Genomic DNA, 140,823 nt, shown 5'->3' on the forward strand with positions numbered 1-140,823 from the left:
AAGGCTGGGGGTTTAGACTAGCTGTGTACTCAGCTTCTGGGCACTGAGGGTTTTCTGTTAGTTTGTCTCTAATTAACACAATCATAAATCTTATTTTCTTCTAAAAATCCTCTGTAAACTCCTCAGACACAGAAAATCCAGGACAGGAAAATGGTACCCAAGGCTATACACCCAAATCTCCTGGGCCTAATGGCCTCGTAACCCACACAGGATCCCTATCCTCGTTACCATGATGCAAACTGTATCACTTGAACTCCTTGATGAAGCTGGAGTAGTGGGGAGTGTCACCAACCTCAAGCATTCAGGAGTCAGGCCCTGAAATACCATGAGACTGGCTTAAAAATCATGAGATTTTAAAAAGTAATCATTTGGGGGGTTCTTTTTATTTGCCTCTTAGTGTTTGAGCATTCAGGTTCATACTTTCAAGCTTTCATGGCCTAAGTGGAAGAAGTGTATCTTCACGATCTTATGACCCACCATGTAGTTTAGTGTAGATAGCAGCAAAGTACAGTCAGCTCATGCATTTAATCCACAGGGAGTGAAGCTGTCGATATGTACAAATAGTTGCCTTTGCTGAGGAAGGAGAGAAGAGTAACTCTGGCATGGTTCTTGAAAGGAGAGAGGAGTGTTTCCTTCCCAAAAGGGATAGAGAAAATGTGGACACTAGTGCCTAGAAGCCAACATAAGGCACTATCTAAACAAGCAGAGCGTTGTGATTTTGGTATCAGTAAGAGACTGTCTAGCGGTTTTAACTAAGGACATTACAGAAAAATTACAGTTAACGTCTGAGCTTCCTCTATTCCAGAAAGTGCATCTGAGATGAGAGTCTGAGCTACTAAAATGCCAGTCACTCAGCAAGAAAGTAGCGAAAACCTAGTGCAAGACATAGCAATGTAAACGTCCCCCCCGGGAAAAGAGAAGCACTGTAAAAAATGCCCTAAAGTGCCCTGAGTTCCATGGGTACAAATTGGCTCGTAAGTTGAGGATGGGAGGACTACTGGAGAGCACAACCCTCTGGTTATTTTGGTAGCCAGGATAGCTGCTGTAATGTACAGCAATCCCAAGGCTGTTCAAAATTGCACTGGGTGCTGGGCCCAGTGTTCAGGGTGCACAGAAGTGGCATTAAGCCATCTTTGCCTTTCCCTTGTCCAGGCTGCACCACCTGAGAGGCACAGCGGAGAATCTGGTCCTATGCTTCCAGCACCCTCGACATGCACATTCCAGGACTTTGCTGATATACTGATTTAGGGCTCATCTACACTTGATTAAACATGGATTAAGGTCTGGTGTGAATTTAAAGCGCAATGGCCATTCCGGAATAACTCCATGTGTAGGCAAGCCCTTAGAGAGGTGTAGGCTCACACCCACATACCAAGATGCAACTTGCAAGCCCTTTGTAACATCACCCCTGAGTTTGACTGACTGAGGCTCCAGCTACACTGCAATCAGGGGTGTAATTAGCCACTTGCGTACATGTACCGGTGCTAGCTGTGGTCTAGCTAGCTCGCTAAAAGTAGCGGCGAGGTTGCAGTGACACGAGCTTCAGAGGGGGCTGTCCAAGCCTGCTTGGCTTCCCAAGAACATACTTGCATTGCTAGCCTGTGCCACCATGTCCTCACTGCTGTTTTTAGTGAGCTAGCCAGGTTATAGCTAATGCAAGCTGCAAATTACACCTCTGGGTGCAGTGTAGATGCAGACTCAGTGAGAGTCAGCTCAACACTGGTGTAGCACTGTCTCCTGGGCAGGGGCCTTAGGGGCCAGAAGAGAGGAGTGTAGCAGGAGAAACAACTGCCAGGAGAATGAAAAGAGGTGTAAGTTTAGGAGCTGTAGGGTTGGAGATCACTGCAGGGTTGGGACAGTGCTGCTGCCTTATGGTACAATAGCTCTGGGGAGGAAGGTTATTGGACACCCCCCCTCCCTTGCCAGCTGACAATGGTGGTATGGAAAAGGGGGACTGCTCAGCCTCCTCCCTGCCTCTCCAGCTGTCACTCATTTGGAGAGACTCTGCCTCCCTGGGCGTGAAGCCGGACCAGGCTGCAGAGCTGGGGCAGGGCTCTGTGCCAGCTGAGAATGGAGTCAGGAGTTGGCCTGGAGCGAGGCTGCAGCGTTGAGAAACCTGGAGCCTGTTCAAAAGGCTAGAAAGGATCTGGTTTATAAGAGAAAAGGGAGGAAGAGTGCCTTCCCCCGGTCCCCAGTGACTCACTCGGGGCGTGTGCAGGCCACAGAATGGCTCCAAGGTTTTTCCAGAGAAAGAGTGAAAGCAGTGTGCAAAGGAACTGGGCCCAGGAACGTCACCAGCCATTTGTTAGCTCTGGTTATTTGTTATGGAAAGTTGCTACATAAATTATGTAGAATAATAAACCCAGTGACACACTAGTTTAAAAAAAAAAAAAAGAGAGAGAGAGAGAGAAAGAGACTCTTTGGGGTTGGGCTGAAGAATGTAACAGACCAAGAAGGTACAGATGTCCATCACAAATGAGCTGGTACAGTATGTTCTCCACAGAAATTAGACCTGCCATGACAAGGGAGGCATCCTGCAAGGTGCAGGTGTGGTCAGGTCATATACAAAAGGCCAGTCACTCATATTAACAGAGCTAGACTAAAGGAGAGAAAAGCCATGCCTCAGGTTAGAACTGGTTGGAACATTGTGAACTTTTCATGAGAAAAACAAACAAACAAACTGTTCAGGAAAACCACGGGGCTCCCCTACAGCTTCCATCCAGCTGGGGCTCAGGTAGAAAAAGCAGCTCTGAAGATGATGTCTGGGATTACATTTTCCAAAGGGTGGCTTTCTTTTTGCAGGCACAGCTTGTGTCTACAAAACTTTGTGCATGCATTTTTTGCACCTGCAACTGACTTTCAGGTACACATTTGAGCTATCTGATTGTGAGTGCCAATTCAGGCACAAGTAGTGCAAGAATGCAGCTTTCTACCTGGAACTTGGGTTTGTGGTTTTTACAGAAGGCGGAGTTGAAACTCTTAAAGTTTATCAAATGTCATGAAATGAAATTAATAGGCAGCAGGTTTAAAACAAACAAAAGGAAGTATTTTTTTACACAATGCACAGTCAGTCTGTGGAACTCATTGCCAGAGGATATTGTGAAGGCCAAGACTATACCAGGGTTCAAAAAAGAACTAGATAAGTTGATGGAGGATAGGTTCATCAATGGCTATTAGCCAGGATGGTCAGGGATGGTGTCCCTAGTCTCTGTTTGCCAGAAGCTGGGAATGGGCGACAGGGAACGGATCACTTGATGATTACCTGTTCTATTCATTCCATCTGAGGCACCTGGCATTGGCCACTGTTGGAAGACAGGATACTGGGCTAGATGGACCTTTGGTCTGACCCAGTATGGCCGCTCTCATGTTCTTATCCCTTGGAATCAAGAAATTCCATCAGCTTCTGCCTTGGAGGACGTTTGTAATTAGGGAGGCAATTAATTAAAACAACGTGGCTTCCTCAGATGGTGCATAATGTATGGCTTTGTATACAGTATATCCTAAATATAAATCCCAGACAGCCAGAGGCATGGCCCAGTGTTGCTGTCTCATGCTTTTATTGCAAATCTCATGCTATTTGGTGGTTTTCCCCCTAAAGCTCAAACTCCTGGTGTCATGTGATTAGTTGAAAATCTCAGCTTTTAGGATTTTAAAAAAGTTTCTAGTACTAATGGTTTCAGAGAAACGCTTGAAAATGGGACCCAAATGTACCCCAAAGGCTCCAGAAACAGAAAGCAAAGAAGAAAAAAATCCACCTAAATCTCATGTTTTTTTAAGACAATCTTGTGAGTTTGGGGCCTAGCTCATGACTTTTGAACACTTCGGGGGAGGGGGGCAGTACTGATAGTAATAGAAGGCCAGAGTGGGAGGGGCCAGAGGGAGATGAGATTGAGGCAATTTATTTGCATTGGGTTGTAATTTACCTCCGGTCACTTTCTTGCAAAGCAGCCATGCTAACTCTGACCCCATTAGCACCTCGGAGCTGGAAGCCTTTGAGCACATTTACAAATATAACAGAAAAAAAGTGATAGTTGCAGGACTAGGATCTAATGGAACTGGGCTAAGCCTCTGCTGCCCTCGTGTGGCCATTTCAAGCACCCACTTACAGCTGCAGTAATGCAAACCCGTAATCCAGCTTCTCCCCTCAGTTTTCTTTACTTCCTGTTTAACTTGTTTCCTCACAGAATAAATAGCTTCATTTCCATTCCCTAGTGCCTAGTTCTGCTTATCTTATCAGGCAGTTTGTTCTGACGTCGTACTTGAAACTGCTGGCAATGGAGTTTCTGGCTAAGTGGATTATGGAAGAGCAAAGTAACTCGGGCTTTAACTAAGGGAAATGTCTCCAAACAGTGCTGAGGAGTTCCACCGCTGCAGGAGTTTGGATAGGAATGAACTCCACATATCCCCCCTACACTTCCACTTGCTGTTCTCATCCCACAGCATGAGGAAGATCAGGGGACCCATACCTGCCTGCTCCCCCCACTCTCTAGTTTCAAGGGGGACATCCTCCTCCCCCCCACAAAGTGGCGCTCGTTTGACAAACTTCTCCTTTGATCTACTTCAAGGTGAACCTGCTGGCCATCTGGGCTTCTGACACGTTCTACAGGAGGTCCTGCATGTTCATGCAGAAGTCAAGTGGCCTTAGTTGATATTAGCTTAATATTCCTACCCAAGCCCTCAGTCTGCTCTTGCTCCCAGGTTATAGCGGGAGGACAGAAGGAAGAGGCAGATAGAACAGGAGACTTGGATCTGATTAGGTCTGAGCTACAAGACACCACACCCAAGCTTTGCTCCTGCATCCCCTTTCCCAAGCCTCTTGGAATCAGCTGGCTGGAGTTCTGGTTTACCAAACCAGAGGTGGTTTGTCAGGATGAGGAGGATGGTAAAAGCTTCCACAGCTAGAGGATATTGAAAGGCAAGCTTATAACAGAAATTCAGCGGCAATCTTACGATGGAGTGACTCTATGGCTGTAATAGTTCACAGGTACAGAGGAGCAGTCAGCTTTGCTGACAAGTCAACAATGATACAAGGGGACATTACTGCTGAGAATTCCCCATGGTCTAAACGTGATGTTCATTTTACTTCTTTAGCTTTCTGTGTAAAACGACACATAAGAAATGTCACGTTTGTCCTTTTAAAAATTAATTTCCCCCAAGAAACAAAAAATAAAAAGGTAAGTGACCTGGCCCCCAGCTTGACCCTTGGCTCCAGCTTTCAACTACTGACTCCGGCTCTCCTGATGCCTGCTCTGACCACTGGGCCTGAAACTGCTACCTGCTCCCCTTATCAACAGGCTCTTAGACCTGCTATGGGCAGCCCATATGTTCAAAGTTAAATCTGTGCCAGACCTATAACCTGGAGTGCATGTGTGAGGGACATGAGTGGAAGACTGCCTGTCATACCTGATATGGCCACTACGGCTATCTAGTCATGCCGTTCAGCCTAGGCAATACTCCAGCAACCTTTCAACACTTTATGAATGATATATTCTGAGATATGCTGGACCACTTTATTACCTACCTTGATGACATCCTGATTTTCTCCAAAGACCCAGCTCTTTATGACAAGCACATGCTTAGTGTTGTGAAAGTTACTACTGACCCCCCCTTAACAGCTAGCAGTCTTTATGTCAACAAGTGGCCATTAGGGGGAAGCAGATACCTCACTACACAGTAGCCTGAACTTTTGAACTGTCTTCTCTCCTCTGCCTTGAGGCAGAGGGAACAAGCCCCAAGCCAGTTTTCACTGACCAGATAGCAAAAGCATGGGTCTGACAACCACCAATCAAGTGTTAACACGGCAAGGGCCTTTGTCTGAATGTGTATAAAGGATCTGTAAAATGTGTGTAAGACAGAGTTTTTGTACCAAGGTGCAAAGCTCTCCTTTCTTCTGCAGAATAAAGCAACTCTTCCTTATCCCTGTCTGGCTGTTACTGGCTCTCAGCTAGGCGAACCCGACATTTCGGTGACAGTGTTCTTGAAAGACTAAGCCAGAATCATTTATATGCCAAGCCAGAAAAAATGCAAGTTTGACAGGGACACCCTGGAATTTCTTGGATATATTAGCTCATCCAAGGGACTGGCAATAGCCCCACGCAAGGTGATGACCATCACCGATAGGATGGCACTGAAGAATGTCTGCAGAATCCAATGCCTCTTGGGTTTTGCTAATTTTAGTAGATGACTTATTCCAGGATTCTCTGCTTTGGCCACTCCTCTCACAGCTTTGCTGTGGACGGGAGTCCAGTTTCTATGGTCCCCAAAAGCACAGGCTACCTTTGATAATTTGACCCAGATTCATCAGCGTTTCCATCTCAATCCACCCAGAGTCTGCCTGACCATTTACAGTGGAGGCAGATGCTTCAAACTTCACCGGGGGGAGGAGGGATCAGGGCCAATCCTTTCCCAACCCACTGCTACCAATGATCAGCTTCACCTGCATGCTTTTTACTTGTGAACACTTACTCCCACAGAGAGGAATTATGACATCTTGAACAAGGAACTGCTGGCCATCAAAGCAGCCTTTGAAGAATGGCACCATCTTCTGGGGCGAGGAGGGGGATCAGTTTCCCAGTCCACATTCTGATGGCTCACAAACACTTGCAATACCTAAAAATGACTAGGCACCTTAACCAGCAGTAGGCATGCGTCACATAATTCAAGTTTGTGGTCACCTACCAGTTGGGGACAAGAAACAGGAAGGTGGATGCATTGTTGCCAGAGGATGAGTACTACAAACCTGGTGAGGAGACTATGTCCATAATTCTCAAGCCCTCAAACTTCATTTCTGGCACCATAGCCTCCAACTTGTTATCTTCCATTCACTCTCAGTTACCTAGCAATCCCTTTGCCATCTCAACCTGCCAAGCCTTAGACAACGACCATCCAACAAGGTGAGTCGTGGGTGGAGGCACAGGCAGCGTGTGGGACTCCAGCAGCAAGGAAGGTGAAGTAGCCCCATGTAGGGGGGGAGAGGAGCTCAGCCAGCAGCCACTTGCCCTGCGGCTTCCTCCGTCCCTCGCACTGCATGGACACAGAGTCCTGCTGCCAAGGGGAGCGCTGCCTCCTTGTGGCTGGACGTCCCTGCCAGAGGCCTCCCAAGAAATCTGTGGAGGAGGCACATGACTTCCCCACTCCCTCCATACCTTTCATTTTTGCCTCCCACTATGCACCAAACAACCACAAAACTTGCTAGCCCATTGCACCAAAGAGATGATTTGGCAGGGCAGTTATAAGCCACATCATTTAAGGTTATGACGAGCTCAGGAGAACTAGCTTCTCACCAAGTTAAGGGGAAGCTTTTAGCAGACTCGGTGAGTTCTAAAGGTGCTTGTGTGGGAGGGAGGATTAGGAGGGTGGAGGAGGAAGAGGCAGATCCCCAACAGCCAAACCTAAACATCTGATTGATGGGAATGTGAGACGGAATAGAATGGTTTTTCCTTGCAAGAGAGTACTTGTCTCCCTCCCGGGGGACCAAACCTCATTCTCCCACACAACAGGTGGGGACATACAAGATGCTACAGACAAGGAAAGAGGTGGTTCTAGGCCCCACACAGAGACCTAATAACCAGCAAGGGCAGCTACACAGTCCCCACCAGGCAAGAGCGCTCCTTTCTCACTTCCCTGCCCGAAGGTTTAGTTGCAGCAATGGCTGCTTAGCAAGGCAGGCATCACTCCACTCACGCTCACAATTTACTCCTTGGGCCATCAAGTGGCAGGACTGCACATCATGCCCCTTGGAGTTGGAAGGGCAGCAAAGATCATGTGCTTGGTGTGACGGGTTGGATCACAGAAACCCCCTTGGGAGCTGCCACCCGATATGCAAAGACTTCTGTTTTCCCTGCCAGCTCAGGACTCCAGCACCCTGTCTTGCTGAGCCAGACACTCCCGTCTGGCCCCAGACACAGACCCAGGGTCTGAATCACTTGTCCCAAAGCTGCAAGTTTACCTGAAAACAGCTCGCAGTAGCGTGCTTGTCTTTAGCACTCAGATGCCCAACTCCCAATGGGGTCTAAACCCAGATAAATCCATTTTACCCTGCATAAAGCTTATGCAGGGCAAACTCATAAATTGTTCGCCCTCTATAACACTGATAGAGAGATATGCACAGTTGTTTGCTCCCCCAGGTATTAATACATACTCTGAGTAAATTACTAAATAGAAAGTGATTTTATTAAATACAGACAGTAGGATTTAAGTGGTTCAAAGCAGTAACAGACAGAACAAAGTAAGTCACAAGCAAAATAAAATAAAATGCGCAAATCTATGCCTAATCAAACTGAATACAGATAATCTCACCCTCAGAGATGCTTCAGTAAGTTTTTCTCAGACTGGACACCTTCCAGGCCTGGGCACGATTCTTTCCCCTGGTGCAGCTCTTGTTGCAGCTCAGGTGATAGCTAGGGGATTCTTCATGATGGCTTCTCTCCCTCTCTCTTCTCTTCCCCCCTTTATATATCTTTTGCATAAGGCGGGAACTCTTTGTCTCTCTGGGTTTCCACCCCCCCTCACTGGAAAAGCACCAGGTTAAAGATGGATTCCAGTTCAGGTGACATGATCACATGTCACTGCAAGACTTCATTACTCACTTGCCAGCACACACATATACAGGAAGACTCACAGGTAAATACAGCCATCTGCAGACAATGGGAGTCATCAAGATTCCAAACCATCATTAATGGTCCACACTTTACACAATTACAATAGGCCCTCAGAGTTACATTTTATATTTCTAGTTTTAGATACAAGAGTGGTACATTTATACAAATCAGATGATCACACTCAGTAGATTATAAGCTTTGTAATGATACCTTACAAGAGACCTTTTGCATGAGGCATATCCCAGTTACGTTACATTCACTTATTACCGTATTTTCTCTAAAACTATCCCAGTTACATTATATTGACTTGATAATAAGTTTTTATAAAACCATATAGACTGCACAACGTCACACTTGGTTCCTGGGAGATCAAAGGGCTCTGTCTTATGTATCATCTCCTGCTGGAGCAGTGCCCAGGGGATCAAGCTGTCAAACACTGGAGCAAGGCTCTGGGGTCTAAGCACTCAGCCCCTCTTGGAGGGAAGGGCTCTAGGGTCAGTGGGTCACACCCTCCAGCATGGGAGGACTCTGCAATCCACAAGTGGTGTCACTAGGGTGACCAGACAGCAAAGGTGAAAAAATCGGGACAGAGGGTGGGGGGTAATAGGAGTCTATATAAGACAAAGACCCAAAAATCTGGACTGTCCCTATAAAATCGGGACATCTGGTCACCCTAGGTGTCACAGAGCACTCATCCTCCTGGCAGGGGAAGATTCTGGTGCGAGTTCAGCTCTTGGTAGAGGAGATAGCTCTGAGTTTGTGCACTCGCCCCCTATGGGAAGGGAAGACTCTGTTTGGTGAGTTATTGCAATGCAGAGAGACTGCCATCATCCGACCGTGGGATGAAGACATAAGCACAATTGGTGGAGACACTGCCACCTAGTGGTGGGTTTGATACATATTGATGCACAAACTACCATCCCATGCAGGATTAGAAATTTTCAGCCTTTCTCCAATGCAGCCACAGCCTCCTGAGCTGTGATGATGGGGAGAAGGGGCAGGGGGAAGCAGTGGCCCCTCCCCATCCCTTCTGCTCCTGGATACACCACCTTCATGTTGGTTGCTGGGGCGGCCAGCAGGGGTTGGGCCCTACCCCCTCTGGAGACACCTGGGACACAATGCTAGAGGAGCAGCTGGTGAGTTCCCCACCTTCCAAGGGGCAGTGGGACTCAGGCTTTGGGCTTCAGTCCTAGGGTGGCAGGCTCTGGCCGCGGGGCTTCATGCTCTAGCCCTGGGCTCCAGCTGTATGATGGCAGGCCCCAGGCTCCGGAGCTTCAGGCTCTGTCCTCCAGCCACAGGACTTTGGGCTCTGGCCCCCCACTGCCTCCCTGGCCCCCGCTGCCTCCCCGGTCCCGCCATCAGAGCTTAAGTTGTCCCCAAACTTGCCAGGGCTGAGTAAGTCTGCTGTGAAAAGTGATACTTGTATGTTTGTGAATATCACTTTTCACAACAGACTTACTAGCTCACAATAAATAAATTACAATTGTAAGCAGAGTCAGGATGAGCTCTACCCTGACATCTGGTGGTGAATTATGGCGAGTGTGGAAAAGAACTCCAAGGGCGGATCTTGTTTGCATAGGCACACCCACTCGCCTGGCATGAAACAACAGCAACTCAAAGTGGTTACTTTGGCTGGTGTGGGATCCCCAGTTTCTCTGTTATTGGGGCAGGAAGAATAAAGTTTTGTTACCCTGATTCTGTGAATCAAGGCCAGTGGAACTGTTGTATGACAGAAGGACTAAGTGAGTCATTCACCATTACCTAAGTAGCATTTGCTTGTCAAGGGGCATGGGTTACAAAACCCAGTGAATTGAGAGAGGTTGGGGGCAGGTATTGGTACCTGGCGGGGCGGGGCCTGGCCTGGAACACCAATTGCACTTCTTCCTCTCAGAGCTAACTTTGATTCCCTTAGGAGTCTAGTTACAGACTGCTGAGCTGAGTTCACTTTGGGCCAATAGTGCACCAGCACTGGGGCTCCCCTACTACTAGCTGAAATCACTAAGAGCTGAAATCACAAAAGAGCTAAAGCTATTTAAGAGCTGAGATCACTGAGGCTGTGTTAACTAGTGGGGGAGCCTGAAGCGGGGGCGAGCGGAGTGGCTCACAGGTTGGTGAGCGGAGCGGCTGGAGGAGCAGCTAGCAGAGCAGAGCCTTGTGGGAGCGGCCCAAGGGATGGCTGGAGCGGAGCGGAGTGGCGCGGCTCACAGATTGGTGAGCGGAGCGGCGCAGCTCACAGGTCGGTGAGCGGCGCAGCTCACAGGTCGGTGAGCGGAGCGGAGCGGCTCACAGGTCGGTGAGCGGAGCAGAGCAGCTGCCAGAGCAGTTCGTGGGACGGCAGGAGTGGGACTGCGGGTGGAGTGGAGCAGTTCGTGGTGAAGGCTGCGGTGGAACCCCACGGAGAAGCAGCCGGTTGGCCTCGGATCACGTAAGGTGCCCCTTAACACCCTGCTCACACCCCCCCCCCGTTTGAACTCTGGGGCTGCACTGATCAGGGACAGAGACTTTGGGGGGTTGTCGGACTTTTGGGACTTTTGTGATTCCTGGGTTGCTGGACCCAAGAGACTTTGGGATTGGTGGACTTTTGGGACTTTGGTGATTCTTGGGTCACTGGTTTCAAGAACCAACGGGAGAGGACACGGCCCAATTTGCTGGGGTGGGTCTTCGCTCATGGTTTGGTCTATGAACTCTAGTTGTGGTGTTTTCCCAATTTAATGCTATGTTGTTTACCTCATGTTATTAAACATTTTCTGCTACACCGAGGCTCTGTGCTTGCGAGAGGGGAAATATTGCCTCTTCGAGGCGCCTAGGGGTTTGTGTAAGATTTTCCCAGGTCACTGGGTGCGGGCTCGAGCTGGTTCTGTGTCACGCTGTTGGGAAGGGACCCCTATGTACTGAACCTGGCCCTTGCTGCTATCAACTTGGCCTGGCAGAAGGGTTACACAATGGTTTGGACATGTAGATGTGCATATGTATTTGCTTTTCCTAAAGCTAATTAAGTATTTTAGGGAAAAGTGTGCGAGCGGCCACCAGCAAGAGTTGGTGGCTGCACTCTGAGGCCACCAAATAATTTGTCCCGAGAACCCCTGTATTAGATACAAAACAGCAATGCCGAGTCACTCTCCCCATCTGGGTGGATTAGAGTAAACAGCAAGGCAGAAACTGCCCTTCTGAGACAACCACAAACACGGGGAGGATTAGAGATGTAACTGCCATGCAGAAGATGCACCTGCTTAGAAGGTTAGGCACAAAGCAGTAATGCAGAGATAGGGCCACCCCTTGGTGAGACAGTGACACAGACACTGCCAACAAAATGCTGGATTAGATGTGTCACCGCAATGAAGAGACATTGTCACCCTGTAGTGAGTTCGCAAGATAACAGCCATTCATACACTACCATTCTGTCACTGCCATTCCTGTCTGGCTAGAGCCGTGACAACAGCGGGGGGCTTAGAGAAATCACAGAATTGCAAATACTCCTCCTGTGTTGTTGGCTAGAGACAAAAGAGTGAGGCAAGTACACAATCCTCCCCCTCTCAGTTTGAGGTTAGAGACATAACAGCAATGCAGATAATGCTCCCCTCCTGGGAGCATTGCGTTTGCAACCAGTTTAAGAGCTGCTTGCCAAAAACCAAATGAAGGGCACTCATATTAGAGACACGCATGGTTAGGGCTCCCAGCAGTTCTGTATTATAAGTGATATTCCTTATTTATATGAAAAATTTGCCTGTCCCTTATTAAATCAGTGCACAATGGCTTTTATCCCACGTCAGGCAGGTGGTAGTGATGCCATGGTGGTCTAGAGAGTTGCTCTGACAACTGAAATCCAGGAGAAAATGGCACTCCACTTTGTAAAGTGCCACTGGGTTGAAACTCACTCCCTTGTCGCAGACTTCAGAGTTACCCTTAGCTCCATGTCTGGTGTTAATCAACACAGCTATGCTGACTGACATGAGCTGAGGAGGTGGCCCAGGCCCTGTGTATCCCAGGGCACAGTTTGGCTCTCACACTAGTACCTGTTAAGCGGTGAAGGAGGCAGAGTAATAGCCCATTCATGAGGGCATCTTTGAGCTGGCCAAGATCTGTGGCAGACCCTGGCCTCTATCCTGGCCACTTCTAAAAGAACAAATCACAATTATCACGTCCCTCCAAAAGGGTTTTTATACCCACCCTGCCCCTGGATCTCTACTAGTGGCTGCAGTACACGAGAAAACAAAATAACACCAGCCTTCTAAGTTGATGCCTGATGATAAATATCCAAAGAAACTATCCTTATTTGAAAGGAAGATCAATTCTGCTAGCCTCCAAGTTCACATAGCAAATTATCAAGCTTTGCTTTTTTTTGTTTTTGTTTTTTGTTTTTTGTTTGGCTGCTTGGGGCGGCCAAAACCCTGGAGCCGGCCCTGTCTGCACCTAGTGATAACCAAAGAAATGGATCTTCTCCCCCCTCCCCCCCCCATCTGGCATTATGGAGGATTCCAAGTACTCTCTGAATATTGTCTGACATTTTCTATCCTTAATTACTTAATCACTTTGATCTGGAGTTATATAAACTGAGAGCACAGACTGCAATTGGCTAGCTAGAATTTTTGCTAAAATCTTTTATGTTGTAAGTCTTCTCCATCTTTAGCTAGAACAATCACAGTAGTTTCTTTCATAGGTTGTGGAAGTGCTTTCCCTAACAGAATAGTGTTGAAGATTCCTCTCAAGGACCCACTAATACCTCCTTAAATACCTTGCAAATTCAGCTGGAAAGCCATCAGGTCCTGGAGTTTTACCAGGCTTTTGCCTCTTGGCTTTCATCTTCAGTTATTTATCTGAAGTTTCTTTTAAAAAAAAGAAGAACAGGAGTACTTGTGGCACCTTAGAGACTAACAAATTTATTAGAGCATAAGCTTTCGTGGACTACAGCCCACTTCTTCGGATGCATATAGAATGGAACATATATTGAGGAAATATATATACACACATACAGAGAGCATAAACAGGTGGGAGTTGTCTTACCAACTCTGAGAGGCCAATTAATTAAGAGAAAAAAAACTTTTGAAGTGATAATCAAGATAGCCCAGTACAGACAGTTTGAGAAGAAGTGAGAGTATACTTACAAGGGGAAACCTGAAGTTTCTTTGTCAATTTTGCTTGTCTTTGGCAAGCCTGCAACTTCCAGATAGTTTTGAATAACTTCAGAGACTGGACTATCTGCATTGTAGAGGTTTTTATAATAAGCAGGAAAAATAGCACATATTTCATTAAGGTGTGTAATTATTGTTTGCTGATTATTCTTAACTGGTGGGAAAATACATTGCGCTTAAATCCCTTTGTGCTTTCGAGCCAATAGTCTAGCGCTTTTATTTCCTTTTTCATACAACTGTTTTGTATATCGAAGGGCTTTTTCAGTGGCATCTGTGGTCAACATATTCAGTTTCCCCCTAATCTTAATTAACTGTTGATATGTTTTTTTAACCTGTGTTTTTATTATTGTCTGGTACCCTTTTTATCTCCTGTCCTAGTTCTATTTTTTCTGTATCCATTGAGTGGCTCTGCTTATCAACTGAATCTTATATCCTGCTTTACCTGCCTCCCAAGCAGGACTCTTTTTATATTGTCTGTATCATTTATTTTCAAGTATTAAGCAATATCCTGTTTTATTGCTGCAACCTGATCTTTGTCTTGGAGAAGCCAACAGTTCATTTACTAAAAAAGTGATTTTGGGGACTGTAACCATGCATTTGCGGGTCATAACTGAGGATGCCAAATTCAGGACAAACTGCTGAGAAATAGGGCAAACATAATCCAAAACTGGTGGTTATTCCTCCATAAAATATACCAAACCAGCCACAAAAGTAAACTCCTGTTTCATCACACTGGCTAACAAGAAAATATAAAGGCAGTTTCCTCAGGCATTCCAGTTCTTATAGCACCACCAAAAACACTGGATTCAGAAATGAGTGGTTCTTTACAACCAGACTCATCAAATAATAGGTTCTTCAATCCCAAAGGACCAGCCACACACCCAGGTCAATATATAACTGAGATCGTACCCAAAAATCACGCTGATGCCAATCCTTTAGTATCTAAAATCTAAAGGTTTATTTATAGAAAGAAAGAAAGAAAGGTGAGAGTTAAAATTAGTTAAAGGAATCAGTTACATACAGTAATAGCAAAGTTATTGGTTCAGGCTTGTAGCAGTGATGGAATAAATTGCTGGCTTAAGTCAAGTCTCTGAAGTACATCCAGAGCTTGGATGGGTCATTCACAGGGCCGGCTCCAGCTTTTTTGCCGCCCCAAGCAGCGAAGCAAAAAAAAAAAAAAAAAAAGCCGATTGGCGGCACTTCGGCGGCAGCTAAATCGCACCGCTTCATTCTTCTGCGACAGTTCGGTGGCGGGTCCTTCTCCCCCTCTCTTCCTCTTTGGTGGCACTTCGGCGGCAGCTCAAAGAGGAAGAGAGGGACTGACGGACCCACCGCCTAATTGCCGCTGGACGTGCTGCCCCTTTCTATTGGCTGCCCCAAGCACCTGCTTCCTTTGCTGGTTCCTGGAGCCGGCTCTGGTCATTCAGTCCATTGTTCAGAGTTTCAGTTTGTAGCAAAGTTCCTCCAGAGGTAAGAAGCAGGATTGAAGACAAAATGGAGCTGTTTCCAGGGTCTTTTATAGCTTTTGCCATGTGGAGGGCATCCCATTGTTCTTACTGTGGAAAATTACAGCAACAAGATGGAGTTTGGAGTTTCATGATCAAGTCACATGTCCATGCATTTCGCCTAGTCACAGCAGGAAATTTCATTAAGTGTAGATAGGCGTCTCCCATGGTCCATTGTCAATTAAATGTTCTTTCAATGGGCCACTCAATTTGCATCTGACGAAGTGGGTATTCACCCACGAAAGCTCATGCTCCAATACGTCTGTTAGTCTGTAAGATGCCACAGGACTCCTTGCTCAATTTGAATAGTCCCTCTAAGGTGCACAGACTACTTACTTCATGGATGTTACCCCAGGAGCAAACATTTTAAATCCAAGTATAGAGCCAATAGTTATAACTTCACATACAAAAAATGATACATGCATATAGATAGCAGAATTATAACCAGCAAATCATAACCTTTTCATGGACACGTCACTCAACAACCTTTGTACAATATTTGCTGCAAATATATAACAGTGGTTGCAACAATGATCTATATGGTTAGACTGTAATCAGATAACATCGCAGGGACCCATCCCAGCTATCAAAATACACTGTACCCATAAAGGCTCTTTCACATCCCCTCTCTCTTTTCTCCAGTATCCTTCATCCTTGGAATTCCCCTTTACGTTCCCCCTTCATTGTCCTTTATTCCCTCTACATTTTGAAATACAGAACACAGCCATTACAGATCACCCCAGTTAAAGCAAATTTCATATAGTTTTCTTTATGACATTAATATAGTTACTGGTCAAGTCTTCATTCCTAGTGACTCCTTTCTGGCTAGTCTTTAGGTTACTCCTCAGGTATCCAAGGTCTCTTGTTCAGCTTCACTCCTGCCATTGCCAGTACGGTTTCTAAAGTCTTTTGTCTTTTCTTTCCTATCTTCTTTTTCCTGGGTTTCACTGTGTGCCACCCAAAAGTTTTTCAGAAGCTTATTTGTAGTCACGACTTCTGGAGAGTCTTCTTGTACAGCCGAGGTTTGGATTTCTATCCCAAGCGACTGGACTGGACTTTTTCCATGTTTCAAGTCTCTTACTGTAGAATACTGATTTTGGAAGCTGAATGAGTGTTTCAATGGGAATCCTCATCTGTAGTAGATATCTGCCCCTCCCACCCCCAGGTGTGCTGCTGTACTTTACTCTAGCTCTCTTCTCCTTTTTAAAGTTAGGGCAAAGAGGCCAGGGCAAATGTGCAGCTTGTGGCCTTTGCGTATGAGCTCTGAATGCTCTCTGGCTTTTTTCATAATTTGATTTTTCTGCTGGTATTCGTGAAATTTCACAGTTGGGTTGATGATGACGACGATGAGGCCCAGGCAGGGGAAGCAGTGCCCTGTGTGCAGGGGCGGCTCCAGGCACCAGCGCACCAAGCGCGTTCCCGGGGCGGAAAGTGGGAGGGGTCAGCTAGGGGACAGGAGCACAGCCTTCCCTGCCCAGCCCTCCATACAGTTTCGCACCTTGATGTGGCCCTCGGGCCAAAAAGTTTGCCCACCCCTGCTCCAGCTGCTGCTGTTTGAATTTACTGAGCCCCACCTGGGGCTCTTTCCAGGCCCCTTCCATATCTGTGGCTCTTTTGTGCTGCAGGGACCTTGCTGCCATTGTTCTATGCTTCTCTAAGGCCTTGTCCATTGTGCGAGGCCCCTGCTTGGGATCACTGCCTGTCCACAAGGGCGATCTAGGCAGCTAGTGGAGAGCCTTTCAGAGAGCACACAAAGTTGGGGTGTCCCAGAAGACTGAGACACCCAGGAGATATTGGGGAGGGATGTGCGTGCACATAGCGATGCAGACTGGCTGGTGCTGTGACAATCCCAACGGTCCCAGCATCCCGCCTCAAATCCCCTGGGTGGTCTCTGCTCACAGAGCCTCTGCCTTGATTCTGGGGAGCCATGCTTCCAAGGCCTAGCTACCCATCCCCCTGGCTAAGGTTGTAGCCACCAAAGAGCCCATGTCCCCACTTTGCTCCTGTCACTGCCCTGGACACAATTCCCTTCCGCTGTGTTGTTTGCCAGACAGGAAATCTTGGGGAAGGGGTGGCTGGGTCCTTGGAGCATGGCTTTAAAGGGATGTAGCTTCCCAGACAGGAAATCTAGGGGATGGATGCTACAGTTATTTTATTCCTAGGCCACTGGGAAACTGACTAACTGAATAGGGGATTTCTATCAAGCACCTTGGGCCAGAGCGATTGCTGAACACCGTATGGGACCAGGAGTAAACAGAAATTAAAGAAAACACAGTGAGTGGAAGAATGGAGCAGCTAAAAGCTTCACCAGAACTGAAAATTCTCTAGAAATGTGAAAGACAACTGGAAGAAATGTAAATTGCACTCTGTATCAGCAAGTGATGGGTGCCAGCGAGACAGAAGACAATCTGAAGGAACCCTTATTTCTGGCAGCAGTAGGTTCTGAAGCACCAGATGTGTTTAATAGTTTTCAGTTAACTCAGGCAGAGGAGGCTAACTATGAAATTATAGTACAGAAATTTAAGGAGTATTGGAGTCCATACAAAAATAAAACATCACAGAGATGTTTTGATATGATATTCCTGCTGAATGAACTCTAACTGAGAAGACTGAAAATCCTTAATACTTCAAGGATAATAAATAGTCAGGAATGGATGTCTTTAAGGATTGAAGGTCACACTGAGCCGCCAAAGCAAAAAAACCTTTCCCTTTGGATCTACTTGTGACTCTTGTAGAAGCCTTTCTGCTTTGAATCAAAGTATCAGAACAGCTCCTGTCTAAAGCACTTAACTAACTAGCATCCAGACGGTCAGATACAGAGACAAGGAGGTACAGGGGTAGGATCAGGCTCTAATTCTGTGACATAATGTTCAGGCGATCCGGAAGAGTGATGGGCAACTGAATCAATAGATGCATCCGTTCTGAATACTGGAACGGACACACCGACACAGATGCTATCAGTATTAGCGGGGCTTTGTCCCAGCTGATTTTTCTGAAGCCCTCTGGGGATTAATGGGATTGGCAGGAAGACATACATCAGGTCTGTATTCCACTAGCTCAAGAATGCATCTGTAAGGGAGCCTGGGCTCATGCCTCTTCAGAATAAAAATGTGTGGTTCTTCATGTGCAAATTGGTGGCTGTATGTCGCGGGGCCAGTACCCCCCATCACCCTGGGTGGGTATGTGCATGGTAGCCCCACGGTTAAGTCAATATGGTTGTGCTCAGCCACTGGGCTGCATAGTCCATGGCCAGAGTCAGTAGGACTCCCCTTAACAGCAGGGGAGTGTGGCCCAATGGCTAGAATCAGTAGGACTCCCCTTAACTGCAGGGGAGTGTGGCCTAGTGGCCGGAGTCGATATAATCACCCTTGGAGGCAGGGTAGGGTGGCTTAGTGGCCAGAGTCAATACAGCCACCTTTGAAGGCAGGGCAGGGTGGTCTAGTAGCCAGTGCCTGGGGGCTGTCACCAGGGGGGTGGTGGCGGCCCCAGTAGGGGGGGCCCAGGCCCACCCGACTCCACCGGGCACCAACCCAGGGCCCTAACAGCAGCGGAGCAGCCCACCACTCGGTCAGCGGTCTGTTCTGGAAATACCCCATCTAAGCAAGATTTGATTGAGGACTGAGTACTTGAGAGTCCATTTGTGACTAGCAAAGCACTTCCTACTAAGTTGGTTTGTCAGGTTGTTCTGAACACCTGGTAAACATAAAGCCGTGAGATGGGACTGATGCATTCAACACCAGTCCCACAAATGAACCACGTTCTGATAGAGAGGAGATCACTCTGCTCCTTATCTCTGATGTAGTGCACCACTATAATGTTGTTTGTCAGGACCTGAATGGTGGGTCTTTGGAAGAGTGGCAGGAATGCTCTGCAAGCTCAACATATGAATCTGATTTCTAGCACATTTATGTGTAGATGAAAGTCTATTGGGGACCACAGGCCTTGTGGCTGGAGATGGTCTAGGCATGCTCCTCACCCCTCCTTGGAAGCATCCATTACCAGAGCCTTGGTGGGGGATTACTAGGTGAATGGGATGCCCGGGCAGATGTTTTGAAGATCCTTCCATCAGAGTAGAGAGAATAGGACTTCTGGGGCATTATGACCTGCAAAGTTCATGCTGTGTCTGCCTGGTTGACAAACTAATTTCAACTGCCCCAGAAGAGGCCAAAGATAAAGTCTGGATGTAGCAAAAGTACAAGAGGCCACGTGGCCCAATAACCCAAGACAGACTTTCACTGAAGTCCTTGGGTGCTCATGTAGATTTGAAATGAGTGCATTATCCTGCAAAATCCGTCCTGTGGGAAATAAGCTCTCACTGGCCTTGAACTGCACCTATGAACTCTATTGTGAGAGTTGACTTGTCCTGATTGATCTGGAGGCCTGAAATGGCAAAGAGGTGGAGAACCGTTCATACTGCATTGTGTTAACCAATATATGCTAGCTAGCATGTATATATATATATATCATATTAATAATACATATTATTTGTTCATATAAGGGATGTGAATAGTGGTTAAAAAAGTTAATTGGTTAAATGATTAAAATTATATTGTTTAACCGGCTAACCGTGGTCACTGTGGCGGGCTGATGCAGGGTGGCAGGTGCTGGGATCCTGCCGGCCCGGCATGGCCGGGGCCAGGGCTGCTCCAGCCCGCTCAGCCTGGTGCGACCAGGGCTAGGGCTGCTCCGGCACAGCCGGGGCTGGGATTCTGCCTGCCCGGCCGGCCAGGCCAAGGCTGGGGCTGCTCCAGCCCACCTGGCCCAGCGCGGCAGGGGCTAGGGTCCCACCGGCTGGCTGGCCTGACACAGCCGGGACTGCTTAGGCTGGGGACCTTTTGGCAGGCTGCCAGGGTTAATGGTTAAGGTCCTGTTAATAGTAAGCCTAATGCTTACCTGTTTACCAGTTAACCGTTTAACCTTTTACATCACACACAGACAGAGACACACATACACACAGAGCACATAATGTTAACAACATTTGGGATATATCTTTTATAATTCTGTACAATTGTGCTAAGTATTCCATAATACCTGGCATTAGCTGAAATAAGTTTTGGCTTAAGTAGATAGGAAAATTGTCAGAATCAGGATATATGAGTGTTTTACCATAGCAACAGCTAGGGAGTTATTCCCACAAGCCAGTACTGGAATGTCCCAAAGGAAATGGACAAGATATATGCGTGTTCTACCCCGGTACAAATCTAGGAGATACTGGTCTGTGAATGTATCTGGAATGCTAGTATCCAAAACAAACAAGGAAAGGAACATAACTAGTCAAGGAACTGGGATGCACTGATAGATTGGATTTTAGTGATGTATCAAGAGTTTTATAACTCGTAAAAATATCTTATAACTAGTCCTTGATGAACTGTGTAACTTTGGGAGCTCACCTTCTATGTAAGGTGAATGTAACATTGCTGTACAAGATGGCTTTCCAGAGACTGGTATCGAATAGAACCTTTTTCCTGTACGATATTATTATTGGCTTAAAGCAATAAACCTGACTGATATTGTTTATTTGGTCTCTTGAATGTATTTCATAATGAAGCAAAGTGGGGTCGAGCAACTGACTATACAATTTAACAACAACTGGGAACCCAAAGAGAGGATTTGCCCCAAATCAGCCAATCTTTGAGGTATAGGTAAATGTGCAGTCCCTGTCTTCACAAATGAACTGCTAAGATTGATAGGCATTTAAATAAAAGCTCTTGGTGCCATGGAAAAGCCAAACTGTAATGCTCTATAGAGCTAAGTAGACAAGCACTTCACTGGGTAACGTACTGACTTTTAAGCATCTAATTAATGAGGGAGACAAGATTTCATTGGGTGTCCTCTTGTTCTTGCTGTTCATCTCATTCTGTGAAGGTGCTGCTTTGTGGATACAAAACAGAAAGAAAGATGGCTGCCAAATGGGGCGGGGGAGAAAGGAATGTATGTTTCAGGACTCTTGATGCAGACTCAAACTTGCTCCTCAGGCCAGGTGTCATGTGATCAGCAACAGTAGTTGAGGCCGCACTTCTCCTTCTCTGGTACCGAAGTCTTTTCTTGGGAGGTTTTGAGGACTTTTTCTGGTAATATAAGGAGGCTGGTCTTTCCTGTAAAAGGTTTGAGGCCTAACTCACCTCTTCTGGGCTGGAGTGTAGAGGCCTAAACCTAGATACTCAAAGGTGGTGTTCAACTCCCATTGGTTTCAAGTGGAGTGGAGTTAAAAAGATCATGATCTCCCAAAGGTAGGGTCTCAGTTGTGATGGGAACCTCATTTGGTTTGCCTAATGATCGCAGCCAGGATGCCTTGGGCATGGTGACAGAAGTAGCCCTTGTCCTTGTGGCTATGTCAAAAGCATCTAGTGCTACAGACAATACTGTCTTGGCAATCAACTGACCTTCAGTATAAATGGACTTCATCTTTTTGAGTCCTGTGTAAGTCTGTCCACAACCTGAGAGATTTTGGCTGATCCGAGATGATCATATTTCACTAGCAAAGCTTGATAATTTGCTATGTGAACTTGGAGGCTAGCAGAATTGATCTTCCTTTCAAATAAGGATAGATTCTTTGGATATTTATCATCAGGCATCAACTTAGAAGGCTGGTGCTATTTTGTTTTCTCGTGTACTGCAGCCACTAATAGAGATCCAGGGGCAGGGTGGGTATAAAAACCCTTTTGGAGGGACGTGATAATTGTGATTTGTTCTTTTAGAAGTGGCCAGGATAGAGGCCAGGGTCTGCCACAGATCTTGGCCAGCTCAAAGATGCCCTCATGAATGGGCTATTACTCTGCCTCCTTCACCGCTTAACAGGTACTAGTGTGAGAGCCAAACTGTGCCCTGGGATACACAGGGCCTGGGCCACCTCCTCAGCTCATGTCAGTCAGCATAGCTGTGTTGATTAACACCAGACATGGAGCTAATCCACCCCAAAGCCATAATAGCACAGGTTGTAATCTAATCAAAACTCATATACTAAACCAAGCTGGGTGTGGTAAGAATTTGACTCACTTTCAAGAAAAGCCCAGCAGCCACCTGAATTAGTGCTAGAAATTCATTACTCCTCCCACTGAGTGAGTACAGAACCACTACCCAGAATGGAGCTCGTGGACTAGCATAATTGGCCTCTTTCAGATGTGATGTAAAATTAAGGTCATGACCAATTGTGTTCATGGGTTATGTGACTCAGGGTGCCTGGGTAGCCCCCACTGAAAATGCCAAGGGCAGGGCAGGCTGCAAAAAGGAGAGCAGATTCTCCCAAAGATGTGTGGTTGACACTGAAGTTAAACTCACCAACCAGTCACAAGCTGTGCTCCTGATCCCCCACACTGGTTATCAAGAATCAAAAAAGAAATCACACAGCCCCCTTTATTGCATTCCAATTTTCGGGCTCCCAATCCGCACACGGGTCCAGGACAGGCAGAAGTTATTTGAAACTCTGCTCACTATACAAAATGTTCTTCTGACCAGGGCCGGCTCAGGCTTTTTTACCGCCCCAAGTGGCAAAGAAAAAAAAAAAAAAAAAAAAAAAAAAGCCGTGATCAGCGGCACTTCAGCGGCAGCTCAATCGCACTGCTTCATTCCTCGGCAGCAATTCGGCAGCGGGTCCTTCGCTCTGAGAGGGACCCGCTGCCGAAGACCCGGACGTGCCGCCCCTTCCCATTGGCCGCCCCAAGCACCTGCTTCGTTCGCTGGTGCCTGGAGCCGGCCCTGCTTCTGACCCCAAAAGACGTTACCAGGTCAATATTAGTTTGGATCTTACCCAAAATACCATGCTGCCAGCCAATTCTTTAGTGTCTAAAACTAAAGGTTTATTATAAAAGAAAGAAGAAGAAGAGAGTTGTTAAATGGTAAAGCAATCACATACATACAGAGCCTTCAAAGTCCATATACCAGATTCTTAGCAGTGTTAGTGAGTTTGCTGGCTTGAAAGTCCCTCTGGAATATACCCACAGTTTGAAAGGGTCATTCAGTCCTTTGCGGTGGTGCAAGTAGAATCCATTTCTTACCAGTACAAAGGGGGGGCACCAGCTACAGGTGGGCACTTGACCTCCCCAAGTGACCGTCCATGTGACTCTTCCCCACCTACTTTCTGGGCCCCCATGCTTTCCCTGTCCCCTCCCCATGATCCATCCCACATCACCTGGGGGGATCCCTCTGTCCTCCTCCTGCTGCCGGAGGAACTGCCAGGCATTCTGCTCCTTTCCCTGCTGCCCCTCCCATCAGGGAAAGGAGCAAAACCCCCAGCCCTGCCCCCTGCCCTTCCACTGAGCTGCATCTCCTTCCGCTCCATCTGTTCAGCAGCAGCCCTGCTTGGGGCGGGGAGGCTGGAGGTTCTGCCCCTTTCTTCGCTGGGAGGGGCAGCAGGGAAAGGAGCACAACACCGGCAGCTCCTCCAGCAGCAGCCCCCAGCCTTGCCCCCCAGCCTTGTCCTCCAGCAGGGCTGCAGCTAGAGTGACCAGATGTCCTGATTTTAAAGGGACAGTCCTGATATTTGGGGATTTTTCTTATATAGGTGCCTATTATCCCCCACACTCTGTCCTGATTTTTCATACTTGCTATCTGGTAACCCTAGCTGCTGCTGTACAAACAGAGGCGACGCAGCTCTGTGTAGGGTGACCAGAGACCAAGTGTGAAAAACCGGGACAGAGGGTGGGGGGTAATAGGAGCCTGTATAAGAAAAAGCCCCAAATATCAGGACTGTCCCTATAAAATCGGGACATCTGGTCACCCTAGCTCTGTGGAAGGGCAGGGGGCGGTACAGCTGCACCAGAGGAGCTTGAATCCTCCTGTCTTTCCGGTACCTTGCTAGTATGGCACGGCGGACCAGATCGCCCTACTTGCACTGCTGGTCCTTTGTTCAGAGCTTCAGTTTGTAGAAAAGTTCCTCCAGAAGTAAGAAGCAGGAATGAAGATGAAATGGAGAAGATGCAGCTGCCTTTTAATATCCTTTGCCATGTGGCCTTTGTCCCAAACACAAGTTTCACAGCACATGGCATGGAAAAGCCTTAGAGTTCTGTCCAGAGGCATTCCCCTGCATGTCTTGCTGACTCATAAGGTGTAGTCCCTTGGCTTTTTCAATGGGCTCATTGCACAGCTGATGACTCTTGATTGGCATCAGCACTGCCTAGCCAGTTTGATGGCCCATCTGTCTGGGGGTGTCACCCAGAAACACAGCACAAGTTTGGAAATACAGCGATACCCTACATATCTACAAAAACAACAAAGAGTCTGGTGGCACCTTAAAGACTAACAGATTTATTTGGGCATAAGCTTTCGTGAGTATGCTCTATGCATCCGAAGAAGTGAGGTTTTTACTCACGAAAGCTTATGCCCAAATAAATCTGTTAGTCTTTAAGGTGCCACCAGACTCTTTGTTGTTTTTGTAGATACAGACTAACACGGCTACCCCCTGATACCCTACATATCTATAACTCAGAATACAAACGTGATACAAACATATAAACAAGATGATCATACTTGGCAAATTGTAAGATTTTCACAGATAGCTTACACAGCATATCTGGTCCAATTCATTGCAATTTTATATTATTGGCATCAACAATATCCTGAAGTGTCTCCCATATTCCATACAGTGTGACAGGTTATCCCAGAGTTACTTTTCATAAGAGCAGTACAATCAAATCTGGTATCCTGGTCAGAGTCCATTGTTCAGGACGACATTCTGCTTACCTAAACTTCCCTCTACATTTTAAGGTGGATTCAGTCTGCTTCACTTCCTGTCATAAATTACCATATGGCAGTGGTGAGTATTGGTAAACCGCTGCTGTGTGCTGTAGCAGCAGAGGCTTCATATGAGTGGTGGGGGAAGAGAGAGGAGCACCACTAAGCCCTTCATCCACAAGACGCCATGTCCGTCTTCCGTGGGTGATGGTACAATAGGTACAAGACACCTGGCCCAGCTCCGTGGCTCTCAGAAGTCATTTCTAGCACCAGAGATGTGGGACAGGCCCCGATTCCCTCCACACAAACCCCTGCCCTGAGCTGCCTCAAAGGATACTAATATAAGCCTTCCTTGACCTGGGACCAGTGCTCCCTGCACATCAAGCCTTCCAAACACAGGGGTCAGCCATGTGGCACCCAGGCAGTCTTCTAAAGGCTAATGAGTGGGAGCTGGTTGGGAACTTTTGGACACAAATTTTGTCAGAAAATGCTGATGCGTCAAAACTGACACTTCTTGCTGAAACGTATCTGCTTCAATGCAACTTCTATTGGGAAGTCACCTTGGGTCCAGGCTGGAATTTCTGGTCAAAACCAGAGCACACCTCAGAGACTAGGCAATACTCTGTAATTAGAACCCTCACCTGGGAGACCTTCAAGTTCTTCCTGTCAGCCAGACAGAAGAGGGACTTGAACCTGGCTCTCTTCTAGACTGGGCTGTAGTGGGGCCAGATTGCACTGCAAAGGCATACCTTCACTTTTGCTGCATGGAGAACAAAATGGCTTTCTCCAAATGGCATCCGCCACTTCGCATGACCACACTGTTCTGGACTACACCACTACTCCTATTCCAGGGAGGGCCCTAACCAAAAAGCTATTCTGGAGTGGGGCCTGATCAATCACTCCTGTTGGAGTTGTTCCATTTTGTATAAATTATTAAATATTCATTGGGCCACAAAAAGCAATAGACAGACTCTGTAGTCCAATGGCTGTAGTATTCACCTGGACTGTATGAGACCCATGTTCACATCTCTTTGCTGAATCAAACTCTGATGGGGTGGTGCTGGGTCTTTTTTTGTTGAAACTTCTTGATTTCATCCCAGGGCTGACTGGAAAAAAAGTTGTGAACCTTTTTCAGATTTCACTGGATAGGAAAAGCAGTTCCTACCCACCTCTGAGAAAGAGGCATGGGGCAAACCTCAAAGGCTAGGGATCTGGATTTGATAAATAGCCAAACTCCCATCCCCGTGCTCTGGACTATGAGACCTGAACAAACTCAAAGATGTGTTGCTTCCATTTATAAATCAAGGAGAGAGAAAACACAGACTATATAAAAAGTATTCCTGGCCATACCACAACTTGATACTAGAGGGTGCTGCAAGTCCACAATTACCAGTATAGGTGGAAACTTGCTGTTCTCCAGCCCCTTCCATCACTTCTCAAGTTCTTTGAGGGAAGAGGCGAGCATGGCGAATGGACGGGTCTCTTTATAGCCATTTTGGAAGCTCCCCATTTCCTTTCTTCTCTCCATCTGGGGACTGGGCAGAGGAGGGGTTGTAACTGAATATAACCCCTCTCCCAGCTTGACAGAATTATAAAGGGTGTTGGAGATGACAAGAGAAACACCGAAGGACCAGTAGTGACTGCTGTAGAAGCAGAAGCTGCGTGCTTGCATGAGATGTGTGTACCATGCATGCTGAAGAGGGAAGGTCTGAAAAGACCCACAGGGAAGGATCTATCATGGAGATGAAACAAATTTTCCCTGAGTGTAGTGATCACATCAGGCAGAGTCATCTTCGTTGGTGCTGGTAACGGAGACCTCATTTATCCAACCCATATTGAATTCCCTTCCCAGCATGAGTGCTGAGAGGAGGTGAAAGACGGGCAGGTGCTATAGGAGGACTGCCTTAAAGACAGAGTGAGTTCTGGGGAAAGGAAAAGAGAGGGGAAAGGGGCTGGAGGTGAAAAAGAGCAATCTGGGGCAGGAGGATGGAACTGGAGGACAGAGAAGGATGGTATCCTGCTACCAACTCAGAAATGGACAGCGATACAAAAATGAGCCTATCAAATCCACGAGAGCTCCTTCGAGGCAGACGCTCGGGCTGTTAGCTTGGATGACACTTGTATTCCTTCTCATATCAGTGATGTTATTGAAGTGAGAGTTTGGGAGACAGAGTGTGAGAGGGCCAGACATGGGTGAAAAGCAGCCTTGGATACGAGAGAGAGCTGGGCCACAGATGGCCTTTGAGAAGGAGGGACTGGAAAGAGAGACAGGGGAGGGAGCTGGAAACAGATTATTATTATTATTATTAGGGCTGTCAAGCAATTAAAAAAAGTAATTGCGATTAATCACACTGTTAAACAATAATAGAATACCATTTAAAAATATTTTTGGATGTTTTCTACATTTTCAAATATATTGATTTCAATTACAACACGGAATATAAAGTGTACATAAGAACGGCCATATTGGGTCAGACCAAAGGTCCATCCAGCCCAGTATCCTGTCTACCGACAGTGGCCAATGCCAGGTGCCCCAGAGGGAGTGAACCTAGTAGGTAATGATCAAGTGAACTCTCTCCTGCCATCCTTCTCCACCCTCTGACAAACAGAGGCTAGGGATACCATTCCTTACCCATCCTGGCTAATAGCCATTAATGGACTTAACCACCATGAATTTATCTGGTTCTCTTTTAAACCCTGTTATAGTCCTAGCCTTCACAACCTCCTCAGGCAAGGAGTTCCACAAGTTGATTTATGCGCTGTGTGAAGAACTTCCTTTTATTTGTTTTAAACCTGCTGCCCATTCATTTCATTTGGTGGCCCCTAGTTCTTATATTATGGGAACAAGTAAATAACTTTTCCTTATTCACTTTCTCCACACCATTCATGATTTTATATACCTCTATCATATCCCCCCTTAGTCTCCTCTTTTCCAAGCTGAAAATTCCTAGCCTCTTTAATCTCTCTTCATATGGGACCCATCCAAACCCCTAATAATTTTAGTTGCCCTTCTCTGAACCTTTTCTAATGCTAGTATATCTTTTTTGAGATGAGGAGACCACATCTGTATGCAGTATTCAAAACGTGGGCATACCATGGATTTATATAAGGGCAATAAGCTATTCTCAGTCTTATTCTCTTTCCCTTTTTGAATGAGCCCTAACATCCTGTTTGCTTTTTTGACTACCGCTGCACACTGCATGGACATCTTCAGAGAACTATCCACGATGACTCCAAGATCTCTTTCCGGATTAGTTGCAGCTAAATTACAGTGCTCACTTTGTATTTACTTTTTATTTCAAATATTTGTGCTGTAAAAAACAAAATAAATAGTATTTTCAATTCACCTAATACATGTACTGTAGTGCAATCTCTTTATCATGAAAGTTGAACTTACAAATGTAGAATTATGTACAAAAAAAATAACTGTTCAAAAATAAAACAATGTAAAACTTTAGAGTCTACAAGTCCACTCAGTTCTACTTCTTGTTCAGCCAGGCACTCAGAGAAACAAGTTTGTTTACATTTGCAGGAGATAATGCTGCCCGTTTACAATGTCTTGTTTACAATGTCACCTGAAAGTGAGAACAGGCATTTGCATGGCACTGTTGTAGCCGGCATTGCAAGATATTTACATGCCATGTGTGATAAAAATTCATATGTCCCTTCATGTTTCAACCACCATTCCAGAGGACTTGCGTCCATGCTGATGATGGGTTCTGCTCGATAACAATCCACAGTAGAGTGGACCAATGCATGTTCACTTTCATCATCTGAGTCGGATGCCACCAGCAGAAGGTTGATTTTCTTTTTTGATGGCTCAGATTCTGTAGTTTCTGCATCAGAGTGTTGCTTTTTTAAAACTTCTGAAAGCACACCTCATCCCTCTCAGATTTTGGAAGGCACTTCAGATTCTGAAACCTTGGGTCAGTTGTTATAGCTATCTTTAGAAATCTCACATTGGTACCTTCTTTGCATTTTGTCAAATAATATGAAATACATGGCAGAATGCGGGTAAAACAGAGCAGGAAACATACAATTCTCCCCAAAGGAGTTCAGGCACAAATTTAATTAACACACTTTTTTTTTTAACAAGCATCATCAGCATGGAAGCATGTCCCCTGGAATGGTAGCCGAAGAATGAAGGGGCATAGTAATGTTTAGCATATCTGGCACGTAAATACCTTGCAATGCCAGCTACAAAAGTGCCATGCGAACACCTGTTCTCACTTTCAGGAGACATTGTAAATAACAAGCCAGCAGCAGCATCTCCCGCTAATGCAAATAAACTTGTTTGCCTTAGTAATTGGCTAAACAAGAAGTAGGACTGAGTGGACTTGTAGGCTCTAAAGTTTTACATTGTTTTGTTTTTGAGTGCAGTTATGTAACAAAAAAAATCTACATTTGTAAGTTGTGCTTTCACAATAAAGAGACTGCACTACAGTATTTGTATGAGGTGAATTGAAAAATACTATTTCTTTTGTTTATCTTTTTTACAGTGCAAATATTTGTAATAAAAATAACAAAGTGAGCACTGTGCACTTTGTATTCTGTGTTGTAATTTAAATCAATATATTGAAAATGTAGAAAAACATCCAAAAATAGTTAATACATTTCTATGGGTATTCTATTGTTTAACAGTATGATTAAAACTACAATTAATCACGATTACTTTTTTAAAATCACAATTAATTTTTTTTTGAGCTAATCGCGTGAGTTAACTGCGATTAGCCGACAGCCCTAACTATTATCTATATTGTGGTAGGCCTCACTGCCCCAATCAAGGATCATTGTGTTGGGTGCTGTATACACTCATAATGAAAAGACAGACCTTGCTCCAAAGAGCTTACAATCATAGAATCATAGAATATCAGGGTTGGAAGGGACCTCAGGAGGTCATCTAGTCCAACCCCCTGCTCAAAGCAGGACCAATCCCCAACTAAATCATCCAAATCACACAAAAAGGTGTAAGGGGCTAGCGCAGCGCTCATGATGATCCCCTGGCCATGATAACTAAGAGAAGGTTTCTTTTTAAATTATGTGAGCATGTTATAATCCAGCCAGCAATTTACGGTAGTAGAAAATAAAACACTTTATTGTAATTTGAGTCATTTAATGACATTAAACACAACATTCACTTTAGAACTCTTTTTGTTTCTTTTCTCAAAACACTAGCACTTTATTTTTTATATATTATATATAGAAAGCTCTGGAATCCTCTGCAACTAGGAACCTTTGAAAAATTCTCCTTCTGTCTCTAACCACACCCAAAAATATACAGGTGCTAAAAGGTGAGAGATCGGTTCGTCCCCCAGACAGCTGGGCAGAGCCAGATGTGCTAGAGAGCTCTGTCACAGCAAACACCGCCAGGGGGCTGACGGCATGGCACTAGCACGGATGGCAAAGGCAAACCCGGGGCACCTGCCCCAAGAAAAACTTGAGAGAAAGACCACGAGGGAAAGGCAAAAAACAGTAACTGAACTATTCAACACTTACCAATTAAACTCTTTACAGTGAAGGCGGGACCCACATTTAATTGTGGAGGGAGATGAGAGAGACTGGCTCTAACAATAACTCCTTGTGATTGTACCGAGGTTTCCATCTGCGTATCTCAATGCACTGTACATTCATTCAGTCTCACAACAATGCTGTCAGGTAGATAGGTATTAATTCCATTTTACAGATGGGCAAGGAGGCAGCATAGAGGAGTCAAGTGATGAACACAAAAGTCTCACAGCGAGTAGGTGGCAGAGTAAGGACTCCTGATTGCTAGTCCCCTGCTCTTACCACTAGACCACTCTGCATTTTGGCCTATGAGTGGTCTGGCTGGTTTTGGGGATCTCAAAGCTGTAGAAAGCAGCTCAAGCTGTAGAAAGCAAATTGCAATGACTGGGCATCAAGCAAACCCTACAGATAGTTTTGTCCTCTCACTGCTCTCAGACTCTTCTCTTCCATACTGCACGTGCCACACGTCTCATGTTCAAGGTCACAGCATCTACTGAAAGGGCAGGAAGAACAACTACAGACAACAAGAGGGACGAGGGCATAAAACAAGATTGGGACACCAGGTTCTCCCTGCCTCAGTCCAGGCAGAGCACGGGGTTCTCCAGGAAGATGGCAAGCTTGCCTGCCACTAGGTCCAGGTCGCTGGTGTTGGCATACTTAAGCAGGTTGGTGCCCCTGACAAAGTAATGCTTCAGGAAGTGCTGGCTCACGCACTTGTGCAGCTTCTTCACCATGCGCAGGAAGCCTTCCTGGAAGCAGCGCCAGTCCTTGGTGCGCGGGTACTTCTCACATGTCCAGAACAGCACCATCTACAAGAGGCAGATGGGAGGGGAGGAGGAAGGAGAGATGTTATAAGGATGCTGCCAAAGATTCACACAATTAGCGAAGGTAATTTTACTGCTGATGAAAAGTGCTGGAGTGACTGCCCTGGAGACTGAAGGCAATGGCAACGCAAGCGTCTCCTGTCACTTTACCTCCCCCCTGACACAGAGGTATCATGCTAAGTCAATCCTGGCCCTCCTCTCTAATTACCATGCCAACAAGGATAGCAATGGTGGGTTTTATTATATGGACACCAGTTCACCAGGGGCTGGTGAGTGAGACCCACCAAATTAATTTCAGAGAGGTCACCAAACAGCCATCCATTGGGAACAATTTTCAGTCACTATTGACCTCAGCAGGATTGGAACCAGTGACCACCACCGGCATTCACTGTGTGACCCTGAGCAAGCCACTTCCCCTTTCTGTGCTTGTTTCTTACCTTGGTACCTACCTTGCTACCTCAGAGAGGGTGTTGTGAGCATGACCGGGTAAAAACTTTGAGCTCCTCAGACAGAAGTCTCAGTAGAAATGCAAAGTGGATTAGGTTGTAGCAGGGAAAATAGAGTAGAATATATGATATTGGTCAAGAAATAGTGTGTGATCATGCAGTTGAAAACTGTATTGTAATGCATATGTGGACTTAAGGTAACATGGGCAGCCTTAACTCTGAGACTGCCTGACTTTTGTGTGTTTACCTGTAACCGTGCAACCATAGTGTTCTTTTAACATAATCTTTTTGTATGGAATGTAGATAAACAACAATTCTCACACCATGTAAGGAAAAGAGAGTAATGTGGTGAGGGTCGTTACCTTCGGTGTTAGCTAGGGGGCGCTATACAATTATTGTATTACAATTGTTGCTACAGGGGTCCCACAGCAAAGACTCTGTTTGGTTGCTGCTCTCTCCTGACAACTGTATATTCCCCCACCCCGCCCTAAACTCCTCTCTGCTGACCTCACCACTCTTGCCTGCTATACACACCTGTAGGTGATAGGTCGTCAGGATTGGCTTATTTCCTGTACACCAGACATCCTCCTTCATTTGTCTTATGACTCGGAAGCACTTCATGCGGCAGCCACCGTCCTCGTCAAGGCCCTCTATCAGCATGCGCTCAGCTCGGGAAAAGCCCAGCTGCCAGTGGTAATTGGAGCGGGCCAGGAGATTAAAGCCAAATGACTGCAGAAGAACAGGGGAGAAGTTACAGAGGGGGAGATTCAAACTTAGCTTCAGAGAAGCATGAAGGGAGGATAAGGGAAGGATCCACTGCACCTGCCTGTTACCACTTGAGATCTGGTTGTACGTTATGGACTGAGTTACAAGGGACAGTAAGTTTGGGTTTCCTAATTCCCAGTGAACGTCTGTCCACATCAAACCAGGCCAGTTCCTCACGTGGATATTACTCACCCCAGAGAGACCCAGCGCCAAAGGAGAAGGGGGAGCTGCAAGCACTGGCAGAACTGTCTGGGGATGTGGTAATGGCACAGCAGGGCCCACTGCAGGTCAGGATGAAAAGGCAATTGAGTTACATGGGAAATCCCTGGACTAGAACAGCAGGAGGAGGCTCACTACATCAGGACCGAGGTGGCCAGAGCTCTGCCAGTGGTGTAAGACAGGACTCACCATGCACAGGGCAGGACAAGACTGAGGGGCATGTGCAGAGAGGGGTGTGTGTGTGACAGTAAGTGGCAGAGTGATAAGACCAGAACTACAAGGATGGTGCTGGTCAGGATTGAGTGGCATTGGCAGAGCTGGGGGAGAGGCGTGGGGAGTCTTGCACAACATCTGTCTATACTGTTCCAAACATTATCAAACCTGCACAGGATTCACAAACACTAATATTAAGAAAACTAGTACACTTCTAAGCATTTCTAAGTATTCAGATGTTTTTACTAAAGAAAGTAGCCCTTCCGGGCATTTAAGAAGCATGACTCTTTCTCAAGCTCTTTCTAGGTCTGATTTCAGGGCAGGAAGATCATTTTAGATGGATACAGAACAGGGCGATCTGAAACCTTAAGACTGACCCACCGAGAAAGAGAATGATGCCACTAATTGGAAATCCAGTACTGGTTGCTTGGCACTCATCCTCCTCTGGGGAGCATTAGCTGCAGACTATGGAAGTCAACAGAGTTCTCGGTGCCTGATGGAAAATGGTGTCTCATCCGCCCCATAAAGGGCCTAGTTCTCCCCTGTCTTTCACCTTGTGTCATTATTTACATCTGTGCTAAATGAGTAACAAGTGGGTAGAAAATGCTGCTGTTCTGATTTGGGTCAAGCCACCCTGACAAGGGTGTGCCTCGACCTTTGTGCTGCTCAGAACCATTTAATGCCGATATCTTCTGAGAGTTCCAGCAGGTTTCCCAGCTCCCAGTTGTGAGAGGTTTTCGACAACATGGTAAGACCTTTCACAGCGTCACTTGCCCTTTAAGTCCCCCTGGTGTACCCCCGGCTTTGTACCTTGATGCACTGCACTTTCTCCTGGGAAGGCCAGCGCTTGAAGCAGCGGGGCCACCGGGCTCTCTCAGGCCAGCAGGTTGGGATTTCCACAGTAGGGACCAGCTCCACCTCTACCTGGGAGTCTGGTGTCTCCACAGCAACTCGAACCACCGAGCTGAAACTCTCCAGAATGCTGACTTTACCTGGGAAGGAACAACGAGAGGAGATGATAAAGACAGGTCTGACCTTCTGCACAGGCCAAGCAAGAGGCCGTTCGGGGCTTTGTATCCCTTGTGAACCCTGCCGCTCAGGGGCCTGCTTCAACTCTCACTTTCCAACAATGGGACCAAAGAAAACAACTCACCACCTGGATCCCGCTGGGGCACCAGGAGAAGAGGAGGAAGAGGCAGCAACTCAACATCTTGTTTCCCCCCTCAACCTCGACCCTTTGTGTGGGGCCAAGCAAATCATAAGACCAGCCCAAGATAAAGAGGAGCAGAATTGCTGCAACCTAAACGTCTCCAACAACCCACTGACACAAGAGGAGGCAAGGGAGCTCAGTGAGTCTGAGTAGGAAAGGGTCTCAATTGAAACCTCAGCTTCAAAGACCCTCTCATCTTTAGGGGAAGTTCACATCCATGAACTCTGCTGTGAGGCTTTTCTCTGTCCCTAGTGGTTATTAAGGATATTGTGTGAGTTAGGCATACTCTGGTCTGACTGGGAACTTACATGGAAGCCAACTCCAGTGGACAGTCTGACCAGTCTGAAGTGACAATGGCAAACTGAGGCACTGCAAAACCTCCAAATCTGCTACTGCGTGGCAAAGAGGCAACAGTGAAATCAGGGAAGTGTTTAGGTAACTTAAGCTGTCTTTGGCAGAGTTTGTCCTATTTGAAAACAGTTAATCACACTGTCCTACTTCAGTCCATCTCTTCTCCCATCTGTTGTGTTCCAGAGGAGTCAGCACCATATGCCCAGACATCTTTGATGAACCAACAGTTTTGGAGCGGTTGCTTTAAAGAATGTTAGGTTTTCACCCTGACACGTTGCCTTCCACATAAGTGAAATATCTGAGGCAAGAAAACAAAACATTTGACTTTTCTGCCAAGCCACAGCATCTGCTTGGTGGTGGGATTTTTTTTTCTTTACTCCATCCCCCTCAATAGTAATAAATATTTGCTATAGGAATGAGTTGCTAAATGAATTGGTTGAACACTGAGTTTGATTTTAACAGGTCTCTCCAAAATCCAGAGTTACATCTGGGTAGGGAAAGTTGCATCCATGCGTTTGCAATGCTGGGATGCAGCGTCATCCCACCGAAAGGTAAAGTTGTCCTTAGAAGAGAGGCAACATGGTCTGAGGTCAGCCTTGGACAAGATACAACCAATGTGCCTCAGTTTCCCCAGCTAAAGAATGGAGATAATAATACTTACTCACACCAGAGTGTGTGGGTTTAATAAGTTTAAGCCAGTAAAGTGCTTCAAAGAGGACAATTGCTAAGTATGATTATTATTATTAAGGTGGCCTCCCATAAGCTAGCAGTTAGAGGTGACTGCAGCCACAGCTCTAAAGGAGTGTTTAAAACACAGCTCAAAGCACATCACATCTGCCATCAATTCTTCAGTTTCTTTTGTATGGAAGGCTGGGATGTAAACACCTATTTTGGAGCTGCCTATGAGAGGTAGCAGCAGTGCTGCTGCAAGTGACCCCCGGTGACATTACCTCGAAGCAGGATGGGATGGGAGCAGCCTGGGCATAGCCGGTATTGGTCTAAAGTCTGAATAAAGAGAACAAAGGGTTTTGCTCGAAGGAGAAGCTCTGCCAGGCAGCCACTCAATACCACAAGCTGCAAAGCTATGAAAGCCTCGGGCTTCTCTAGAGGACTGTTCACCTCCAAGCAGTGGTGCCTGCAGCCGAAGGCACATTACACACGGTGCATGCCATTGGCAGGGGCGGCAAGGCGTCAGCATCAGACCCTTCCCACAACAGTGGTGGGGAGGAACAGTGCTGGTTGCCCCACTGACCACTCAGGTTGGACCCCGCCATCCCTGCATCATGATGGGAGGGCAGCAGGGCCAAAACTGAGTGAGCGGCATTGCAACATGGTATACGGGGGTCGCAGTACCACTCAGGTTTGGCCCCACAACCCCTGCATCCAAACCTGAGTGGCGCTGCAACCCCCATGCACCAGGTCACAATGCCGCTCACTCAATTTTGGCCTTGCCACTCTCTCACCCCCGCCATAATTGAGCGGTCATGGGATCAAACCTGAAGGGGCAGCGCGGCAGCCAGCCCTGCTTCTGCTGACCACTACCACGGGGCTGGCTCCTGCACCAGGCTCCCTACCCAGCCTCACCCCACAACAGCCCATGTCTCCTTTGCTCTGCCCACAGGACACACTCAGCGACAGCCTCAAGAGTTGTGGCGAGTGCCCCCATGGGAGAGCTGGCTGGGAGAGGGCATCGGGGAGCCCTGGGGGTACCATGTCAAAAGTACCTGGGGGTGCCCCTGCCTCCCAGTACCATTCCCAATCCTCTCCCCATTCACTGTCCTAATCTTCATCCACATCATCACAGGGTGTCTTTCTGGTTGGTCTAGGGCCAGAAAGGAATGGACTTAAACACCAGCTGGCCATGGACACAGGTTTCAACCTCAACTGCCTTCATTTAAAGACATTTGTAGGCAAGAGGGACCAGCGCTTCCCCTCTGCAGAGGGCACAAGGACACCCCATGGAAGCTCTGTAGCTTGGGTTGGAGAAGCCTAGAAGGCCTATAGGACCCACATAGTTTCTGGCCCAGCAGAAAAGCAGATTATTTTCTGAAAATGTAGGCAAAAGAAAATGTTAGTTGATCTTTTGGGGTGGTGCTGAGGGAGGATGGGGTCCAAATTCATAACAGAAAATCCGAACATCCCTGAGCACTGAGAGCTTGTAATCTGAACCTGGGTCGAGAGGTCTTACTTGTGAAATAGAAGTCATCTTCATCATGGGCCAGTGTCTCCTCAGCTGTGGGGTGTGTGAGCCAATCTCTGTTCACAAGGAATGAGGCAAGTGGCCAAACACCCACTATGGGTAGTGATCACAGTCCCCTGTCAGAGGACTGCACTTGAGAGGCGGATTCCCTTCACACCTTTCCCGCTCAACTCACTGGAGAGGTTACAGGAGGTAATTGACTTCTCCATCAACTCCCTGAAGATGGCAAGGATCTTGGCTGGAACGAGATCACCTTCGATGTTCACCTCTGTCTCATGCCACTGCTGCAGGCTCTTTGAGAACTGCTCCACCTCCAGCCACTGCTGCAGCTCCTCTGGGTCCCGTACTGGGGAAAGGAGCTTTGCCCCATGCACGGTGTAATACCGCCAGTGCCGTACCTGGTGCTCCCGGTACCCTGTCAGGCCGCGCAGTGGGACTGTGATGAGGAAGTGGCTGGGTGCTAAGACCTAGAAGAGTTCAGAGAGATTGAGAGAGGAAATGAGGGCAGATTTACAACCTGGATGCGAGGAACATGGTCACAACAGGTAGAATCACTGGGGCTTCTGAGCAAAAGGGAAAGTCACGCTGGAATGGAAGCAGCTAAGTGCAGATAGGTCCCACTCCGAGCCTATCTGGCTAGGACACGGTCTTACAATAAGGCTGGAGGCTAGAATGTGTCAGCCATGTGCTATTTAGGTTCACAAAATGAGAAAACTATCATTAGAAGGAAGCTGAAGTGACCATCATGGGCAATGCTACCAACGTCAAATCGGAACACTGTTGGCTGATTTGTTACCTCTCCCTCCACCTTCCCCTCCTCACCCTTCGTTGGATCCATAATCTTCCACGGTTAGATCTGCAATTGCAAAAGATGCAGTTACAGAGAGAGATGCTGGGACGGAAGGCAAGATATGTGTAAATTATTGCCTGAGTATTATTTCTAGAGATTGGCCTAGAGATTGTTAGTAGTAGTAATAATGTCAATGCTCACTTCTCTAGCCCCTTTCACCCAAGAATCCCAAAGTCCCTTAAAGACATTAGTAAAATAAGCCTTTTACAGACTGATTTGTGGATAGGGACAATATTTCCCTCTCTCACAGATGGGGAAGCTGAAACAGAGAAAAGTGAAGTGACTTTCCCAAGGCCACACAGTGAGTCAGTGGCAGAACCAGGAAGCGAATCCAGTAGTCTGGTCACCTATGTCACACGGAATTGTTTCTGCTCTTTGATTGGGTGACAAACTTTTAAAACATGAGTGTAATAAACAAGTTGATAAATAACAAATAGCCACTAGTCTTGCTTGCATATCAATATAGTCTTCATATGAAGAACAACCATTCTCCTATAAAAAGCTCTTTGTGAATAGTGAATCAGCAGGGGAATGAACAAAGTCAAACCTATTAGCTACTCAGAATTTGAACAAATGTTTCCTAACACTGTTTTTGGAGTATTGAACCATCTCGGCTCTCTCGGTCCAAACAACGTGGCTAAAACATCCAGACGTTTAACAGTCTGAACTCTGAAGCTTTTCAGCTTTGCTTATCACTAATCATAACTCACCCTGACATTATTAGGGGAAAACCTACTAGAGAAACAGAATCTAAACTGACAGCAATTGCTGGAAGGTGGTTACCCCAAGGTAAACAAAACACTCCGCCATTCTCCAGTAATGGTCCAACGCACTGTAGTAACACTATTGGTAGCTCCACTGACTTGGGGTGTTGCTGCTGAACACGGTAGGATTTTTTAAAACAAAGCCTACCAGCAGGAAGCATAGAAATTGCAAATGCAACTACGGAAACCTTTGTTTAGTCAAATCCAGTTCCCCGTTTATATAAGGACAGGAGGAGGAAAGAGGACAGTCACCACAGGACATTTCAGAACAAAATGGACCCCACAAGAAATATTTTTGTTTCTGGGTGTTGAGAAATAAGCAAGGCCAATCTAGAAATTTACATGCAACGTTCCATAAGAACAGAATACAGCAGCTTTCATGGAATGACTGGCTTATTTTACAATGCATTTCCTTAATCGCATCTGCACAGAAAAAAATCACGCAGGACAAAATCAATTTCCCCCCAGCCGTTTTCCATTCTATGATGTCTACTTTTACCTGCTCACCCTGATTGTAATGGAATTGTTCTGATGCACCTGGGAACCACAAATGCTCCCCTCCTAGTGAATTACCAGTGATCCACAGGCTAAGAAACACTGGTCCAGTGATCCGAGCCAAGGACAAAGGTCCCAGGTCCTAATGTGAACTCGGCCACTGCTTAAGCCTTGCTCAATCAGACTGAGATTCCCCCGTCACTTCAAATTACTCTTAAAGTGTTGTAAGGCCTCTCTCTCTCATGATGAAGGATTTTCCTGCGGTGTATTTCAATGAGATATTTTAAAATCTCACTTCTTCAAGCTGTCCTGGCTTGGGAGAGAATCTGTGTGTGCATGGCCTCTGGGCAAGGCTGCTTTGTGCCACATGATCACTCCTGCCTCAAAAATCAGACTAAAAATAACAGCAGGGCCTCAGCGAATGACACATCATTGAATCTGTGCTGGCTAACGTCATACATCAATCTCACTTTTCAGAAGGCTGGCGATGGGGTGAGCAAGCCCCAGTGTATTGAACAACCGCGTTGCCATTCCCAAATTTTCAAAAATTATGAGTCGAGCCATAAGAGATCATGAGATTTAAACAAAATAGTAATGATCTGGGGGGTTCTTTATATTTGCCTTCTGGTGTCTGAGCCCTGGGGGCTGCACTCAAGTCGCTATTTCAAGCTTTTCTCTAACCGTGAGCGCTAGAAATGTACTTTTTTGTTTTTCAAATGAAATCTGAGAGTCTCATGGAATCACAAGACTCCTGCAGATGGGGCTTTAGCAGAAAACACCAAATATCAAAAGGCTCCAGACAGAATCGTGAAAATAATGGAATAGGTGCATTCACATTTCAGCCCATTGGCTGAATAGGACTCACACCCATCTTTGTCTTTCATATGGGCATTCTGTGCAGCCTGTACGTACTACAAGCCCAAGCATGCCATGTGCCACTTTTATCTGAGCAAAGCCACTGGGAGCAAACTAGAGCAATCTATGCTGGCACCTGTAGTCTGTGGCCCATTCCTCTGTATTAAAAACAGTTGCTAAAGTTAGGCAAATTAGATGCAGCCCAGCCCTTGGGCTCCTGGCAAAATGCAAAGCATTCCTTAGGGTATAGCAAGAAGGAAGTAATAAGTTAGAAACAAGGGTCCTGTGCTCCGAGCTCCCTTGCAAGGAGGCTGGGAAGGTCAGAGGGGAGATTGGCTATGCGGGTGAGGGATCTCATATCTGGAGAAGAGGGATGGATGAGGATGAAGCAGGCATGGGTGCAACTGTTTGGAGGAGTCGGTGTGAGGTATTTGTACCTGGACAGATGGGTGGAATGGGCGTTTCCCCCGAAGCAGAGCGGACCACTTGGCCAGTAAAGCTGGCTGATCCTGAGAGAAGCAGAGAGGAAAATAAGAAGTATACAGAACATGGAGAGAAAGCACGTGCCATACAGTTAGTTCTTGCGGCATTTTGGAGTTTCCGACGAGCCTAATAATAAAGAAAAGGTTGCCCAGCTATTGTCCACAGAGATAATACACTGGTGGGAAGTACCACGCTGACAGCTCTGGAGAGGGAGCTAAGCTGCCCAACTCTGCCTCACCAACGCCCCTCAAGCTGTCCCACGTGCCCCGGATTGACCACCCCGACTGCAGGAGGGGAGTCCCATCTCTACAGCTTGTTGAATCCGTAGGAGCTGTGTTGAGGCTGCCAACCTGGTGTCAACTGTGTGATGGTGGTTTTGCAATCTAGAATCTCTCTGCTAGAAAATGAAATGAGACCCCTGACTCCTTTTGTACAGGCAACAATATCTGAATCAGTGACCTATATGTGAAAGACTTGAGACCTGATTAAATCTCTCCCTGTGCAATCCACCAACTGGACAGATGTGGCCACTAGAGTACTATTTCCTGATGACAATCATGAGGTATGTTCCCTTTTTGTTGGGTGTATGAGATGATTACTTACCTGTAATTGTTGTTTTCTTAAATTTTGACCTGTAATAAATTTACATTCTTGGGCCTGTTATAGCTGCTATCTCTGAAGAACTCCCACTGGCAGGTACAGGAAATAAACAGTGCAAATACTGGGCAGGGAGATGAAAATAAGGCCCTTTCCTGAAGAATAAACCATGTCCACACTGGAGCATCTGGCTACCAGGAGCAGGGGAGATTTGCTTTGGCAAGAGCCTTTGACATACTTGCACTGAACAGTTTCTGGGTAGGACTGATCAGGAATTCTTCAACAAAATCATTTACTGTCAAAAAATGCCAATTTGTCAAAACTAGAACTTTTCGTGAAAGAGAAAGGGTCAGTTTTGACAAATTCCTCCTCTTGAAATTTTTTTTAAAAAAAGTTTTGAAATTGTTGAAATGAAAAGTTCCATTTTTTTGGTTCAACATGACTTTTCAGTTCCAAGTTTAAGTTCATGTATACTAAAAATAGTTATTAAAATAAAAAAGGTCAAAATCAAAACAAATCTTATATTTTATCAAAACAAAATGTTTCAGTTGACCTAAACTGATTTTTTCCCCCCAGATTTTTAGTTTGTGAACATTTTCAAAACATTGACTTTTTGTCCTGATTCAGGATGGGAAATCTGAAAAAAATCTTCCCAAGACAGGAAAACAATTTCTTGTCCAGCTCTATTTCTGGAAGAACACAGTTAGGAATGCTTAAAGTACAACATGGATGTCTGGATCTTCCCAACAATTGGGATCACACCATATTAAATGATTCCTGTTCCCAAAAGCAACACCCCAAAAGTTCTCCTGAAAGGAACATAAGAACGGCCATACTAGGTCAGGCCAATGGTCCATTTGATCTAGTCCAATATCCTGTCTGCCAGCAGTGGAAGGTGCTTCAAAGGGAATGAACAGAACAGGCAGTCACTGAGTGATCCATCCCATTGTCCACTCCCAGTATCAAACACAGACTGGCATGTGCTCTGATGTCTTTTCAACCACATTACTCTCTCAGGGGCAGTCACAGCAATAACTTTATGGGCTTTGTTTTGGAAGCAGGAGTAGCTAGTGCCCTGAGATAACTGTCATCTCTTATAAATGCATCTTTTACAACTCCATTCCTACATAATATAGTTAACAGTTACATTCCCCCCCCGCCCCTCCCCTCTCAACTTGACTATAACATGCAGATTTTTAGCACTGGATTTAGTTAAATATGGATAATACACTGGCCACTTTATAGATAGTTAAGTTTTCAGGGTCTCACTTGGGCAGAGATTGGTCAGATCAAGTTTACCTATAGTAATTCCTGATTACTCCCCCCCAAAACAGATTATCTTGCTTTTTTTGCAGGCTTCAGCAGCCATTCCATCTTGGACCGGGATCTTGCCACATCTTGCATGTTAAGCGGGGTTCAGCTAGGTCAGTTTGGGGGACCAGCTGAATGATGCACCAAGTGGTGTTTGTGGTTCAGAATGGGGCACTCTTCTCTGTGGATCAATACTGTTACCATGGAGTACTGTGCTGCTGGAGATGCCATATTTCAAAAATGGCCTAAGAATGACTAAGACTGCGTGCCCCAGAGCATAGCCAAATTCCAACTCAGGTAATAATGTTCTGCCTCCCCAAATACCCATTGAAGTTTCAAATCACATACACTAATTTTTTTCCACTTTCTGCCCCAAACTATTGCAAAGATTGCTCTGTGCTTTTACTCAGTTGCTTTGTTCCACCCTAGAAGTGGCTGCATTTCAGTAATGGGGTCTATAATGCATAACTATAGTAACATAATGCTCTTCAGATGAAAAGGTCTGTTCAAATTTATTATTATTCTTTCATTATTAAACTGATTTATTTCTGACTTAAAGAGCCACATTGAAATAACCAGTCTTCACACTGGCAGAGTTGAGAGTGAACATTATTATTTTGGTGGGTATCTGACACTCTAATCCAGGGGGAAGTTTCACTTTTCCCACCATCAAATTTACATCCTCATGATGAAAATGGAAAAATTCCAGCTTATGAGTAAAATCTCTGAGACCTCCCCTGGTGACAGAAGTCCTTTGGTTAACCATGTTACACATGACAGCAGTAGCAAGGCAAACTACCCAACTCCTTAATCTTGCCTTGCCAGATCCTCCTGTAGCAGGAACAAGGGAATTCAGTCTCCACAGTCCCTTCAGACCGTGGCTTTTCTGCTGAGACTGCCAGTAAAGATGACAATGTGCCAACTATGGTGTTGGTTTGTGATATGGATACTTGCCCACTATGAACAGGGGTGAACCACCAACTCATTGCATGCAGCTCACCAGACGGTACACTAAGCCTTTCGCCCTTACCCTAAAATTCTCGTTGTGCACACCAGAGTTAGAGATGGCCTGAAATCGCGTGTCCCTGTAGCTGATTTCTGCGGTCAGCTGTTGGATGATCTTCTGCACCTCATCCACTGTCTTAGACACCAGGTGGTGTCGCTGTTCCACCTGTAGACATCAAGCAAGTAACTTTACATCATGACTAACTGCAAACAATCTATCTCCAGCCAAGAGATCACCTGAACCTGGGGCATCTTGAAATGTGTGCGCGTACAGAACTCTGGGCAATAAAAGTTTAGAGTTCTCCTCTTGATAATTGCCAGCTTACTCCATCTGGTGAGAATGGAGTTCTGGCTGGAGGGTCTAAAGTAGATGAGGCCACTCAGCAATGTATTACAGTATGGAATCGTAGGTAGAGAATTCATTCTCTTGGAATTTCTCCATTCTTTGGCCGATTTTGGTTTTGGCCTAAGACTACCCAGCTTTCCCTTTGCATAGGCTAGCCAGTCACTGATCCAGGAACTGCAGTCTCCTAGAGCTTGTGTGGCTCAGGTATTCTCTGCTGGGTCAAGCCCACTGATGCTATGACAGAAAACACTGACTCAAGTTCATTCCTGGCGTAGGCTGACACAACTCAACTGACTGGTCTGAACTTGGCTCAGTGGCCTTGCATGTGTGAAGCACAGGAGCAATTCCATTTCTAAAGGGTGCTGAAGTTCCTCCTCTGTGCTGATCTCAGCGGTAACCACAAGCTCTCACAGGAAGTTTGTGCCTTGCTGTACTCTCCCTCCAGTCAAGCAGTATCAGCCAAAATATTGTTTATCGCAAGTTTCAGTGGAATGGAGGAGGTGGACGGGAAAACCAGATAAATAAGAACCAACATGAATCATCCCACACCAGCACAAGAGCCAGGGTCACACAGGGATGATACAAGATACAGGCCAGAGTCAATTATTCAGGGTTTAACAGAAGGAATATACAAGACCATGCCTAGTGAAGGACACTGGCATATTCCACACATGATCCTCACACATTTGTCAATATGGGATGCAGGGCTTATCCATACCAAACCGTTCTGAGGCTAGTTCATTGCTATTACTAAGTAAGTTAATTAACATATGTCTAATTACTCCTCCATCCAGGGATCATTATGCAGGATGATGGGTGAGGACTGTTCACTGCGCTTCCCTTCATCCTGGTGCCTGATCTTATATGGTGAGGACAGAGGCAGTGAAGAACACACCCAGCAGAAACTCAACAGCCAGCGTTAGCAGAACTAATTGGGAGAAAATGAAACCAACTAGAACCTGCAGCCAAAATCCCAACCAAACGATTGGCAGATTTGAAATCACAACATTTTGTAATAACAGCACTGAGGCTCAGCGAGGGGAAATGACACACAGTAAATCTCTGACAGAAACAAGAATAAAAGCCAGGTCTACTCTCCCAGTCACCTCCTCTGACCTCTACACCTTAGTTGCCACTGATTCACTCTTCATTAGAGTACTGCGTGTCTGAAAACTCACCAGTGCCATGGTGGTTATTACTATATCTAGTAATAGATGAACCTCGGGCCCCAGAAACAGGATGGAGGTCTTGGGAGAAGCAGCTTTCCCATGTGATCTCTGATGTTTGCCACTTCCCGTCGCAGTTATAAACACTGTGCCGAACAGCCTCTTTTGCCATATACTGGTGTTTCCCTTTCCAGATCCCAGCTTTGGGAGTGTCAAAGCAAATGTTAAAAACTGAACACCAATGTATTAATATTTTGGATATCAAAAACGGGTTTGGTTTGGGATCTGGAACCGAGTTGGGCTTGGGTCGAATTCATCCCTCCATCTCCATCCAATACATATTTGGATTTTTTCTTTGCTACAAGAGTGGGTTAACAACACTGATTCAGAAAAAAGGCAGGGAGTAGCTTGCAGGCAGGCTGGTGGCTGGCTGCTGCCCTGCCTCCCTTGGGTGGAAGATCAATGACCGAGGAGTGGAGAGAAGAATCCATACATTTAATAGACCCAGTTGTAAAAAAACGTTTAAGTTAACATGCATAAATTATTACATGGTATCTGTGCTGGTTCATTATATGATTATAAGTTTTAACAAACAGGCTGTGAAGTGACATGATTTAATACATAATAATAATGATTAATAACTGGAACCTTGTCTCTCTCACTTAGGAGGCTGCTGGAAAGAAATCGCTCTCTGAGGGATGAAAAGCTTCTGGTGGAACCTAAAATTCTGGTGGCTCTGGGCCCCATTTAAATGCTACCTCTGGTGCTCGGTACCGCTGCAGATGAGGCAATACACTATCACAAATCTCTCTATGCCCAACCGTGCCCTCTGGCTCCTATGTCACCCTGCAATAGAAATCTTTACAGCGAGAAGTACTAATTGGCAGAGTTGGCTGGAAACTTTCGGATGGAACATTTTTCCATCGGAAAATACCAGTTTGTTAAAAGTGAAACATTTTGCAAAGACGTGTTGATTTCAGTGATCTTTAGTTTAGAAAAAAATGAACAGCGTTCTGATAAGGGCAAAACATTTCTACTTTTTCAAAACAGAAGCCTCCGTTTTCTGTTTAATCTGACTTTTTGTTGAATTTTGGTATTTAATAGAATATAAATATAAATATAAGCTGAAATTGGAACAAAACATTTTGATTGACCTGAAATGATCTCTCATTGTGCAGGCAATTTCAATTTTGCGGGGGTTTGGTCCATTTCAGAATAGAAAAAAAAAATTCAAAATCGGAGCAGTTCCCATGAAATTGAAACCTGGTTCCTGCCTAGCTCTCTTAAAAGGTTAGCTGGCTTGTTTAGATAAGCATCCAAGGTTTAGGAAAAGGATTAGGTGAGTTATAGTATTATCCACCTTTCCCTAACTATTGAACACGTGCATTATCTTCCCTAGAGACAACCTTGCTGCTATATTTTTGGCTCTGTTTCTATCAAATCCGGGCTTTTGGCTGGATAAATATGAACCCTAGAATCTCTCCTAGGTCTAAACACAAACAACTCCAGCTGTAACCACATTTGAAATTCCAAGTGGTGGAGGATAGAGCCCAAAACACAAACTGGTTCTGAAGTGGGACAGGATGACCATCTAGGGAAAAGCTAAGAGGCCACCAAACCAAACCCTTTGCTAAGGTTCTGAAAGGGAAGCTTTGGAAATGTCACTAGAAATCTTATTATCATGATACTTAAGTCCCATTTTATCCCAAGACTCAAGAGTCAGACAAGCATCCAATCCTTGAATTCTGAACTTTTCAAGATCATCCCTACTTGTGGAGACAGAGAAGAGATATACACACAAATACTTACCTTATTCTGGATGTAAAATTCCACATCTTCTTCTGTGAATGGTTTCATGGTAAGATGTTCTTCCTTGTGCTCCAAAATTTAAATTTTATTCTCTTGCTTGGCGCTGGGTGTTTCAGAACCACTTCCAGCTTTTGGTCTGCAGCCTTCCTTGCCTTGCAAACCCACGACACCTAATTCCTCTGTGGATGGAGAAGAGGGGAGACAAGCTGGGAGGTTTCCTTGTTTTTTCCGTTTTGTGTTACAATGTGTTTCAACCTACTAGGAAAAAATATGTCCAATTATATTTTCAAGCTCTGGTTTTATTATTATTATTTTAAAATGGTGATTCTTAACATATATAAAAAATCCCAAACACTGTTTTGCCTTTGGTCTGAATTTGAAGCACCTTTCAGACTCTGTTGGGGATTCAGAGCTCTCCTGCCCAGCATTATTTTCTGATTGCCACAAATACTTCCCTGTTTTCTAACTCTTAACTAGATCATTTATAAACCCTTTCAAAACACAGAGAAACACTCCCTTGTCGAGGTCAATCCACCCACTTTCCTTCTGTAGCTGTACTGCTATGTTTACATTCAGATCACCCATTTGGGTTGCAGTCCAGGGCCTCTGCTCCTTATATTTCCTTTCTCTCTCCTGCTGTATTGACAGTAAACATCCCACGGCCTGTCCCCAGCCTGCAGTTTGCTTCGCCTTCTTTACAATAAACAGATATAAAGCTGCCTCTTGTTAGCTGCCAGCTGCCCAGATAACAAACCCAACACGTCGTTAGAAGGGAAAACCATTGATTGGGCCTTATTGATTTGATAAGAGTTGGTGGCTTTTAAAAAAAGGGTACGTCATCCCCGGAGAGAGTGGCAGAGCCCTTTAAAGACATGCATCCATGCTGCAAACTGTCCCTGGTTAGAAAGAATGGGCCCACTGTTTAGCAAAATAGTTATTTTGGCCCAGATCCACAAAGGTATTTAGGCTCCTAAACTTCCACTGATTTCTGTGGAAGTTAGGAGCTTAAACGCCTTTGAGGGCCTGGACCTTTTCCACTCTGTGTTCACCAAGCCCTCTTTTATGTGTTATTATTTGTACAGTGCCAAACACAATGGGGCTCCAGTCCTGACACTACCACAATACACTTCTTATTATTCATTATTAGTCAAATGATAATAATGTTATTGGCTCCATACAAGACCCAGCAGAAAATATAGTCCCTGCCTCCAGGAGCTGGTAGTCTAAAACTCAAACCTGCCTCCAGATTTCCCAGTGTATTTTCTATTGTCCCTTTATTTAAAGCATTAGCCTCTCAACCTTCCCACCACATGTTCTCCTACTCCTTTTGGGGCCCTTCTTTAAAGTGAATGCCCAAAGGATTAGCAACATTGTGAGCTTTGCAGGAGAAGTCAGATTTAAGGCACAGAGTGTGTGAGTGTGGAACAGTGGGCTAAGGAGGGCATTGCGGGGACTAGGAATAGAATAGAAGACGATGTAAGGAGAGGCAGGGCAGGACACACTGGCAGAGGAAGGGTAAGGAGCATTTTAAATATTCCGACTGAGTTAAAAAGTATGTCCTTATTTCCCCTTCCCACCCTCACCATCCCTAGTTAGAGATTTCAAATCCAGGAAGGTATGAGGAAGCCTTAGTAATTTTTCTTCACCTCATACACCCACAAGCCTTGTAGGTCTGTGGTGGGTTTCAGCTTCCCGTTTTCCCATGCCCACCAGCTGTCTGGTGCTATAGTAGCTATTGGACAAACAGGCATCGAGGAATCTGGTCCCAGTCATTTCACATTAAACAATAACACACAGCACTTTACGATTCGAAAGCACTGCACAAAGAGGAATTTAATTCTCCCCTCCCCATGAGGGAGGCCAGTAGAAGCAATTTGGGCCAAGGACCATCTTTTTGTCACATGCATGCACAGCACCTTGCACAATGGGGGCCTGACCTTTCTTTGGCAGCCTCTAGGTGCTACTGCAGTGGAAATAATAAATCATCATTAGGATTATTACCCTCCTTTTACAGATGGGGGGAACAGACTGAGAACAGAGAAGCGACTTGCGTGTGCAAGTGTCAAAGCTAGGATCAGAACGCAGGAATTCCCGACTCCCAGACCCCTGCTCTAACTAGTAGGTTTTGCTGCTTTATGTGCTTAACTTTAGTTAATTCCAATGGAGAACAAAAAAGCTGGGGGCAGTACAAGAGCTGACCCCAGTAGCCAATGGCAGACTGCGGTGTACTGGCCATGGGGGATTCCAGTGGATTTTGACATGCCTATTTTGGAATCACAGTGTTGCTGAAGGACAGCCAGGAAATACTGTGTACAACAAAGGGAAAGCCTCTGACACGGGCAGTAAAAGTCACGTAAGCACAAGGAGCGTCGGCAGCTCCGTCTGGAAAGTGAAAGCGTCAGGTTTGGCCGGAAGTAGCAAAGTAGCATGGGCACCAGGTGCCCAGCCCTGCTTACTTGTCCCTGGCCTCGAGTCAGGATCAACAGGTCAGAGGCAACACACCAACTTGTGATTACAAAATACGCAAGGGAGGGAGAGAATAAGAGGGGTGTGAAGGGTAGAGAAAGATAGCGAGAGTGGGGTGGAGAAGGGAAAGACAGCAGGAGAGAGAGCGCTCTGTAGAGAGAGTGGGAAGAGAACAGAGAAATGGAAGAGAATATAGTCCAGGGACCCCCAGTGAGCACTTCTGGGTGGGCTGCACAGCAGCTTGTTACAGTGGTGAAGCCTCCATCCGTCTCCAAGCCGTGAACCTTGATCTCCAAGCCAGGTTCAGGACTCAGGATTTCCAGAGGCTTTTTTGACCAGCTAAACTGAAAAAAGCACACCTGAGCCCTAATCTAGCCCCCCTAGGGTTGCTTCAACCCTCATCCATTTGTAGCTGAAAATAAAATTGGAGAGGGAGAAAACACTCAGGGAGGAGGCAGGGGAAGAGAACCAAACCACAAAGGCACCTGGACTGATCAAAGCAGCAGGGTACATAACAGGGATGTGCTGCCAGAATGATAATAAAAAAAACTCCCACAAAAGTGCTTCCCTCAAGCTTATGAGCAAGTCTGTCCCAGGAGACACGGGCATCAGAGAGCAGTGGCAAGGGAACAGGGAAATCAATTCATTTGTTTGGCTATTTGAACAAATGGTTTTCTCAAACCCCTAACCAGGGAGTGAGGCAGCACCATGCAGCAGACTCTTCGTGAGTACCCTCCCTGGGAAATCCTTAGACTTTATTTCTAAATAGAGAGTCAGCTCAGCACTAACTGTAGCTCTTTGACTGAATTATCTGCCTGGATCACACTCTTGGGATGGGGAGGAGTCCTGGGGCTTCAGTTCAGATCCCGTTAGAAAGCACTATCAGTCAGGGCCATGTGGATTCTGAGCAGGCATGGACCAGTTGCTGAGCGAGGATAACACCAGAACTTTATTTAGGTAATGGGGAAAACTAAGTTTAACTACGGGAATTCCCCAAGTACTAGGCCTCAAACTGGAGCAAGACTTATAAGAATTTGAGATGTCTCAGATGGAAAAGACCTTGTATGACATCTAATCCACTTCCCCTTGTCCACTGCAAGATTGTGCCCTACAATATTCTCTGGGACCGTGCCCATTTTTAAATTCCCCAAGCAATGAAGCCTCCACCCCTCCCTTTGGGATTCCATAATAGAAAAGATCTCGCTGTCATGATGTTTTGCCAGATGTTCAGTCTAAATTTTCCCTTTCTTAACTTCATACCAATATCCCCTAAGAGAGCAAGACAGAGAGCTGGAGCTTTGTTTTGAAACAGTTCAGTTCAGGATGGCTGGGAGTAAGCAACCAAGTTCCTCTTACTGGAGTAACACATCCAGTCAATCTGACTCTAAACATAGGTACATACTGGAACGAAAATAAGCCCTAGCTCAGCTAAGTGATCAGCAATGGGGACACCGATGGCTTTGTAATATCAGGGTCACCACAGTCTAAGTAGGTTAGGCCAAGACATCCAGCTGCAAATAGACTACAGAAAAATGCCAACTGTCCCAGCTTTTCAGTCTTAGCGAGCTAGTTTGCTAGTCCATGAATCCTTCCATATTAACATCTCCTGATAGCACAGCTCACCAGCGTGCCACCAAGCTGTGTTGGTCATTGGTACTCTCTTGCCATTTTGTGATTGCATCAACTTCCACATATGAAAATAAGAATGGCCATATCAGGACAGAGCAATGGCCCATCTAGCCCCGTATCCTGTCGTCTCACAGTGGCAGGTGCTTCAGAGGGAATGAATAGACCAGGGCAATTATCGAGTGATCCATCCCATGTCCTCCACTCCCAACTTCTGGCAGTCAGAAGTTTAGAGACTACAGCGCACAGGGTTGTGTCCCTGAACATCTTAGGTAATAGCCTTTGATGGACCTATCCTCCAAGAACTGATCTCATTCTTTTTTGAACCCTGTTATGTTTTTGGCCTTCACAACATCTAGCAACAAGGAGGATGAAGAGACCCTTGTGTGGGGCTAGCAGGTGGAGTTAGGGATCCTTTGAAATAACGTGCAGAGTAGCTATCTCTAGCAATCTCAACTGCTGCTCAACCCGTTTTTCATGCAGGGTGCTCTGGGACAAGACCTGCACTTGATCAGTTTATTTTGGGCAAAAAGTTCTGTGCATTTTACTTTTTCTTTCTCTAACACCCCCCCCCCCCCAGATTTGGTCAAAAGTGATGTTTAAATAATAGTGCCCTGGGAGAGTTTAGAGGCGAGAGGAGGAAGGCTTTGTGTGAGTGATGCTAATTCATTGTGACAGCATCAAGTCACATACAGCTGCCGCATTGAAATATTCATCCCCCTTCCCTCATCTATTTCCTGTCCACTGCCTCCTTTCTTCCCCCACCCTTCCCCTTATCGGGGAGCCCATGGCCACTCAGGGCCTTGTTCAGATTGGGCGCTGCATGATGATGTCATTAGAGGGTGTCTTCACCAGTACTCCCTCCCCACCGGCACCCTTCGCTGGCCACAGGGCACAGAGTGGCCACCCCAGCTGAAGCTGGTCACCCACTGAGGGGAGAAGCTGGAGCCCCTCATGCAAGTGTCAACCTTGCCTAGGGAGGGGAGAACCCTCCTCTGATTGGCTGCCTGCCCCACTGCCCTCTGTCCTGGGGGAGAGCAGCCAATCAGAGTTGCTGCAGGACGCTGACAGAGCTCTCCTCTCCTTCCCTCACCTCAGGGGATGAGATAGGGTTGCCAACCTTCCAGGATTGGCTTGGAGTCTCCAGGAATTAAAGATTATGTCATGTGATGAAACCTCTAGGAATACATCCAACCATAGGTGCCAACTTTCCCGGGCGCCAGTGGTTGCTCCTGGCCCCGCCCCGCCCCCATTCGAATCCCTTCCCCAAAGTCCCCGCCCCAACTCCGCCCCCTCCATGCCTCTATTGGACCCCTTCCCCAAATCCCCGCCTCTTCCCTGAGTGCACTGTGTTCACCCTTCTCCCCCCTCCCTTCCAGCGCTTGCCACTCAAAACAGCTGTTTCACGATGGCAAGCACTGAGAGCCAGGGGGAAAAAGTGGGCATGCGGTGTGCTCAGGGGAGGAGGCGAGGCAGAGGTGAGCTGGGGCAGGGTGGGGAGCTGCTGGTGGGTGCAGAGCACCCACCAATTTTTCCCCAGGGGTGCTCTAGCCCCAGAGCACCCATGGAGTCAACATCTATGCATCCAACCAAAATTGGCAACCCTAGGGTGAGAGGAGGGTGGGGGGAAGGAACAGTGGCACCATGCTTTGAGGAGGGAAGGAGGAGCCGAAAGATCCCAGCAGCTTAGGGTGTCTCCGCTGCCTCCTCCTGTGTACAATGGGCAGAAACACTGGGCAAGCGGAGTGGTGCAAGCCCCCCGGCACCGGGGGCGGGGGAGACTACAGGCAGAAGGGATGGGGAGGGGCCCTCACTTGCTTTCGCCCAGGGCCCCACAAAAGCTTAATCCACCTCTGAATGCACCACATGTGTTGACAGGGGGGAGGTTTGCAGAGTTGCTTTGTGGTTGGGGTTGCAGCAGGCTTGCCTTGGGGCTGGGCAGCTGCTGGGTTTTTTTGCATTTCAAAGGTGGTAACTCTAGCTACGGTACTTACTTGGCTCCCAACACCTTAGTATTTGAGCACTGCATGTGATGTATTCATCCTCCTCCTACCCCTCTGAGCTAGGCAGAGCCATCATCCCCATGTCACAGATGGGGAACTGAAGCACAAAGAGGTTTAGTGACCCACTCAGGCTCACACACGGGAAAGCTGTGGCAGAACTGGGGATTGAACCTGGACCTCCCACAGCAGGTCAGTGCTCTAACCGTGCTTCCTCCCAACACCAGGCTTGGGAAGGGAGAGAACTCCACTCCAGCTGCCTGCACCTCCTTGAGAGGGGGGTGAAGAGCTCTCGGAGCTTCAGAAAGAGTAGATATGAGGGCTGGAGGAGCAGGCAGATGCGGGGCTGGGTGTGTGAAATTAATAGTGGGGCTGATACAGAACTAACTAATTAGACCAGAGGTTCTCAAACTGCCGTGCATGGACCACCAGTGGTCCGCAAGCTCCATTCAGATGGTCAGTGGATAGTTCCTTTAAGGTGCGTGCCTGGGCAGCCGCACACGAAAGAATGAAGGGCCCCCACCTAATTAGTGGAGCTGCACAGGTGTGGCTCCACTAATTAGGTGCCTGGACCCTGACGTAAGGTGAGGTGGTGGCCTTGGGGGAAATAGGGGGTAGGTGGGAGGGGGCAGTGGGGTGAGGAGTTTGGGAGGTGCAGGGCTGCGGCGGCCAGAGAAAAAGGCGACTTTCCCCAGCTCCAGGGTTGTGGCTGCCAGGGAGAGACCCCCCCTCCTTCCCAGCCCCAACTCGGGGGCTGCCGCAGCAGGGGACAGAGGGCACATCCATCGCATTAGAAAGGTAAGATGACTGATATTAAAAGGAGTTGTGTGCTTTTATTTATAGATCGAAAAACAATTTTTTTTTTAATATAGCGCTTATATCCAAAGCGTTTTACAATAGTTAGCTAATGGTAAAAACATTTGGAAAGATCATTAAGTGGTCTGCCAAGACCCTCAGCAATTTTCAAGTGGTCCGCAAAAAAAAAAAGTTTGAGAACCACTGAATTAATCTGTTGGGGTATGGGGAGATGGTGGCAGCTCTGCTCCATCAGCAGCCACAAGAGCTCCTGCAGCAGGGCCAGAACCTCACTCACTCGGGGGAGTTGGCAACAGCGTAACTGCAACCCCCGGCGTGTTCGAGAGACTAAGGGGGTGAGGTAATATCTTCTATTGAGCGGGGGCAGGGGGAATCTAACTGTCAAAGACAGGCCAAAATACTATATAGGCTTTCAAAATGTTCTGATCTGGGGGGGAATAGCTCATCATTTTTGAACTTTTGAGGGATGGCAAGGCTGGCAGCACCTCCAGCCAAAGTTGCTTCAGCTGCAAAGGATCAGTCCAGAGCATGTGGCCAGGCTCAATGTGTGTAAAAGCCCAGCCCCAGCACTGAGCCGGCAGGCCCCCAAGGCTGTTTGTATAGTTACTTTTCACACTAGAAGTGCATTTTGGTAGTGCTCAGTATTACCTCCCCAAAGGCCCAGTCCCCCATGCCTCTTCCCCAGTCGCCGAGACTTCTTCCTACAGCAACTTGGCTTTAGCTTGCAGGTTACAAAGCATTGCCAGCGCTCACGATATTTGGTGTTTGTCTTAGAGCCCCGGGTGTTGAAATCCAGTGATTATATGAGAACCTCGGCTTTCATTTTATAAAAGCCTCATAGGATATGGCTAGAGCAATGTAAACCCAGGGTCAAGCCTAACCCCCACTTGCGTTCACACACCCATTGTGCTAACCGAGGGCTCAGACCCAGAGTCCTAGGACCCTGCAGAGATGGAGGGTCTGAGCCTGTGTTAAGCTGGGACGTAGGGTCTGAGCCCTGTTGCTTTCCTGTGTAGATGCAGACCCAGCTTGACTCAGGTCCTGGGAGTCCTCCAAATGTATCCCAGAGTTCCCAGAAGCAGGGGAGCAGCACTACAGGCAGGAAGCACAGTGGCTGGAAGGGCCATTGCTGCCTGGTCCTGCTCCTCTGGTGGCAGTGGCAGCTCTTGCTCCAGCTCCTCCTCACTGCCGCGTAGTGTTACCATATTTCAAGTTTCCACATAGAGGACACTGCCAGGAGGAGAGGTAGCTGGGGCGGATGGGACGGGGGAGAGGGGGACGGGACACAGTTTCTACTGTACAGTTTCTTTCCACTTTGAATATCTAACATTTATAAACAACAAGTGTAATGGCCTCAAAAATAAATGTAAATCAAATGTAAATGTACCTTTTCACATGCAGTCAGCCCTTTCCTCCTGCACTTCTTGTGTCCATGCGTATTTCTCTGGAGAGCAGATCTTTCTCAGCAGTGGTTGATGGCTCATCAAGTAGCTGTGAAAGTCTTTGCAAGATGTGTGCCTGAAGTTGTACTGTACAAGCAGGATCCCATTCAGCGACTCAGCAGTCAATACCATGCCACCCTTCCTTCTGCGCTGCTCCCGGCGGTGGTGCTGCCTTCAGAGCTGGGCGGCCGGCCAGCAGTCGCCGCGCTCCAGCTGCTCCGCTCTGAAGGCGACACCCCCCAGCAGCAGCAGTACAGAAGGAAGGGTGGCACACTGTTGTTAAGGCACGCGGGGAATTGCAGTTCTACCAGAATTGATGTTGGAAAAAGGACGAGCAAGGAAGGGTGATGGACATTTGTTCATATTTAAAAAATCTGCCCCGACAGAAATCGGAGGACCAAAAAAAAAAAAGAAAAGAGCTCATGTCCAGAAAAACCTGGATGTTAGTAACCCTATGCGCAGAGCTTGCCTGGAGCAGGGAGCAAAAGCATCATCTCTCCCCCAGCCATGCTGAGCTGGAAGCTCTGCCACTTCCCCTCCCTGCAGGGCAGCTGCTTGGTCCCGCTTTGCTGGCTGCCCCTTGCTGTCAGCCCCCCCCCGCCCTCCCTGGGGCTGCGTGTGCAGAGGCACCCGGGCACCCTGCACTGTGAGGGCACTGAGTGACAGCCAGCCCCAAAGTTTCCCCACAGCCTCCCAGGGTGGGATCCCATATCCCTGCTTCCTGAGGTGCGGCAAGGGCAGGAATAAGGGATCCCAGAGGTGCTGGAGCACACTACAGCCCAAGCCCTGGGGACGCATTTCACCCTCTGCAGCTGGCACCAGCCAGGCTGTCTGTGTCTGTCTCTTTTCTTTGATACCTTCATTTTATGTCAAACTTCAAAACAAACAGACAAAAACAAATTTAAAAAAAACCACCAAACAAAAACACCTTCATTGAACAGCCCAGTTTAAAAATTAAGAATTGCAAAGTTTCATGGCAATCGTTTGACAGCTCTCGAGACTGATGTGCTAATTATCCTCCCTCATCGTCCTGCCATGGGACTCAGCCTAGAGGTGGGGAGCCCAATTCTCAGATTAGATGGTAGTTCAGTATAAGGCCCTCTCAAACTGCTGTCGTTCTTGAGACAGCCACCAAGGGAGCTGAACATGCAGGTTATGTACTTGTGTGCTCCTTATGGGCATCAATAGCCCCGCCACAGTTAGGAAACAGGGTGGGCAGTAGAGTTTCTAGGGCTAGAGTGTCGACACTTGGAAGGCGCTAGGCACTTTGGGATATGTTTACTTTGACTCGGATCTGTGCACTGCAGTGTAGACGCCTGAGCCATAGGTTCAAGCACAGGTCAGAAAATTCTTAATCTACGGTTAAAAATGCAATGTAGATGCTCAAGCCCAGGGTTCCTCGATCAGATGATTTGAGTCCCACCAACTTTAGGTTTATGTTGCTGTGTAGACATACCCTTAGTTGCAGAGACAAGCTTGAAAACATGAATCCTAAAAGCTCATGCCCACCAATACACTCCAGTAGAGGAGTGACAAAGTTAATGAGACATTTTACTAGAAATAAGTTACAAATGGAACAAAGTGGAGCAAGAGGTTCAGCACTTATGTACTATACTGATGGGCATGGTATATAAAGCTAGATCGACCCAGCAGCCTAGCTTGGCTGGAAGACGACCTAGTCAGAAGTTTCTACAAACTTTTGAAGAATTCCTGTGCTCAGGATGGCTACAAATCCCAGGTCAGAGATACAACTGCAATAGTTGAAGGTGCATTAACAGGCTCCTGGTCACTGTGGTTGGCACATATTTAGTAATAATTTTAGTTAAGCAGCCTCTTAGAATAACCTGCTGGCATCAATGGATGATGACTGCATTTGTTTTGTAAACAAACAGTTTTTCTCAACCTCTGTTAATAGACAATTCAAGTTCAAGCTGCTCCCAATAACAAGATGCTTGACTCTTCCCTCTTTATTGGCTGCTTTGTGCTATCACAGCCAAAAAGCCCCAGGGAACAGTTCAATCGTTTGCATTGCACTGGCCTCAAGGTTGCAGTGGAGCAAGGGTAGATATGTAGGGCCAGAGCTGGTTAAAATGGAGAATTCACTGCAGAGCTCCCGAGAAAGAGAAAGAGCAGGAGAAACTGGAGCACAAGCTTTTAAAATTAAAAAGCATTAAACATTTGCAGAAATAGGCTTGTGTCATTTGGCTGGTAGAGATGGAGAGGAACAAGAGGCTTCATCTTTCTATATTCCCCAAACAAGTTAAGACGACAACATGAAGATGCCTGCCAATTTAATGACAAGAAAAGGCAGGGCTCCTCCCATCCATGCAGAGAATCTGGGTGGGATAAAGAGTGGAAATTCAGACACATTTCAAATGACAGAAGAGGGCAAGGGCCAAACTCCAATTTCAAACTACCCAGACCCTGAGAACTGATCAAACTTAGCCCCCACATTCACACTGCTCAAGGGAAGGGCCAAGTCACCCCAACAGCTCATCCTACCAATTTCTGTAAGATACTAGGATAAAAGCATTAAATTCACTTCCTAATAATACTCTGCCTTTCTGCAACACTTCTCATCCAACAGAGCAGGATAGGCTAGTGGTTAGGGCACTAGCCAGGGACTTGGGAGACTTAAGGTTTAATTCCCTGCTCTTCCACAGACTTCCTATATGACCTTGGGCAAGTCACAGTCTCTCTGTGCCTCAGATGACTAGCTGTAAAATGGGAATATTAATTCTTACCTACCTCACAGGCCTGTTGTGAGGATAAGTACATTGAAGACCAGGAGATACTCAGGTATGATGATAGCGGGGGGCGACAAATATTTTAGGTCGAGATAGCTTTACAAACAATAAGTGTCATAACCTGTGATACAGATAAACTGTATTGGTTCCATTGTATAGATTAAGGAATTAAAGTTTCAGAAAGGGTAAGCCTCAGGAATAGAAATCTGGGATTCAGCCCTATTTACTGCACTTCAGGATCTAAGAAGTGTAAAAATGTAAGTAAGTATTAATCAGACACTCCCAAGTGAATGCCAATGAAAGCTGTACCCAAGGGGAAAAGGGCTCTGGTAAACAAACATCACCCGATACTGTTTAAGCAACAGCTTTCACCCAGGTTGTGAATTACATGACTATTTTGGTGAACACTGCAGGTATATTCTTGGCCCAGCTACACACCTTGGTGATGTGTCTTGCAGAAGGTTTACAAGTAGAAGAAGAAAAAAACCCCAAGCATTTGCTACAATCAACAGAATTTTATAGTAATGCAAACCAGAAGTTGAAACTATCCTCACAGCTAGGGAAGGATGGTGCCTCAAGAATACATTAGAACTTAAGTATAAGGGGGACAAGCTGCAGCTCAAAGTGGCCATCAAAATAAGGATGGTAAAGGGATACTATTGTATGGAGAGCTGCCACACTGGGCACATTAAATTAGGAGTCTTACATTTTAGAGACACTGACCCAAATTCTGCTCCCACTTACACCAGTATAATTGGAAGCAGAATTTGGCTGCTTCTTCCCTAGTGTTAAATACTGCCTTCGCTTAACTTTGGAGGGCTGCTCTGCTAAAGTCTAGGGTAAAAGCCAAGGGAGAACACAGGGAAAGTCACTGCTATTAAGCTGGGACTCTTTTGCTTATGTGGGAGGTGACAGATACTCCCACCATCCAGGAGCCCATTTTGGAGGAAGGAGCAGATTGGGGGAATCCCCACAAACCCCAGTACTGCAGGGGTAGGATGAGCCTGAGCAGAGATGTGGGGCCAGAGAGCAAGTGACAGTTCAGCAGCAACCGAAGTGCCCTGTACTGAATGGCTTAATCTGCTGCCAAGACTCATGCTCCTTTCTTGAAGCATCAACACGCTGCTTATTTCTATACCAGACCCACGACTGGAGCAGCTTGGTAGGGATGCTGGTGCTGCTCCCCACCTCACACTGGATGAGCAGGTGAATGGAACTTCTGGTAATCCTGCCGGCAGAACATTTAAGGGTCTTGAACTGTGGTGCTGCTTACAATCTGTGAATGATTCAAAGGACATCCCGAAATGAACCAGATGAACCAGCCCTACATTCTCAGGGATTTGGTCCATGGCTAGCTACCACCTCAACAAAAAGGTCAGCCTGGATAAAGGTAAGCAGTATTTTTAAATGTTTATCCAGTCTCAAACTTGCCCAGTCTCAAGCAATCCCATTATGCCACACATTCTGCATGAAGCAGTCACTCAGTCTTCTCATGAATCAATCAGAATGGCATCCACACAACATACCACACGAGCAGCTGGCAAAGGAATTTAGTGTGCAATGGGAGAGCAGCACTGTGCATTAGGACAAGAGGAAACTGCACAAAGAAGACTCTCCCCCCCCCCCCACACACACACACCCCGTACAATGTCACTACACTAGGACAGAGTGGGAGAGGGGTGCCCACAGTGAAACTCCAAGACCTCCCCACATCTATCCTCTCCACTTCATTGTGAGGACGAAGCTCAACCACCTCAGCTTTGTCAGCTGTCAGAGAAATATGGATACAAACACACACAGTCTGTGCTTTTTTAATTTGGTGAATTATGTACATGACCTAGGAGAGAGCTGCTGTCACTTCTGTACCAGGTTGTTTTTTCCCCCCACAAAAGAGTTCAGGAGTTACTCAGTGAAGATGTTCTTCACAGCAGCAGGTCAAAACTGTAGCGGTTTCCTTCAGAAATTTAAAGACAATTTGGCCACCACTGTTTGTCTCATCTCCAACCACCAAAAAAGATGCAAACTGACAATTCTGGGAAAAGCATAGTTCATTCTACTTCAGAAATGAACTTTTTTTAAACCAATCTAGGAGGCTGCAATGGGAGAGATTTTTCACCTTTACCTTACCAGTTTGAATCTGGTCCAGGTTAGATGTAACTAAAAGTTGTTACTGTTTGATGACTGTTTGGCAGTCCATGGGAAAACGGGTTACTGTCACTACAGTTAGCACCACTGTTGGCTGTCTTCACAGAGAGTCCAGTATAACTCTCAAAGTGTCCCCAATTTCAAGGAATGACACTTCTGTTAGTCCCAACATCTCATACCTTCCACACAGAGGTGGTGACCTCACCTTTATTACTGATGATTTACATCAGAAATGGAGAAGGAAGCAGCTGAGGTTGTAGATAGTTATTCACAGTAAAGAACAAATACCACAATACCTTCAAGTTTTCCACATGAATAGTTTGTCCCCCTCACTTTTTCTCTCCCATAAATTCCATTTCTCATTTGGGCCTGGGCGACTGACAGGTATGAGGGTCAGTAGTTAAATGGCACTTGTCCACAGCGGGAATTTGTCCTAGTTATAGCCATTGATGTTAAAACTGCAGTTCGTGGCAGGGCATCTTACTCAGTTCCAAGCAAGAAAGGAATGCATCAGTGAGAGTCACGGCTTTGTCATCACTAAGGGTTTGTATGAGTGCAGATAAACCAATGGCTGGCCACAGATAATTAACTGGGACAAATCCCCACTGTCAAAAAAAAGACAGATCGAAGCCTGGTCTACACTAGAAAATTAGGTCAGTTCAACTACCCCTGAGCTGCACTGTTAAGACAACCTAAATCCCTGTGTAGATAGCAGTAGGTGGATGGAAGAATTCTTTTGTTGACGTAGCTACTGCCTCTCAGAGGTGGATTACTTACACCGACAGGCGAACCCCTCCTGACAGCGAACCTAGCATCTGCATTGAAGCACTGCAGCAGCATAACAGTTTTAAGTGTACACAAGTGCCTACTCTCTCAACTCAGCAGTTCCCTCCAGGGCATAATTGAGGCAATTAGTAGTAAAGGATGTGGAAGTTTATACTGGTGTTAGCTGCACTGATTCTGTAGCCAAGAGATCTTAAGTAGCTTTCAAGTCTATACCTTTCACCAGCACTACATTGAAAATTAAAATAAAGTATTAAACCATTATGATAGAGGAGACAAATGTAATATCTACAGGAATGGGGAAAAAAAGGTCAGTTTTGTTTAGTAATTCTAAACCAAGGTACCAAATTAATTGGTCATTTGGCTGTTATGGACACTTCAGTCATCTTTAAGTGAATTTTTACAAACAGTTGACGAGGAAGACCACCTTCAGCTTTAGAAGTACTTTGTTTTAAGAGATTTCTTTTATACTGTAAGAATATAAAGGAAGTGAACCCAAAGACAGATGACTATTTTAAACAATGAAGCAATGTGAGAGCAGACTGACTTCTTACCATCCTTGTCGGTGCCAATGCCGTTGGTGGGAATACAAACCAGGAATCTTGCTGGTCACTTTCACTTAGCCTCACTTTGCAGAAAGGGAAATGGCAACATACCTCACAGACTGTTATGTACATAACTTAGTACTGGACACATGCTCTTTTCTATTTAGTTTGTATAAATCAAAAATATTAACCTCTGAAGTGATTTCATATCCTTGTAAAAAAGGAGCTATTTAAGGGGAAGTTAAAAAATAAATCAAAAGATGCTTTACTTACAGACATGTCCAAAGAACCTTACATTTTAAAAAACTTTCAATTACTATGTAGTGGTGGATATATCACAGGGAAAAACCTGTTGCCCAATACTTAGAGAAGAGACATGATCCCCAATTTCCCTAAGCCACATTTTTTTAGGTATAGAAAAAGACTCTTGACATGATACAGGAAGTGCACTTCAGCTATTCATTACTTTTTTCTCAGCTAATGAAAACCAAAGTGTTAAAATATTACCAGTAGCTGTCACAGCATTTCATAAAATGGTGTAATTTTAGACTGAACTGTTTAGGGCAGGGACCATATTTGTGTGTGTTTGTGCAGCATCCAACACAACAGGACCCCAAGTCCCAACCAGAGACTGTGGATACCACCATAATATAAATATTAAAAACCGCAGCATTGACATTTTACTGTGCTAAATCCCCAAGAGCGTTTCCAGTCTTTCAACATCAAGCAACAATTGAGGCTGGTAGTAAATTGATTCTCACATTCCACTTGCTCCAGTTTGTTTTTGTTAGAAATGATTTGTGATAGATATAGTGGAATATATTGATTAGTACTGACAGTCCCAGCTTCCCAGGCGTTTTGTGGCATTGCCATTCCAAAATGACCTGCTTTCCACCTTGTCAATTTCCTCCTGAACAGTCAGTTATAAATATCTGTTCTATTAAGAGATCACTTTTCACCCTTCAAAAAACAAAAAGGGCGTCAGGCAAGTAAAATCAGTACAATAAAACAGACTTGCAATGTTCCGGAACAGTTTATGTTTATTGAGAGAGCTTGTATTAGGGAAAGAAAAGGCACAAAATAAGTCAAAGACATTTATATGAACTGTATGAGTCAGAGGCAGTTTCAGAGTTTTTACAAATCACCTAAAAGTTACCATGCCACAGCAGACAAATATCTACGAAATCTTAAAGATTAACATCTTAAAAATGCTCAAAAGATCACCCAGAAATAACTTACATCTCCCAGAATGTAAAGCATATCCCATATTGATTTCTGGCTAAATAGTGTTATTACCGAGACTTCCCCCCCCATTTTGGGAGTAAAGAAGCTGTAAAATGTGTAAAATTTTAATGGAGTCTTTTTTTTAAAAAAAAACAAATCTCACATTGCAAAAGGTTCCAAACTTGAACCAACTTGCTGGTTTTACCTTGCAGAGCTCCAGTGAATTATAGCAGCTATAGTTCAAACAATGTGCATTAAATACAGAAACAACCCAGACAGAAGAGGAGAGTCTTAGTTGTTCTGAATATTTTTACATTTGTTACAACAGTTTAGTCATCTGTGGCAAACACATCTTAAAAGGAGACGGACCCAGCACTTAGTCACACTGTATAAGTGAATGCTACCACTACAAAAGACATACATCAGGGAAACTAATGTTTTTAGGCTTGAACAAATGGTGACTTCTTGGTGTTCTTAAAAAACACCCACCAACCCCCAGGCTTTAACCGTACAGCTGTGAACTAGAAATGGCACTCAGAGGATGATCACAGAAGGACAACTTCAAAATTCAATAAATCCATGTATTTATGCTGAAAGGCCTTTATATGCAGTGCTCAAGAAGTTCAAATCAAGGATTAAAAATATATATACCCACACACTGCATAAAACAAACATCTAAAACTTTCTGCCTGGGTACATGGCCCAAGCAAAAACCCACCCCCCTCACCACCAGACATCTTTTTGCTTAACCCACAGCCTGACAAGCACTTCTGAATGTAGTATCAAATTCCATCCTGGTGTAAGCAGGTACAACTTCACTAAAGTCAATGGGAGTTATACCAGCACTGAACTTGGTCATATGATGTTGAAAAAACAGAGTTCATTCAAAATTCACTGTAAAAAACATTAAAGCCATAAGACCTTCCCCCTTTCAAGTTAATCAGTGGATCACCAGCAGCATACAAACAAGACAATGGAAAATATTTTTTCCCATATTTTCCTAAAATCTCTTTAATGTAATATTCAGTACCAAATAAAGATTAATTGAAAGAGGTAGCTTAAAAAAAATCCAATGTTACTAACTCAAGGAAGGAAAAGCTGCTACCATTAAGTACGCAGTGCAATAAAAATTTTCTTCATAAAGCAAAAAATATACCTGCACAATGACTGCATCTCATTCAATCTTCAGCAATAACATGAAAAAAAGGTTTTGACTTCACTTTTCCTTGGAATTAAAGACTGACCATTTAGAGACTCACCTGAAATTCTAGGTGAAGAAAATAGGTTATTATTAGCATTTCCCTAAGGTATTCTATTCTTCAGTATACTGTAAATTGTATTTTTAATCTGTGTTGACAATATCAAATGTTTCCATAAAGTTCTGCTCTTTTCAGATTATACACAGATGTTGGCTTCTTCCCACCTAAATACTTAGCAGCCTTTCAACTTTTATTGATCATTTAAAACCATTTAAGGCCAAAATCTGAGCAACACTTCATGAATTTAGAAGGCTTCATGGATACTGCACTGTTCAAATACAGCTGTTTAGTATTTCTGTAAATACAATCCATCCCAATTAGAATCAGAATTACGGATTACTATTATTGTCATACTTTATCTGGCTCCTGATTGACTATGAACAATACGAGCAGTAACAAAGTTGGCTATGAAGCAGTAATGTTTTGTTTTAGAGACTCAAGCACCATTTGTAATTGAGGGGCAGATATACAAAGGGAACAATGATTGGACCAGACAGCCATGTTATATGTATCCACATAAAAGGTGTAAATTATGCTACCTCATGGCTTTGCCCCATTTCATTTCTGGAGGTACAGAATCTCTTTACAATCTTTTGGAGACAGGAAGCAGCCAACTCCTGCTGTGCATTCCCTCAGTTGTCTGCATTTTTGCTGGCATACATGCTACCACCCAGAATTCGAGTTTGTTTGTTTTTAAACTGTGTTCCAAAAGGAAACTGAACTCTCTTCTAGACATTTAATATTTAGCACTGCCCTCAATCAAATATACCAGTTCTACCATCTACTTCATTCTAAAAAATACCATGTGGCCTTCAATTATCATTTCATAAAAGTCTGATGAGTGAACTTACAAATTCTAGCAAGTGGTCTTATCTTGTTTATCCTGATCTTCAAGAGTGAGCTTTGATATTTACAATTAAAATAAGACACTGCAGACTTGTGTATGATATACGAGACAGGCAACTCTTTCAAATTAAGCAAATTCTATACTTTGTTTTTTAATATTAATCTCTTTGGCTACTTACGTCTCTGCAAGCAGCGAGAAGGGTTTCAGAAACAATGGTCATTAAAGTGCAAAGAGCACTAAGGCATGAACAAACAAAGGTAGTTCTCCCTTTTTCTGTCCTAAAGATCCATGGAGAGATGCTTGTAAATACTAGTTTTATCCGGTCACATGGAAGAATGCCAAATGAACACACAGAACTAGTTTTAGACATTGTTTCGTTCCAGCTTAGAAATCTGGCAACTGCTTAGACCAATTCCATAGAACTAATGTATAGCACCGGTCCAAACTGATTTGAGGACACTTAGAGCTCTAGCACTAGGGCACTTCAAATGAATCAAAGTTAAACAAAAATCAATTCCCTATTTATATTTTCTTAATATTTTTCACTAGGTTTGCAATCAAAGCTATTTTAGGATGATTCAAGAAGCTATCAGTAGCAGAGAGGAGATGAAATTAAGTACATTTAGGCTGACTTTCAAGGTAACTTTTTAATGCATCTATTAGACTGGAATAGTCCTATCACATGGGTCATTTGAGGGTTACAGCAGATCGGAGTAGGCACTGGCAACTATCTGGTCATGAAGAATGCTGCACTGAATGCTAGAGGTGAATGAGCTACATCATCAAATAAGCCCTTTCCATATGATTTCTATAAATTAGAGAGATTTTTCCATCTAAAAACCTTTCCTCTACTCTTTATACCCTACAATGAATTCATAGGGTACTGAGACTCAAAACATTTACATGCATAGTCCTGCACTAGAAATAATTAATGTAAGAAGAACTGTGCATAAAGACTTAGCTGGTCCACCTGGAGGTGTGCATGTACATGCTAACTTCCACCATACAATCCTGGTGTTGCCCACAGATTTAATACTGAAATACTGACATGAATCTATTACAGTTTTAAAATAAACTGGAGAAGCTAATGCCACAGCTTCCATAAGCAAATTCAAGACAGAAAAATGTTGACCACGTCAACATGGTCTAGAAGTTAGAACACATCTCCTGCCACACCCTGACAACAGAGTTGGGAAATGGTAAGAAGATGGGTCTGGCTGGAAGCAGTGCTGGCCTGAACTCTGCTGGGGGAAAGTCTCAATTCTCTCCAGTAGAGCCCCATATAGAGTGTCACGGCTGAAAAACAACTTCTACAAAACAAGGAAATATAGGTAAGAGACTGACAGCTACCAACTTGGATTTAGTCTTATGTCTACACAGGACCAAGAACCCTGAATAGTGCAGATAATTTATGTAAAGTTAACTTAGCAACAATGGAATAAACGCTCTCCCCATGCTTATTTTGTCAAACTTCAATCAAGAATTATAAGGATTAAATCTGTCAGATCATCAGTGCTATTTTACTGTCACTAACAGTGATACTTTCCTTTTTGAACTGGTGTATACTCAGTTTCCCTGGGCAGATTTCCAATATGTGCTGCCCATACATGGGAAGAATTAGAATCAGGCCAGCATTGAACCATTAGACTATACTTGGAGGTAGGACAGCCATACAAATTTTGTGACTTGGGCCTCTAATTAAAACAGGCACTAGCATGCATGACATGTCAATCTGAAGAGTTCTGCTTAGCAATATTGGTCTGCCTAGATACAGTGTATGCTGCCCATACTTGCCATGGAATGCAGCCTCTGTGGGTATAAGGGTCTCCAAAAAAAGTGCAATTAATTTATTTCACATAAAAATTTCTTCATCCTTGGTTTTGCAATTATATGTATAAGAACGCTTGTACGAAATGGAGGTAAATTTGATCGTAAATTAGGGACCGTCACAAATTTTGACCATGATCCTACAAAGAAATCCACCCACCTGAACCACTGCAACCACATGGAGTAACAATGGAAAGTTTCGTGGATGGATCCCTTTTCAGGTTTGGGACTTCTAGAAATCCATAATGTAGATAAAACCAAATACCCAACAAGGCCAAGAGCACTAGTCAGTCTCACAAGGGAGTCCCTATTTCCACTGCTCAAAGTCAGAAAGAGGCAGTAATTCCACTCTGGAGATTGATCCCCTAAGAAATATAGGGTTTGTGACAGCATCAATATAGTTCCTAGGTACTGTAGCATTAACTTCAGTAAGAGCTATTGCACATTTAGAACCTTTGAGGAAAAAAATCAAGAGCCTAATGAAAAGAAAAAAACCTTCCTCCCATGTTCCTTATAATCCCCATATTTTAAAGTGTCAAATGTCAAACTAGGAAAAAAAAGCACAAAACACAAACCTAATTGTAACTCCAAGAACTCCACTCAGTCATTTCCCTATGTATAAATAAGGCTGAAAACATCCAGATTCGTTTTAAAAAGTTCTATTAATTTTGCTATCACATCCACAAGAGCTGTGCAAGAGTCAAGAGAGACCAAAGTGTGGGCTGCTGGTCAAATACGTCCCACTGATGTCTACAATGCAGTCAGCAGTCCTCTTCATCTTCCAGCCTGAAGTGCTGCCTGCAGAGACTACTGAGCCCCACTATAGCTCGCCCTCGTGCTCATAGCCCAGTGTATCAATCTGTTCAGAACAAAATGGAGAACTGCATGCTATGGAACATGTAGTCTTTGTGGGCTTCCTCTCTGCACTGAAGATGAGGATGGCAGCATGACATTCAAGGCCGGCTCCAGCTTTTCTGCCACCCCAAGCGGCAAAAAAAAAAAAAAAAGCCGATCGGCGGCAGTTCAATCGCGCCGCTTCATTCTTCGACGGCGGGCCCTTCACTCCCTCTCTTCCTCTTCGGTGGCAGCTCAAAGAGAAAGAGAGGGACTGAGGGATCTGCTGCTGAATTCCCGTCAAAGACCTGGAGGTGCCGCCCCTTTGTATTGGCCGCCCCAAGCACCTGCTTCGTTCGCTGGTGCCTGGAGCCGGCCCTGATGACATTCCACCTAAGTAACAGAGCTACAACTCTTGGGCTCCTCGAAAGTTGCCTATGCAGCTCTTGACTGGACAAAGTTTAGATAGCCTGCTGTAAGTTTCAGATCCGATCTTCTGCTTCCTTCTGGAATAACTGAGTTTTTTGCTCTGACTCTGGAATATGTTCAGTAAACACCCTTCTCCCCAATCATCTGATCCCTGTATTATTTTCCAATAGAATAACCAGCTACCTTTACACTTTTAATATGAAATATGATCCCATAAACTTCAAAAAATGATATAGAAGAGCTAGGAGGATAGAGAGCTAGGAGTATAAAGTCAATACTAACCAGGAATATTGAATCCGTACCCAAAGGCCACATCTATTAGTTGGCAAAACTTCAACACTCAACATCCTTCTATTTCAGTATACTTCAAAAAAAGTTTAGTGTAAACAAAAGAATACAGTTCTCCCTCAGCAAGGTGAAGGGAAACTTCCAAAGAACTTTATCTATATATATATATAAATTTAAATAAATACTCAAATCCTCTTGCAATGATCCCCAAGACACTAGCAGCAGCCTGGACAGGCAATTTCAGTACTCTGTACCACTGCAGATCTCATTTTTCTCCATAGCCACCATCATGGATAGCCACAATAATGCAAAACCTAGCTAAGTAAAATTACCTCCCATAAGACATTCACTATATACCATGGAAAAACAAGTCCTTCAGTTTACATGGCAAAGTGAGAAAAGATGAGAGGAACAAAATCAAACAGAATACGCAACAGAAATTCAGAGCTGTCCTGAGATTTACAGACTGTCATGACAAACCTGTGAGAGAAAGAACCAAAATAAAAGGAAAAAAGGAAGTTTTGAGAGGGGCGAGGCAGAGGAGACAGATGGGGGAGAAGAGATCAGCAATAATGGGGATTTCTGTTTTATTTAAGTCCATCTGCCCTTTCCTATTAGTTGGTCCCTCCAACTTCTGATGGTTCCTCTAGCCATCCACCCTAGAACAACACTGAGTACAGCTATCTTTTGTTGGTGTTCCTTAACCACTTGAGGTATGAAATTCCATTCCAGTGAGCGGATGCAGAACTGGTAGAGAATCCATAATTCATTCTTTCCAGTGTGCTGTAGGTAACTTAAGAGAGGATTTCAGGAATTTGTTCCCATCATACTGGCCTGTAGTACCTTCTGTGTCCAGTTTAACTCTTTAGATTTCATCCATCTGAAGAAACCTAGTTGAAACCTTTCAAGTTTATGGATTTCAGCTGCTTCAAAATCAACATGAGCCTACCTTGAAGGAAAAATGTGAACACATGCAGCGGTAGTCTGTCTGCAAGTTGGATCAATTCTCAATTCAAGTTTCAGAAATACGTCAAATACCTCCCCAGCATCTTTGGCCTCAAACCTAGCCTGCAATCATAATTTTGAGCCACAAACATTTGAATGGTTCTCATGAGAAAGAAAAAAAAAAAAAAAATCAGCAGTGGTCACCAGTAAAACCACTGTAATGCATCTGAACAGTACTCGAATTCATCTCCCAACGCTGGAAAGGCAGAGGCACTTGCCCTGTTATAATTCACCCACAGACGGTTCCAGTTTTATTCTTACAGGTGGATCTGGCTGGACAAGTTAAAAAAAGGCATAAAAAGGAAAGCTTCCTCTTGTTACTTGATCATTTGGGTCTCTTCATCAGCATCATAAAATTCTTCATCTTCACTTTCACTCCCTGCAGAGCTATCTTTGTCTGCAGACTAGAAAAAAAAATGAAAATTGTTAACACTTTCAACAGTTAACGTTGAAAAAATGTACTTTTACAGCACCTTCAAAGCATCTTGAAGTGCTCTTTACAAATAGGAAGCATTACAACTCTACTGAGAGGTGGGGAGGATTTTGCCCATTTTACATAGGGGAAACTAAAATACAGAGAAATGAGACCTCCCAAGGTCAGATCCTCTTGAATCTGAGGATTTTAGCTTCATACTTCTTGGAACCCTCTTAGAAAATGATGGGCTTTTATCCAACATGAACTCCTGTGCTCCCTTTAGCAGACTAAGGAGGTTGCATGCAGGACAAATGAACTGACTAGGATGGCTTGATCTGGCATTCTACCTTCTCGGCTCTCTGTGAGCTGAGGGGTGAAAACATTATCTACTCTCTGTCTCTCTGATGTACTAGAAGCAGAGGCTCAGGCAGCAGAGTTTGGGGGCAAATGCCTCTTCATCCTTATTTATCATGAGTAGACATCTTCCTACACAAGCTTTGCCTTAAAAAAAAATAAAGCCATTTGCCAGGATTACCTGCCATGGAGATAAACAAACGAAGTTCAAACTGGCCAACAATATAAAAAGCCTAAACGCAGGCAAAGAGACACTCATGGGCCCAGAAAGTTTATAGAACAAGCTACTAACTATTGGAAAAAACAAAACAGGAAAAAACTGATTGTGCATGACACAAAGGGAAAGAGGCTCTGCAGGTGATGAAACTGTTGGAAAGGGAGGAACTGTGGGACAAAAGGCTATTCTGTACTTTTGCATTCTACAATACAAGGGTGTGCCACATACATTCCTGCAAGCTATTTTCACTACTTGAAAAGTTTGTGGCTTGCGATCCAAGTCAGGTGACTATCTAGGGGCAGAGAAGTGAACTGCAGAGACAATTTGCTAAATGAGAGCTGAAGTTAGATCTCCTTACTTCAAATGCTGTACTTTAGCCACAAGATCATTCTTATCCTCCAAGCAAAGGAATTTTCCATACTTGCACTAATTACATATAAGAGGGGAACTGTTTTCCCCCCAAAAAAGCTTAAGAGTGGTGTAAGTGTGAAAATACATACATTTTAAATTTTGTTTGGCTAAACAACATTCTTTCAGACAGAGCATTTCCAGCAATAAGCACCTCTAACACCTTGGTAGGGAACTGTGCTCTGCACTGACTAAAAGAATGAGTGATAAGTTGTGAAAAAGAATAGAATCATAGGACTGAAAGGGACCTCGAGAGGTCATTTAGTCCAGTCCCCGGCACTCATGGCAGGACTAAGTATTATCTCCAGACCATCCCCAACAGGTGTTTGTCCAACCTGCTCTTAAAAACCTCCAATGATGGAGATTCCACAACCTCCCTAGGCAATTTATTCCGGTGCTTAATCACCATGGCAGTTAGGAAGTTTTTCCTAACGTCCAACGTAAACCGCCCTTGCTGCAATTTAAGCCCATTGCTTCTTGTCCTATCCTCAGATGTTAAAAAGAACAATTTTTCTCCCTCCTCCTTGTAACAACCTTTTATGTACTAGAAAACTCTATGTCCCCTCTCAGTCTAAACAAACCCAATTTTTTCAATCTTCCCGCATAGGCCATGTTTTCTAGACCTTTAATCATTTTTGCTGTTCATCTCTGGACTGTCTCCAATTTGTCCACATCTTTCCTGAAATGTGGCGCCCAGAACTGGACACAATACTCCAGCTGAGGCCTAATCAGCGCAAAGTAGAGTGGAAGAATTACTTCTTGTGTCTTGCTTACAACACGCCTGCTAATACATCCCAGAACGCTGTTCACTTTTTTTGCCACAGTAGTACATTATTGACTCATAGTTAGCTTGTGGTCCACTATGACCCCCAGATCTCTTTCCACAGTACTCCTTCCTAGGCAGTCATTTCCCATTTTGCATGTGTGCAACTGACTGTTCCTTCCTAAGTGGAGGACTTTGCATACGTCCATTTACTTCAGACCATTTCTCCAGTTTTTCCAGATCATTTTGAATTTTAATCCTATCCTCTAAAGGACCTGCAACCCCTCCCAGCTTGGTATCATCCGCAAACTTTACAAAGGGTACTCTCTATGCCATTATCTAAATAATTGATGAAGATATTGAACAGAACCAGACCCAGAGCTGATCCCTGCGGGACCCCACTCATTATGCCCTTCCAGCCTGACTGTGAACCACTGATGATTACTCCCTGGGAACGGTTTTCTAACCAGTTATGCACTCACCTTATAGTAGCTCCATCTAGGTTGGATTTCCCTAGTTTATTTATGACAAAAATCACAAATACCACTTCCTAAAATATCCTTTACTTGGATGAGACATGAAGGGAAAGCAACTGACCCAGCCCAATCCTGTTCAGCTTGCAAAATCTGTCTTTCATATTGTCTAAAGTGCTTTCGAACCTAATAAACAAAGCACCCCTGCAACAAAGCCCTCTGGGATAGAAGGCAGCCACCAACCTGTGCGTTACAGTTTTATACTATCACAATGATTTATGGGTCTTCCTTAGCATGGAGAATTATCACACTCAGTGTATGTAACTTACAGACCTTTAAGCCCACAAAGCAACTGCTCCAAGAGAAGAGGGGAAACATTAACATATGTATTGGCATAGAATCACACAAGTCTTCTTACTTTGCCCAACCCAGACTAACAACATTGGACGCAGTCACATTTTCTCCACAAATCTTTGAGCACAGTGGGAGATTATCCAAACATTTCAGCTCTTATGGATCATATAAAGTGGCTACACCCAGTCCTTCTCTATAATTAAGGGGTTTGCCAGTATAGTTGTACCAGCAAATCCTCTGAGTATAGATGCAGTTTATACCAGCAAGAGTTGGTATAAACTGCATCTATACCAGGAGGGCGAAAAAAAGCAATTCCAGCAAAATGGCTTTGATGGTATAACGGGGGAATAACACTATACTGATGATGCAACACTAGGGCTTTTGCTAACACAGCTAAGTCAGAAAAAAATCACTCCACTAATCAAGTCTACGATTCTATGACACAGATATGTTGGCAAAGTTTAAATGTACACTAGACATCAGTGGGTATCCAGCAGAACGTGTTAAAGGCAAAGGTAGAAATTCAGAGGAATTCTGAACAGTTTGAGTAGTAATAACGGTCAATGAAGGGATATTTGTGCATTCCCAAAATCATTCCAGAAGAGCTGGGCTGTCCAAGGTGAATGTCATATTCCTGAGTGCAGTTAGAGGGACGTACGCCACTTTGAAGAGACAATGTATGCTGTGTTGAAGGTGGTCAGAAACGACAATGGATTCCACAAGAGAAACTCTGAATTAGTCATCCAGAAATCCTAATGCTCGTTATAAGTCTTATGGCAGCTCCACTAGGCCTTTCTATCACCTTTATCAGACAGGGTTAATGTTTAACAGCTTTCAATTTTCCATATGTTTTATCTGTGATTGTCTTAAAAATGTATGTGTCAGAGGGCATCCTGGGTGTAACTTCACTGAAGTAGACAGCATCACTACAGACATGAAACTGGCTCCTTTGTTTTATCTGGATTCATATCAGATGTATATCTGGGGAAGTGTGTTCCTAAAGACTTTGGGTATTTTTTCATTTCATTTAATGTGACAAGATGTACCCTTCTAGTGCTCCAAGTCAATCTATAATCTTTATAAACCCTACAATACTTATAGGTTTTGGACTAGTGTTCAAAAACCTAAGATCCCTCCCCAAACTTAATAACTCTTTCCACTCTCATTTACTTCTCCCTCCCCAGGAGAAAAAAAATAGATGGAAGAACTCTCACACCTCAAGACATGACTGGAAGGTCAACAAAACCTGATGAATGAACAGAGGGAAGCAAACTCAGCAGTAAAGTAAACCTCACTGAAAATACCTTGCCTCCAAGTCTCCTCATTATTAAGCCTGGGAGCTGTTAGATCATGCATCTCAACTAATCTCAGCTACTATGTCAAGTGTGAGGCAGACATCAGAGTTAACCAGGTTCTAACCAATTTAAGGCTTTATATGGTAGAACCAACACCTTAAATTGCATCCAAAAACAAAGTGGAAGCCTGCACAGATTATATAATACAGGCACAACCCTCCCTCACAAACTAGCTGCTGCATCCTGTGCCTTTTTGAAAGGTCTTACAGACCAGCCTTGCACGACCCATGCTGCAGAGGTGACAGAGGCAGAGATCACTGTGTTAGGGTTCGTTACCCTAAAAGAAAAAGTTGTAACTTTCTCACCAAGCATAGCTTGAAGGGATGAGTTGACCTAGCTAGGATCTGAGCCTGCACTTGCAGAGAGTATTTCAGAGTGATGGTAAGATCACTAAACTATCCCCTATGTCCCCCTGGGGCCTGTCATCCACAGACTAAGCACCATCTAGTTTGGCACCTCTAAAGTTGACAGCTGTAATCAACGCACTACAATGATAGAGAAGTATTAAGAAAAATGATGTACCCGGGAGCCACCTAGTGCTTGCAATGACATAGCTTCATCCCCCAGTCTCCAGTATGAGCACACCTGCAAGTCCGATATCGTCTCTAGCAAAGGGCAGTTTAGTGTTTCTGGCAATAACAAACTCAGGAACCCCGACAACAGGCCAGTCACTCCAAACACGATGTATGGAAGAGACCACTGCACAGATTTCTGGAAATTAAGAGCAGAGATAGTTAAGGAAAGGACCAATATGGCATTTTACATATTCAAGCACTTAATTTTCAGCCACCCTGTGAGGTAGGTATTGTGACACTACACCCCATATTCTTCATAGAGATATTATTATATAATAATGGCATAACCATGATGTATTTTATGCAAGAAAGGTCATGTGATATCATTTAAAAGATTATGATTTACTGAATAGATTATAATATTTGTATTCATATATCATTTTGGCATCTGAAGTTAGGAATATTGTTTATGCATCTATTACAAATGGGTTTACACCTGGGGAACGCCCACTAGGCAGAATGCACTCAGCCTAGATGGCTGGCTGGGAAGGGCCATTATGGAGAACAATAGATGGTATAAGAAGCTAATCTCCCACCAGGGAGCCTTCCTGAGGATGCTACAAACAGCCTCTGAGTCATGGATGCTGTGAGCCTACAAAGACATGTGACCAAGTCACCTGGTACTGGACTCCATCTTGGAATACTAGTGTTTTTCCACTGACCAGGCATGGGAACCAAGCTTGGAGACAACAGGTTCCCGCCAAATGCAAAAGCTATTTAAGGCCGGAGAGTGACATCATCAGGGTTCTTCGCTGACTCCCCACCCAAAGGATCAGAGGGGTAGCCGTGTTAGTCTGAATCTGTAAAAAGCAACAGGTGCCACAGGACCTTCTGTTTTCCACCCAAAAGAGACACTTGAAAACACCTGAGAAACAAGGACTGGACTAGGAGAGAAGGGTTTGACCCAGGCTAGAGGGATTTCTAGCCTGTGAAAGGAATACCTGGGGTTTTTAAGCTGAAAGCAACGACAGCTGGCCCCTTAAGAATCTCTGCAAACCACCTGAATCAACAATTAGGGTGAGAATTTGCTACTCATATCCAATCTCTTTAGTATATTAAGCTTTGATCTGTTTGCTATCCCTTATAATCACTTAAAATCTATCTTTTGTAGTTAATAAACTTATATTTGCTTGGTCTAAAACCAGTATGTGTGAGAGTCATAACCAGGGGGGCAGAAGCTGTTTATATTCCTCTCCACATTGAGGGAGGGGGCGAATTTCATGAGCTTACGCTGTACAGTTCCCTGTGTAGCACAAGATGTTATAATTTTGGGTTTACCGTCCAGAGGGGGCGTGTGCAGTTGAGTAATTGGGCAGTTCCTTAGCTGAAGCCTTCTCATGCAGAACTGAGCACAGCATCTGTATGTTTCTGCAGCTGGGTGTGTCCCTACCTGTATGTGTGCCAGTGAAGGGGCAGACTGAAGCTTGGAAGAGGGCTTGACAGGCTGGTGACAGCAGTACAGTGTAAAGGGAACCCAGGCTGATGGGTCAGGTGGGCTCAATGGCACCCCAGTTCCAGGTAGCAGCCCAGGGGGAACCCATCACAGGTATGATACATAAGGCTGCATATCTGTCACAGAGGTCATGGAAGTCACAGATTCCGTGACTTCTGCAGCAGCTGGTGCTGGCTCAGGAGCTATCCGAGCTGGGCAGCCCCTAGGCCAATAGCAGCAGTTTGGGTGTGTGGGAGGGGGCTATGGGCTAGGGGATGCGCTTGCCTCAGGGGTGGGGCGGCTCCCCGGCTGCCACTAGCATAGGCAGAGGAGGGGTCAGGAGGCTCCGTGCGCTGCCTGCACCCGCAGGCCCCGCCCCCACAGCTCCCATTGACTGCGTTTCTCAGCCAATGGGAACTGCACCTACGGAGCCAGCGCCTATGGCGGGAACAGCGATTGGAGCCCCATGGCCGGAGTGTCGGGGACATGCGGGGCCCGGTAGGGAGCGTGCGAGCCCTGCCAATCCCCTCCCCCCGAGCACCAGCAACATGGCCTCTCCCCAGCACCAGCGGGTGCCCCAGGCCACGTGCCCCTCCTCTCCCCCAAGCACCCCCTCTCCCCCAAGTTTTAGTTAGGGGTATATAGTAAAAATCATGGATAGGTCATGGCCGTGAATTTTTGTTTACTACCTGTGACCTGTCCATGACTTTTACTAAAAATACATGTGACTAAAATGTAGCCTTAATGATACATAAATATTGGAACAGAAGATTTCAGAAATGCTTGGAACCAATCTTATCAATACCTCTGGATCCACAGGTTTTGGAAGGAAAATTTTAAATAAGTGCCTGCTAAATTCATGCATTCAAGCTCTTGGCTATGAAATTTTGACACAGATGCTGATTGGTGCACACAAATTGAGTAGATGTCAAATGCAAAACCAAGTTTGGGGAAGCAAAAGTGTGAGTTGCCTAAAATGGAACTCCAGAAATTTGAATGTACAGTTTCAGGCAAATTGAGAAGCCAGGCAAGTTCATTTTGAAAATTTAATGTGACTGTTAATTGTTTTTTGTTTTGTTTTAAGTCTTTCACTCACTTTCAATTGTGAAAAAATGCTAAATCAAGATAGGAAAAGTTAACACAATATTAGACTATGACCAGGCATAAAGGCACAATGTTTTATCACCAATATATACAACCTCATAACTTTCTCTCCAACAAAAAGACAAACCCTATTTACAAATGTGTTGGGGGAACTCCCAAAACAAACAAGTTTTTTCCCCAATTCAACATTTATTTGTTCCTATGTTTACACAAAGCTGACATATGTTTAAGTGTGATGAAGTCTCAAATTGATTATTTGTTTAAGATCGTTTGTTCAGATTCTCTGCAATGCCAAGTTCCTGTCGGACACAACAGAATGGAGTGCCCCCATATCCTCACCTGATCACCACCACCCATGTCAGGGAGCCTGTGACACTTCCTCAGGCAGATCTGCACTGGCCTGAGCCTATCCTGGAGTAGGGTAGGGGCTGCTAGTCTACACCAGCTATCAATTGACTCCCAAAGGCCAGATAGTCAGAATACCCTCAACATACCCTGCCTTCCTGATAGACGCCTTTGCCTGAGTCAGGTAGGAGGGGATGCAGAAGCAAGAAAGCTCCACCCTACAAAGGGAATTTTCACTTGGTCAGAGTTGACAATTTCCAGTTCCTTTCTGCCATGAGAAAATCTGGCCATTTATTTTTATATGAGTACCTCAGGTCATTATACCATACATAATATATGTAATTCCCCAGACCCTGATGTCTCATTCTGTTCAGAGCCTCTTGCAAGATTCAGGCTCAGGGATTTTAAGTATCTCAGGTCTCTCTACATGAATATCCACATCTAGAGACATGACACTTAGCTATGAATTTTAATTTGCATGTATCTAGTGAGAGCGAAGCCAGTTGAGGCTGCCTCTCTCTTCTCCATTAAGATATTAAGGTTAAAACACAAACCTCACATTTCAAGGAATAAATTGATCACATCATTCCTTCCCTTTCCCCTATCCATTTCCAGAACTACACGTTTGTTGAGGCAATTTATATGAAGGGATTCATCTCTAGCATTAGACAGAGTGGGGATCATAACTACTAAAGGGTACAACAGTCTCATCTGATATGGTAAATCCTACACACTAGCTTAGGTTTTAACTTTGCCTACCCAGGATTTTAGGAGAGGCTCACCACCACAGTATCTGAGCATCTGAAAGTTCATGAAATCCTTACATGGATAAAACACAGACTGAAACAAATAGTGGGAGTTTTGCCTACATAAGGGCTACATCCTGCTGTCCTTCACCATGTATGGAGAAGCATGATACTATATTGACATATCCTCCATGTTGATTATATTTTACAGATCTTGAATCATACACAGTTTGTCCTATTTCCCCCATCCCTGCAAACATCTGATACATCAGAGCTAAGCAAGATAGAAATAAAAATATAAGTGCAGACAAACCAGTGAAGGAATGAAGGGAGCAATAATCCCACCAACCCGGGAAAACATGGAGCAGGAACCCATTCCAACATTCCTAAAGAAAAATACAGGTATTAATCAATGGTATTTGCAGGAGAGGAATTAAGGAATTTTTAAAAGATGTCAGCAATAAGAAAATTCTTGGTCATTGTACTATGCCTATGACAAAGTTTGTTGGCAAGGGAGGTATTGGAATGCTGCCAAAAGCATTCCAGTAGTGGAACTGTACACAGTGCTGAAGAACAGAGACCCTCATTCACAAACAGAATTTCAGGCATTAGTGTAGCTGCCACAGTAGAGACAAAATCACTGTAAACTGTGATTTGGACTAGTGCACATTAACCTTTCTTGAAATTGGGGATAAATGGCACTAATCCAAATCACACCCATATCAGATTTGTGTGTCTACACTACAGATGTGCTGGTACTAGCTAGACTGGCTGGCTACCAATGGCTGTACCTGGGGGAACCGCCAGTACAAAGTGCATCTATATGCTACATTCATCTGTCCACTCTCCTACAAAGAGTATGTGGCTCCACTACTCCCTAGTAGATCAAATGTCAGAGCTGCTCAAGTATATTTGTGAATGACCAACTTGCTCTAAACAATTGCAGCCTCCTGAAGGTATAAGCCCCAACATCACTGGCTACACTAGCATGAATACTTAATGGAGTTGTCTTATGTTTACATAGCAGCTAGAGGATTTCAGGTGCTACTGCTATAAGGCCCTATATAAAGGAAAACTTGTGTGGTTAGTCAATTAAAGGAAAATCTCTATGAGAAGGTTCTGTTAACAGGACAAAAATAAAAGTGGAAGTAATAAGGATTAGAGAGATGGGCAAGAGAAACCACCACCACAAAGTGAATTCAGATTACCTGATCACTGTAGGATAAAGCTCTGACGTGTAGATATAAACAATGTTAAATGCTGCACTGATTGTCAGTTTCCCCAGTAAAGACAAAGAACGGCTGTTCACAACTGCAAACACTCCTGTGGCTGATAAAGAAAATGTGACCTTTGTAAGGATCCATAGCATACAGAAATGTCCTTTAGTAATCACTTCAGTTACAAATTGAATGAAAGGGAATGTGATGAAGAGTTTGTTATGCTGACCATATCTGTCAGAGGTGCATACATTGATTATATGTGGCTTCAGTAGGGCTCTCAAAGCTCAAGAGAATTCAAGAAATCCATCCTTCGGGCAGCAGTAGCAAAAAAGTCACCTATCTGATTTTGTAAGATGTGGAGGGAAAATGCACCCATTTTCTTTAGCTGTACAGTTAGATTGTATAAAGAGGAAAAACTTCTTCCTTTGAACACCCTGTGAAATGTATTTTAGAATTAAGTTTTACATTGAAAAGAGACTTTCATATCTGGCCTACAATTTTTTGGTTGGAAGGGGGAGGAGGAGGGAGAATAATTTAACATCTAATGTCAGTCCAGGTGTTTCCCTTTAAATTAAGAAATCCAGTAGAAATAGTTTGTTTAAATGACTACAGTCCCCAGCACCACAGCATGAGAGCCAGAAAAAAGCAAAGAAGTCAGTTTGTCTCACTGATCAAATTATGAAAAACAGTGAAGTTCAATTTTTTACTTAAATTCTGTTTTTAAATTGTTATAATAGGCATTAGAAGTAAAAGATAAGGCAACTGGTTTGAAAATTTTTATGACAATTTCTAAACATTTTCTGGATGTACCGTTGGGGTAACAGCAATAAATGCTGAAGAGTAGCATTTGTACTATTGGTAAGCTGGTGGAAAGAACAACAGAACATTTTTCAAAAGTGCTTAAGTGACTTAGTATCTAGGTGACTTTCGGTGGGACTTTGGTTCCTATGTGATGGGTGATCTAAAATTGCCTCATTAGAAAAAAAGATGGGAACTGCCATATAGGATCAGACCAGTGGTCCACCTAGCCCAGTATCCTGTTTGACAGTGGCCAGTACCAGATGCTTCAGAGGAAAGTGTTAAAATCCTATATAAAGGATAATGACAAAAAATAACCTGTTTCTATTTCAGCCCAGGCAGTTAGTGATTGACTTATACCCTGAAATTTGAGTTCTACCCCTTTAAAATAAACAATTATATTCCCCACCGTCTAGTGTAACTATCGGTGTTCATCCATATAAATGTTTAATCCTTTTAAAAATCCTGCTAGGTTCAACGGTCTAAAGACTTTTGAGGCCCTCTCATAACTAGTACTATGTAAGTACAAGTATGAAGTATCATTAATTTTATGTGCCTTGCTTTGAAAGGAAGAAGTCTTTTCTCTTACTAATATTTTCTGTTTCCGTATCTGTGTACAACAGTTGAAAAACAAGCTAGCACTGGACCTTTATATGGTTTCCTGAAATAAATTAAAATTTAGGGCTGTCGATTAATTGCAGTTAACTCACGCAATTAGCTCAAAAAAATTAATGGTGATTAATCGCACTGTTAAACAACAGAATACCAATTGAAATGTATTAAATATTTTTGTATGTTTTTCTACATTTTCAAATATATTGATTTCTATTGCAACAGTATACAGCGCTCACTTTATTATTTTTATTACAAATATTTGCACTATAAAAATGATAAACAAAAGAAATAGTATGTTTCAATTCACTTCATACAAGTACCGTCATGCAATCTCTTTATCGTGAAAGTGTAACTTACAAATGTAGAATTATGTACAAAAAATAACTGCACTCCAGCTAGGGAGCAGGCTCAGGGTGGCGCTTACCTCAAGCAGCTCTCGGAAGCAGCAGCATGTCTCCCACTCTGGCGCCTACGTTTAGGGACAGCCAGGGGACTCCACTCCACACGCTACCCCTGCAGCTCCCATTGGCCGGGAACTGCGGCCAATGAGAGCTGCAGAGGTGGCGCCTGTGGATGGGGCAGCATGCAGCAGGGCCACTGGGCCGGGCCTGCACGTAGGAGCTGGAGGGGAGACATGCCGTTGCTTCTGGGAAATGCTTGAGGTAAGCACCACCCCGAGCCTGCACCCGAGGGCCCCCCCCCCCGCACTCTGAACCCCCTCGGTCCCAGCCTGGAGCACCCTCCTACATCCCAAACCCCTCATTTCTAGCTCCACCCCAGAGCCTGCACCCCCAGCCAGAGTCCTCACCCCCTCCTGCATCCCAACCCCAATTTTGTGAGCATTCATGACCTGCCATATAATTTCTATACCCAGATGTGGCCCTCGGGCCAAAAAGTTTGCCCACCCTTGGCGTAAGGTACATTTCCCCAATTCCTAAGAAATGTCTCGTATAAAGCAGAGGCAGCAATATGTTGGTATTGTGATTAACAGCATAGGACTGGTAGCCTGGAAATGTGTTCCATTCCAAACTCTTTCCCCAACTTATCACAAAACCACTTCCCCCTTACTATGCCTCAGTTTCCCCCGTTGTACAATGGAGATAATCATTACCTACATCATGTCAATGTTATGAACCTAACATTTGTGAAATCCCTTGGATCCTAGGTTAGAGGGTGTTATATACTACTACTATAAACTCCTTAAAAAACAAAAAACCCAAAAAAGACATTTACCTTTCTTTTCCGGAAGAAACATGACAATAAGACAGGCCAGACCTCCCAAGAACAGGAATGCTGCCAGTGTCCGTTTTCGGCCAAACCTAATGGGGTCCCCAAAAAGGATAATGCTTAGCATTTCTACTCCACTTTTCATCCAAGGACTTCAATGCACTGAGCAATCTAAATTCACTCAACACCACTCTACTCACATGGCATAAATTACTGAAAACAATCTCCTGCAGAGTCTTTGCTTTCCCACTCTTTAAATTTTCAAATAGAAACCTCTGGTCCTCTCATAGTATGATCAGTGCATGAGCCTGTCAAGGATGCACTAAATAGTGCAGCTTGCAAATCACTAAGAAATCTCCAGGTAGACTGGCTGACTATTCCTAGCTTTTTAATTGGTCTCCCGGTGGGGGGTACAGGGAAGTGGGTACATGCAGGAGGAGCTGTTCCTCAAACACATAAGAAAGAGGGAGAAAAGCTACCTATTAATAAAGTTCGGAGATGACCTCTACTGAAAGAGAGAAAGAATGGAGTATTGCAGATCAAACACAGGCTAGATGGCCCAGCGTTCAGTAAGGTTGCCAATCCTCCAGGATTGTCCTGGAGTTTCCAGGAATTAAAGATTAATCTTTAATTAAAGATTATGTCATGTGATAAAACCTCCAGGAATACAGCCAACCAAAACTGGCAACCCTAGCAGTCAGCCCTATAAGGCGCAACGCACATACCCCAACATGGGAGCTGCCCCCAAGACAGCACTCTAGTTCCAAAAGAATTCATCTTGGAGTGGCTTAGAAAGTATTATGGGATTCTTTACTATGGTGTCACAAGACCAAAAGTCTGAACAATGCCATCCTGTGTGTTAGTAGAGAGTCAGAGCAGCTAGACTCTAAACTGAAGCTCTCGAGGAGAATTTTGTAATTTGTGTGCCAGAACTAGAGTATTATTTACTGCTTGGGAGTGGTTAGGAAAGATTAATTTCTCTTTTTCCATGAAAACATAATTTTTTTTTTACGTAATTCATTCCCCCAGGAGGACAGAGTAAATTGGGATTGTTAATACTTCCTGTAACAGGACAAAACTGAGAATAAGCTAAGGGCAAACTGGTGCCCAGGAAAATTACCTCTGGCAAAAAATTAGATATTGGGCTTCATTCTATTCAATACTCACCATTTTTGGTTAATCAAGTAGATACAGATTGGGTAGGCAGGTATCTCTATCAGCCCAGAGAGAGCCAAATTGGCATAAATACTTCCACCTAAGTCACCTGCATTGAGAGTCAGACCATAATATACCAAGCTGCACACAAACCTGGGGGAAAGGGGTGGGGAAGGGGAGAGAGGAGAGAGAGAGAGAAGATGAGAAAGAAAAACAAATATAAAAGACTAAGATTTGTCTAGGCCAGATTGGAGTAGAGGCACTAGTTGCACCAATCTCCTTCCTCCAGCACAGTCACTACTTGTTATTTCAAAGGAAGGAAAAAGCTCTTCAAATACAATTGCCTGAGCAATGCTTTAGGCAGAGGGGAATTATTCCTTTCTGCAGAGATCCAGCCCCTGACATTTTACTTTAAGAATGAAATTAAGAATGTTGTGTATAAATAAAAAAAAGTTATCCAGAACTTTTTAAATCCAACCACAGTATGAATATGAAACAAATACATTATGACTTGATAAAGGTACAGACATCAGCCTTTACAGTTCCCACTTTTACCCATTCCTGGAACTAATTCTTTACAATCACAGATATTTTTAGTAAAAGTCACGGACAGTAAATGTTTTATTTTCTGTGTAATTATTTCTGACGTTTATGCCTCATTACTTGTAATCACTTACCTCTCTTTGTAGTTAATAAACTTGTTTTACTGTTTTATTTAATCCAATGTGTTTAAATTGAATAGTCTGAATAACTATTTGAGATAAAGGGAATAATATCCTAGCTTCTTCGGGAACAATGAACTTAAAATATTTGAACTGTCAAGAAGAGGGCTGAGCGGTACAGGACATACACTTCTGGGGAAAATCTGGGACTGGGGGCGGGGGAGGGGCGTTGGGGTCATCCTGCAGCATAACCAGGACTGGCAAGAGCCAGAGTGTAATCTAGGTGTGACTGGCAGACTGCAGTTAAAAACCCAGACACTCAGGGTTTGGCTTTCATGCTGGAAGGCTGTTTGTGAATGGCCAAGGCGGGAGCTACTTCAGCAAGGCTTTGTAAGTCACCCAATGTTTCAGGGCAGGGGTGACAGCCCCCCACTGGTCTGGACTGTACCCTGGTATGTCCCACATGTCTCATTTCACTTCCCCCACCAGCCGGTGACACTCATTATTCCTTTAGGGTACATACACTGCATTGTACACCTGGGTCTGCTTGACGTGCACTTGCAAGCCCATTTTTTTCCAAGTTTGCCTTTGAACCTCCACTTTGCATTGTTATGCATGCCTCATATCTGTGCCGGTGTGTTCACACTGATATGCAGATATGAGTGAGAGACTGTCTTCTGGGGGCGTATCCCAGGTTACTTGGCATTCTTGCAAACGTAGCCACTTTAGAGCTTGGTTCCTGATGTAGTGTGGGACAACTTGTCTGTCCATCAGAAGTGTTCTTAGCCCACAAACACATTCAGCTGAGCCATTTCAAGTCTGTGCCCTCCCTGCTATGACCAGGGATCCAGCACCAGTGGAAAGCCTATGCCTGCTTGGGGTTTCACTGCTATTTCAGGATTCAGGCAGAGCAGTTATAAAATGCTAGTGGACAATTCAGCAGCAGTATCTATCCTATAGAAGGCAGCTCTCAGAAAGGGGCACAGCCATGTCACCTGCAACCCAGTTGATGCAGCTTACACCTGCTGCCGCAGAATCCCTGTATGTAGGCAACATTTCTGGAGCAGAACAACAAGCACAGCCTGGTGGGATCTCAACACCATACAGACTTGGGATGACCAGCAATGGCTCCAGAACTTCCGCTTTTAGCACATGTTCCTAGACCTGTGCGAACAGCTTGGACAGACATTCCAGCACCAGAACACACACATGACAGAAGCCATACCAGTCCAAAAGCAGGTCATTATAGCCAGCTGTTTACCCCAGACTGCTATGGGCCCGTGGCCAACCAGTTTGGTGTTGGCAAGTCAACTGTGGGGGCTGTGGTTATGTAAGTTTGTAAGGCGATCGGGCACTTTTACCCAAAGATGGCTGGCATAAACAGTGTTCCTGAAATAATTGCCGGTTTTGAAAGAATGGGCTTTTCAAACTGCTCCGGGGCTATCGATGGGACTCACATGTCCATAATCTATCTTCCACAAGGAGCAAATGAGTACATCAACTGCAAATTTGCATTGTTATGCAGCTGGACTACTGAGGCAGGTCCATGGACACCAATGTGGGATGTACTGGCTAGGTACACGATGCCAGGGTTTTTCAGAGATCATACCTGTACCTTCACAGACAAGCAGGGAGATCTTTCCCTCCAAATGACACTGTTAATCTAGGGGACCCCACCTACCTCCTCCTGCCATGGCTTTTGAAACTGTACCTACTTCAGAGGACCTTGCAAAAGAAAGTTCAGTTACACACTCAGTAGCTGTAGGACGATGGAGTAATGTTCATTTGGCTGGTAGAAGTCAAGATGGGGCTGCCTTCAGAACTCTCTGGATGCCAATGCCATCCTCACTGTGTGTGCACTGCAGTGTGTTTGCCAGGCAAAAGGAGAATCATTTCATCTGCAGTGAATTCAAGACACTGCTGGATTGCAGGAACATTAAATGCTACCAGAAAGTGCACCTATCATTACTGGGGTGGAATCCCCACAAGCAAGGGAAATAATTTATTCTTAGGAATCTATTGCATCGGACTGTCCATGTTTATACACATACTATTTGATAATGTTTGAAACAGTTCTACCTGAATTTCTAAAGCACCAATCACCAGTCTATCTAGACATCACATTCATAAATCAGTTTTCCTTTTCTGCTTACAAAACAAACTGGCCTTACAAACTTTGTTTGTTAGTGGCTCCCCAGATCTCTAACAGAGCAGATGACACTGCATTATTATATAGAAAGTTTCAAAAAACTGTTTAATAACTTACTTTACTTCCCTTATTTATCACAGAATATTGCATTAAAACATCTTAAATATAAAAACGTCTCCTTTTGCTGATTATTCCTCACCTGAAATTAGAAACCCCAGCCCCAAGAAACCCCAACCAATAAAAATCTACTCTAACAAAAGTCAACCTAAAAAAGGTTAATGAAATCTAAGAAGTCAAAAACAAAACCCTACTTCAAATCAGAATTACTACCCTGAAAAGGGGGTAGTGCCAAAGACTCCATGAAGTCCACTTAATTTTACATGGAAGGTACTCTGATATCATGATGATGGGCAGTGGTATAAACCTCTAAGACAGAAAAGACAGACACCACAACTGGTTGCTGTCATGACAGTATTACAAAAGGAAGATTTTCTATTTTAAAAATAGAAAAAGTATTAGCTAGTGGTTTGTACAGGGGACTGAGAATTGGAGACCTGGATTTTATTCCTGAAAATGCCATTATGTCATGTAACCCCCCCCCCCCCCAGCCTTTCCATTTGAAAATTTGATCTTACCCAACTTTAAGCCAGATCCTGCAAAGGACGTACACATGTTTAACCTTAAGGGTGTAAATCTCTGCAGGACCAGGGATTTTGTAAAGAATTTTAAGATCCTTTTATGAAAAGTACTAGATATTTATTTTTTAAAGCAGCTCTCTGAACAGGTCAGTATCTTGAATACTAGAATAAAATTGGCTTACTATCCAAAGGAACCAAAAAATTTGGGCACTAAAAAAGAATCAGACTAAAAACCCCACAACCTTGGGCCAAAGAACTAGGACATGACCAATCTTAGCAATTTTAAGGGCTGTAGGGAAAGACACAGTTCTCAACTACTTTTGAGATTCTTGGATGAAAAGGATCATAGAAGTGTCAAGATGAAGTACCTCAGGCCTAGATTATTAAAATGACATCAGGTGAAGAATAAGCACCAAGAGTTAAGGAACTCAAACAAAGATCCTGTTCCATGCACAATGCCCTTAGTAATAAAGACACAAAGCATGACAAGCTGTCTCTCAACAACACGGTTTTTCAAATACTTTAAAAAGAGCCGAACTTAAAAAGAATTGCAAGTACCAGATGAACATCATGATCAAAGTGCGCCCCAAAAGGATCTTGTATCGGAACAGGTCCAAGAAACTGCCGGTCTCTCTGTGACTCCTGTCAGCTGGGAGCTTTAGTGAAAAAGTACATTTCTGCTTGCAGTTCCTCTTTGCAATGAGATAGAGGGCATTTTCTGCTTCTCTCAGCCGACCTTGTGAGTATAACCAGCGGGGGGATTCAGGAATGAATCTGAAACAGAGATTTCATTGAGGCTTTAGGGCCCTACTCTTATAGATGATTGGATTTGCCTATTTGGAATAAAGCTGAAGGACATTTCAATGTAAAGCATGTTTTTTCAAACAACACTTCACCTCAGGTTTAGAATTCATCTGTAGCTGCAGGTAAACTACACTAATAAAAAGTGGGGCGAATAAGAGCACCTTTATTTCACAATTTTCTGGGTATCTAACATGCAACAATTTTGCTCTGTATATTAAAATTCCACTAAAATGTTAGGAGTCTGCATTAGAGAAATACAGAATTAAGAATGTATGGATTAAGCAGTTACAGTACAGAGGCAGCTGCTGGTTATGAAAAACTATACTGGTTTAGCTGTCTCGCATCATCGCCCCAACACTGTCCAAAATTCTCTCCTGCAGGCATCAGAATAGCCACTGCAAAACAGCTCTATCACTCCCTATTGGCAGAATCTGATTCATACAGCTGAGATTCATGCCTATAAAAATCCTCCTGTACCCCTTGTTTTCAGTAGCTTATAACTTCCTGAAGCTTTCACCTTTCCAGGTTGTGATCTCTATCCAAAGCTGATTTTTTTAAACACATATCTAATGTGAGCAAAAGTGATCCAGCCACCTTTGCATAAAAAGTTAGATAGGAGAAAATGTTCCTTTCCTAACACAGAACATCCTTGCAATCTTTTTTTGAACAGCTCTAGAGTCAAACAACCGGAGGACTGAGCTTTGGTACGGAAACTGCACTTACTGTAGAGAGGTAGTTTTGAGTAGAGCTTTGGAGTCCTGAGAGTAAAGCATTTTTATTTTTTATTTATTTTGCTTCAGAAAGACAAGATGAAAGGTTAGGGTGTTTTTAACTAAAGATTTTTAACCTAGAAATATCAGGAATGTCAAGTCAGACTCTTCACTAAGGGAAGAGCAGTTCTCATTGGGATTTATATTGTAACACCTCAACTGAAGGGGTGAATGTGTTGAATCTCTAATAAAGGTTTCTTTTATTTAAAATGTCACTTTCAAATGCTAAATTTTTGCTCATGATGTCTTGGCTGGAAGGCTATGACGAATGGACAACTAGTCACAAGATCCAAAACATGAAAGACAAACAGAAAAAAATAGTGCTTTTAATAAAAACCTTTATGTAATAAAAAAAATGGCACCAAACTGAATTTTTCCCTTTTGCAGGTCACCTTTAAGATTGTATGCACAACCTCAATACTGTCCCTTGTGTGCATGCATTATGATACTGCCCTTGAAACTGAGAAATAGCATGTGATCATGTAGTTACATATATGCAGCATCTTGTAGTAAATGTGTAAATCCAGCATATTCAGGTATATGAAAAGTGCAGAGTAAGCTGTCTTAATCATCATACTAGAGAGTAAGAATAAAATTCAGAGTAATAAAAATATGGCATATCTAGGCCACTCAAGTTCGCAGATATGTCAGCACTGCAATGTAAGAGAAACGTGAGATTTCTATGTGGTGTATGAGAGAAGTACCACTATCATCTCCCTAGTGCTCCATTTGATCCTTGGAGAACTCTTTGACCTACTTTCTCAATTCCTACTCTTTTGATAAAGGCCAATGAAACAATTTTAAAAACAATAACTTACAGAGAGAGGAGAAAGACTACTGTTCCCTCCAGGTTAACCACAACTGCCAGAGTCCTCCAGGAGCGAATGAAGTACCCTAACATAGCATACTGGGCAATTCCCACTGCAAAGAACAGGCCACCAATCGATCCTAACACATTGGAAACATATAGGGGGAAAAAAAAGTTACAAACCATTTCACAACATTGCTCATCCCCACTATGTGTGATCAGAGAGACCAGAACTTTACTAGGAAGGCAGGAAGTATGCACAAAAAGGCTACTTGACTCAAAAATCACAGAAAACAGATCCTTAACAGGGAAGAACTGTTAAAAAGATTAACAAACAGAAAAAGAACAGGACAAAAGAAAAATGCTACAAAAATAATTATTTGGCCTTCCTACAGCACTTTTCACCCATCAATTTGAAAACCGTATAAAACAATTAGCTCTTATAACCCCCACGTGGCTTGTTGCAACCTCCCACACTCGAAAATAACTACTACTAATTATTGGAAAGATGACATTTCCAACAACATAAAACATTATAAACTAATCTTCATGGTTCATGAGATATTAAGCTTTAAAACGGTCACTGATCCCTCAGCCAAGCACTTTCCTGGCATTAGGCAAAGCGTAAATGTGTCAAGTTCCAGACCTTGGAGCAGTGTAATTTGCAGGCACTATGCTAGCATGCAAGCTGTCATGCAGTAACAACTACAATTAAAGGTGTCTAAATGTTTTTATTATATGTTCTTTGCAGTGCTGTTGCAGCCACGTTGGTCCCCGGATCTGAGAGAGACAAGGTGGATGAGTGAGTTAATATCTTTTGTAGGACAAATTTCTGTTACCTTTTCCAGACCTGAAGACTTCTGAGAATCTCAAAAACTTATCTCGTCCACCAACAGATGTTGGTCAAAGAAAAGATATTACCTCATCCACCTTGCCTCTCTTCTATTTTAAGTTTTTATGCTGATTTTTACCACAGGATGATTTTTTTGGGGAGGGGGGGTAGTTTAAGCAAAAGTGGTCCAGCCACTTTTGAGTATAAGGAGAATACAAAAAAAAAAAAAAAAAAAAAAAAAAGGGGGGGGGGAAGAGAATCTTTTTTATTTAAAAAAATAAAATAAAATAAAATATCTTGTGGGCTTTTTTGAGTCCTGCTACACCAAAACTGCATGAGGGAGGAAGGAATTGAAATTTGGCAGTCAAACAGCTCCCCTTGAGAAGTGCATTCCTGGGTCCAAAGTTCTAAGTGAAGGAATGCAAGATCATGCATACATGTGTGGTTTGTTCAGCTACATAGTGTGCAGAGAAGAGTGCCTCAACTAATGTGCATTTGCCAGTGTTCAGTCTAAGTGGTGCAGAAATCTAAAGTGGCCCAAAGTCATTTACTGTGTTCATCTAAGGTGTACATTGAATGTAGCAAGGCTCAGAGACTGTATGATCATGCATATGCACAAGGGAACAGAGTTTGCAACATTACATTTGGCATTTCTTGACACAAGTGCTTAAACTGAGATCTCTACAGCTTAACAGTTTTCTATAAAAGTGTTGCAACTGAAACTGTACCTGCTAATGCCCAATAGGCAGTGCCCACACATTCATTCAGTAGAACAAAGGCCACCAGAGACATCCCTCCATTCATCACCCCCACCAAGAAGCGAGAGACTGCAAAGAACTCGTATGAGGGGGAGAATCCATTTGCAATGGCAAACAGGATGTCAAGGGCAAAACCTGGAAGACAAAGCACAAGATTTAATTTCAGAAAAATACCTGAATGAGAAAGACTGCATTTAGCATGAGCATTACTTGACATTCAGTGAAACCTGTTCTAATCAAATCATATTCAAGACCTACAAGAGTCTGTTGCTTAATGTAGATGATGGGGCAGAATCGTAGTAAGCACACTGGGGCAATCTCTTAAAGGAGATTGCCTAAGAAAGGTGGTGGTCTTCACAGGATTTACTGCACTAGTACCCCACATCAGTTCATAGAGAGCAGTTTTTCTCTTCAGAAAAGCCACCATCACATTTGACAGTAACCAGGATATCCTGTTAGCAGTTTCAACAGAGAAGCCCAGGACTGAACAGGCCATGAAAAGTTCTCTCTCCAGGTCATACCTCCTCCTTGTTGTCAGAAAACAGTGTGGAGGAAGTTTGCACTGCTGTTATCTGTTCTGTTACTAGAGGGTTTCAGTGTTCGGGGTCAGACACCTTTTACCAGCACTGAGTTAATACAAGACTTAAAAATATGTCATGCTTTTTAAAAAGAAAGTTAAATTTTAATATATGTCCTGTACATGAAATCCCCCTAACAAATGTATGGTATGAAAATGGTACATAAGGTCCAAGGGTTTTAAAACTTTGCTAAGTTCACAAATATCTAGCATGCATGATTTAAGAAGTGATGACAAACTCATCTAGAACTTTTAGGAGCCTTGACAATTAAGAGAGAGGTTAATGAATAATTAATTTCTGATACTCTGAAATTTTAGTTTCATTTTGTGGAACATTCAGGGATCATGAACATCATGGCAAACAATGTGGGCCCAACTTTTAAATTTAAGCACGTGTTGGGGGTCCCATCTTCACAACTGGTTGCTTAAACACTTCAGGCATTTAAGTACTGATCTGAGCACACAAATATGGATTACTTGCCCCCAACTTGGGCTCCTTGTGTGTAATGGAAGATGCAAAATTCATCTCTATGCCTTGGCTTTCCACAAAACTTGGATAACTGCTACTGTGTCTTCTGAGACAGACGTTGAGGCACTAACAAGACAATGACATTTCTCTCCAGTCGTTTTGTGAGGGCTGCAGTGGGTTACCTGTGAGATAGACTTTTTTCCTCCCAAAGCGATCTGAGAGCTGGCCAAAAGAGATCACTCCAACAAAGACACCACTGAAGAAAAACGAACTGGCAACACTGACTTTGTATGATGTGTTCCCAATTAAAAACCACTAAGGAGAAGAAAAAAAAGCTTTAGTCAAAGTCCAAGAAGTGAACAGCTTGGGGATTAAAAATCTTTTAAAAACAAAAATCCAGCTCAACCTCCACTTTAGTCACCAAAATATCACCCCAAACACTCTAAAGACTTTGGCCCATTGTACAATTCCTTCCCTCCTCCAAAACAGTAATGCCTTTCACATCTGAGAAGGTTAGGTTCCTCAAGGGAACATTATTTTTTGTTGGCTTTGTTGTTTTTTTACCTATGTACCTTTCATCTCCATACCCGTATGTACATGACCATTGTATCTAGGCAACATACACAGAGTTAAGGGTCACAATTTGGGTCCAAAGATGACCCTAGCTCTCCTCATCATGACCTACCTTGTAAGTGAGATCCATTTGGTTGGCTTCTACTTTTCTGCCTGTGGAGGCAGTGGCTTTTTTTTTTTTTTTTTTTTTTTTTAAAAGGAGAGCAGGCAGTGTGGGGTGGGGAAAGGGGGAAAACTTTCCCTAGCACTGTATCTATTGTACCTGTATTGTGGATAACACGAGTCTCCAGAGCTGTTAATCTAGGCAAGGCGTAGTCAATTCTTTTTTGTGAAGGTTCAAATTTCTTGGTCAAGGTATAGTCATGGTCCATAAGCCCCCTACCCCCAAACATGACCCAAGTGCACCCTAAACACTCAGAACAAAAATGTAACAAAAACAAACAAAAATATGATTTTCGGGGAGGCTAACTCATGATTGAGTTCTTGGGGTTAGCAATACAAGCAGTGAGACTCTAGAAAGGATTTGAATGAGAAGGTGGGGGACCTAGGTCAGGGGTCGGCAACGTTCAGCATGCGGCTCGCCAGGGTAAGCACCCTAGCGGGCCGGGACAGTTTATTTACCTGCTGACGCAGCAGGTTCGGCCGATCGTCGCCCCCACTGGCCACGGTTCGCCGTCCCGGGCCAATGGGAGCGGCGGGAAACCGCAGCCAGCACATTCCTCAGCCTGCGCCGCTTCCCGCCACCCCCATTGGCCTGGGAAGGCAAACCGCGGCGAGTGGGGGCCGCAATCGGCCGAACCTGCCGCATCAGCAGGTAAATAAACTGGCCCGGCCTGCCAGGGTGCTTACCCTGGCGAGCCGCGTGCCGAACGTTGCCGACCCCTGACCTAGAGCATTAGGTGACATTAGGAGTTTATTCCAAAAACAGGATGTAGCATGGAAAGAGGCATTAATGAAGAACTGGGAGAAGGAAACGTGGCATCAAGGCTGACACTGCCAGCTAAGAAGGGAAACACTGGGGGAGAGCTGTACAAAGCCTTGAAAGTGAAGATGAAATGTTTCATTATCCTTAGCAAGAAACTGTTCTGCTCATATTCACCTCATAGGTTCCCTAGTTCCTGAACCCTTCATCAGAGTAAAAAGATTACCTCGGTCAACTTTACAATTCATTTTGTTATTATGAACATTTCTACTAGATAACATCCAAGTCTCTTCAATTTCAAGAACAAACCCAGCCCTACAAATCCGATCCAGTTTCATTTTTGTAACAGGTCTATATACTGCAGCCTCTACAAGGCAATAACCTCCAACACAAAAGAATTCCAGAATGAACCTAATAGCATTCCTGTAGCAAGGCGGTGGGATACCCCACAGCCCCGCTGAGGGCCGAACCTCCCCTAATACCAACGTGGGCGGAGCCACCTGGGTCCTGCGCCCGCCCCGGAAGTATAAAAGCCCGTCTGCAGAGCTCAGTGGAGCCCAGGCTGGTGGAGAGAGCAGACGTCCGTGGCTGAGCTCCCGCTTGGGAAACAGTCGCAGGCCGCGACTGGCCTGCTGACTCACCGGGACGATCGAGCCTGCCCTGTGCCAGCTACCCCGAGGAGGACTGGCCAAGCCTGCCCCGTGCCAGCAACCCCGAGGAGCCAATGCTGGTGGAGAGCACCGATGACACTAAGACAGCCCAGGTACCATACGAGGGGGAGTGTGGAAGTAGCCCGGGGGCAGCCGACCCCAGTCTGGCTGCTGCACTGCCAGAGCCGATGTCAGTATGTTGCGGCCAGGATTCCCACTGACAGCAGCGAACGTCCGTTGCTGCTAGGTCCCCGGGCTGGGACGCAGTGGAGTGGGAGGGCCTGTGTCCCCCCTGCCACCCACTCCTTGGGTAGCAGACTCCCCCTTTTCCCCTGGCCTAGAGAGGCTGGGTACCTGCTTGACTATTGGTTTGCTGCCTCGCCTCGCCCTGACCTAGGGCCTGGGCTGCCACCAACTGACCCAGCCCCTGCTTAAAGGCCTGGGTTTCTGATTGCCTATTTAACTGCTGCCCCACCCTGACCTAGGGCCTGGCCTGCTATAGACTTTGCCTCAGCCCTTGCATAAGGGCCTGGGTTCCGACCTCTTGGCTCAGCCCCTGCTTATGGGCCTGAGCCCCTAACTGTGTCTGTTGTTCCAGACTGCCGCCGGACCCGGACGGATGGCGGACTGTAGTGAGGCGGTAGGATACCCCACAGCCCCGCTGAGTGCCGAACCTCGGCCAACTCTACTACAGTTCCATACTGTTCAATGATACTATGTTTTCTTGTGTTCTCTCCACTACAACCTATCTTGCTTACCTTTCCCTGTTCATTGCTGCTGTGTTCATTTCCCAATAACACCCAGATCCTTTCCCTGACACGATTGTGCCATTTTTCCCCACTCTTGAAACATCCGTGCACTGACCTTCTGAATTCCCTTCCCTCTTTTACTACCCAGATGCTCCAAACACCATTACATATGGTTTTTCTAGCAGAGCTTAAAAAACTGGTTTGAAGCCCCGTAATGAACAGCCTCATCAAAAGCAGCAAAAACATGTAATCAAAGCCTACAGAATATTTCAGGAACACCATGAAAATAACTTGATTCGTCTTACTGTATGTGTCATTCTGAATTATCACTTAATGGGTGATATGTGCATGCTGTTATAGTTAGTAACTGGCCATAAGGAATCCAGATGCTTGAGAAAATTAGCTTTGAAAGTTAATTATTGCCATGAATTTTTCAAATGTTTTTTCCACAGTATGTAGAAACATCTAGAGAACAGGACTCCGATAACATATACACATTAATTTCAATTATCAGTTTTTTTTCTGCAATATCACAAGAATCATAGTGTAATTCTTGATATAAATGTTAATTAAGCCCGATAATCATGTGTCTGAGTGATACTTGATGCTTTCTGAATCAGTCCGAGCGCAGGGAATAATTCAGGTACAGCGGACAGCAATTTGCTCTCTAAATTCACCCAAATGGTTAGAAGAACTTCATTTTAATGTAGTCAAGACTTACTACTTTTTTCCCTGTATAAGGCCCATTACATCACATCAGTTCATGAAATAATACTTAGTCTGTGCGTTATTCGATTTTTTTCCACTATGAATTTGTGACGGCCACATTAAAGTTACTCATGAGTTGTAAAGACAATTGTGCAGATCATCCCAAATAAATGCAGATAATGTCTTTAGACCACTCCATCATGAATTATTAAAACATATTTTACAGAAATTTTTTTTTAGGAAGTTTTTGTACATTTGACAGTATTTTAAATAGGACTATTCTTTCCACCCGTAAAGCCAGGTACCACAGTTATTAGGCGTTCAATTGAACAGAACTTAAAAAGGAAAATTATAACTAATACCTTTTAGCTACCACATAACTTTAAAGCCTACTACAGCAGAACCTTCCATGCAATAGGACAAGTACTGCATCCTACACCGAAGTCTGAAAATCTCCCCATTCCAATAGTTTAAAGCTCCAATTTCTAGTATGGCATGGTGTCCAATATCTCACGAGAAACATGATCATTCAGAACTTGTCAACAAGGGTCTAGATTTTGAGAAGTGGTATTTTCACTGCTCATTATGACACGCCTAAAGAAGGATGACTTTCACAGTGTACTTGTTCATCTCTATAAATCAGGCTCCTTTAAGAGATTGCAAGTTGGGCACCCAGAAAAAAATCGCATCACTTTTGAAAAATCTAGGCTAAAACTTTAGAATACCACGAGGTGATCTTCCGCCAAATAAGCACTACACCTCTAGCAGACCCGAAACATGCTGTAGTTTAGATTTATCTTAGTCGGATGCAGAATTTTTAAAAAGATGAATCTGTGCTGCAAAGTTCAGACCCAATTCTGAACCTTTCCAAAATATGAGAATGTTCAGATACAAACTTTTTGTGTAGGTACTTCCCTAATTATTTTTTATTTGTTCTTTGCTTACATCTCTTATTTATAGAATGAAGCCATGTGAAAAATTCTATGGAGAATCTAAGTCCCTGATGACATTGGTTGGTGCCACATACACAAACGTAGTTGAATTCTTCACCCTTGTTTTTAACCTTAAGAAGATGTGTTACATTTGAAAAAAAAAGTTGTGTCTACAGAAGATTTTAAAATGTTATAGCCAATTTAAATTTTCTTAAGTTATGTACTAAAGTTATTATACACAATCACATTTTAAATTTAGAGTTAAGAAGATTATATTTTTTTTTACTCTTCATTCTTTTTGTTCTATACTACAGAATGGAGCAGCATAGAAAGTGTCTCTAAACAGAGTTAGTTGGGAGTGTGCTAAAACTGGCAGTTTTTATTAACATGCTTGTAACTAAGGCTGAGAATCTGTCATGGATTCAGTGACTTGTGCGGCAGCTGATGCGGCTGGCTCGGGGTCATCTGAGCAGCTTGGGCAGCACCTGAACCAGCCGCAGCTGGGGCAGTCTCGGGCCACCGCGCCCCTCCCCCCCAGCAGCAGCAGGAGTTTGGGGGTGGGAGGGGGCTCAGGGCTGGGGCAGGGGGTTGGGGTGCGGCAGGGGGTGTGGGCTCCGGGCAGTGCTTATCTCGGGGGGCTCCCCAGAAACGGCGACATGTCCCTCCCTTGGCTCATAGGCTGAGGGGTGGCCAGGCAGCTCTGTATGCTGCCTCTGCATGCAGGCGCCATCCCCACAGCGCGCAGAGACCCCTGGGTGCACCTCTGCCTAGGAGCTGAGGGACATATCTCCGCTTCCAGGGAGCTGTGTAAAGCCAGGTAGGGAATCTGCCAGCCCTGCCAAACCCCACACCCAGCACTAGTGGGGTCCCGCCCCCCCCTCCACAAAGTACCTATAGCGCCTTCCCCCTCCCCTCCCCCCAGAGCACCCAAGATTTAGTCAGGGGTATATAGTACAAGTCATGGACAGGTCACGGGCCATGAATTTTTGTTTACTGCCAGTGACCTGTCCATGACTTGTACTAAAAATACCCATGACTAAAACGTAGCCTTACTCATAACCAATGACGTCTGAGTTTTTTTAAAACATACATTTCCAAGCTAAATTAATACCTCTGGACATTAGTCAACTGTTAGTGCTTATAAATGTATGGTCAAACTGCACAGATCTAAATTCAGGTCAGAATGGGCAACTACATATGCTAATTTAGCGTTACTGTGTATCTAAGGCCTAGCTCCACAGCATCTCATGCACGGTCTAAATCCCCACCCCAGTACAGACTAGAGTAGTTTATATGGCGAATTACATGGGAGGGATACTTGCAAAAACGTATAATCCTAAACCTATAAACCCTAAACCTCACTCTGGAATACCTCAAACAGCTCCTGCTATGGAGGAGCTGCAGAGCAACCTCCTCATGGGTTCTCATGCTGCACGCAGGCTGCCTGGGGTACATTTAAACATAGCACTCTTTATGAATTAAGCCCCATCATGAGAATGGCAAAAATGACGTAAGAAGAACACAGCCATCATGCAGAAGTTTGAACACTAATGCCACTGATCCTTTTTCTCAGTTCCAATCCACTTCTAGAAACATGCAACAGTGTAATGTACAACTCCCATATGAGAAAGTTATTGAAGTTTTGGAGGAGACCCAAATGAGCAAGGTCTATATAGCAGAACAAGGCTGATTTGTTGTTTCCATGCATACATTTGAACAGACAACTTGTTCTCTAGTTGGACTACAGCACCTACTTTTTGCTAATCAGAACACTCATTGGTTGGGAAACCAAGACAAGATAACTGTACAGCTCCTCTACTTCTCCCACTTTCCCTCCATGAGATGCATTAATCTCATAGTGGGCTCAGAAACCCATTTCATTATTTATTACCTCGGAAGCTATTGATGTGAAGCTGCTGCTGAAGTGCACGTGCTTATGAACTTCACTCCCATTGGCTGTCAGAAGCCATTCCCCAAAGGCTCTCTCTTCATTAGTTGACTGGTTGCTATGGCTTTGATTAGCTGAGAGCTCTTCGAGGTCCCAGTGGTAGGGAGGTGTCGCCCCTACTAGCGCAATGAGGATTGCTTCAGTGGCTACATAGAGCTGAAACAAAACAGACAACAATCAAAGATGTTAAACCAACACCAAAAAAGCAACATTTAATCCACAGAGATTTCAAGTCAGTATTAAAATGCCCTTCCTGTCTTTTTAGATTCTCTTATGACTACAAGGTGCTTTGACTAGTCCCCAATATCTAACATCACATACTCAAGTATCATGATTCCAGACGAGTGGTTCGCATGCTTTTAGAGCGTGGATCACTTGTTGAGAAACCCTCTTCATGGATACCTCCTTTCCCCCCCAACCTTAAGATCCCAGTGACAACTATGGCAAATACAGGGCTTGGATACATGAAAGATTACTTAGAAGAGTATCAAGAAAACAAAATGAAAACGCATTTTAATGGAACTAGATTACATTCTTTTCCACCTCATGATTCTATGCCTGTAGTGTTCACTTTGTCCCCTTGGGAGGCACATTTTACTATTTGAACCACATATCCCCCCCACTGCCTACAGCAGACACCCTCCATCACCAATCAAATCTCTCCAGATCTCATTGCAGTTTGATTGTGTCCTCCTATTTGCTACATTCCCAGCACTGGTGTCTTCTACAAACCTGATCAATTGATTTATTTATATTAATACACACACCCACACACTCATGCAACCTGACAAAGACATGAGTCAGGGATCAGAGAGATGCTTTTTATTTAGTTAGTTAAAAAGCCCACTGAAAATCCAAAGTGTCCTAGTCTGGCCTATAGCAGGGAACACTGCTGCTTGAAGACTGAGGCTATGGCTATGCTACAGTGCTTACAGTGGGGCAGCTGCACCAGTGTAGTGCTGCTAGTGCAGATGGGACAGAGTTCTCCCATCAACTTAATTAGTCCAGCCCCCCGAGTGGTGGTAGCTATGTCAGCGAGAGAAGCCCTCCTGCCGACACAGCCCTGTCCACAGCGGTGCTTAGGTTGGTGTAACTTGCGTTGCTCGGGGGGATGGCTAGTCACACCCCTGAACGACATAACTTATACCGATGTAAGCTGTAGTGTGTACACAGCCTGAGTTGTTTCCCCATTGACAGAAGAAGATCCACAGACCACCAGTCAACAAATTCAAGGTGTCCAGACTGCAGGTTGAAAACTACTGTTCTAAGACTTACGTAAAAAACAGAAATCCCACAACCAGAAATCAGAAAAAATAAGGGAAGATTTTAAAAAGTTGTTTTTGGCATTACCAGATATATCTCCTAGGTCTGCTGGATTGTGTGATCTTATTTAAATAAGCACCAAATAATGCTATCCTGGTCTAAATAACACTTGAGAATTCAAGGGTTCTTATAAGCCCGAAATTCATTTATTACCAAGTTAACAGCCAGCATCCTTAAATTAGTAAAATATTTTGATGCATTTGGTTTGGGGAATGGAAGCACAATACTCATTTTTCCTTTAAAAGGAATCTAGTCCACAGAGCACTCAATCCAAAAATAGATAGATACAAGTGTACAATGGGAGGAGATAGATATTTTGATACGGAAAGATTTCAGCTGCAAGCTTTCTACAGCTAACAGCATACATGGAGAAGAACAATTTTTAAAAGCCTATTTTTAAAATAGGTCCTTTAAATTAAAAAGTACATGAAATATTGGGGATATATCTTGCTGCTATTCAAGACAGAACATATTTCTATATTACAGCTTATTGGACTCGCTGTTAGAAGACTGTCTTAACCCAAAGCTCCTCAGAGCTTTGTTGCCAACAGCAATGTTGCCAACTCAATTTTGTCATAAGCCTGTAGACATTTAGTGTTTTCTTGAAGCTTTAGCTTCTGAAATTAAGTGAGATTCTTACCTTTCATTTAAAAACAGTTCCTGGCCCTCACAGTTGTAGAGAAAAGCTTGAAAACATGAACCAGACCAACACTAAAGGTAAAAAATCCAGAAGACAAATAAAAGCCAAATTTCTGTTTTATCATGATTTGGGGGGACCTCACTTTAATTTTGAATGCTTGGGATGTGATGTTACACAATCAGAACACTAATGTTTTACATTAATTTTGCAATGGGTAAATGATTGTGCAAGGTAGTAGAGAACCAGGCCTTTTATTTTCAATTTGGTATTCACCCTATAAATATAATAAGTCAAAATTATGCCATTTAGTTTACATTCTGCCTTATAGTCCTATAACATTTGAATTTGCTCCACAGATTGAGGCTATTGTTTCACCACAGATAAAGCACTGATTTATTTAATAGGTGACCATCAAAAGGCGAAAATAGCCATATGCTCTTTTTTCTTTTTTATGATGGATGAGGTTGTTGTTTTTAGTGTTAAGCACATTAGAAATTCAGATCCTGTCTAGCTCAGAAAATTCTGATGACTAGCAAACCTGTGAAATGACATCACCATAAGAGCCAAAAAAGTGCAAGCTGACCAATTGAGGGGGTGTGACCCTGGGAGACCAGGTGCCAGCTCATGCCCAAGTCCCCATGTCTCAACTGAACCCTGACAAATGCACAGTTGGAATCAGCCTGGCTCACTTGTGTGTTAGTATTATTAAAATAGGCATTAGAATTATCAGACTGTTCAGTATTTAGGCTTTACTGAATGCTTGGGAGTTGCTGTATGCAATAGTTTCATTTATAACATCTGTATCCCATACTGTAAGGTAATATTTGAGCCATTGCATTGTGAGCCTCTGTGAACGTAAATCAGCAGACGGGAAAGAACATTAATTAGTGTGAAAGGCTGATGTTCAACAGAAGACATTACATCCTTCCCAACAGGAAAGGTCCATTGACATCAGGTGGACCATTGTGGGATCTTAAAGAGGACAAAAGACATTTGTTTTTTTCTGCTGTCTCCATCCTCCTTCCCTGCCTGTGAAGATGAGTCATGCAAGTGGATTCCTCCTATCAGCTGAATTCGCAGCTCAGAGCACATGGCAGCAGGGTGATTAAAACCCCATATAAAAGGAATTAGGTATCTCTATGCTATTTGAACTGTGGGGGAGCAAAGTGTTTCTAGGCATAAGCGACAGATACCCAGCTGATTAGGGTTAGCCCTAAAAGGCACATAGAGCTTGCTGATTATAGAAGCTTTTATTACCTTTTGAAACCTACACAAATAAATTACAATCTTATCTACACATACCTGCTTAAACCTTGTAAATAACTCCAAGATGCATTTCCTTGATAATATATCTTTATATAATTTATTATAGGACTGACTACAAGCGTTGTCTCTGGTGTGAAATCTAAGTGCAACTAACCTGAGGAAGAGTGACAGGTTCTTTAAGATGGGGAGTAACCTCAATATTGCTGTGATTTTTGGTATAAGGGACCATCACAAAGGTACGCTCACCTGGAGGCAACATAGATTAGAGTATGCAAGGGACCTCTCTGACTCCATGCTAAAGCTGTTATAGAATCTGAGGAGTTTACACTTGATAATTGGTTGGTAAAATCTAACTATAGAATTCACAACCAATTTTGGGTTTGTGCCCTGGTTCCTAACAATCTGCCCTGAGGTTAATATTCTCACTCTTGAGCCACTTCAGGAAGCGTTACAGAGGGCAATGGATTTTTAGTCAGACTGTTTAAAACTATTTTGTTAACAAAGTTTTGAAGTTAATTTCCAAAATATTAATTTGTTAAGTCAATATCTAACAAAAATATCTTATCACCTCTGCTCCCAATACCAAGGTGTCTGTTCTCATCATAAACAAACTCCAAGACAACCTGGATATCCTCCAATAAAACCAAGAAAGACTAGAGTTGGCATTTCTAATATTACTGTTGTAAAAGTGAACACTCACAAAAACCCTTTTAAGAAAAAAAATTACACCTTCTTTATCATAAAGTAGTAAAAAAGAAGGACAATATTTTTGGTTTGTTTTAACAAGTCCTCTCTTGATCACCTTTAAGTTGTGGTTTTGGTTTTTTTTTTTTAAACCAAATTATTAGAATTGGGGCCCTCACCACAGGGTGCAGCAGCAATACCCTCTGTCTACTCATCCTCATTCTTAGTACCTTGGGGATGAAGGAGAAAGAGCTTCTCCGAGTATTGCTCCTGGATGGCCCGGGAAGCCTCCAACTTCCATGCTGGCATGGCACCTGATAAATGTTTCAAGCACTGTGGTCCCTTTCCTGGGTAGAAGCAGATTTCATGGTCTTATTGGTCAGTTTCCAGTTTGGAACAAAAACGATCTATATGAATTCGGGTATTTTCTTAGTCCTGGTCTACATTTAAACTTTTGCTAACATAGCTATGTTGGGTAGGGTTTCATTTCACCCCCACCCCCCATAAGCCCTAGTGTAGACTTAGGTCAGGTCTACAATACAAACTTAGGTTGATGGAAGCCACCTAATAATGTATATATCTATACTACCAGGTCATTTCTGCTGACCTAACTTGCCTGTAATGTTGATTTAATTACTCCACCTCCACGAGAGGCATAGCACTTAATTAGATGTTGATGGGTCGAAAGAGAGGCTGTGTAGAAGCAGCATTGTGGCTTCCAGGAAGTGTCTCACAATGCTCCACTGTGACCGCTCTGGAGATTTCTACTCCGCTGTACAGCAGCCAGGTACACAGGAAACAGTTCCTCCTCGGTTGAAGCCCCGGGAACTTTTGAATTCCCATTTCCTGTGTGATCTGCATGGAGAGCTCATCAGCCCAGCTGATCATGGCAACTCAATGCCCCAAATGCACTCCAGCCTGCACTACACAGGAATCACAGAATAGGACTGGAAGGGACCTCAAGAGGTCATCTAGTCCAGTCCCCTGCACTCATGGCAGGATTAAGTATTATCTAGACCAGTGGTTCTCAAACTAGGGCCACCACTTGTTCAGGGAAAGCCTGCGCCGCTTCCTGCAGCCCCGATTGGCCTGGAGCGGCGAACTGCAGCCTGTGGGAGCCGTGATCAGCCAAACCTGCGGACGTGGCAGGTAAACAAACCGGTCCAGCCCGCCAGAGACTTTCCCTGAACAAGCGGCGGCCCTAGTGAGAACCACCGATCTAGACCATCCATGATAGGTGTTTGTCTAACCTGCTCTTAAAAATCTTCAATGATGGAGATTTCACAACCGCCCTAGGCAATTTATTCCAGTGCTTAACCACTCTGACAGTTAGGAAGTTTTTCCTAATGTCCAACCTAAACCTACCTTGCTGCAATTTAAGCCCATTGCTTCTTGTCCTATCCTACCTGTCAGTGCTTTATTTCTCCCTACCAGAAACAGCGCTCCACCGTGTTCAGCTGCAGCATGACTCTCCAGCAGCAACCAGGAACTGTTTAGTTCTATGGCTTACAGCAAGGCTGCTTGAATGACATCACAACGTTACATACAGCTGCTCCTGTCTCAGCTCCAGAAATAATGCAGGATAAGGAGCGAGGTGTTTGTAATGCTCACAGTAAGAGTGCACAGCTGAGCAGGGTCCATGCTTCTTGGGCTATGGCATAAGCACGGCTAAACCAGGCTTTCAAAAGAAGGCACAAGAAAGTTGTTTGCCGTTGATATCAGAGGAGGGAGGGAGGGAAAAAACTGCATCATGGGAGGCCAAAGCCATGTTCCCATTACCCACTGCGACAATGTTTTGGTCCCATGAGGCGTTGCAAACCCTTCCCCAAGCCCCCTGCAGCTAGTTGCACCGTGGGATAAATACCCCTGGTGCAACTGCTCTGTGCATCAATGCAAACGTTGCTAGTGAGGACGCATTCCACCAACACGAGCATGGTGAGGACATGCACGACCGACTTAACTACTGTGGCAGCTGGATGTCGACTTACATTAAGTTAACTTAAGTGTAGTTGTACCTTTAGTTATATCAGCAAAAAAAGTCCTTTTTTTGACTTATTTTGTTTGGGGACCTGGTATATACTATGTTGGCAAAAGAACTCTCTTGCTGTTATAAGCTGTATCTACACTAGGAGACTTGCCGATATAGCTATACCAGCAAGCCTTTGTAATACAGACAGACAAACTGCTACACATGCAACTCCTTCTTGCAGAAGCCTCAGGTCCACCCCTAGTTAATCTCAGAAAGCATGTGTCTGGGGCATCAATTTCCAGGCAGTACATGCCACCCAAACAAATCAAACTGATAAATATTCTCTGTGCTCCTCTTCCCCCTCAGTCCCTGCCCTTTACATATGATAAATCCCTGGTCGTAGGAAAGCCTTGAACCAGGGCTTTGGAGCGGAGCCTGGAGCTAGAGCGCGGAGCAGCTCTGGAGCAGTGGAGCTGCAGGTTTTTGCCTGGAGCTGGAGCGGAGCCCGAGCCCAGCTCCAAAGCCCTGCTTTGAACCAGAGAGTCTTGAGAGGTGGCCTATCCATTAGTCCCCCTTTTGTGCAGCTCCTCTGCAATGCAAAGGAAGCTCAGGAAGTTGCAATGGCGCAGCAAATGACCCATACCCCTAAAACCTATAATTATTTCTATAAAGTGTTCCATCCTGGATGCTTTTACATCCATGACTCCTACCATTCCAGCCGTTAGCGCTTTTTACTATAGTTGCATTTCATTAATTAAAAACACATTAATCAGCCCTTATAACGAAGTATTGATGAATTTACATTAGATTTGAATGATATAGTCTCATACATTTGACTATCACTGTAGCCAAGAGATCCAGTCCAACTGTCTTTAAAAAGACAGACAACAACACCTTCAACACTGCTTTGTTGCCATTTCAATTGCCTTATCAACAATTCACAATAAGCCTAGTTGTTCTCAGCAAGTATCAGGTGAAACATGTACTGCCAGAGGCAGGAGAAAAGGTAACACTGTAGATTTAAGACTAAAGGTATTTGAGATTTGGAAAATGAAGGTGTTGAACAACAACAAAACATGCTCCACCTTCCTTCCCCGGAAAAGTATCAATAGCTTCTAGCATTTAAGGCTGACCTTATTAGTTGAGTCTAAAAAAAATAGAAGCTTGTTTCATTGGTTGTATAGAAAATTTGGAATGGCTGTGAAGAAGGGAAAAGATGTAGCTTTATACCAAAATTATCTCATGCAGTGGCTTGAAGGAATTTATATTCTGAAAACGTGCATGTGTGAGAGAGAGAAGAGGGTTAATGAAAAGAGTCATAACCCCCATAGTGTGTGTATATTAGATATATTTTAACAAACTCTCTTCAACTATAAAATAAACTGCATATATCAAGTACCTTTCACCCACTCCCTTGCACTTTGCTCATTATTCCCTCTGATTCAGGACTAGTACCTTTCCACTAACTGCGTTAAAAAAATTTAAATATCACAAAAATGACAATTCCCCTGCTATCCCTCCTTCCCATTGCAGATTTGATCCAGACTCCTATTCTACCTGGGGGATTACTGACCCACATCTAGTCAGTCCTGCAACTAAAGATACTTACAGGTTTAATATCTTTTAAATCAGTAGAAAAAGAAACCGGAATCCAGCTTTTCCTATCTACAGGTATATCATGTTTTCAGCTCTGATATCTCAAAACACCTGAATTTAAAGATAACTATTTTAAAGATTTTTTTAAGAGATACTGTAAAAGACATCAAATATAGATATAAAGACATACATTAATGTGGCAAAGAATTTTAAACATTCAGAAGTCAGATTATAATTTCTATAACCACTGTCACTGGGCCACACTATATATACACACAGATAGAGCTGTGCAATTTCCATAAAAATTTATCTGAGTTGTCCACACCTACATAGAGACAGACGTGAAATCACTGTGTATTAAAGTTAGACTCAAAAACATGACTAGTAATGCAGAATAGTCCATCTGTGCAATGCAGCCAGGCTATAGCCAAGGAAGAAATCATCAATTTTGAGTACATAAAATTGTAACCATAATAGTGCAGTGAGTTTTGCTATATAATTTTTGTTCATTTTAAGGGGAGAAGGAAAGATTGAAGACTCAACTTTCCTAATTTCACTGAATTACAGAAATGTGCAAGCATAAAAACACGCACCTCAATGCACGGGTCCTTCACCCACCCCTCCCCAGGCACGACCCTCCCCAGGCACAGACCTCCCCCCCCCCACAGACGACCTCACCCGCCGTCTCAACACAGACATCCTCTCACCTGCTCCCCCCCCAAGGGCGCACCCCCCTCACTTGCCCCCCCAGCACAGGACACCCCACACAAAGATCTCCTCATCCGCCCTCCCACACTCGCCCAGCCCAAAGCACAGCCCCCTCGGCAGCCCCCCAAACACCTCCTCTCACACCCCCAGAGCCCCTCAGCTCGCCCGCCCCCAGGCCCCGGCCGCCTAGTCGCGCTCGGAGGCGCCGGGCCGGGCCCCACCTGCAGCAGCACGGCCAGCAGCGCGCACAGATACACCTGGTAGGGCCCCATCTGCCCCACCAGCGCGAAGGCCTCCTCCACCTCCATGCCGGGCCGGGCCCGCGCACGCCCAGGAGTAGCACCGGGGGCCCGGCCAGCCCCTGCCCCACGACCGCGGGCAGCGCATCCCCGCCCGGGCGGGAAACAGCCAACGGCTCTGACCGGGCAACAGACACGACGCCTCGGTGCTAGGAGACACCCTGCGCATGCGTGTTCTCGCGCGGGGAGGGAGGTAAGAGCGAGAGAAACCGGTGACGTAGGGGCAACAGGCGATTGATGAACTCGAAGAGACGGTGCATGCGCAGTACGGCCGTTCTTGACCTATGGGCACGCACCTTTGCGGCCATTGAGGCTGAAGGAAGGGGCGGGGCTTGAGGGGTACAAGGGCGGGGCGAGAGTAGAAGTGGGCGGGGTAGGGGAAGTGGCAGTGTTTGCGCCGGCGCGAGCGCTCAGAAGGGCAGTAGAGGCCGGGTACCGTGAGCTGAGTGCGATGGGGGCGTTGGACGTCCCGAACAGGCTGGCTACTGGGAGTGTTGCGCTGTGCTGTGCATGCGAAGTGTCTAGCACCCAGCTTCAAAGCCTGCCTGGATTGCGGGGGTGTCTGTGCAGGAGTTACTCTGAACGTGCTGGGCCAGTTCTGCACCCAGGCTTCCAGAAAAAAAATCAGCTTTGTCTGAAGACTACAGAGAAACTATCAGCCCAAAAGCAGCATGCTGGGATTCTGTAATGATCAGGCAAAGTGTTTGCATATCCCACAGCCCTGGCAACAGAATTACAAGTGTGTCGGGTTTAAGTATTTACTTAGCTCAAGTAGTGAGACAAATCCAGTTTTTGTAGCAGGAGGACCTGAGTTGTATCCCCAGTGTTGCCTCAAAGGTGAGGATGTTCTCTGCATGGTGTGCAGCATCAAGAAAACCGCAAACTATCAGAGACCATGAATTTATTACAGTATATTTTCCCCTGACCTTCACAAGAAAAATCCAAGAACATGAGGATACCAAGGTTTTGGTGTTTGTTATTCTATGAGACTTTTTTCCTGTGGTAGCAACAGCAGGTTCCACTTGGCAGCTTATGTTGCCAATGTGGACACCCAACCAGCCCCTCACCCTGTAATGGCCAGGCCTTTTGCCCCTCTCCCCCCCCCCATGTGCAGTCTGGTCAAAATCTTATGAATTTTTGTGGGGGGAAAAAATTATTAATTAGGTGAAGAATGTAAAAGCTGAAAAACCTTATGTCCACTAAAATCAGGCTTTTCGGGTTTTTTGAATGTTACAAAAATCAGTGGGTTCTGAAGAGTGTGTTAGTGTGGGGGGAAAAGGGGCCTTTTTAGAGTAGGCTAGTCAGAATAGGGGAGGGATCCACTAACCCATGCTCTCACTCTTACTCAAATCCTAAACTCACTGCCTCACCCCTAAATCTGGAGAGACTCTGGTCTCTTCCAATAGGCCTTTGTGATGTCTTGCACTCCAGTCTAAAGGGGTGGTTGTGGAGAGCACTTCAGCAGCATGCAGGAGTATAGATATCTACTGCTACTTCCATTTCCTACCACTTATGACATTACCACTATATGCAAAAAGAAATGGAGAGATTGGTCAGGTTGGGCAGACCATAATATGATTCCCCCCTCTTCTTTCTTTCATGCTTTGATCAGCAATGGAATAGTTAAAATATTAACTTTTAAAATGCCAACATTACATTTCTTAGTGAACCCCCCATTGAGTTGACTGGCAACAATTTACACTTATGATTACATTTGGTTCACATTTTGAAACTTATCTTCACAACCATAATGGCTAGAGACTTTTTTTTAACTGAAAGCTTAGCCTCAGGAGTGTAAGGAGGCAGCCACTGAGGAATAGTACCAACTCACCGTGCTACCACAAACCGGCAAAAATTAATTAGTGTGCACACACAACTCTTTACCAACTGAAAGACCAATAGTGCCCTCATTTCTGGCTTATTAGGAAAATTGTCACAGAAAAAATATGTACAGTGCTGGCAGCTAAACAAGAATTCCCATATGAAGGTCCAACTGCAGCCCTTATCCATGTGAGCAATCCATTGAACTCACTAGCATAACTCCCATGAGGAAAGGCTGTAAGCTCAGGTCTCAGTTCCATAAATTACTAGATATGCACGTATGTATCTACCTTGCCAGATGCATTTTACAAGTTCACCTCTCTCTAAGAAAATAGGTAAAACCACCTTATTAAAGCTGGGAGACCATTCCAAACCATCAGAATTTTGTTTCCCAGTTTACAGTATCCATTCTAAATAGCTCTGAGGTTGCTCTTGTGACATTGCACCCCATAATGCTTTATGGAATGTAAATATGACATAACTGGAATATGTTTTATTCTATATATGCCATGTAAAATCTCTGCAAAGGTTATGATCTACTGAATATATTCATCCTATTTGTATGCATGTGTCATTTTTGTATTCAAAGTTATTAATATTGGCTGTATACTTGTTTGATTTGAAGTAGCCTTAGTAAGGCATTTGGGCAGCTTCTTTAGAAAGGAATTTGCAAGTTAAGTGCCCAATCAAGAAACACTTAACGGACAATGGATCTTGGAAGGCTCCAGGACGTTCAAGGTAGCATGTGAACAATGGCTGCTACTTGTAAGTTCTGAGTGATGCATGGACATGTGACTTGCCCATGTGACTCCAAAACTCCGTCTTGTAGCTGGGATCCTACACAGGGTGAGGGAGAGGTGTCCACCCTCAGGAGAAAGTCTATTTAAACCCCTGGGAAACCCCTCCATTTTGTCTTCAGCTGGTTCAAGAGATAACCTCTCCACTCCCAAAGGATACCTAAAAGAAACTGGAACAAAGGACACTAACCACAGGGATGTGAGTGATTGCTGAACCCAGACTAGAAGGAGGCTAGTCTGTAAAAGAGGCTTATTAGAACATCTCTGAGGGTGAGATTTTATCTGTATTCAGCTTCTTACTGTATTAGGTTTAGACTCGTGTGTTTTATTTTATTTTGCTTGGTAATTCACTTTGTTCTGTCTGCTATCACCTCGAACCACTTAAATCCTACTTTTTGTATTTAATAAAATCACTTTTTACGTATTAATTAACCCAGAGTACGTATTAATATCAGGGCGGGGCGCAAACAGCTGTGCATATCTCTCAATCAGTGTTACAGAGGGCGAACACTTTGAGTTCATCCTGTATAAGCTTTATACAGGGTAAAACACATTTATTTGGGGTTTGGACCCCATTGGGAGCTGGGTATCTGAGTGCTGGAGACAGGAACACTTCTTAAGCTGTTTTCAGTTAAGCCTGCAGCTTTTAGGGGACGTGGTTCAGACCTGGGTGTGCGTTTGCAGCAGGCAAGCGTGTCTGGCTCAAACCAGGCAAGGCTCTGGAGTCCCAAGCTGGCAGAGAAAACAGGCTCAGAGGTAGTCTCAACACATCAGATGGCAGTCCCAAGGGCATTTCTGTGATCCAACCCCCCGAACTCCTCTTAGGGGAAAAACAGTGCTGGAGTTCTTCTGGCTTCCTTGTAGTACATGTTCCGCAGCAGCATGACATCAGCAGTCTGGAATGTCATCAGTGAAGTGGTAATACCTGTCATGGTACATTCCTGTGCTGGCTTTCTCGTACTGTACATGAAAGTTTTCTAACCAGACTAATCATCTGTATTGCAGCAGGCTTACCCCATAATGCTATGGAAGCCTAGCATATGGCTAATTACTGTTCCGCCAAACAATCCACTAAGGCCTTTTTGTTTCTCTGATGTACAATTTGCATTTCTTGCAGACAGCACGATAAACAATTCCTTTGGAGGTACTTTTCAATTTTAAATGAGGCTCTAGGAAGATGAATTTCTCGCTGGAATGTGAATGATGTTACAGCCTGGCCTGACCTTCCTTTCTGGACTAACACCAGTCTTGTAAATGGACCCAAATCCTGGACTCACATGCTTCTAAGCCAGTCTTCCAGATCTGGATAGTGACTGGGAAGTTACTGTTCCTAGCTCTGGGTCTCTTGGGCACACACCCAGGTGCAGACCCATGTCTGACACCCCTCTTGGGCAGTGTGACCATGCAGTCAATCCAATTTAGGGTACGTCTACACAACAACTAGACACCTGTGGCTGACGTGGCAGTTTACCCAGCAATGAAACAGCCTGAGCCCTGCGAGCCCCAGTTTGCTGGCAAGGGCCAGCCATCGGTGTCTAGCTGCTGTGTATACACACCATTAGACCATGGAACCAGTATCCCAGCCCTCCTGAACCCCCCAGTGGCTTAGACACATTTCCCCAGAGTCCACTTGGCTGTGGGAGCTCTAGTTCCTCAATTAACCCTTTCAGTGACAGCATGGCAGGCAAGCAAGGAATACAGGCTTAGCTAAGCAATTTCTTACCCACAGACACTTTTTTTTTTCTTAACAAAACACATTAAAGGGTTACATATCTTTGAAAATCAACAGACAGTCCTAAAATGCATGTTGGTCTCACCTAAAGGCTTACCATCCCCTGATGCTAACCTAAGCAGGACTAGCTTCTTCAGACACCCCTCCTGTCTATCACATGCCACTATTCCACTCAGCCATCTGCACACTAAACCCAACAACTGGAATTAAACCAAAGTAGTGCAGCCCTCAGGGGACTTAACTATTGTGTGTCACAGGCAGAGAACAGGAGGGACTGAGATGCACCAATGCCTGAGAAACTGATTGAGACATACCCAGATGATACTCTGACTGGTCTGTGGACATATCCTAAGGCTACCAATGGCTAATCCTCTCAATCTTCCCACAACAGCCTAGTGGTGGAAGATGCTACTCCACTGGACACTCTTATCATATGGTGCCCCCAGCTGAGGAACAGAGACACAGGGACTTCTTCAGAAGAAGGGGTTACTAATCAGGAATGTACACAGCTTGCAGTAGAGCATTTCTTTATCTAATCAGTGTACATCTTGGAGGATCTCCCTGTCAGAAGAAGTCTAGGAGCCTCTGATCCCCAAGGACCCATGGTTATCTCAGATAAAAAGGGCTACCAGCGTTATATAGAGGGGACTACAAAATCGTCTTCAGGAGAAGGCTCTCATTTTACAATATCAGGAAGAGACACTGCACAAAATCCAATCCTTCCTGGCAAAGAAAGCCAATTGATCCTGCACCACTGGAAAAAGAGGGAAGAGAATTTCAGGTGATTCCCGATACCCAAGAAAACAGGAAGCTTCACCCTTTCTTGGATCTCAGCAATCTCAGTTTTTATATAATGAAAGAAAATTTCAAAAACCTTTCTCTGGGGACACTCATGCACCTTATAGAAAGCAACTGGCTGTGCTCTGAAAATCGTGGACACTCGTCTGTCCTCAAGGGTATGTTTAAACCACCCAATGTATTATTTATGATTACAGTAATTATCATTATTGTTACTGGAGTGTCCGGAGGATCAAGGTCTAAAAGTGTAGGATGTTCTACAAACAGAGCTCTTGCCCTGAAGAGTTTACAATCAAATTTAATACCTGAATCAACAAGAAGAATGTGGGAGAGAGAACATAAGAACAGCCATACTGGGTCCGACAAAAGGCCCATCTAGCCCAGTATCCTGTCTTCCGACAGTGGCCAATGCCAGGTGCCCCAGAGGGAATGAACAGAAGAGGTAATCAAGCGATCCATCCCCTGTTGCCCATTCCCAGCTTCTGGCAAACAGAGGGTAGAGACACCAGAGGACAAGGAAAACAGTGACATGAAACACATGGGTGCATAGACTACTTGTGTGCACAGTTAGATTGTTTTGACTCAATTGATTTTTTTATTTATGATCAATGTTACAATATAAATAAGTAAATGAGATGAATATAAGAAGTCCCTAGTGGCCCTTTGCCTAATTGATATCAGCTGGTAGTTTTCCATAAACATCAGGATAGCAGTGGGTTGGAAAGGATTTGAATAAGAACAGGGTAGTGGTTTTATAACTAGTTCAGGGAGAGCACAGAAGGAAACGTGCAGGAGAACAAACACCCATTGCTGGCATCATCAATGGAGCAAAGTGGCAGGAGAGGATAAAGTGTGTTGTGAAGGGCCTTAAAGGTAAGGGCAAAAAGCTTGTATTTGATGTGGTGAAGAAGTGGGAGCCAACAGAGTCATTCAAAATGTTTGTGGGTATAGGGATGACATGTTTAGAGCAATGGGCTGGGAAAGTGACCTTGAGCGTCATGTCCCGAACACTCTTCATATTACCCATAACTCTTCTGTATAAAACACAACTTCAGGAGGCCTTGAAGTCTCAGCTGAGACCTTCACATTCTATTGGGCTTGCAGACAACTTGCAATCCACTCTAAGGTAGTGGCAATTCAGTCTGGGTCAGAATTTCTAGCTGGCCCCATTTCTACAATTGGTCTCACCAGAATTTTGGTGAAGTTAAGCTCTGGATTTAGGCCTGAACCTCTATATTGGACCAAACCAAAACCCCAGGTCTGAACATCACTGAACTTTGGGAAAGTCAGAATACAAAACCAAATCTGAGCTTTGCCGCTCAGGCTCATCTTTGTTAACAAGCATATCCAATATAACTCATTTAATAGTCACTGTCAAGTGTTTGGAACTATTAAAATCACTACCAGGTTAACAATAGTGCTGTTGCAGGAATCAGCATAACTGAGTGTATTGGCCAGGAGGATAAGTATGATTATAAAAGAGATTTTCATGTCATAGATGTTGGCATTTGCATTGATGGGAAAGGAAACAGAAGGGAAAAAACAGCATGTGCCAGTATGATGTGGTTTAGATGAAATAATCCGTTTTTGAATGTTTCCCTGAGGCATGTGTCCTCTGAATAACACAGACCCATGAAGTGTAGGTTTGGTTGCCAAAAAAAGAATTACACAACTGAAATAGAATGAGATGTGTAAATCACTTTTGTGAAGGGGGAAGAACTGTATTTGTTTTTGCTCCAGATTTATAAATCTGGGATTTTTTTGGAACAAAGAATTCCAGAAGTTCTATTCTTATCCACAAGGGGGAGCAGAGGTCCTATAAGATGTGTCTAGTCCTTTCAGCACAGTGGCTGTCTAAAACACCTAACTACAGCTGAGAGTGGGGGAGGAATTAAAGAGAAAGGGGTGATGGCCTGGGCCTTAATTCAGTAGTGGACATACATAACATAAATATAAAATGAACAGGAACATCAAAGTCTATGGAATCATAGATGACTCATCAGGCTTACAGAGCCAACAGTACACAAGGAAGGAGTGTTGCTAGCATCACATCTGACTGCCTGACCTCCCTAACCCTATGGATCAAGTACCAGTTTTGTGACTGCATGAACTGGAGGTAGCCTTGCTATATGAAACTCAAATCTGCAACCTCATAGAATATAAGGGTTGGAAGGGAACTCAGGAGGTCATCTAGTCCAACCCCCTGCTCAAAGGAGGACCAATCCCCAGACAGATTTTTGCCCCAGATCCCTAAATGGCCCCCGGAAGGATTGAACTCACAACACTAGGTTTAGCAGGCTAATGCTCAAACCACTGAACTATCCCTGCCCTCTAAACCTTGAGGATTGTAAGCAAGTGCTGAGCTACCATCCCTTTAGACCAGGGGTGGGCAAACTTTTTGGCCTGAGGGCCGCATCGGGTTTCATAAATTGTATGGAGGGACAGTTAGGGGAGGGGGTTATGGCCTGGCCCCCACTTCCTATCTGTGCCCGCCCCTCCCACCCGGGACTCCTGCCCCATCCAACCCCGCCTGTTCCCTGACAGCCCTCCCGGGACCCCTGCTCCATCCACACCCCCCCGCTCCCTGTCCCCTGACTGCCCCTGGACCCCCGCCACCCCATCCAACCCCTCCTCTCATTCCTGACAGCCCCCCCAGTCCTCCTGTCCCATCCAACCATCCCTTCTCCCTATCTGCCCTCAGAATCCCGCCCCCTGCCGCCCCATCCAATCCCCCCTCCTTCCTGACTGCCCCCCGGGACCCCTGTCCCCATTCAACCCTCTGTTCCCTCCTGACCGCCCCAACCCCTATCCATATCCCTGCCCCCTGACCACCCCCCCAAACTCCCCTGCCCTCTATCCCCCCCCGTTCTGTGTCCCCTTATCGCGCTGCCTGGAGCACCAGTGGCTGGTGGCGCTATAGCCGCGCCACCCATCTGGAGCCGGGCCACACCACCACCGCGCAGCACAGAGACTGGGTCAGGCCGGGCTCTGCAGCTGCACTGACCCAGGAGCTCACAGCCCCGCCACCCAGAGCATTGTGCCAGCAGTGGAGCGAGTGAGCTAAGGCTGCGGGGGAGGGGGCCAGGGCTAGCCTCCCGGGCCAGGAGCTCGGGGGCCCGGCAGGACGGTCCCATGGGCACCATAGTTTGCCCTCGTCTGCTTTAGACAGTAACATAGACGGGCATAAATCCACCAATCTGAACCACTGGAGGGCAGGAAGGAGCCTCTGTTTGTACTTTGAGTGATTTTAGTGAAAGGGATCAGATTGATAGCCCCAGAGAATAAAGTTCTCTCTTTATTCCCCCAAAATATACAAGTCAAGCAGCAACAACACGAGCTTCCTTCTCCTACTCCCACCACCTGCAGGGTCCCGCTGACCAAGTCACAAGATCATTCATTCTTCATCACCCATTCAGTCACTGAGGGAGACTGCCAATCCAGGTGTCAAGTAGCACTAGTGGATGGTGGCTTTTTTATGACATGGAAATATTTAATATCTATTAGGAACTAGTGTAAGACTGCTAACTAATTTCATATAGGTCACTGAACAGCCATAGGATGATAAGAGCTCCATTGAGTTTTGATGGTATGAGTGCACCTTCAGGCTTCAACAATATTAATATGCCTTGCTACTGACTATGTCATAGATTTGCCATTGGGTCTGACTTCAGTGCATGATATTCTAAGAGGATTTGGCATTTATGACTGGTTCATTGGCCTTGACACCTGAGGCACAGAGAAAAGAGGAGTCTGCATAAGTCTGAGAGTGTATGTCAGACGCCTTTAATGACTGCAGTTATTGGAGTGAATTGTGCTGAGGGTACAAAGGATTGTAGGGATGAAGGCATACCCAGGAAAGCAGAAGGTGAAGAGATGCCACAGAGTTCACTGTGGCTGGGTTACTCCCCTGACCTAGCAGTGACTGCAGAAGAGCTCAGTTTATTGGCAGATGTTAACCTGCTTGTTTCCTCACAGACCATTTTATGATCTGGAGAGTAGCGATTTTAATCAGAGATTCATCCTGGCTCCCATGCTTTCCCATGGGGAAGAAGTGGGTGAGAATGTAAAAATAGTAGGGAAACTTGGAGCCAGTGACCATGAGTTAACTGATTGCATCAGAGTAGCAAAACAATATACATATACAGCCAAAGCAAAGTGTGGAAATAATAATCCTTCTGTATATGGCTCTGCTGTGATCATAGCTGAAATACTGCAGTCAGTACAGGGCACCGCATTGTCAGAAAGATATTGACAAATTGGAGAGTGTTTAGAGAAGAACAGCAAAAATAATCCCATTTCACTGGTCAGGAATTGCCAGAGCTCAACATGCTCTGGTCAGATCCCCTCCAACAGCCAGGGGCACCAGTATAGGTGGTGTAGAGCCTAAACAGCATAAAGCAGGGATTGAGGATCTGACCCATGGAGTTACACTGGTGCAAAGTGAGTAAGTGAGAGGAGAACCAGGACCTAGATCCCTAAAAAAATGTTGGGTTTAATAATCCATGATGTCAGTAGTAAATCCGAACAGGATTTGACAGCGTCCCTTTAGTGATAGATTGATTGCCTAAACAAGGACTTTCCCATTTAAGATGGTCTCAGATTTATTTTACATGTTTGCTTTACTGAATACAAAGATCACAGGAAACTGACTGAGTTGTGTTATTTATTTATATGTACTGCACTATTAGATTGCAAGGAGTCTGCTGCCTGCAGTGCAACTGCTATTTCGTGAGGCAGAGTTCCTGCAGCATGTTCTAGCAGAGACACACACACCATGCTCTCTGTAGGAGACTTTTCTCCTGTTCTTTTCTGTTTTGTTATTTTTTTCGGGATCAACAATAAAAGTGCATTCAGACTTTTAGGCCTCGTTGACATTAGACTAAGTATATTTTGAGAGGAATATTGTTTCACTGTTCTATCAGTACAAGCAATGGTGGGAGCACTAGTGTAGATAAGGGATGGATGGGTTTTTTTGTCAACAAGTCATCTAGACCTGCTCTGAGCAGGATTAGAGAACACAGTGGTAAAACTATCAGCAGTCTACACTAGTGCTTTCACCACTGAAGCTGCACCATGGAAAGTAAAATAGTGGGAGACTTTGTGGGAAACGCTATTGAAGCCACAGCTTTAAATGTTTGCCCCTTGTGCATGGAAAACAGCCTGGAAGTGATGAGACAAAAACCACAATACTGTACAATGCAACTTTATTTTAGACAGCATATTCTATTAACAGTATGCCAACTCTCTTACAAAGTTAAATCATAAATCATAGCAGATGGCAAGGGGAGGGATAGCTTAGTGGTTTGAGCATTGGCCTGCTAAACCGAGGGTTGTGAATTCAATCCTTGAGGGGGCCACTTAGGGATCTGGGGCAAAAATCTGTCTGTGGATTGGTCCTGCTTTGAGCAGGGGGTTGGACTAGGTGACTACCTGAGGTCCCTTCCAATCCTGATATTTCTATGATTCTATGACAGAGATAGCTAACAGATGATTAATATGGTGTAAAAGTCTACACAGATGGATAGATAAAGGAAGGTATATTCCTATTATTTAGAGATGGCCTCAAGCAGCAAAATTCAGATCAACATCCAGATTTTGAATGCCCTTGAAGTCTACAGTATTCACATCTGGGTGTTTGGTTCAGCCCAATACAGACATAGGGAGCAGCTGGGGAATTCAGTTCCTGGATTTCAAACCTTCTCCAAGTTCAAAGGTGTTTTTGATTGAATCCAGAAGAGATTTCCATTCTCTTTTGCTGACTTCGGGCAGTGTGCACCTGCCACCCATCCTCATCACAGAAAAGCAAGACTTCTTTAAATAAACGCTCATTAGTCACGGATTTCTTCTGAGTTTCAGTTGGAGTCAGTCAGTGAGTTTACATTCTATTTCCAATTATCTGTGAATAAAGCATAACAGCTACACAGACATGGAAGGAGGGAAGGGAAAGGGAGAATAGTCAGAAGAACTCTTTGGATTCACTTAAAATAAGTCAATGCTTAATTCATGTACCACCAAATCAGTTTTTGTTTCTTTGTTTTTTAAATTGAAAAGTTTCTCCTATGGGCTCTTTATCTGATGTTTAGCTATAAGGTGTAGCACATTTCACATTGATTTAGTGAGAGGGTTTTTATTAGTCAACAAGTTAACTGTCATTTATTAATACTGTATGTACTTAGCAGCAAACTCAGAGTCCCTAGCAAGTCATTGCACCTTTGTGCCTCAGTTTCCCCAGCCAGAAAATGGGATTAATAATGCTTGCCTGCCTCCAGGAGTTTTGAGAGGCTTCCTACACTCATGTTTTAGAGCCCACCATGTTTTAAAGACCATTGAAATCAATGACAAGACTTCAGTTGCCTTGATTTCAATGGGCTTTGGATCAGGCTGTTAAAAAGCTTTGGGGTCTTTGGGTATAAAACACTGTCAAAGTGCTACGTATTATTAAAGGGTCATATCCTGAACACCTTCCTTGGTTTTTACTCAGTCGTTTCTCAATGGGAATTTTGCCTGAATAAGGGCTGAGTATAAATTAAGTAAGGCACTCAAGATCTGCTCCATTTTCTAATAAAACAGTGGATACATAATACATATTGCTGAGCTTTATTCTGACCATAACGTATCAATTCCCATAGAGCATCTTTCCTCCCTGAAGATCCCAAAGCACTTTCTTGGTAGGCAAAATGTAGCTACACCAGGACATTGGGGTAAACACTCCTACTCTTCTGTTAGTGCCAGAGAGGAGTTTTAATGACCATACGAGATCAGGACCTTCATTTTACATTTCATCCTAAATACAGCCCCCCGCAGCAGAGTGCATCTATGAGCAGTATTCTCCTTATTGTTCAGCATGGGGAAGTGAGACATCAAGAAGGATTAAGGGCTTGATCCTGCACTTAGTGAATTCAATGGCAAAATGTCTTCTTTAGTGCAGGATCAGTCCTTAAGTGACCTGTCCCAGACCATCTAATGAATCAGAAACATAGCCAGCAAATGTACCCAGCACTCACTAATGTCTAGTCATGTGTATTAACCACAAAATCATGGTCCCTTTTTAGCCTCGTCTAAGCTGCTACCACTCATTTATTTCCACTGGTGACAGCAGCACCAGAAACCATAGTGCAAAGAGGCTGATGGCTTTTTAGGATAGGTCTTCACTACAAATGAAAGTATGATGGAAGTACAGGCAAGCATAACCATGCTATCTTTAATCTAGCTAGCACAAGTAGTAATACTGTAGTAGTGACAATGCACTTCGGTGCAGGCTAGCCGCTTGAGTATGTACCCAGAGTCCCTGGCAGGCTCTCTCTAGGGCTGTTAGTCCGTGTTGAAGCCCATGCTGCCATATATTCCCTACTGTTGTTACCTTCCTATCCACACTACAGTTACACCTTAATTTGCTGTGTAGATGTACCCTTAAACACCAGTTGGTCTAACTTGGCTCTGCATAGGCCTTATTGATACAATGCTTAATAGGTAAAGTTCAGCAGCCAATAGCTCACCTATACTAACGTTCCAGAGATTGCTAACTCTGGTGGAGCCAGACCTAGCAATGGTGGGAAATCCTACAAAAGTCCCTTTGTATAGACAAGGCATTAAAAGTTTACATCTTGGCAAGATCCTTCCCTGGTGAACAGATCTGACCTACCCTGGAAATGTTCATTGCTTTGATCAGTGTATTAACATGCAGCATTTCAATTATCAAAATTCTTTATGCATCCAAACATATTTCTCTTGCCAGGCAGCAGGAAGAAGTATTCAAACAAAGGCACTCACCTCTATACAAGATATAACACCTCTTTGAAATATACCCTGTAATGATGCCTATCAAATCATGACAAAGATAGCAGTCCCTGAATTGGAATGATGTGTAGCTTGCACCAGCCGTGAGCATCATCTGTTTTTCTTTCTGGACTACAGGGTCTGAGCCACATGCAGAGAATTGCTTAGTCCACTTTTTTGTCTGCAGGCTTGTAGTGCTGTACTTCATGCAGCAATAGGTATCAGAATGACAGGCCTAGAAAGTCAAGTTCTCTGTTTCTCCAGAGCTGCCTCCCAAACTTCCATCACACCAGGGTTGCATGAAGAATGGAAACATTTATTCCCACATAATTACCCAGGAATTGCCAGATTTCACCATGGATATTATTCATGAGTTATTCAGCCAGCTCTTCTTTACTCCCTGCCATAACAATGTGCCATAATATTCACCTTGAGGTGACATCTCTGGTGGCTAGAGGGGAGTTCAGTCCTCATGGCCCACTCAGTCCTTGACCTTTCAGCTGAGGTTGCTGACAATCATTCAGTAGTTGTGCTGGTTTCTGTTCTCATGGACAGCTATCCACTAGGAACTAGACTAAAGCCTAGACTAGACTCATTTCATACAGGGGCCAGAGAACAGTGATCAGATGGTAATGACTTTTAGTTATCACGGACCCAGGGGTGTTGCTGAGCCACAATGTAGAGATGAAAGTCTCCATCTCCCAGTGCCCTGTGCCATGCAACTTCTTCCCTTGAATGGACACTGAGCACTTTGCACTCACTTGGCAAGGGTGTAAATGATGAAACAAGTGCAAGGTAGTGGGCAATCAGGCCATTGGAATCATGCAGAAGTGTCCACTGAGTTTACATGGCTGCAGTTTTGGGTGCCCAACCTGAGAGCTACTGGGCCTTGTTCTGGGTCATGCTGAGCACCCAGAATTTCAGCTGAAGTCAGCGGGAGCCATAGGGCCTAAGTCACTCTGAAAATCAAATACAAAGTACCTCCGGCTGGGCATCCAGAAGTCAGGGCACACAAAGTTAGTGAACAGTTCTGAAAATTCAGGTTTGAGTGCTTGATTTTCCTCTCACTCATACTAGTGGAACTCCATTGAATTCCATGGATTTACTTCTGATTTACACTGGTGTAAGTGAGAGGAGAATCAGGCTCTAGGGAAACACTGGGGAACATCCTCCAAAATTAAAGCTCATAACTCTGTTCCCAGAGCACACATTCTTTCTAATGCTGATAAGAAATAGCTGTGAGCAGGAAGTACATTCTGGGAACTGAGGTTCAAATGAACAGCATTAAGTATCTTCGTTGATTTCAGAGGGTCAGCTCCTGCAGCCCAGGTGAGGAACACTTGGGTCAGAAGATTGTGAGAATCACAAAGGTGGCTTTAATCTGCTTTTGCATTGGGCCAGCTGTACACGGGACCTGTCCCTTGGTGTAAATTGGAGCAGCTTCTGCAGCAACTGGCATGGAGGTTGGAGGAGGTACAAGGAAATCAGTCTGTCTGCACAGGGCTTGAATGTTAGCTCCACTTGCAGCACCCCTGCAAATATTTTCATATAATGCAAGTTCCCTGTAATACAAGGTTTTAAATAAAATGTTATGTGGTACAAAGTCAGATGCCTGGGAGAAATGCAAGTATACTATATCGATACAGACTGTTAGTCTTAAAGGTGCCACAGGACTCTCTGTTGCTTTATATCGACACAGTTATCTTCAACTTACTAGACCGTAATCTTGTCAAAAAAAAGAAAAAAAGGTTTATATGACAAGACCTATCTTCCATGAAACCGTGTTGATTGACATTGCGTCTAATTTTAGCCTCTAATCCTTACACATTATGGACACATGTGTCAGGAGCGTGTTCTCTAATGAGATGTGGTGATCTGTATCAGATGCACATCAGTTAGAACTTTAATCCATAAGCATTCAAGGTCCTCTGATTCTGTAGTTTGTTGCAGCCCAGTGGGGGGAACAATGGACAGAAGCAGTTAAGAGGATGCCAAACTAAGTAGGCAGCTTGCTACACCTGAGGCCACTATGGACAGGGGAGCAGGTCTGGGTCCAAGTGTTGAACAGCCACATGATGTTTGTCCATCGTTATCAATGAAGACCTCAACAACTCATTTTTTCGATGACCGGGCTCTGTGCGTCCGAAGATGACTGATCAGTCTGATTCGGGCGTGGAACGTCCTGTCACACGTCGGGCAGACATGTAATGGCACTGTCGATGATGTACGAGCAGCTCTGGATTTGCGCAGCTCACGCTTTTTTTCAGCCTCAGCAATACGCCTCGCCTCAGAGGTATTACTGCCTGTGTGAATGAGGCTGTGCCATGCTGGACGGTTCAGTGCGAAGGTTTCCCATGTGGCGGTGTTGATCTCGAAGGACTTCAAAGAGGTCTTCAGCGTGTCCTTGAATCGCTTCTTTTGTCCTCCATGGGAGCGCTTTCCCTGAGTGAGTTCTCCGTAGAAGAGCTGTTTAGGAATGCGTTCATCTGACATTCTCACGACATGTCTGGCCCATCTGGTCTGGGCTCTCATCAGCAGTGTGTGAATTGACGGCAGACTGGCTCTAGTAAGGACATCAGTATCGGGCACTTTGTCCTGTCATCTGATTTTTAGAAGCTTTCGCAGACAGGAAATGTGGAAGTGAGTGAGCCTTCGTGCATGACTCTGATAGACAGTCCACGTCTCGCAGGCGTACAGCAGAGTTGGAAGCACCACTGCTCGGTAGACCTTCAGCTTCGTTGGTAGGCTGATCCCTCGACGTTCCCAAACGTTGAAGCGCAATCGGCCAAATGCAGAGCTGGCTTTAGCAATTCTGCAGTTTACTTCATCATCGATTGACACTGCTCGGGAAAGGGTACTGCCCAGGTACGTGAAGTGGTCCACTGTCTGAAGTCTCTGTCCATTTACAGTGATGGACAGTTCTGAGTACGGAGCATGGGGAGCTGGCTGGTGCATGACCTCGATCTTCTTGATGTTAATGATGAGACCGAAGTTATTGCATGCAGTTGAAAACTTGTCCATACTGGCTTGCATTTCTGGCTCTGTACTAGCATTCAGAGCACAATCATCGGCAAAGAGAAAGTCTCGAAGTACAGTTTCCTTCACCTTGGTGATGGCACGCAGTCGCCTCAGATTGAATAGTTTCCCATCAGTTCTATACTTCAGGCCTACTCCTTCAGTGCAGTGTTGAAAGGCATCAGTCAAAGTGGCAGAGAATATCATGCTGAACAAAGCGGGTGCTAAAACACACCCTTGCTTGACGCCGTTGGTGACTGGGAAGGCCTCAGATGTTTCACCATCATCCAGGACACGAGCCATCATACCGTGATGAAATTGACGTACCATTCGTATAAATTTGTCTGGACAGCCAAATTTCGACATGATCCTCCACAGGCCCTGGCGACTGACAGAGTCAAATGCTTTCGTGAGGTCCACAAAAGTTGTGTAGAGTTCACGATTCTGCTCTTGACATTTCTCCTGTAGCTGATGCACAGCGAAGATCATGTCAATAGTCCCACGTCCCTTGCGGAAGCCACACTGTGATTCTAGCAGTAAGCCCTTCTCCAGGTGAGTGATCAATCGGTTCAACAGAACCCGTGCAACTTTCTCCGCTGTAGAAAGCAGCGAGATTCCACGGTGATTGTTGCATACCTGGCGATTGCCCTTCCTCTTATAGAGGTGCAAGATGGATGTGTCTCTAAATTCCTATGGAATGGTTTCCTGCTTCCAGAAGGACTGAAACAGCTCAGTGAGTTTCCGTAGCAGCACAGGTCCACCGACTTTGTACACCTCTGCTGGTATGGCATCTGACCCTGGGGCTTTGCCACTTGACAGCTGATTGATAGCTTTCTTCATTTCGTCCTCTTCTGGTGAAGCATCCATGGAGTCACTGACTGCAACCTGGGGCATCTTGTCAATGGCCTCATCACTGATGATTGAGGGGCAATTGAGAATTGCTTCAAAGTGTTCAGCCCATCTCTGGAGAATCTGTGTCTTCTCTGTAAGGAGCACAGTACCATCAGAGTTCAGGAGGGGAAAGCTCCCAGAAGACTGTGGACCACAGAGTGTATTAAGGGCTTCATAAAACTGCTTATAGTCGTTCCTGTCCGCATATTCCTGTATTTCATCTGCTTTGGCGCTCAGCCACAAGTCCCGCATTTTGCGCAATCAGTTCTGTACTGTTCTGCGAACGTTGATAAAGGCGGTCTTCTTTGCCGCCGAGGATGGATCGTTTTGATATGCACGATGCAGGCGGTGCTTCTCAGCAAGTAAGACCTGGATGTCTGCATCATTTTTGTCAAACCAGTCTTGCCGCCTGCATGTGGAGGGCCCCAATACCTTCGATGCAGCTGTATGGACAGTGTTGCGGAATCGCTCCCAGTCTTTCTCAGCGTCATCCTCAATACGAAGATCAGCAAGCTCATTCTCTAGGTCTTCCGCTAGATTTTCAGTGATGTGGCTGTTCTTCAGCTTCGACACGTTGATCCTTTTGAGAGCCTTACAGCCTTGTGGTCGTCTCTTCGGCATGATACGGAGCTTCATTTTGGATACTATGAACCTATGATCCGTCCAACAGTCAGCGCCACACATAGCTTTTGTAACCCTGACATCTTGTCTGTCCCTTCTCCTGATGATGACATAATCAATCAAATGCCAGTGCTTGGAACGGGGATGCATCCATGAAGTCCTGTTACGGGTAGGAAGGTGGAAGACTGTATTGCTGATCAGAAGGTCATGTGCTGCACACGTTTTCAGCAGTAACAGGCCATTGCTGTTACACTTTCCCACTCCATTTTTCCTGATGACTCCTTCCCAGGCTGCGGCATCGCATCCGACTCTTGCGTTAAAATCGCCAAGCAGAATCAGCTTTCTGTGTGGTGCACTGACGATAGCAGAGTATCTAGTTCTTCGTAGAATTTATCCTTCACATCCTCTGGGTTGGTCATTGTAGGAGCATATGCGCTGATCAAAGTAGCTTGTTTTCCTTTTTGAAGCGGAAGCTGCATTGTCATGAGCCGGTCATTCATACCCTTGGGGGAACTGGCAAGTTTCCGAACAAGATGATTCTTGATGGCAAAGCCAACTCCAGATTTGCGACGCTCATCACTGCTGCGGCCACTCCAGAAGAATGTATAGCCACCGCCTGACTCGGATAGCTGTCCTTCATTAGCAAGGCGAGTTTCGCTAAGGGCTGCAATGTCAATGTTGTAGCGTGCGAGCTCTCTAGCGACAAGTGCTGTTCTTCTCTCCGGTCTGTCTGCCGTGATGTTGTCCAGTAACGTGCGCACATTCCATGTGCCAATAGTGATCGGTGTCACTCTAAGTTTTGTTTTTGTTTGACCGCTTTTATGGGACCCCGCCAGCCGCGGTATGCTGGTCAGGGTAAGGTGAAGCAGGCAATGTTTAGGGCACCTTTTCTAGCCCCCTCCTCATTCTACGGAGGTGAGCAATGCAATCCTGAATAGGGCTGCTCAGTCGCTCAAGAAGATGCCGAGCTCCACTGCTGCTTCGGTCAGTGAGGAACGACCATTATGCCTGAGCTGCCTATGTGCAGGTCCGCGGCTACAGCTCCTAGTGTATCCACACCTGCTGCTTCGTCGCTCGCCCATCGCCACAGGACTTGATATGATGTGATATATGATATGATGTCGAGACTTGTGCGTGAATTGGATTAAAGTGAGGGAGAGTTGCGCAACATCAGCCTCACTCTCTCTTACCAGTTCCTATCCTAGCCACATAAAGCAATGACAAAAGGCAACAGTCCAAGCTGCAGTGGGACACAGGTTGTATGAGGTAGCTATAGACTCAGGACAGTGGTGGAGATGAAACCAACAACAACTATGGAGTAGCAGCAGACAACTAGGATACCTGGATACATGGGGCTAAGGCCAGGATCTGGAGGACTTAAAAAGAACCACATCCATCAGCTGGTCTGACGTAGGAGAGTTGGAAGAAATGAGGTATATGAACAACCCAGAGGACCAACAGGATGCCACTCAATTGAATGGAGACAGCATCAGGGTGGAAGCAAGTTCCCCACCAATAGCAATAACAGAAAAAAGAAGCAGGAGACTGGTTGGAAGACCTGCACACTTCATAGAATATGAGGCCTAACAGGCTTCATGGGCTGGCCGTGGGCTATGTGCTAGTGGGGGTGTTCTAATGGGGGCATTGTACTGGTAACCTCTGGCCCCAGGAAGTCAGCAAACACTTGCACAAAGACATGACAACAAAAATTGTATGGCACTCGGAGGGAGGAGACTGGCTGCTGGAGGGAACAGTTTGGAGAAGGTTAGTCTGGGTGCACGTTGCTAAAATGCTAGTGGCAGTTGCAGCACTTCTGTAAATAGTTCTCTTAACAAAGAGCCAGTTTTGTTTTAGAAATATGGAGTCCTCTCATGTTATTACCCAGCACACAGTATATGAATCAGCCTAAAGCAGGGGTCGGCAATGTTTGGCACGCGGCTCGCTAGGGTAAGCACCCTGGCAGGCCGAGCCAGTTTTATTTACCTGCTGACGTGGCAGGTTTGGCCGATCGCGGCCCCCGCTGGCCACGGTTCGCCGTCCCGGGCCAATGGGGGTGGCGAGAAGCCGTGGCCAGCACATCGCTCGCCCGTGCTGCTTCCCGCCGCCCCTATTGGCCTGGGCCAGCGAACCGCGGCCAGTGGGGGCCGCGATCGGCCGAACCTGCCGCATCAGCAGGTAAATAAAACTGGCCCGGCCCACCAGGGTGCTTACCCTGACAAGCTGCATGCCAAACATTGCCGACCCCTGGCCTAAAGGCTACATTAAAGCCTAAAGGGGCCAATATGGCAGTCAAGGATTGCTGAGCACAGGTATACCTTGGACATACCCTCTTTTCTGCAGCCATACTCCTTACAGCAGCTGTAGGGATGGGTGTGATTTAGGAGTTGCCTCAGCTACACTCCATGCCACAACAATCACCTCACACCAGTTAATCTTCCAGTTAAGATTAGGGCTGCTCGGTGCTGGTGGAATTGTGCAATGCTGCCCTAATGCCCTGGAGGTTTTGATCCAGAATTCCAGTCTCCAACTCTGTCAAAACAAGCAGCTTTTGAATCAGAGTAGAGTCTAGCCAGGCTGGATGCACAGCCAACATGGGCACATGTTCAGGACAGGTCAACATATGGCACGGCGACCTGGCCTGGTGAGAATAATGGAGCATGAGAAAATGTGTCAAACTGCTATGGGCACTTGGCGCAATGAAAGACCATTTGCATCGTGTGTGTGTGCAGGAATTCCATTTGTCATTGCTGTGCAAAGTATTTTGAGTAAGCAAATGTATATTCAGAGAACCTTTTATTCCAAAGCACTTACCCTCTCAATTTCTGAATTTCTACAGGAGTGAAAAAACAACAAGGAGTCTGGTGGCACCTTAAAGACTAACAGATATATTTTGGCATAAGCTTTCGTGAGTAAAAACCTCACTTCTTCGGTTGCATCCGAAGAAGTGAGGGTTGTACTCACGAAAGCTTATGCCAAAATATATCTGTTAGTCTTTAAGGTGCCACCAGACTCCTTGTTGTTTTTTCACTCCTGTAGAAATTCAGAAATTGAGAGGGTAAGTGCTTTGGAATAAAAGGTTCTCTGAATATACATTTGCTTACTCAAAATACTTTGCACAGCAATGACAAATGGAATTCCTGCACACACACACGATGCAAATGGTCTTTCATTGCGCCAAGTGCCCATAGCAGTTTGACACATTTTCTCATGCTCCATTATTCTCACCAGGCCAGGTCGCCGTGCCATATGTTGACCTGTCCTGAACATGTGCCCATGTTGGCTGTGCATCCAGCCTGGCTAGACTCTACTCTGATTCAAAAGCTGCTTGTTTTNTGTAGATACAGACTAACACGGCTACCCCCTGATACAGGAGTGAAGGAGGGAAATAGAGTAGTCAGCGATCCCATCCACAGGCGCCAACTTTCCTTGGCACCGGTGGGTGCTTGTGCCCCCCCTGCTCCCATCCCAACTCTGCCCCCTCCCTGCCTCTATTGGACCCCTCCCCAAATCCCTACCCTGGCCCTGCCTCTTCCCCGAGACCACCGCGTTCCTCCTCTCCTCCCTCCCACTGTTTCACGGCGCAAGCGCTGGGAGGGAGGGAGGGAGGGAGGGGGAGAAGCAGGACTCAGCAGTGCACTCAGGGGAGGCGGTGGAGCGGGAGTGGAGGTGAGCTGGGGCGGGTTGGGGAGCTGCCAGTGGGTGCAGAGCACTCACCGATTTTTCCCCGTGGGTGCTCTAGCCCCAGAACACCCACAGAGTCGGCACCTATGGTCCCATCCATGACTGCTGAGTCCAAACCAGGTTTAAGGAAATCCTGTTGGCAACACTAAAGAGCACAGGCTGTGTTAGTGCAGGAGCTAGAGAGCCAGAGAGAACCACAGGGTCTGTCTATGTCCAGCAGCTTCATTGAAGAATCTCCTTTACGTATGTTTATTTCATCTGATTCCTCTACTGCAACAGGGACACTACAGAGGAACCCAATAGCAGCTGGCAGTGAGCGGGGTAAATAGAGGCATGGGAAGGGAAGAGGCAGAAAAAAGGGAGCCAGGAAGCATGCCCAGAAGAAGCCAGAGCAGCAGGAGGAGCTAGGAGAGTAGGCAGGAAGACACAGAAGAATTGCTAGCCAGCTGGTCTGCCATTAGCAGCTGTGCTGTCTGAAAAACAGATGGGTAGGTGCGTGTGGGCCAGTATGTAAGGGGAGGAAGCTGCATGTCATCAGCAGGAAAAAAGAGGTGAAGAGGCGGGTCCTTGTCACAGTGGGAGGAGCTGCAGAGCTGGCTGGCTCTATGTTATGAATGGGCTTTGTTATTCTAAGAGTTCTGAAACTGTTCAATCTCTGAGCACTAAAGTGGCATGTCAGAACTAAAGGAATAAATGCAGGCATCATGCCGCCACTGCATTGCATCCACACAGCCAGAACCAGAAGAGGAAAGTTAACAGGAACAGTCCCTATGCTAACAAAGTGTCCTGGATCTTTAACATCCGTGAAGAGCATACAGGGATTCAGTATGTAAAGTCTCATCCAAAAGTGCAACACTCACTCACTGAACTGTCTTTGGACTCAACAGTCCTGATTCTCCATGTTAGGGGAGGAGTAACTGCAGGGAGTCCCACCAGTGTAAATGAGATCAGAATTCATCTCAGATGATCTGTCTGGAGAAGATGACCTGCTGAGCTGATTTTACTGGGATTTGAACATGCTGTTCTAGAAAAGACAAATATTACCAACTCGGTGAGTCAACGAGTAGCTCATCTCATCTCCTCCCATGCATGCTTGTGTCCTCTGAATTGGCCACAGTCTTGCTACCAGAGAACATCACAGGGGAATCGAGAGTAGTGCTTAGTTATTACACCCTGCCCTTTCAAACATTAGTCTGGGGCTCTCAAAGTAAATTCTGCAAGTGCCTCCTTTATAGCTTCAAGTACTTTGAATGTTGCTACCGCTGCTTAGGATGGCTGGGTGGTGAGATCAGTGGCCTGCATTAGCTGTGCTAAATGCACTTACACAGCAGCAGTAGCAACAATCTGGAATTCAGAAAGTCTACAAACAGTTTTAATTAGTTGAGTACTGAGACTAATTAATATGCAAATGAGGAGCTTACCAATATTAATCATCTGTTTTACAAGGCTGCTTTACTAAAGAGTTTCTAACGAATTTGCAAATGAGGTTTCTGTCATTAAAAATCAGCTAAACGCCTATCTGAGAATACTCTCTACTTAATATGGGTGAAGGGGGAAAAAGGAGATTGGGGGGGTTGTATTTTTGGAAGAAAAACAGCAGTGACTGAAACCAATTTTGTCTTTGGTAGGCACTGCGCTGAGTCAACCCATTTCAAACTCTAATTGACAGTGTTTCAGCAAGATAGCAGTAATCAGAAAGCAGTTGGAATGGGTGGGTGTGTGTGTGTGTTTTTCCCAAACCATGACAATTCAAAGAAACCCCCATCAAGACAAAAATAATATCTATGTTTAATATCTGTAGATAGAATTTAAATTCTATGTATATACACATCTATAGCTTCTAAAGTTTCCCTGCTATATTACTATGACTGACACCTTGGAGCATAGTAACTGCAGTCATTTACCTGAGCTAACATTCTTTATGCTGTTGATTTACATTTTGCACTTCACTGAGCTTACAGGTCATTTTCAGGTTGTGTTTCTAGTCAGTTTCACTCTCAGATTTTCATGCACTAGTTCAATGTTTAGCATTTCAGCTCTGCCAGAGGGAATATTTAGCTCAAATGAAGAACATTTTCATGTACAATAAGAAAATCCACCACAGCATTTCTGATTATATTAGTTTTCTTCTGATATTTATTTCCCCTTCCCCGCATTAAAAATAGAGCCTAAATTATTGGCATTAAGCACCCCTTGAAATGACTGCATATTTTGAAAAGTGAGAATGAGATTTACAAATGTCTTATTGAAACAAGCATGGGACCACAAAGAGAGAGACTTAAAAAGGAAAATCCTGCCTGAAAATGAATCCAAAACACTGGGTGTGATTCTCACTGCCAGTGAGTGGAGCTTGGCTGCAGATCTGGATTAAAGAGGTTCCTGAGGTTGCAGAGCTGGAAAATGGAAAAAGCTTAGTAGCACCTGCTATCAGTTCTGAAATAGACTTCTCCCTCTCAGCTGACCATAGAGAGGCTACACATTTCATTTATTTAGAAACAAGGCCTTAGCTGGGGCTGCCCCCACACCTCATTCAGCTGCACTTAAGTGACAGCTCAGGCATGTTTCCCTTCTGCTAGAAATTGACCTCATTTTCCTGAGCAGAGGAAAGGAGAGACTGGGAAGCAACAAAATAACTTGGGAGGATGCAGTTAGCAGCTGTGATACAGCAATGCTTGCACACTCAAAACTCCCATTGAAATCAAGTTACAGTTGGCATCTGGATAGGCCCGAGTGCTGGGTGAGACAGGGTTGGGGAGCTCTGCCACCTTCTGGGTCAGATCCTGAGATCTTTACTCACACTGAATAGTACCTTGCTCCATGAGCAGTCCCGCTGTATCTAATGGGCCAGGTCCTCCGTTGGTGTCGATCAGCATAGCTCCATTAGTAATGATGTGGATTTATCAGCTGAGGATTTGGCTCAAAGATCTTATTAATGTAGTGAGGCACTACTCATTGTGAGTAAGGGTTCCTCAGTGAGCCTGTTACTGCACTGGGCTTTTTCTACACACTGTGCAGTGGATTAGGTATTTCTTCTCTGCACATTATGTCTGTATGTTAACCACACAGGCATTGGCCCTGCGGCATTCCCTCATGCAAACCATGGGTAAGAAGTGCTAAACAATCACTCCCCGATGACTGCGCATGCATGAACTGTAATTTCCACATCCTCCTGGACAAAACAAACCCAACTTTCAGTGGAAGGCTCAAAGCCAGTCCCCATCAGGAAAGGTTATTACCTGGGCAAACTGCACCTTTCTTCACCCAGCCATTTCAGCACAAAAGCTATTCCAAAGAGAGTTGCAAGAATTCCCTTTTAAATAGGAAAACATGATTTTTCTTCAGTCTCTTCATATTCCAAACTGTCTGGATGGCTTTGTTCACATTAAAAAAAATACCTTAGGGGAAGAGACCACACCTGGAAAATTTCAGCCAAAGTTTTAGAAAGTTCTGAGCAACTGAATCCATGGCATCCTTAAGGAAATACTTAGGCAAATGTAATCGTGGCTTTTGATAGCACTCCAGAAATTGAGCCCGATTCCCAGGGCCGGCTCCAGGCACCAGCCCAGCAAGCAGGTGCTTGGGGCAGCCAAGGGGAAGGGGTGGCATGTCAGGCTGTTCGCAGCAATTCGGTGGTGGGTCCCTCTCAGAGGGAAGCACCTGCCGCCAAATTCCCGCCGAAGAAGAAAGCGGCGCGGTGGAGCTGCCACCAGAGTGCTGCCGATCACAATTGCGATCGCGCCTTTCCCCCCGTGTCCCCCCCCCCGCCCACCACTTGGGGCGGCAAAAACCCTGAAGCCAGGCCTGCTGATTCCCCACTGATGTGCACCTTGTGTCACTTCTCCCTATGCCAAGTGAGTGCAAAATGGTACCAAATCTGAGTGCTCCACTCACTCACACTTAGTGTGGCCAGGGGTGGCTCTATGTATTTTGCCGCCCCAAGCCCGGGAGTGAGGTTGCCTTTGACGGCTTGCCTGCGGGAGGTCCCCGGTCCCGCAGCTTTGGCGTACCTGCCGCTGAATTGCCGCCAAAACCATGGAATCGGTGGACCTCCTGCAGGCATGCCGCCGAAAGCAGCCTGACTGCCACCCTCACGGCGATCGGCAGGCCGCCCCCCGCGGCTTGGCGCCCCAGGCATGCGCTTGGTGCACTGGTGCCTAGAGCCATCCGAGTGTGGCTCAAGTGCAAATGACTCTACAAGGGGCAAGGCAGTGAGGAATCCCCACTGCCCCCATTGACTTCAGTCGAGTTGTCCTGGTGGAGCAGTGAAGTGCAGAGGGCCAGCACAAAACCAGTGCTCTACTTACCCACTTTTTTCAGGACTTAAGTGGAGCTCAGTGGTGCTGGCCTGGCCCCCTACATGGGAGGGAATTTCACCAGGAATGAGTGAAGGGCTTGTTGGGGGTATTGCTTTAAACACCGTAGAAGGTGCCTGATGCAAAGCCTATTGAAATCAATAGGAGTCAAGCTGTAGGTGAGTAATGAATGAGGTGAGGAGCCCTGCTCACTCAATGTGTGCCCTCAGTAAATTTCAATAGGCAGCTAGATTGGCCATGCATACATGCACAGCTCAGCCTTCCATCGCGCTGCACCTTCCTAATTTAGGCCTTGATCCTGCACCACTGAGGTCAATGGGAGTTGACTTCAGTGGGAGTAGCACTGGGACTTTAGTCATTAAACATTTACAGTGCGTGTGCAAAGTGTGTGCTTGTCAAGAGGTCATAACCAGTGCTTAATTTGTGCCAGGGCTGAGCCCCGGCACCTCTAGGCTTAGCAGTTCATAGCTCTGGGACCTTTGGGCTTGCTGCATCAGTTATGAATGTAAAAATATTGCTTGACTCCCGGCACCTAATTGCTTGAGCCCTGGCACCTCTTTCATTACAAATGAAGAACTGGTCATAACCTGAGCAAACCAAGGTCAATTTTCCACCACAAAACTCAAAGACTTCTCCTCAGAGGTGAATGTGCCCCGGCCTAATTTCAACTTGCTCCCCCTAACTGCTCTGGTGCCAGAGCTGTAAAAAAATAAAATAAAAGCTGCACAATTTTTTTTTATAAAATGGGGAAATTGTATATTTTTCATTGTCCTTGTTCTCCAAAAAGGCTGAATGGTTGCAGCCCAAATTTTCCAAACAAATTCATCTTTATCTATAGCGGTTACTACTGCACCACACATGCTTACACACATCTATAGAAAGACACACATAGAGAAGTATAATACATTGATCCAAACACTCAAACTAAAAAGGAAGCATTTAAGGGACAGTCATCTCAAATTTGACCCAAAAATATAGGTTTTGTAAAAATAACTTTTTAATAAAATCTAAGACTAACAACAATATTTCCATGAAAAAAAAATCCATTGGAAACAGATTTTAAAACAAATAAACACCCCCGCTTCAATATTAGCAATGTAGACATTGAAGCATTGTGCTAGATGACATTGACAAGAAACTGACTAGGGGAGAAATTGCAACTGATTATGAGTATATTTTCTTTGTCCAAACAAAGATATGCAGCAAAAGTAAATAAATTGGAAAAAAAAAAATCTAGGATTTTAAAATTATTCCATATTTAAATATTCTGAGGTGTCATTAGTGAGGAAGTAAGATTTTTTTAGAATATGTGTGAGTTTTAAACTGACATTGTCCATTTTAACATATGCATTTTCCATTAAAAACTTGCAATATAGAACAAGATAGTTTCATTCTAACGTGGAAACAAAGGGATAGGAGGAAAGCCAGAAAGAAAGAGAGACAAGGTGGGTGAGGTAATATATTTTACTAGACCAACTTCTTTTGGTTAAAGAGACAAGATTTTGAGCTCCACAGACCTGAAGAAGAGTCCTGTGTATCTCAAAAGCAGGTCTCTTTCACCAACAGACATTGGTCCAATAAAAGATATTACCTGACCCATCTTGTCTCTCCTATATGCTGGGACCAACATGGCTACAACAACCCTGCAAAGGAAGAAAGAACAGGTAGGGGTAGGAAAGAATCTGACAGGTTACAGCTTCTCATTGCTAATATATAGTAAAAGATAAGGACTGTAGGATAGATATTTCAAAGTTCCAATGCTAAAGCAGTCCTTCAAGCTGGATTGAAAATAGTTTAGACTTCAATGTTTATTAATACATTTTTGGTTATTTATATGAATCTTGAGGGGGAAAGGAAGCTTCTGCCATTTTAATTCCTTTGTTAATGTCTTTATGAATTCGATTAGCACTTCATTCACGCTTCTTTGTTTCTGAATCCCATTATGATATGGCTTATGCCAACTTCTTTCTCCCAGGAGAGCTGAGGCATCACACACTATTTCGCTCAGCTGTGTGGCTGAGCACTGACAAACTCAATTTACTGAAGGCGGGTGAGCTGACACCATAGAGTAACAGCTGCCGTGACATGGACAAATGGCCTATATCATTCCAAACCCGAGATCACTGTCCTGGGAAAACGTGCCTGTACACGAGTAAATGGAAGACAAACGGAGTTGATTTACCTGACATGAAAATAACCTCCCATTGCTGGGCATAAAACTTAACCACCTAATAATTCATTTTTGTTTCTGTGATTCTATCATCTCTGTTCAAACTATCAGCAAGATTTCGATGTAGCTGCTGTGTACCTAGAGACACTGGGCCAAATTCTTCTCTGGTGTAATTCCATTAATGTCTATAATGTTACACCAGGGAGGAACTTGGCCACTAAGCCCAATTCTTCTCACACCAATTTTACTTCAGCTCTTGATTTCACACTGGGGCAAAACTCAAGCCTATAGTTTACCAGGTGAGCGAACAGTTGGGTCTTGATTCTGATCTCAATGGAAATTAGGAATAAAGTCAATGAAATCAGTGGAGTTACAATGCGACAAAACCTGTGTTAGTGAGAACCCAATCAGGCCCATCAAATCTGACTTAGATTGTAAGGGGCAGATTTTGAAAGGTATTTAGGCACCTAAAAATGCAGATAGGCACCTATTCAGATTTCTGAAAGTACCTAAATTCCATTGAAAAAAAAATCAATGAGAGCTATGTGCCTAGATGCTGGGGAAAATCCCACTAAGTGTCTAACAGCATCTTTAGACACTTCTACATCTTGGAGAATTTGGCCCTAAGCGCCTATGGGACTAGGGACCAAAGAAGAGGTCTGATTCACCACGGCGTCACTCCAGTTTTACACCAGTGCAATTCCAATTAAATTAATGGACTGGCACCAGCATAAAACTGGAGCAGCACAGTGGTGATCTGAGTGCCAAAATACTAGTAACCTCTTTCACAGTGTATGTCAGGGGTTAGGAAGCAGGTGAGAGTATTTTCACCAGATGATTTATTTGGTTAAATAAATTCAAATATTCAACATGGCCTTAATACATACCTAGAGTAAGAATGCTGGGCACCGGGGAGGTGACTAGGTGGTAGTGGAGCCATTTGGCAATCAAACCAATGGCTACTGCACCTCCTCGCTCCACAGGGTTTTGGGAGGATGGTGGATGGAGCTGCATACCTGTAAATCTTCTGTCCCTCCCTCTGCTTCTGTGCTGGTCCAGCCTGCACCCCAGCCTTCTCAGTGTACGGGGCAGAGGAAGTGCTGCAGACCTGTGTTCTGAGGGAAGGGGAGGGGTGCATATAGATCCTTCATGGGGGGTGGGGTTCAGAGTTCTGCTCTTCCCACCCCCACACTCCAAGCCAGTTGTCCTGCAGGCAAATGACACTGTCTACATAAACAGGAGAGTTGAGTTTTCAGTCCTGAGGAAAAGAGGCAGGGATTCTCTATTGCTTATTAAATGTTCAATTCCAAATCCAGTGAATCGGAGATGAAAAGCTCCTGCTGAGAAAGGGAAGAGAGAAATTGCATTTTGGCCTCAGGGAAACCTGCGCCTCTAATATTAAAGACGTGCAAATAAATAAAGGAGATTATTAGATTTACACATCTAATATTCTCGAATGCCATGATCAATGTCTAGATTTTGCTTTATGAGGTTCTCCAAAAATCTATAGCCCCTCTTATTAATTGGAGATCCTCACTGCAAAGGTCTTTCGCATGTCTCTGGCAACTAGGTCTTAGCTGTCAACTCCATTAAATTCCATTATAATATGGCATGATTGAATGCTCCAGCGGGATTGGCTAGCCACTGTGTATTAATATATTATGGAGCACGTACAGTCATGCATCAGCACCACACTGCATTCAAAAAGATGCTGTTGTGTTTACATTTTTTTCCAGTGCACAAGGCTGCCATTCAAGTGGAAAACGGCTGTAACGTAAATAATCCCTTGCAAAAGAAAATCATCAGCCACTAAGTATCTTTCTCTGGGACGGGTGTGCTAACAAAGCTCTCTCACGTGCTCTGAGTCTCATTCCCTTAATGGGTTGCGTTTGAGTGGCTTTAATCAGTTAACATTTATGTAGCGCAACAGTATAGAAGGGCCCAGGATTTTTTTGTATGAGGGAGTTCTGAGGTGCCAGGGTATAGAGTGGCTAAGGATTTCCCACCCGCCAGATTAGATGCTGGAACACTACACTGATGGGTCCATGATAAGAGTCTAAACAGAAAAAAATACTAGAAATGCTTCTCTGTTCTAGAAATATTGAAGCAGGACAATGTGTGAACTAGAGAGGGTTCAAATAGCTCAAATTTTGAGATTTTTTCAATGGAAAAAAGGCACAATTTTTTCACAAAAATATCACTGGTTTTCACCCAGCTCTAATATGGACCAGAATGCTCAGCTACCCTTGCTGCACCCAAGGGAGAAGGAGGCAGCAGAGGTTGCACTACACCACCATTATGACTCCCCCAATCTTGAGCCATCCAGGAAGTGGCTCTAACTCGCTCCAGTTAGAACTATCCTTGAAGGATTGTTCCCCTGGCTAGGTATCAGCAGAGCACAACACAATCCAGCCCTGCCCCTTCTGGCCCCATCACATACCCCTCTTTGCCTTGGAATGCTCATCTCCCATTGCCCCCTGCAATGGGGTGAGGGTCATGTGGGGAGACTCCCTCACTGAGATCTGGTTTAAGCTCCCTTTGCACCACTTTGGTCCAAGGTTCTCGTCCTACCAGTGTAATCTTCTGTCTCTTTTTCCTGCCACTCCTCACGGTCCACCTGCTTTCCCTGTGCTCCCACTGACCACAGCCCAGTGTCTGGGTGGTACGTTGGAGCTTAAACAGCATGATCCACGATTGGGACCTATTTCTCCTGGTGTCTTCCCTTCAATGCAGTACTGCAGTGGTGGCATCTCAAAGCAAGGTGAGACTCAAATGGTCCAAGTGAAAACCTGGTTCATTAAGAACAGGGAAAATAAGTTATACGTACTGTTTCCTTTGTACTACACTGATCTACTCCTATACGTGGCAAGGGTGGAGTTGCATTTTATGTTTATTGGGAGTAGAATGAGTTTTAAATTTCTAGAGCTCTCTCCCCTTTTCTCTGCTCGGATGTTAACGGTCCCTCAGGCCATTACAGGCATATACCTTGTGCTTTCCAATCCCTTTGGCTGCATTTACACATTTTTTCTTCCCTTAAAATTTCCAACTGCTGCTACCACTGGCACAGATTCAGTAATGGTAACAACAGTGAAAGCTCTCATGTAGACTGGCTGCCAGCATTTTAGCCACTGTGTCTTCTAACCTTGCCTAGCACAAGTCTAGGTAATTGAGTGACCGCGAGCATCTTGTCTACACTAGCACTCCCACCTTCGGCTTCGCTGCCACCACTGCAGCATCAGCAGCAATCGTAATGGTGAGAAATGATAAACAAGGTCTTTGATGTGGCAGGCTTATTATTCCTTGGGGGCTTCCCAAAGTGTTGTTCCCTGAGTTAAGACCCCACATTCAGTCCAGATTGTATTCAATGCTATGGCTAAACACTTTCAGTTCCTGTGTTCTACTTCCCCTTCTCATCATATCGCCCCAGCCACAAATCTCCCCCCAAAGCTGTCTGCCATTAGGTGCCAACCTCAACAACCATCCCTGGGCATGTTAGGTGTCTTGGACAGAGGTGTCACCCTGACCAGCTGAGTGTGCTTTTAAAGATGAAGGACTTACACAATGCCATATTTCATCCTTACCATTAATTCTGCTCTCTATCAAATAAGAGTCATAGCCAGACTGATTGATCTGGCACAATAAGGGCTAAGGATTTTTAGGCTTGGGAGCACTGGGAAAGTCTCTGCTAATAATAATGGGTTACAATGCTTTTCCCAGAAGATGTAGTTGTCTCTAGTCATTTCAAGAGACTAAACCTCCCAATTTAGAGGAATAAAAATAATTATGGTTGTGACGGTGATCAAAAAATGCAGTCCTTCTGAGCAGTGACGGGGAAATAGATTCTGTTCTATTACCAGAGATATACTTCACCTTTGTCCCTGTGCATTGCATAGGGGAAAGTCAGTCTGTATATCCTGGAGGCAAGCCAATGGGTAACAGTGTAAAACAAGCATGGGCTGTGTTTTCCCAGATCTGAGGAAGATGTAAATGTGTAAAATGTGATGGAAGAGGTTTGATTTTTTTTCTTTTATTCCTCTCAGGAATGGTCTGACAGCCCCAGGCTGGAATATGTGTCTCTCCCAACTACTCTGTCACCCTGGTAACCATGGAGACCATGACGATCGATTAGATGCCATCTGATCTCAACCTCATAAAAACACACACAGGCAGCAGATGGCAACCAGACCACTAGACCTGTCTCTGGGGGGGGGGGGGAGAGAAGAAGAGGAGAGAGGGACTGAGAGACAGAGAAAGAGAGGGATCATGAGGGAAGGGAAAGAAAGACAGAGAAAAGGAAAAAAGACAAAGAACGTGGAAAAAGAGAGGGAGGAATCATGAGAGGGAAAGAAAAGAGACTCAACTCTACTGAAGTAAATGGGTCTATAATAATTTACACCAGTTGAAGATCTGCCCCCTTATGAGGGAAAGGTGAAATGCAGGCTGCGAGAGAGAGAAAAATGAGAAAACTACTATAAAAATCTTGTGCCAAATCCTGGAGTGTGGCTGAACTGAAGGAGATGAGGTGGTGTGTAGGTAGGGCGACCAGATGTCCTGATTTTATAGGGACAGTCCCGATATTTGGGACTCTCTTATATAAGCTCCTATTACCCCCACCCCCGTCCGGATTTTTCACACTTACTTACATATAGGGTGACCAGACAGCATCTTAAACTCACCATTGCGCTCCTCCTGCAGCCTCTAGTAACCATACTCAGGTCTCCTATAGCACTTTTAATCTGTAGCGATCACAGCACTTCACAAAGAAACATCAGTGTCATTAGCCCCATTTTACAGATGGGGGAAACTGAGAGGTGAAGTGACTCCCACAGTAGGTCTGTAGCAGAGCCAGGATTAAAAATCCAGCTCTCATTACTACTAGCTTAGCAGCCAATCCACTGCTCTGCTTTGGCACTTCCTGCAACCTGTCAGAGTAGCTTGGAGGTTGCTCTACATTACTCCAGCTGTAAAAAGGAGCCAGAACTGCAGCTGAGGGTCAGTCTGGCACAGGTGTACCGTACCATGTCCCCTTTTCCCTGCTATGCCAGCAGCAGGGAGGGAAAATCACGTAAGAGCTCCTACACCAGCTCTGGGCCACCAAAGGATCATTGTGACATTCTGGAGCTCCTTAGGCTGGTTTAGGGGGATCAGGTTTCTCCAGAGGTGAAGTGCAACACAGCCACACGGCACCAGAGAAGCTGGCCTCCTACCATAGGAGCGCCGTGTAGTCTCTCTCAGGGTTATCACCCTGAAATTGGGCCAGTAGCTCAGAATAATTCAAAAAGTCCTCCGTGTCCCAAACACAGGGTCCATCACAACAACCCCACAGTTCATACCTATCTGCTGCCCTCCAGCCTCCACAGAGACCTTATTCCACTCAGCAGAAACCTAGCCTTCTGGCTTCATGTTCTGAGAGGGCATGTGGCATGTATATATTTATTACCCTTCTTCTGATAGCTCCTCCCAGTTGGCCAGGAGAGAGGGGAGCCCTGCCCCAGCCGACAGAGAGGGCTTCTGATCCTGGGCCCTTAAAGTGATAGTGTCCTGGGATCTTCTCATTCCACTGCTAACTCCCACCTCCTCTCTTCCCGTTTCTGGTCCTGCACTCATGGCAACACCCATTACAGACAGGGAAGCATGAAACCCCAAACAGACTGAAGAACAAGTGTCTAGAGTACAGGAGGGGGCAAGGAGGACTATATGGAGAAAGCAAAATTCCTGTTTAATGCAGCTGATTCTCATTTTGTAACAGGAATAGGGACAAAGCAGTGACATGAGGGTACAAAAAGCCAGGAGCTGTAGGCTTATCCTAAGGGAGCCATGCTGTATCTGCGTGTATGCCCTGGCAGCTGGAATCCAGATAGCTTTGTGGCATTAAGACAGCTGGAAAATGACTCTTCAGCTTTCTTCCAACAGGTTTTTACTTAACTTTTTGATTCAGGAGGTTTCTCATTAGCCAACATACAAAGGTTGAGCACATCTGTTACTGCTTATTACAATCATACCTATGCATGGCTGGGCCTGATCATTATGGGATACCTGCAGTGAAAACCTAGGATACTGCAGGAAGTGCTGGTGACTGAGGTGCGTTGTATTCGGAGGCCCTAGCTAGACTAGGAAAATAACTCATTAGTTAACACATTTTTAAACATGACATAATGTTTTTAAACATGGGTGTGGATAGATAAGACTTAACACTTTTAAACGATATTAATTGGGTGTGGCCAGCACTAGGCTCCTCCCCAAGATTGATTTTACCCATCTAAATGGGAGAGAGGGACTCCTCCTTCCCTTTTCCTCCCTTCTGACATTAGGAAGTGACTTCCCAGGTCTAGAAGGGGGTCTGACTATTGTCTAAGATGCAGCTTCACTGAGAGCAGCTCCTAAGAAGGTGGCTGAAGCCCGGATCCTCAAAGGTATTTAAGGTTGAAATCAATGGGAATTAAGTGGCTAAATAACTTTACTTAAACCCAGATACTCAACCTCCACTTTAAGAAAGCAAGGAGTATGTGAACAGACATCATTCCCCCATGCTTCACCCCACACACATCAGGGGATTATACATATGCCATTACTCCTGAGGGAATTCTGCACCACTGCACATGCACAGAATTTATGTCCCCCCACAGATTTCTTTGCTTCCCAGCAGAAAAATGACTTTCTGATTAGGGTGCAAAGGGAAGCCACAAGATCAGTCTTGTAGCCCTCCCCAGCAGTATGGTTCAGGTGCCCATGGCAGCCAGCAGAGGGGTAAATGACTGTGGGACAGGAGGCAGGATTGGGGAAGACCCAGCTGGCGGTGCCTACCCTGTGCCAGGCTCAGCTGCTAAGCCTGGCTGGGCTGGGGAGGATGGGACTTCCTCTTTTGCTGCACAGCATCCAAGGCTGTGCCAGAGCCACCCCTAGATTTCTACCCCAGCTGCAGGAAGCTCTGTAAACTCCCCCTTCCTGCGCCCATCACTCCTAAGCTGCATGGGAAGGGATCCCTGTACAGGGGGCTGCATCACCATCTGCCCAACTCCCATACATCCAGACTCCCTCGTACCCAGACCTTCCCGCCGAGCCTCACCCCCTGCACTCAGAACCCCTGCAATGGACCCCACTCCCCTTGCACCTGGACCACCCCAATGAGCCACACAGATCCCCACCTCACCGAGCCCCAGCCAGCTGTACCTGGATCCCTATTGAGCCCCACTCCCCCAGCATCTGGACCCCACACACCTAGACCCCCCCGCTGAGCTCTATTTCCCCAATACACAGACATCCCCGGCTGAGCCCCAGCCACCTTCCCCTGGACCCATTACCGTTGCACCCAGAACCGCCCGTCCCCACAAGCTCCTGTGCATCCAGATCCCCCCCACACACCCAGATCCCCCACTGAGCTGCCCACACCTAGGCTGCCCCACACAGAACCCTCTCAACCCACAGCTGGGTCCCCCCACACTTGGATCCTGCCTTGCTGCCAGGGCCGGCTCTAGGATTTTGGCCGCCCAAAGCAAAAACAATTTTGGCCGCCCCAGTTCTTTAATTATCCCACCCCCGGCCCCGCCTCAACTCCGCCCCTTCCCCAATTCCCCAGCCTTGCCTCCTCCCCCCAGGCTCTCAAGCCTAGGAGGGAGGG

General features: G+C 44.9%; 2 protein-coding genes across 7 annotated transcripts; both read right to left on the reverse strand.

The window, feature by feature from the left end:
• Window positions 1–30,765: 30,765 nt before the first annotated feature.
• MAB21L3 (mab-21 like 3) lies at window positions 30,766–54,804 on the reverse strand. Of its 5 annotated transcripts, none has more exons than XM_034788800.1 (8): window positions 54,613–54,804; window positions 46,318–46,496; window positions 43,022–43,162; window positions 40,038–40,109; window positions 36,812–37,103; window positions 33,686–33,867; window positions 32,213–32,407; window positions 30,766–31,217 (listed from the first exon to the last, which is right to left on the reverse strand). In XM_034788800.1, the coding sequence occupies exons 2-8, from the start codon at window positions 46,363–46,365 to the stop codon at window positions 30,984–30,986; spliced, it is 1,164 nt and encodes a 387-aa protein (XP_034644691.1). In that variant the 5' UTR covers window positions 46,366–46,496; window positions 54,613–54,804; the 3' UTR covers window positions 30,766–30,983. The 5 variants fall into 5 exon arrangements, 4 of the variants coding, with proteins under 4 accessions (XP_034644691.1, XP_034644675.1, XP_034644683.1 ...); XM_034788784.1 differs by lacking the exon at window positions 54,613–54,804 and adding an exon at window positions 46,857–47,042; XM_034788792.1 differs by lacking the exon at window positions 54,613–54,804 and adding an exon at window positions 46,888–47,038.
• Window positions 54,805–61,909: 7,105 nt separating this feature from the next.
• SLC22A15 (solute carrier family 22 member 15) lies at window positions 61,910–105,771 on the reverse strand. Of its 2 annotated transcripts, none has more exons than XM_034788824.1 (12): window positions 105,513–105,771; window positions 97,049–97,261; window positions 90,806–90,938; window positions 89,548–89,712; window positions 87,998–88,127; window positions 86,164–86,379; window positions 82,169–82,309; window positions 81,008–81,093; window positions 78,350–78,470; window positions 77,455–77,527; window positions 73,525–73,650; window positions 61,910–69,004 (listed from the first exon to the last, which is right to left on the reverse strand). In XM_034788824.1, exons 1-12 carry the CDS (start codon window positions 105,597–105,599, stop codon window positions 68,918–68,920), a joined length of 1,578 nt encoding a protein of 525 aa, XP_034644715.1. In that variant the 5' UTR covers window positions 105,600–105,771; the 3' UTR covers window positions 61,910–68,917. The 2 variants fall into 2 exon arrangements, with proteins under 2 accessions (XP_034644715.1, XP_034644710.1); XM_034788819.1 differs by having other exon boundaries at window positions 73,462–73,650.
• Between the last annotated feature and the right edge of the window lie 35,052 nt (window positions 105,772–140,823).

The sequence above is a fragment of the Trachemys scripta genome, chromosome 1, assembly GCF_013100865.1.
Source record: "Trachemys scripta elegans isolate TJP31775 chromosome 1, CAS_Tse_1.0, whole genome shotgun sequence".
NCBI lineage: Eukaryota > Metazoa > Chordata > Testudines > Emydidae > Trachemys > Trachemys scripta.

Bases quoted from the DNA above. Each gene is read 5' to 3' on its own strand.
- MAB21L3 (XM_034788800.1), bottom strand. From the start codon at position 46,365: ATGAAACCATTCACAGAAGAAGATGTGGAATTTTACATCCAGAATAAG. The intron at 33,868-36,811 runs GTGAGTTGAGCG...GTTCCTTCCCAG, and splicing joins TACCTCCTGTAACCTCTCCA to GTAAAGTCAGCATTCTGGAG. The intron at 31,218-32,212 runs GTGTGTATAGCA...TGCCTCTTGTAG, and splicing joins TGACGACCTATCACCTACAG to ATGGTGCTGTTCTGGACATG.
- SLC22A15 (XM_034788819.1), bottom strand. From the start codon at position 105,599: ATGGAGGTGGAGGAGGCCTTCGCGCTGGTGGGGCAGATGGGGCCCTAC. The intron at 90,939-97,048 runs GTAATAAATAAT...TCTTCTCCTTAG, and splicing joins TCACATCAATAGCTTCCGAG to TGGTTTTTAATTGGGAACAC. The intron at 89,713-90,805 runs GTAACCCACTGC...TTTGTCTTCCAG, and splicing joins GAAAAAAGTCTATCTCACAG to GTTTTGCCCTTGACATCCTG.